The sequence below is a fragment of the Oryctolagus cuniculus genome, chromosome 5 (assembly GCF_051225735.1).
Source record: "Oryctolagus cuniculus isolate XC-2025 breed Fujian yellow rabbit chromosome 5, ASM5122573v1, whole genome shotgun sequence".
NCBI classification, from domain to species: Eukaryota; Metazoa; Chordata; class Mammalia; order Lagomorpha; family Leporidae; genus Oryctolagus; species Oryctolagus cuniculus.
This window is the reverse complement of record NC_142871.1, coordinates 81,719,887-81,864,065: the sequence shown is the minus strand read 5'-3', so window position 1 is coordinate 81,864,065 and position 144,179 is coordinate 81,719,887. Positions and strand designations below refer to the sequence as shown.

General features: G+C 40.3%; 1 protein-coding gene and 1 long non-coding RNA gene across 8 annotated transcripts; both read right to left on the bottom strand.

Moving 5' to 3' along the window:
• Positions 1-4,418: 4,418 nt before the first annotated feature.
• LOC103349848 (uncharacterized) lies at positions 4,419-11,243 on the bottom strand. Its single transcript, XR_011388968.2, has 2 exons — positions 10,904-11,243; positions 4,419-5,088 (listed from the first exon to the last, which is right to left on the bottom strand). It is a non-coding gene; the product is annotated as an uncharacterized LOC103349848 (long non-coding RNA).
• Positions 11,244-42,120: 30,877 nt separating this feature from the next.
• Positions 42,121-123,016, bottom strand: MAP3K7 (mitogen-activated protein kinase kinase kinase 7). Of its 7 annotated transcripts, XR_517954.5 has the most exons (19): positions 122,485-123,016; positions 105,489-105,599; positions 101,627-101,692; positions 101,078-101,123; positions 98,521-98,659; positions 94,226-94,350; positions 91,903-92,031; positions 89,561-89,691; positions 87,362-87,443; positions 82,983-83,113; positions 81,979-82,108; positions 79,356-79,436; positions 71,051-71,115; positions 54,554-54,659; positions 49,715-49,776; positions 48,147-48,262; positions 45,075-45,829; positions 44,231-44,285; positions 42,121-42,353 (listed from the first exon to the last, which is right to left on the bottom strand). XR_517954.5 is itself a non-coding variant. In XM_002714584.6 (17 exons), the coding sequence occupies exons 1-17, from the start codon at positions 122,602-122,604 to the stop codon at positions 45,649-45,651; spliced, it is 1,821 nt and encodes a 606-aa protein (XP_002714630.3). In that variant the 5' UTR covers positions 122,605-123,016; the 3' UTR covers positions 42,121-45,648. The 7 variants fall into 7 exon arrangements, 4 of the variants coding, with proteins under 4 accessions (XP_002714630.3, XP_089189017.1, XP_002714631.3 ...); XR_011388616.2 differs by lacking the exon at positions 79,356-79,436; XM_002714584.6 differs by having other exon boundaries at positions 42,121-45,829.
• Positions 123,017-144,179: the final 21,163 nt, after the last annotated feature.

The window sequence follows — 144,179 nt, the reverse complement described above, 5'->3', positions numbered from 1 at the left end:
GGGCATTAACCTGCTGTGCCACAGCACTGGCCCCTCATTGTAATTTTCAATTGCATTTCTTAGTGACTACTAGTGTTGAGTAACTTCTCATGTTCTAAGTGTTTTGTTATTCAGAAAAAAATTTTGAAATAATAGATTTTGGAGTAGAAAATCTGAAAACCAGAAAACACATGTCTAAATATTCTACATCAGAGTTTATGCAGCAGTGTCTCTCACTGCAAATTGCTTGCATTGGAATTACTCGGATATTTGTTACAACACAGATGTCTCTTCGGCTGCAGAACTGAATCGATACGTGACCTCCAGAGTCCACATTTTAACACTCCTAACCACTACCTCTGATGGTTGATTCTAAAACACACTGAAGTTTGAGAATCAACAGCCAAATCCAAGAAATGCACTTTTGCTCGCCTAATGACCAACACACACACCTGTAGGAGCCACTACGTGAGGGCCCTAAGAAATGAGTAACCATGCCAGAAAACATGTCCACGGCATCATGAATTCAGTGTCTTCAGGAAAATCACCTTTCTGATTCTAGAGCTCTTTTTCTGGGAATGGATCAATCAAAATTCGTCAGCCCTTTGCCTCTGGTAGCAATGCTAGAACGTGGCTCCTGCCTCCTGTGTAAGGCACCAGGGAACGCAGAGAGGACAGCGTCTTGAAGTTAAGTGCCCTGAGATACAAAAACTCTCCACCAGGTTCACGAAAACTTTAGCCGTGTTTCCGTGATGACTGATTTAGTGTCATTCCCAGGAACAAGGCTTTAAATGAATCATCATTATAAGATAGTCTCGGGGGTGGTGCTGTGGTGTAGCGGGTAAAGCCACAGCCTGCAGTGCCAGCATCCCATATGGGCGTCAGTTTAAGTCCTGGCTGCTCCACTTTTAATCCAGCTCTCTGCTATGGCCTGGGAAAGCAGTAGAAGATGGCCCAAGCCCTTGGGCCCCTGCACCCATGTGGGAGACCAGGAAGAAGTGTCTGGCTTCTGGCTTCAGATTGGTGCAGCTCTGGCCATTGTGGCCAATTGGGGAGTGAACCAGAAGGAGAGGAAGAAGACAAGAGCCTCAGCCTGGCCCAGGGGTCCAGCTGGATGACAGCCTCGTCATCATGCTGCCAGCTCCTCAGATACTCATCTGCTAAGACTGGCCAACCCAAACCGTTTCAAAGCTGCTCTTCGTCTCAGGGTTCGTTAGGATCCTAGGTCATGTTTTACGCAGAGGCTGGTGAGCACCATTGCTCCCACCCCAAAATTCCAAAATGCCATGGCCCCTACAGCCTTGGGGAGGAGGTTTCACTTTGGAAAAAAAAAGGTTTAGGACTTAAAGGGAGACATTCTTCATATCCCGTGATGACAGCTCAAAGCAGGAAATGTTAATAAAACTGGTAGAAAAAGGATCAAAAGAGCTTGAAACGGAGGTGGGGCTGGCGGCCTGGAATCTTACCAGGAAACTGCTTTTCTTTCCCTAAGGAGTCAAACTAAAAAGGAATCTTCCCATTTGTACTTCAAACTAGCTTTAAATACATTAGGAGAAAATATATATACACACAACAAACCTCCCACCCAGACAGCTCCCCTGGCTGGTAATTCTATTTGAATGGTCCGTGGGTGGCATCCTGCACAGCCAATTCATCACTGAGCTCCCCGCCACAGCTCCAGGGAGGTGCAGAGCACACATGCGGTGAGACAGGGCAGAACAGTGCCTGCTCCTGGACGCTTTGTGGGACCATTGCCCTACAGATGGCTACTTACAGGCGAGGCAGAATTGCTTTGTAGGAACCCAGAAATGCAAACATTTATGGAATTATCAGGTACAAATTGCTTGGCACTGCAAATTGGAACAATTAGCAAACCTTTGTGACGAAGAAATGCTGAACATGAACCAACTTGAGAAAGGAATAAAAATGGACCCATTATCCCTTAATTCAATTAAATGCTTATAATATATTCGATGTGCTTTTGCCAAACCATAAATGTACCTATGCCATTGGAGAGTCGGGGTGGGGCTACTCCATTTGCACCAGCCCTGGCCCTCACCAACCTCAGAACGAGAAGGAGCAGTTCCTTCGAATGGACGAGCCCCAGCTCAGTTGCACGATATCTGTGCGCCAAGTCAGATGACGCCGATAACATGGTGCTGATAACATGAAGCTAGTTTTTGTAATGGCCACAGATTTTTAAAGAAATTAGCAACAGAGAAGTGGGCCATCTGAAATAATGACATTTAGTAATGTGACTTTTTTCCCCTTTAGAGAAGTCCAAATTATGGACATACTGTTCCCTATATTTGTCCAGATGGTAAACTAGACATGTGGGTTGGAAGTGAGCTTGAAATTTGGCACATAATTAGAATCTCTGCCCTACTAAAATAAAAATATCAAGTGGCCTGTTAATAGTTTTGCATGTTTGAGACACCATGAAATCATTTTCTGGCTTGTCTCTATCTATAGTATCTCACAAATGTGGTCTGCATAATGATTGCGGACGGCTACCCTGGGGGTGGGGGTGGGGATGGAGTATCCAGGGATGCAAAGCTCCATCAGAGCCTGAACAGACTGTAAAATGATGTGGGTCTCACTTCTGCACCTGCAAGGCAGCTGAACCCTGATCTTCTGACTCCTTGTCCAGCCCTCACTCCAAGTCATTCTTTGCCCATTAAGTGCAAAGAGCAGCATTTGAGAGCTGAGCGAGGGTGCAGGGCCCGTGCTGGCCTCACTGCTGTCTCCCCGCAGGGAGTTCTTTTCCACGTTGCTTTCTTTTATCATCTCTTTCCTTGTCTCTCTCTCTAGCCCTGTGCATTTTTCCCCTGTAAGTATCATCTTTGCTGCCGCACAGATACTTTAGGAAGTTGTTTCCGTTTTGGTGTTGGACATCGTCTGTGTCAGGACTCCTTTTAAAAATGTTTAATGTTTCAGTCACTTTCAAATTTTGCAATAATTTCAGAATGACTGAAAAGCTGCAAGAACAAAGCAGAGTCCCTCATACCCTTCACCCAGATCCCCCAGAGGCTGTGGCTTCCCCATATGTCCTCTCTCCTTTTCTCTGCGTGTCCGTGCACTTGAGCTTTTGTCTGAACTGATTGAGTATGTTGCAGTGTGATGCCCCTTCACCCCTCCATACTTCAGCATGCATCTCACCATGAAAAGCACTGCACTTCAATGCTGAAAAAAGAAAACACAGATAAGGAAAAGGAAGGAAATTAAAATCCATCTGGAATCTCACCACCCAGAAATAAACATTCTGCTGCATATTCTTCCAGTTCTCTTCTATGCATATATTCACATTTTTACGCAAATGGGATTTTGTGCGTAGAACTTGGAGCCCTGCTGTTGGAAGTGGCATGGTACAGTGGGGAACTCTGCTTCTGGGGTTAGCCTGGGCTCAGGTCCCGGGTGTGCTGCTCCCTTGCTGGATTCCTTTCCTGTGGCTGCCGTAACAAAGTACTACAAACTAAGAGGCTTAAAGCAACAGAACTTGATTCTCTTGGACTTCAGGAGGCCAGAAGGCTGTAATCAAAATGTGTGCAAGGTTATTCTTTCTGGAAGCTTTGAGGGGGAATGGGTTCCATGCCTCTTTCCTGGCTTCTAGTGGTTGCCAGCAACCTCTGCCATTCCTTGGCTTGAAACTGGTGACTTTGGTTTCCGCTCTCTCTTCACATTGACTTGTACCCTGTGTTTATGTGGCTCTCAAATCACTCTCTCCTTTCCCATATAAGGCAACAGTCACTGGATTTAGGGCCTACCCTAAATCTCTTCTCTAAATATTTTTTAGAGAAATATTTATGTATTTATCTAAAGGCAAAGTGACAGAAAAGGAAAGACAGAGAAAGAGACTTTTCCAATCACTGGTTCTTTCTCCAAATGCCTGCAACAGCTAGGGTTGGGCTGGGCTGAAGCCAGAAACTCCATCTAGGTCTCCCACATTGGTGGTAAGAGTACAAGAACTTGGGTCACTGCTTTCTGAGGCACACTGGCAGGGAGCAGGATTGGAAGCAGAGTAGCTGGGAATCGAACAAGCACTCTAATATGGGATGCTGGCCTTGCAAGCAACAGCTTAACCTGCTGTGCCATAACACTTGCCTCCTCATCTCTTTAACCAGCAATATCTGCAAAGACCCTATTTCCAAATCAGCCCACATTCTGAGGTTCTAGGTGGAAGTGAATTCTGAGAGGTCACTGTGTATCTTACTCTACTGGCACTATGGTGGGAAACAAGGAACTTTTCCTTTCTTCGTACTTTATACCCTAAGTGTAACTTCCCTGGGAGCGTCTTGAGGATTAAGTGTGATAATACACAGAAGACAATTAGCACAATATCTAGCATGCAATAAACATTCAAGTAATGCTAGCTATTGATTATGGCAATTATATAGTTATAATTTATTCAATATTGCTATTTCCTTCTTTTTTTGGTAAAATTTATTTATTTTATTTGAAAGGCAGAGTTACAGAGAGAGATGGAGAGACAGAGAAAGAGAGAGGTCTTCCATCTGCTGGTTCACTCCCCAGTTGGCCACAACGGCTGGAGCTGTGCCGATCTGAAGCCAGGAACCAGGAGCTTCTTCCGGGTCTCCCATGTGGGTGCTGGGGCCCCCTTGGGCCATCTTCTACTGCTTTCCCAGGCCATAGCAGAGAGCTGGATCAGAAGTGGAGCAGCTGGGACTTGAACCGGGGCCTATATGGGATGTCGGCAGTGCAGGCAGTGGCTTTACCCGCTACGCCACAGTACTGGCTCCTATTTTTTTTTTTTAATTATAGAAGAGATCCTAATAACCAAAACCCGTTGTGATTATTTTTGAAACTTTCTTACATATTCATGATTCCCTTAGCATAAATCTCTAGGAATGGTCCACAGAATTCTAAGCTTCTTGCTGTAACAATTACTTTTTTTGGGACTGCATGGTTTTGTGAATGATTTTCCACGTCTCTTTTGTGAAATCATCTTTGTGCATCAGTCTGAAGACCCATCTTTATTCTTCCCAATTTACCATTCTTGGAACTACACCCGCTGCTGAGGCCTGATGGTGTGGAACGCCTGCCCGCCACGTGATTCTTCCGTTGGGGCTCACAGTGGACACGGAGCAAGGCCTGGGAGAAAACACAGAGCAGAGCACGTCACCAGGGGCCAGGCTGCGCCCGAGAGGGACAGGGACCCAATCTGAAACCAAGTCGCTGGAGTTTGCAAAGCAGTTTTGAACACTCAGGTAGACGGTAAACCACAACCGTGGCAGGAAAACAGCCCACCACAAGCCAAGGCCTAAAACCCCAGCTGACTCTGTTCACGCCTTAATAAGAAATTGCTCAGCAGTTCAAACGCCCCGGTTCAAAGCCCTCCCCCCACTGCCACAGGAACCTGAGAGGCCATCGTTCCGGGGGAACCCTCGGGCCACCAGGGCACAGGACGTTTGAGATCCTGCGCTTCTTCCTCCTCTCCCTTAGCGCGGAGGTGAGGGGGGTTAAGCAGTAGAAGGAACCGTCCGTGGGGCTGCCACTTTGAACTGTGCTTCTCTAGCTGTGATGAGGCCGGGCACTGGTGTGTGACACGTACGTTTCCTCCTGGAGCAAGCACACAAAACTGTAGCCGCTTCTTTTGACCACAATTAGAAAATATTGCCAGTGTAGGTGACCACAGGAGGTATTCAAAAACAACCCAACGGTTCCGACAGAGCCAAAACAAAAAACTAGCCCTCTACACACACATACACTACCCGTTGCCCTGTGGGACACCGCCCACGTGTAAGTATTCTTTCTTCTGTTTGACATTCTTTTTTAAGATAATATTCGAAACAGTTCACAAAAGTCACAAATTTGGAGGTCTAGCTGACAATCTATATTTAGCACCGCAGCAGGCTTGTGAGAACTTGTTTTTATTTTGATTGTTGTGGGTTCCCACCCCTGGAGTTTCGTTTTGACTTTTAGGGTTAAATGACTTTCAAAATGAAACTTGTCCAATTGTCAGATTTTCCCCCAAGTTGTAATTTGAAAACTGGAAGCTTTCCTATTCCATAGGTTTTTGACTATCAGTTTTCTTCCAGAATTCTTCCTCTGGCAGCCAAGCCACCTCCTCCTGTGTGTTTGATCCCTTCCTCCCTCTTCCTGAATGCCTTGGGGGGGGAAAATAAACTGAGGCCGAGGGAATGCCCCTGGTTTGATGTAGAAAGAGTATTCTTGCTCCCGGGTGGTTGAGCAAATTTGACCAAATCCATGCCTCAGTCTTCCCTTGGAGAGGGAGATGCAAATGATGTTTCCTTGGACTTTGAAGAATGCGGTGATGAGAAAACCATGTTGACTGACAGCTGGGGAGCATGTCTCCTCCCCAGCACAGGTGCCGTCTGTAAGCCTCAGGACCTGGCCCGAGTGTGCAAACTGGATTCTGCTACCCTGCGAGGGAACAGCCTCAGGAGGGCAGGGACTCCATGCACAGAAAGAATGAACGAGTCAACCCATTGGCGAAGAGATGCTAAGTGTGAGCTAATCATTCTCCCTACTTCCTCTCCGATCACATCTTATGGGCAATACTTTTTAGATGTCTGGTACACATTATGCAAAATGTTGAGTAAACTAGGGTTATATTCAGCTTGTATTCATTTTCTACTGTTGCTGTAACAAGTGACCTTCAACCTAGTGGCTTTAAGCATAACATGAGTTTATCATCATCTAGTTCTTGAGTCAGAATTCTGACATCAGGCTTACGGGGCTAAGAGCACGGTGTTAGCAGGGCTGTGTTCCTCTTGCAGCCTCCAGAGGAGAATCTGTTTCCTTGTCTTTTCTGGTTGCTAAAGGTTTGCAGATTCCTTGGTGTGTGCTCCTGCCTCCCTCCCACATGCTCATGAGGACCCTTATGATGGCATCGGCCCACCTCCTTAATCCAGCGTCCTCTCCCCAGCTCAAGATCCTTAACTTAATCACACTTGCAAACTCCCCTTTGCCACGTGAGGTTGCATTCACAGCTTCCGGGGCTCAAGATGTAGCTACATTTGGGAGGCTCATTTTCAAAGCAAGGACACAATCCCAGTACTCAGCACACACCTAGTCCATTGTAGGCACATGACTATTATCTATAGAATGAATAGTAGGGGCAAGGGTGGGGAACATTTGGCTTATGGGTTGTAAAAAGCCTGCAAAATCATTTAGTCTGGCCCTACCAAGGCAACTGCAGGTGTGACACAAAATTCAATACATCTATAGCAGGCTCATTTTTACACTGACCATTTTGTATGGCCCAGGAATGATATAAATATCCAAACGACCCTTGGCAGAGCAAAGGTTCCCCACCCCTGGAATAGACGATGCTTGCTCATGGCTGTTCAGTTCATCAGATGCTCACTGAGCATCTACTGTGAGCCAGACTCTAGGTGTGCAGAGCTGTCCTGGAACACATAGCCTGGTAGGCAAAGAGAAAATGGGAATGAGTGGAAGTACTGGGGCCTGTGAATGCAACCGGACATGGGCAGACAGCACCCAAGGAAAGCAGTTTTGTTTGCACCCTGGAGTGTCTTAAACTGTGGCCTGCTGCCTCATCTAAGAATTCTCTGGGGGCCGGTGCTATCGCACAGCAGGTTAATGCCCTGGCCTGAACCACCGGCATCCCATAAGGGTGCCAGTTCTAGACCCAGCTGGTCCACTTCCGATCCAGCTCTCTACTGTGGCCCGGGAGTGCAGTGGAGGATGGCTCAAGTGCTTGGGCCCTGCACCCACATGGGAGACCCAGAAGAAGCTCCTGGCTCCTGGTTTCAGATTAGCATATCTGCGGCAATTGGGGCCAATTGGGGAATGAACCAGCAGATGGAAGACCTCTCTCTTTCTCTGTCTCTCCTTCTCTCTCAAGTAAAATAAATAAATCTTAAAAAAAAATTCTCTGAACACATCGTCTTGGCAAAGTTGATTACTTATATTTCTATTTACTTATGCCTCGTTTCTCTCCCAGGTGCTCTTCTGATGTTCTAAGGGTCTCTAGTGAGAATTGTGAAAGAAATCCGTGAAAAAGTTTCTGTAGAACTTCCCCATCGCCACCCTCTGCCCAACTCGGGGACAGCTCAGGCGCTGCAGAGGAGGTCGGAAAAGCAGACTAGGTGAAGTGGTTTCCCGAGCTAGCCTGGGAGCCGAGGCGCGGCAGCTCCTTGGTGAGACGGAGAAACATGCTGCAAATGTCAGATGGTACCAGGACGCCTGGCCTTTCAGAACACAGCTGTTAGCAAGGCAAAGACGGCTGCTCGCGCGCCAGCCTGCACTGACTGAACTCCCGTGACTCACTTCTGAACAACACCGCACAGCTTGAGTTATTTCTGTACGGGGTCATCTGGGTTTCAGAGGGGCTGTCCAGATGCAGACCTTGCTTTCCGAGAGCCAGCGTGGCCATCCCAGCCTTGGGGCTTTCTGCATTTCTCTCCTTTCCTCCCTTCCCTTTTCTCCCTCTTGTTCCTTTTTAAGCAGCCAGCAACGGAGTCTCCTTTGTCTGCTGGGTGAGTGGCTGGCTTGAAGCAGGAGTTCAATGGGAGGCTGAGGGGAGAAAAATCCTGAGACCGCGTGGAGGACAAGTCAGAGGTGGGACAACCTCTGCCTATGTCACTCAAGAGTCTGATTTTGCAAACCCATATCCCCTCCCCCACAAGGATCCCAGGCTCTTGTGGAAATAAATACTTCACTCCTTTTTGAAAGGCTGAAATTCCTCCCAGTCTGAAGGGATGTTCTCGTGTTAAATTGTGAACACATTTATTCACGTGTCGTCTTGCAAGCTTTTCCTCTACACTTTCTCGTGTTTATTAGCCGATAACCCTCCCAAGCACCATCATTTCTGGGTGGTGGATGCTGGTTAAAACAAACAAACAAAAAAATTGCTAATCCTGGACAGCTGCTTTCAATTCTGCCCAAATGGACTTGGAGCAGGAGATTTGTTCATTCAGAGTGTTTTCAGATAACTTTTTTTTTAAGATTTATTTATTTGAAAGGCAGTTACAGAGGCAGAGGGAGACAGAGACAAACAGAGAGAGAGAGAGAGAGGTCTTCTATCCACTAGTTTACTCCCCAATTGGTCGCAATGGCGGGAGCTGAGCAGATCTGAAGCCAGGAGCCGGGAGCTACCTCCAGGTCTCCCACGCAGGTGCAGGGACCCAAGGACTTGGACCATCTTCTATGGCTTTCCCAGGCCATAGCAGAGAGCTGGATTGGAAGTGAAGCAGCCAGGACTTGAACCAGTGCCCATATGGGATGCCGGCACTGCAGGCGGCGGCTTTACCCACTATGATAAAGCACCAGCCCCAGATAACTTTCAAAACCTGCATTTCTCCATGCTAATGCATTTCTGCTGCCCACACCTGACCAGGCATGTGTGTGCGCGCGTGCACACACCCCTACACTTTGTGTTTCCGAGTCAGCCAGTGTCAGCGAGCATCACCACTAGCCTGCAGCATTCGAATGGCCCCTAGTTGTTCTCAGGTGAAAGAAGTTTGAGGACTATGCAGAGCTGAAGAGATTTAGATTTGCTAAAAGAAAGAAAGAAAGAAAGAAAGAAAGAAAGAAAGAAAGAAAGAAAGAAAGAAAGAAAGAAAGAAAGAAAGAAAGAAAGAGAGAGAGAGAGAGAGAGAGAGAGAGAGAGAGAGAGAGAGAGAGAGAGAGAGAAAGAGAGAAAGAGAGAAAGAGAGAAAGAGAGAAAGAGAGAAAGAGAGAAAGAGAGAAAGAGAGAAAGAGAGAAAGAGAGAGAGAAAGGGGAGGAGTGCCACAGGCTGGCCATGTTTTTATTTGCTAGGAAATGTCATTCAGGTAGAAAGCAACTTACACCGCTCCCTTACAGAAACACATTAACCATAGAAATAGGAAGGGCAGACTGAAAAATAAGGGATCATCTTCTAAATCTCACAAATGTCGCTTCACGAAAAACTCACCGCAGCGTCCTTTTGATCTGGTTTTATCGCGACCAGCGAAAGCCCCATCATGAACAAGCATTTGGGAAAGAAATGTGGAAAAACTTTGCAATTCCATGAGTGAGAGGGAGCCCTCGTGCTTGTGCTATCTCATCTTCAAAAGGATGGCGAGCAGAGTCGGGTTTCAGTCCAGAGGCAGAAGCAGGGAGCCTCATCCACTGGAACCTGCATCTGGCCGGCTGACTGGGCAGGATGTCCAGATGGGCACCTGCTCCTGACTTCCACTCCCTCAGCCCTCCCTCGGTGGTTGGAATCAGAGCTGCTGGTTGCACAGCGTCCTTGGCCCTAGGGATGCTCCCATCCAGCTGACCCTCCGCCTGGCCTGGCCTGTGTGGACATCATGGTCCCAGGCTGGTGGGGGGCGGGGAGCAGCCAGCTCAGGCTCTCCATCTTGACATCTTACTTGCCCCGCTCCCAAAGAACCCTGAAGTAGAACACGCAGCAGAGGCGGGTGGGCTGAGACACTGCAGGGCCAGACAACATGCTAAACACAGGCTTAAGGGTACGTCAATAGCTTCGCGGAAAACTGGATGAAAAGATCATTTTATTTGGGTGCAAACATTTTTGAGAGCCATGCGTCCTTCTTTTCATAATACAGATTTCCATGCACTTTTGGAAGACCCGTCATATGCACGGATTTCACAATATTTTGTACTAAAATAAGCTTGTTTTAATTCCATTTTTCGATGAACTTAAACTTTTTTTGAGAGGCAGAGAGGGAGACAGACAACTGCCACTCACGGGTTCACTCCCCAGATTTCCACAGATGGCACCTGGCGGAAGCCTGGAGCAGAGGTCTCCACCCAGGTCTCCCCTGTGGGTGGCACGACCTCAATGACCTGACCATCACTACTGCCCCAGGGTCTGCGTTAGCAGGAGCAGGTGCCAGGTACCAAACCCAGGTACTCCGATGCGGAACATGGGCGTCTTAACCAGGGTCTTCACCGCGAGGCCCAACGTCTCCCACCCTCCTTGGCACTTACTCTACAGCTGGTCATAGCACCCAAGTGACTGGAAAGCTTGCGGCCGAGGGCTGGGTTCTGCAGACCGACGGAGAGACTTGGGGCGCCGCCGGGAGGCCCGCAGCCTGGATCCAGGGATGGAAATGGCTTGCACTCACGAGACAGCAAGCCCAGGAAGCTCTTCCCGCACTCGCTACACTCAATAGACAGTCCCAGAGCTGCTAGCAAAGCCACGCCGCCTCCGGGGAGGTTGAAGGGCAGAGAGAAACGCCAGTAATAAACACACTGAAACTGACAAGGCAGCGCTGCAGTCGCGGGATGACTAACCCTGGCCTGGTTGCGAAACCTCGCGCCGGTCGCTGTGGTTGGCACGTCAGGGGCGCCTTGGGCCGTGCTTGCACTGCCACCTAGTGGTTGAAAAATCAAGGCTCGGCCTGGGAGGCGTTCTGCACCTGAGTGGGACCAAGGCGGGCAGCTACCATCAAGAGCAATTTTCCTCGTGAAAACTTGGTAAGGTGAGCATTTCATTCAAAGAGTTGCATGCCAATTTCATCATTTAATTTCCTATTCCCTCGCAAAGTCTCTGAGAGTAAGGATAGGGCCAAGGGGTAGCAGCCTAGGACAGTGAAGGTGCATTGGAGTCACTAACTCTGGAGTGTAATTTAGGGAAATGGCTTAAGTTTTCTCTTACAAAAATGTGACTCAGCAATACCAACCATCCACTACTCAAAAGATGATTGCAAGGCAGGAAGATGGAGCCACTACCTCTCCCCTTTGTAAAACTTGTGCGCCTAGGCCCTACGCTCTCCAGCTTCTAAAACACAGTGTTTCTTTTTCTTGATGTCATGAAAAACCAATCTGTTATTTAACTTCTGAATTTTTTTGAGATTTATCTACTTATTTATTTGAATAGCACAGTTATGGAAAGAGGGAGAGAGCTCTTCCATCTGCTGGTTCACCCCCTAAATGACCTCAATAGCCAGGGCAGGGCCAGGTTGGAACCAGGAGCCAGGAGCTTCCTCTGGGTCTTCCACATGGGTGCAGGGACCCAAGGACTTAGGTCATCTTCTGCTACTTTCCCAGGCACGTTAGCAGGAAACTAGATCAGAAGTGGAGCAGCCAGGACACAAATCTGCCCAAATGGGATGCCAGCACCACAGGCAGGAACAATGCGGGCCCCTACTTTCTGAATTTCGGAGAAATACACCTTTATGTCTATAGACTCCTTGGTATGGGGATGTGGGCTTGTCCCATTGAATCAGCGGCCCCAGGAACATCAGGCAGTGCTCACCCAGCCTTGTTCTCTGTGGGTGATTTTCCCTGGGCACAGCCAGAGTTTTCTGTCCTGGAATATACCTTGCTCTTGAGACACAAAATTTAGGAGTTATGGGCAAGTGTTTGGTACAGTGGTAAAGCTGTCACTGGGGTACCTGCAGTCTCATCAGAGTGTGTGGTTCTAATGTGCCTTCGCTCCAGCTTCCCTCATGGGCACCCTGGGAGGCAGCAGTGATGGCTCAAGTAGTTGGGTTCCTGCCACCCATGTGGGAGGCCTGGATAGAGTTCTAGGCTCTTGGCTTTGGCCTGGTCCAGCCCTGGCCGTGGCTGGCATTTAGGGAGTGAACCAGTGGATGGAAGATCTCTGTCTCTCTCTGTCATTCAAATAAAATTGGGGGAAAATGTCATCTTAAGGATGGAACTGCACATTTTTTAAAAAGTGAAGGGTGGAAAGGAGGAAGAAAATATGTTCTTAGAACTGTATCTGCAGGGGCTGGCGCTGAGGTGCAGTGGGTTAATGACCTGCCCTGAAGTCCTGGCATCCCATATGGGCACCGGTTCAAGTCCCGGCTGCTCCTCTTCTGATCCAGCTCTCTGCTATGGCCTGGGAAAGCAGTAGAAGATGGCCCAAGCCCTTGGGCCCCTACACCTGCGTGGGAGACCTGGAGGAAGCTCCTGGCTCCTGGCTTCGGATGGGCGCAGCTCCGGCCATTGTGGCCATTTGGGGAGTGAACCAGCAGGTGGAAGTCCTCTCTCTCTCTCTGCCTCTCCTCTTTCTGTGTAATGCTGACTTTCAAATAAATAAATTAATTATAAAAAAAGAACTGTATCTACAAATCACATGTAACTTGCTACAAATGAATTAAAAACTAAAATAAAAATTACAGGAAAAGAGAACATAAAAAATGAAGTGTACTGAAGTGGTAGGTTCAAAATCCTAATTCTTAATAATCTGTAAACACACTTTCATGGAGTTTTCAGATCTATTCAGTGTTATTCACACATGCTCACAAGGGAATAGTCACAAGTCGAAGCCTGTTTATAAACCTCCCAAGTAGCTTTACTGCCTCTCAACGGTAACATGGGGCAGTGAGTTCTTATTCCTTGGATGAAACCCCCTGAAGGTCAGGGCCAGGTTTGGTTTAGTGCTGTGCCTGTGTGTTGAACTAAAGGGATCTCTACTGCAGAACAGTTTGCAAGTTCCTTTAGTTGGTCCAGTGCTGGGCAGCTCAAAGTTCACCAGAAGACATGATTCCATGTAACTTGTACCTCGCAGATGGCAGAAGTTAGAGGACAGCACCAAACCTTCACTGACAGGCATCAGGAGGAAAGAACAGGGCCACTGGGAGGCTTTGGAGATAAGTAGCTGCTGATTTGGGGTGTTTTTGCAGCAGTGTGCAGTGGGAACTGGCCAGGTACAGCATGAAGCTGGCCTTCCTGGGCCCACTCTCCATTGGAAACATGGAAGGGTTCCTTCTACACCACCAACCACCTTCACAGCATGGGCTTATTCTCAATTCAGTCTCCAGGAGCCTAAGGTTTTCCATGTGGTTGGACATGAGGATCATTGCCAGATCCCAGCTATGCCTGCATCTGCCCCACTAACCTGCTAACGGGTTCCCTCCTTCAGTTTTTTATTTTACATTGAACAGTAGTAATGAGAGAGACCTAAGATGTCATTTACCAGCTCTGTCCAATATAATAGCTATTAAGCCCACATGGCTATTTACATTTAAACTGTTTTAAATGAAATAAAGCCTGTAAAACTTGGTTTCTCAGATGCCTTAGGCATATTTCAAGAGCTTAATAGCCACATGTGGCCGCTAGAGCATTTCTGTCGTCATAGAAATATCTGTCAGATGGTGCTAAGACCAAAGCACTCATTTTAAAAACAAGGACGAGATCAGCCAGGTCCTTGGCAGAACACTGGGTAAAACCCAGATGTCCATACTGGAAATCTGTCCTCTCTTCGCTGCCTTGGAGGAAGGCACCATTGAAAACAGGGGCAGAGGTTTCTCAATAGCTTGTTAGTACAGGCATTAGTCAGCTTCTCATTTATCCTTACAAAATACCGGAGGCAGCTAACTTTAGAAAGAGAAAAGTTTTGTTGAGTTCACAGTTTGGGGGTTCAAGTCCAACATCAGGCAGCCCATTGGTTTGGCCTCTGGTGAGGGTGGCAGATGGCAATGGCAGAGCCCATGCAGAGGAAGGGCCCAATGCCAGACCAGGAAGCAGAGCAGGTCATTGGGCCCAAACTGGGCTTTCATGACAATCCTCCAGTGTGAACCACCTCTCTGGATATGCCCCAAACCCTCCTAAGGACCTCCCGCTAGGCACTACTGGAAGTTTCCATCACCTACCAATAGCACCAGTCTGGGGACCAAATCTTCAACACATGAGTCTTTGGGGGACGTTTAACATTCTTAGGGTAGCAGCGCATCATTACCAGTTATGAGCTAGAATCTTCTGAATCCTCCCAGGAAGAGGCCAGGTCAGGAGGGACGGGAGCCACCATGATTCAGGATGATTCGTCCATGACTGTATTCCCAGGCCTGGGCCAAAGCTGATTTTCTACTGTGCCAAAGGAAATGAGAGAAGCCAGCAGGTGCAAGTGGTGCTGGGAACGAAGCAAAGGGATTTTTAGGGAAGACTGGAGAATTCTAAGATCGTTGATGAAAACAGGTTATCTCTTCCAGCTGAATTTCACTCTGCCTTGTCCTGACCCTCCAAATTTATACTCTACTTCCTGGGATACTCGCCTGACACTCTTCTGGGTGTATTAACCTTTGCCCTAGTTCATATCCTATGCATGTGGGTAATGACTTTCAACCCATGTGAAAACAGAGACCAGGCATCGGTTAGAAGTTTTGTTTTGTTCTAGCAGCTGGGCACCTGTAGCAGAGTGTAGGATAGGACTGCAGAAGATGTTGGTCTCACCTCCAGCTGCCTTTCCCCTCTGGGCATCTCACTTACATCAGTCTCCTCAGCTGTGAAATAGGACTACAATAAAAACTTGTTGTCAGGACCATGGAAGGGATCCAGTGAGGTAGTATTCGAGACAGTCATGTGTGAAGCAGAGAGCTCTGTACCCATGCTAGTTACAATCTTAATTATTGAGTGGTCACCTGGCACTTCTCCCATAGCAACTATGGTTCTGAATACTGGGTAGCCATCATTACCTTAGGTTTACCAGATGTATGTGGTGTGCTTCTACCCCCACCCCCTGCGCTAAGATTTATTGTGTTTAAACAGTCAATGGGTCCAATGGATCTGTATTTGAAGATGATGTAGTCAAAGCCTACGTAGTTTTGTGAGCCAGCAAAGACTAGTGTAATGTTTCAATTAGCTCCTTGAGGAGATACATGGTGCTTGAGATATGCCAAATAAGCAGCATGCAACCTCTGTAGGAGAAAAGAAGTCAGCCGGCTTTGCGTGAAGACACAGCTTCCTGCAGAGCCAGATGTAGTTCGCGTTTTCCTCGTGCTTGTTCCCAATAGCAGTGCTCAGGGGGGATAAACTTTACTTAACCTAATTAATTTTAATCACAGCTTTCAAATCTCATACTGTGAAAAGAATTACAAATTGGAATACATTAATAGCAGCCATAGTTTGTGCTGCAAGCTAATCATGAATTGTGCGTTTACATTTTCTGCATGAGCTTGCAATTACCATTAAAATAAATTCCGTTATGTCCTTTTAAATTACCAAAATGTGAACAGCAGATTGAGCCAGGCCCATTTTTGTGCTAGATTACTAGAAGAGTGTCTAAATTTCCAAGAATTCGACGGCTTCCTCCATTGGAGCTGCAGTGAGGAATGACTTCCAGTCGTCTGCTCCAGGCAGTTGCCATTTTTAACTAATCTTTTAACTGTGCAAATGTCTCACCTGCTTTACCAAGTAGTCTTCTGAGTGTAATACGGAGAAGGAGTAATATACACATGTAATTATGTATGCAGTTATATGTGCACATGCGTACTTACATACGTATGATGGATAGGTGTAATTTTCTGTTAGGTTTCATGTAGACTTTTATTTTAAGGATGCATATATGTAAGTAACTGCTAGCTGGCTCCTTGAAGGATCTGAAGCACTTTAGAGGGAACACAGAGGGTATAATAATGAAATTTTAATAAAGAACTGGCTCCCAAATTAGGATAGAGTGGTATAACATCTACAGAGCGGGAGCAGGGCCTGTGTGAGAGTGGGACTTGGTGGTGGGTTTCACTTCCTTTCACACATACCATCTTGCTCTGTCCTTACAGCAACAGTCCTGCGGAAGGCAGAAGGTGAGACAGCGATATGATGGCATCCGTTTTACTGGTGAGGAGGAGACTGAGAGAGTATTAGTGAGGAGCAGACCAGGTCTCTCAACTCCAATCTGAGGGTCTTTCTGTTGGGAGATTTCGACACTAGAGACCGTTATGGAACTTTAAGTTGAGACGAGCAGCTGTAAGCACTGACCCTGTGCAAGTAGCTTCCTGATGTCCAGACATTAGCAGTGCAAAATACTATGGGGAAAATGCTCCTGCACATTGCCTCAGCTGCTCTGTTTGTCCACCTGGCTGGCCTCAGTTAGACTCCCGTTTCCCAGGAATCTTTCCCATCACGTTATGCCTGAGACTGTTCCTAGTGTGTTGCCGACTGGTGTTCCAGCAATGCACAGACACAGCCCTGAACAGCAACAGTGTTGGAAGAAAAGTTCCTTATACCTCCGGCACTCATCTCAAGGCTCATGTCTGAGACCCCGTAACAGAAGACAGATTAACAAGAAAACAGCATACAAGTTTGTTTAATATAAATTCTATGGAAGACTTCTCACATGAAGACTCCAAGAAGCAGGGAAGGGGCCAGTGTTGCTTGAGTGCCGGTTTGAGTCCTGGCTTCTACACTTTTCAACCAGCTTCTTGCTAAATGGCCTGGAAAAGCAGCAGAAGATGGCTCAAGTACATAGCCCCTGCTACTCACATAGGACACCAGGATGGAGTTCCAGCCTCCTGGCTTCAGCCTGGCCCAGCCTTGGCTGTTGTAGCCATTTGGGGAGTGAATCAGCAGATGAAAGATATTTTGTCTCTCTCTCTCTCTTTGCCTCTCTTCCTCTCTCTGTCATTTTGCCTTTTGAATACAAAAATAAATCTTTTTTTTTTTTTAAAAAAAAGTCTTGCTCCTTTATTTAAAAAAGAGAGGGGAAGAAACAAGGACATCTGTGTATTTTTGGGCTTGGGCTGTATGAGGGTGAACAAGTGTGCAGAAGCGTGACAGAGTGGTCACCAACTAGGCCTGTCTTTCCAGATTCGTCTGATGTCTCTGTCCTCAGGTCCTTTCCTGTGGGTAGGGGAGGCCCCCTCTGGCAGGAGGGCCTGACAACCTTCTTTAGAGGAGATCAGGAAATTCCTTTATGCCCTGTTTCAGGTGCGAATGGTGGGAGAAGCTGAGACAGCGCTTCTGCTTCTGCTTCCTCCAGTGTCGAGGGGCCTTACTCTGGGGCAGTGTGCCCTGAATGCTGTCGACAGCAGCAGCAGCAGCAACAGCACTCGGAAACAGCAGCTGTCAACTGATTGCTTACTGTGTTCTAGACACTTTATCAGATGACAGCCCCTCCCCTTTAGCACTTCCTCTTCTTCCTCAGTATTCCATTTCCACCTACATTCCTATTCCATATGGCCTTAAGATGCCCGCCAACAGTTTGCCAGCCTCTGAAATGCCAACCCCATGATGGCACCATGGGCCCTAACCAGATCCTTTTCCTGGTCAGGAGGGCTAAGCCATCATGCCCAGAAATTGTCTAGTTCTAGATATCCGGGTCTCCATCAGATACTAGCTTTTCTTGGCCAAGCACTTTTTAAAAAAAGGTTTAGTTATTTATCTGAAAGTCAAAGTTAGAGACGCGTACACACACACACACACACAGAGAGAGAGAGAGAGAGAGAGAGAGAGAGATCTTCCATCTGCTGGTTCACTCTCCAAGTGGCTACAAAGGCCAGAGCTGGTCCAGTCTGAAGCCAGCAGCCAGGAACTTCATCCAGGTCCCCTACATGGACACAAGGGCCCAAGCACTTGGGCCATCTTCTGCTGCTTTCCCCAGGCCATTAGCAGGAAGCCGGATCAGAAGTGGAGCAGCCAGGACACCAACTGGTGCCCAAATGGGATGCCAGTATCATATGTAGTGGCTTAACCTGCTATGTCACAATGCCAGCCCCACTGGGCAACACTTTTTTCACTCGTGGCTGATCTCACTTGCTTTTGGATTCAGAGATATAAAGAGTCCGCCTTGGGGCACCTTAGACATGCATGGGGCAGTATCTCATCCATCTTTATGGGGGACAGCAGGCAGCCAGGGGCACCTGAAAGACCTGGGCTTTCAGATCCTGAAGACCTGGGTGTGACCTATGGCTCCACGGTAATGGCAGCAAGGAGATCAGGTGATTAACTGAATTGCTCTGTGCTTCCACTTCCTCAACTGTGAGCAAGAATGTAAAATCTGTTTTGCAAGAGCTTTGTGTGAAAATGAAATGTGGCGTCTACGTGAAGCATGAGTGTAGTCCTTAGCACACAGTCACTGTTCAGTGCCATGACTCGGAGGCTCTGCTTGGCTCCTTGCCCAAGCTCCTTGTCCTTCCTTCCATGTCCCTTAATGTCCTACTTAACTCCTGGCATAGGGTGTATCTGCGGCCATTTTCTGGGCATGCACCAGCCTCATCCCATAATTTCTGTCTCATTCCTTCCCACATTCACTTCCTTAGGAGCAAGCAGGATCTGGGCTCAGTCCTTCAGTGACCTCTACAGTGTTGTGTACTGAGTTGAAAGCAGTGATTTACCTATGGCTTTTCTCAAGACTTGGAGGGTGAGGTGTAAGTGGATCAGAACTCGGTACTCAAAGTGTGCAGCATTTGTGTCATCCTGGAGCTTGTTAGGGACGAAGAAGGCTGGCCACCGAATCAGAATGTGCATCTTAATGTTAAGTAGGGAGGTAGACATTAACCTATGTGTGTGAGAGGGGTCACAGAAAAAACCTGGCACTTTTTGAGGTTAAATAAGGAAAGAAACATAGATGCTTTAAAAGTCCTCCTTGGAAACAGCCTCGCACTTGCACATCAGAAGTCCAGTCTGTCTGGTAGCCTTGTAGATGGGCCCCAGCCCTCTCCTGAGACTATCCCAGGGGAATCTTCCAGCCAAGTTCAAAGGTAGCTGTTCAGCCCAATAACAAAGTGCTGATAAAGCCTGGAGAGGAATTTCATGACTTTCATGCCCAGAAAACCCTCTGTCCAGCAATATCCCAATAGAGGATGGAAAGGGGAGGAGATGCTTGTACCCATCAAAACTCCAGTCCAAATGCAGACTTGCAGTCCAGTTCTTTGCTGAGCAGCCCACCTGGCCTGTCAGGTGTATTCTCACCATTAAGCATTGTTAGCTTGCTCACTGTCAGTATCTGTCTCATGTCTGAAATTCTTTTCTTACTGGTAGACAAGCACTCCTGTTCCAGCTGTCTCAGGTAACACTGACAACATCTTCAGTGATACTGACAGATGTGAAAGCTTAAGAAGCCCTGAATTGGGTTCAGAGGTCAAGGGGTTTCCAAACCACACCCTCCCCCAAGCCCAGGAGAGCTGTAGACAGCTCTTGCTCTTTTCTCCAGGGGTGAGTATGAGTGTCTTCAGATCCACCAGCAGGATGTGTGTGTTCAAAGCACACATTAAAGGCAAATGTGTTCTGCAGAAATCATTTTTTTCCTTTCTAGATGATTAAAGTAAACCTTAAAATCCTAGGATTCACATGAAATATAGGACATTGCCTCCTTGCTTTAGGTTAGCTTGCCTGTTCCCCTGCCATTCAGTGAAGGCCCCCAAACCACACCCACGCATATTGTTGCAGATTTTTCTCTCTGCTGAATTTTTGAAGTGTTACAGCTCTTTTATGTTTCAGTTCTTTCTCTCTGCTGGGCTCTTTGTCTCCAGACCACGAAGATTTAGGCAGGCAACAAGGAAGTGTAAGCAAGGCAAAGGAAATTTATCAAATGAAAGAGAGAGCTCCTGGCACCTGGGAGTAGTCCCGAATGGGGTCCTTGAAGAAGAGATCATGAATAGGGGTTTTTATATGTTTCTAAATGGGAAACTTTCCCTGACTGGTGGCTATATATGTTAATAAGGTGGAAATCTTTCTCTCTGTCTCTCCCTCTCAGTCACTCAGGGAGCAGCTGCTAGAATCACCTTTTTTGCATAAATGTGCTAAGGAGGTGAAACCTAAATGTTCCTGGAGAGCCACTCAGAGGTCAGAGCCAGTCAGAAGTCAAAGCCTGGGTATTTTATTTTTATTTTATTATTATTATTATTATTATTTTATTTTTGACAGGCAGAGTGGACAGTGAGAGAGAGAGAGACAGAGAGAAAGGTCTTCCTTTACCGTTGGTTCACCCTCCAATGGCCGCTGCGGCTGGCGTGCTGCGGCCGGCACACCGCGCTGATCCGAAGCCGGGAGCCAGGTGCTTCTGGTCTCCCATGCAGGTGCAGAGCCCAAGCACCTGGGCCATCCTCCACTGCACTCCCGGGCCACAGCAGAGAGCTGGCCTGGAAGAGGGGCAACCGGGACAGAATCCGGCGCCCCGACCGGGACTAGAACCCGGTGTGCCAGTGCCGCAGGGCGGAGGATTAGCCTAGTGAGCCACAGCACCGGCCCCGAGTATCTTATTTTGCATGAAGAAGTGGACAGAGTGCTCAAACAGGTCCACAGTGGTCAGGATCTTTGGCTGGTATGACCTTGTCTGATGCTTTTGGTGATTGTGATATTCCTCTTTGGGGTCCATTGTCCTTTTCCACTTGCCTGTATTGAGAATCTGTCTGTAGGGCACTGTACAGCACTGTGGTGCAGTAGGCTAGTCCTCTGCCTGCAGCACTGGCATCCCATATGAGCACCAGTTCCAGTTCCAGCTGTTCTTCTTCCAATCCAGCTCTCTGCTATGGCCTGGGAAAGTAGTAAAGATGGCTGTTGCTCCCCCTCTTCGTGGAGGAACAACACAGGAACCTGCGCTGTTCTTTTGTCTGCTCGGCCCTCCCCGGGTTTGCTGCTGGTTCTTCCCGGGTTGGCTACCGACACTTCCACCTCCGTGGAAGGGCGGTTCCCCCTGCCACATTCCCCACTTCCGCGGGGGAGCGGCACACCGCCGGCCGGCTCTCTGGGGGCTGCACAGGTGTTCCTCTTAGATGTTCCCCTTAGATGTTCCCGGTGCATGTTGTCTCTCTCCTCCTTTATAGTCCTCTTCCACCAATCCCAACTCTGCTACCCACATGCCAAGTACGCTGCTCTCCTCCAATCAGGAGCAAGTCCTACAGTTTATTGGTTGAACTGGAGGCAGCTGTGTAGAAGCTGTTTCTCCCTTCTTAGCGCCATATTGTGGGAGAGCAGATGCATAGAATAAGTCTTAATTCCAGTAACTCAGTCCAGTCCGGGTTGCTCCCCACAGATGGCCCAAGTGCTTGGGCTCCTGCACCTGTGTGGGAGACCGGAAGAAGCTCTTGGCTTCTGGCTTTGGATTGTCCCAGTTCTGACTTTTGTGGTTATTCGGAGAGTGAACCAGTGACTGGAAGACCTTTCTGTCTCTCCTTCTCAGTGTCTGTAACTCTACTTCTCAAATAAATAAAATCTTTTTTTTAAAAAAAATCTGTTTCATATCTCTATCAATATTGTTTCTTATTATGGAAACATAATTTCACACACACACACACATACACACACACACAGGGGTGGTGCCATTTTCTATCCTTGGACCTGAGCTCATGTTCCATCTGTTCTGTCCAGGATGTCCCTCTTGACATTTTTGGCAAAATTTTAGTCATCGTTTAAGTTTCACTGAATGTGTCAGCTCATCCAGAGCCTTCATGTGCTCCCACAATACCCTGTATAAAATGCCATGTGAGAGACTTTCTGTTGTCCCCATATTGCATGACAATGCTCTGTTTATGTCTTGATCACCTCCTGGAAATACTGAACCAGAGAAGACAACAGCTTTGTTTTATTATTCATCTTTGTTTCTTTACCATCCAACACAATGTCAGGCACATTGTAGATGCCCTGAAAATGCTTATTTTATAAGTCAAGTGAAAAAAGCTTGATTTGTTGTGATGGCTTTTAATTTTGTCCTTTGAAGTTTAATCAGAATGGAATAAAATTACAGCAGACTCAAAGCATTTGGGAAATTTCTGTAAAACCTTGCAACCCAAGTGGAAAAAAACAGATCAAAGAGAAATTAGATGGCAATTTGTTTTTAAAAAAATTAGTGGCATTTTAATTAGAGAATATTCTTCTCATTGAAATGAGGAACTCCCAGGGAAACATTTGATACAGTAGAGTATCCCTTCTCACATTTTTTTCCTCCAGCTATTACAGGACCTGCTGAGCAGCCTTTGTGAAGGAAAGCTCTAGGAAGCCTTGCAATAAAACCACTCAGCACTTACACAGCTCTCTGCTCTTGTAACAATTAAGCCTTTCGCCCCTCCTCGCACTGCAGGGGGGAAGAGCCTGCACTATTGACTGGATTTGCTGGCTGAGGGAAGAGGCTCTGAGAATAAATGGCTTGTTCAGTTCCTCTGAACTGGACTGGCACATGCAGAATTCAGTTTTGGATCCATCTGTCATGTCAAGCAGTCTGTTCCTACCTGGGAGTTTAATGCCCTTTGACAAACACTGGAGGCTGTTTGGAAAGGGTCATTGTTTTCCAGACTTTGGGTTGTCCCAGTTTAAATTTTTGAAACTAAATTTAGTGATGGTGGCAGTGAGAACACACTGCCCCCTGAAAAGCCTGCAAATCATTCAAGAGAAACACCTACTGAGACCTATCTGAGGAGTGTCTGGACAGGGCTCTTAATCCTATCTACCAGGTCGATTTGACTAGGGTGTTGTGCACATGGGATCAGTTTTCTTAACCATCTGGAGCAACCTTGTACAATGCTTTGTTTTTCATGTATACTTTCCCTATCTATTCCCAGAAATGTCCTTAAAATTAATCAGTAGCCTTTTCAGAAACAGTACTGAAACTGAACCCCTATAATGTCTATAATGTAAAAGCAGGACCCAGCCTCTGGTCTGTCCCTCTTAGCCTAAGGTGTCCTTGCCTGTTTTTTTGGTTTTTTTTTTTGTTTTTTTTTTTTTCCAGAAGGAATTCACTGACTTGAGGGAGTGATTCAGCTGGCCTGGTTCTAATCACTGAACTCAAGGAGTCATTTGCTTGATGGCCAGTATTGTCCTGGGGGTGGTTTATGTAGGGGAATTCTAGGTCCAGGCGGAATGTAACTGCCATCTTCATGCTACTTGGCCACCATTAAGTCCCTAAAAAGCACGGCATCCCTGACCAATCAAAGGAAGGTCATGAGTTCCACTGACCAACCAGGAACTTGGGCACAAGCTGACCATGCACCCCTTAGCCCCAATTTCTATCTATAAGAACCTTCACCCCTAACTCCTAGGGAAGCCCAGAAATAAGCAATAGCTGCCCAGCTCCTTGCTCTTGCTTTGCAATAAATGCCTACATTCTTCCCCCACCCCAATGTCAGTGATTTGTGTTCTGTGCATTGGATGAGCAGATCCAGTTTGGGGGATTCTGTACCAGTGCCTCCAACTAGTTTGGGGTGTTGTTCAGTAGCAGTACCCTGGCCTTGAAGATGTTTGCAACCAATCATGTTCTAAAAAACATCATCTCCAACCTGTGAGAAATTCACCCCCGCTTACTAAAATCAGCATTTCAGGCAGAGCCAATGTATGTTCACTGAAAAATTACTGTCAAGGAATACATAAATTCTGTTTTTTAAAAAAAGTCCTTTTAAGCAATATTCAGTTATTGGTTTGAAAGGTAGAGTGTCAGAGAGAGGGAAAGACACAGAGAAAAGATCTCCCATATGCTGGGTCACTCCCCAAAGAGCTGCAAAGGCTGGAACTGGGCCAGGCTGAAGCCAGGAACCTAGAACTCCATCCAGGTCTCCCATGTGGGTGCAGGAGCCCGAGTACTTGTGCCATTAGCTGCTGCCTTCCCAGGCACATAAGCAGGGAGCAGGATCAGAAGAGGAATAGCCAGGCCTGGAACTGGCACTCATATACGGGATACTGGCATTGCAGGAAGCTTAGCCCACTGTGCCACAATGCCAGCCCTGAAGTTATCTATTGTGCTAAAATATCCATAATGTTTAGTTCTTAAACTGTTTTTAAGTACTCAGATTTGTACTGTTGAGTACATCCATGTTATTGTGCAATGACCACCATTCATCTTCAGAACATGTTCAGTCTTCTCAAACTGCAATTCTACATCCATTAAACAGCAACTCTCCAATCTTCCATCCCCACCATCCCTGGTGACTACCATTTTGCTTTCTATTTCTATCGATTTGACTACTCTAAGGACCTCAAATAAACAGAATCATGCAGTACTTGTCCTCTTGTGATGGGCTTACTTCACTCAGTCAAATGCTGTATAGGTTCATTCTTAACTATAGGTATTTATTCTTAACATTGTATAGGTAACATTCTTAGTATGTGTCAGCATTTCCTTCTTTTTTTTTTAAGATTTATTCATTTTTTGAAAGGCAGAGTCACAGAGAGGCAGAGGGAGGGAGGGAAGGAGGGAGGGAGGGAGAGAGAGAGAGAGAGGACTTCCATCCACTGGTTCACGTCACAAATGGCTGCAACGGCCAAAGCTGGGCTGATCTGAAGCCAGGAGCCTGGAGCTTCTTCCAGGTCTTCCATGAGGGTGCAGGGGCCCAAGGACTTGGGCCATCTTCTACTACTTTCCCAGGCCATAGCAGAGAGCTGGACCTGAAATGGAGCAGCCAGGACTCGAACTGGCGCCCATATGAGATGCCAGCACTCAGGTGGCTTCACCCACTATGTCACAGCACCAGCCCCAGAATTTTCTTCTTTTTTAAGGCTGAAGGATATTTCCCTGTATCTATGGACCACTTTTATTTGTGCATTAATCCATCAATGACACTTGGGTTGCTTGCACCTCTTTGCTATTGTGAATAGTGCTGCTATGAACATGTGTGAATAGATGGATGTTTGAGTCTCTGTTTACAATGCTTTTGAAAATATCCAGAAGTAGAATTACTGGGTCATGTGATAATTCTGTTTTTAATCTTTTGCAGAACCATCACACTGTTTCCCGTAGTGTCTACACCATATAACATTCCCACCAGTGGTGCACAAGGGTTCTAACTTCTCATCTTCTCCAATACTTTTCAGTTTCTGTGTCTTTTTTTTTCTCATAATAACCACCTTAATGGGTATGAAGAGGTATTGCATTGTGATTACTCATTTTGATCTGCATTTTCCTAAGATTGGTGATGTTGAGCCCATGTTCATGTGTTTGTTGGCCACTTGCATATCTTCCTAGGAGAAATGAATATTCAAGTCTTTTCTCTTGTTTTTAAATCGGGCTTTTTTCCCCCTTGAATATATTCTAAATGAATATATAAACAAGGCAGAGGTACAGAAAATGCAGGCTGTTGCCCCCAGAGGGTGTGTGTGTGATGGAAGATTGGCAAAAATGATTCCTCTTTGCCTTTGATGTCTTGGTACTGGAGGGTCTCACAGGTCACCTACAAGTCATTAACCGAATAAAGAAAAAAGATTTAAATTATCACTAAGTTATCATTTTTCTGGAGTATCTCAAAATATCTAACTTGCGGTTTTGGAACAGGACAGCCACGAGAATGAAGCAGTCTCAAGCTGAACCTTCATGCAGTTTCACAGGTACAATTCTAATAAGAAAACTTCCTTTCATTGTTCTAATTGCACGGACTTGGCCTGCCTTTTCCTACCTCCCCACTGTCCGTTTCTTGGAAAGAGCTAAGAGTAAGAGAGGAACCTGTCTCTCTTCAAAGAGACTATTTGTTTCCATGGTAACTTGTCTTCATGTTCAGAGTTGGAAACTGGGAAATTCTATTAAGGGCCGTTGCTTTTGAAATGGTGCCTCCTATCAGCTGTTTGCTTCACTCACCTTTGCCGCCCAGTAATCTTTAGAACTCGGTGGTTTTCTTTCTATCACATGTAGGGAGTAAAATAAAACAATACGAAGCTGATTGTAATCGGTTGTATCGGGCCCATGGTGGAGTCATTAGGGCTTGTGCTGCGGCTGTCATTGTGCGGCCTCGTGGGTGTCTGTGTGATTCGGGCAGCCCTGCTCTACCACTGCCCTGGCTTCTTGGAGCCCGGTGTGCGGAGCTGGGCTTTTGGAGATGCTGTCAGCTGGAGAAGACTGAATGGAACCTGTTCCGTTGTCAAAAATGACTTTGTTAGTGAATTCCAAGTCTTATCTATGAGATGCTGATTTGAGCGTGCAGAGCTGACTCTGTACTTGCTGTGAAAGCAGCTGTAGTTCAATAGGTACAATTAGGTGCAAACAACCAAATGAACGGAGCCTGACAATGTTATTTTTCCAGCAGCATCTATGCTTATAAAGCTGTACTTACCACCTACTGAAATACAAGGCTTGGGTTTTCTTTTTTATGGACCATTATGATTGATATGCATGAAATCTATATTGTTTTGTAGTATCTCCAGATCCCCAGATAAACGGCCCTTAAGTCAGTTTATAAACAGAGAAAATACCTTGAAAGTGCCTTTATTATTCAGGAAATTCAGCTACTTTATTCCTTTTGGAGCAAGTTCATTTGATTGTGTTGAAAGAACAATATTTTACTGGTTTTACTTTTTAATTGCTAATAAATAGCTTACGTCCCACTTTTGAAAAGACTTCCTTAGGTAAAATATCAATACTTAAAATAACATTCAGATTCGGTGATAGAAAGTTCTGGAGGTGGGTGGTGGTGACAGTTGTACAGCTATGTCAGTGTACACCATGTTCCTGAATCATACACTTAAAACTGTGAAAATGGTAAAATTGTGTGACAATATTTCACCATACTGCTTCCTGTTTTAAAATTAGACACCTCCAGCCACAATGCTGGCCCCAGTTGATTTTTTTTTTAAGATTTATTTTATTTATTTGAAGGACAGAGTTCACTCCACAGATGGCCGCAACAGCTCGGAACTAGAACAGGGATGTTGGCACTTCAGACCAGGGCTTTAACCAGCAGCGACGCAGTGCTGTGCCACTCCCCCCTCCCCGCCCCCCCGTGTTGATTCTTTATATGGCTTTACAGCTCTTCCTTCTTTCTGAGGCTGCCCAGTATGGACTTCCCAGGGTCAGATGTTGAAGCAGGTGAGACTCAGTGAGGTCAGGCACCAGGTGCTGGACAAATGGATCCCCAGAGGTCACTTCCTTATGCTCTATTGGAAAGACAGCAGCTCTACACCGATTTTGCTGAGCCATCGTAGTTCAAGAATTGATTTCAGGACATCAAGTTCTTTACTTTCTTCTTCTCTGTCCTCTCACTCCACTCCATGTCCTTGTAAAGAAAAGGCCAAAGGATCTAATAAAAATGACGCGTGTCACCATAGGGCAGCAAGAATTGCTTTATATGGTAGTAGGGCGGAGTCCTAAAAGCTGAAGACCTGTCTGCCCAGCCTAAAATGGTACCAACGAAGTTGAGCAAGAGGGCAGAGACTGTGCATCTTGGGGCAGAAAGAACCGAAAGGGCCCCCCAGCAACTGGTGCGGCATAAACACTTGCAGACATAGGAAGGGGCTTCAAACTGTTCATGGAAAAAGGAGCCAAAAGATAGGCTTGTTTTGGTGCAAAAAACTTGAAATCCACGCATAGTTTTCTTCATAGTACACATTTTCCATGAACATTTGTAAGACTTCCCTCATGCAATGAATCCAGAGATTTACTTCACTTTTATGCCTTCTGAAAAAGTTATTGAATGAAATCATTGGAATGAGAGAGTAAACCATGAAAAAGACATGAAATCAGGAAATAAGGATCCATCCCAGACAAAGAGCAAGGGGTGGGGGGAGTCACAGGATGATGGCTCTGCCCTGGCAGGAGAGCAGGAGTCCACACCACAGCTGCAGAAATTGCATGGGACAGTGCAGAATGATGTCTCTGAGGGAGGGAGGAAGGGGCAGCGGGTCTGAGGGCTGTTGGTACGGCACCATCCATGACAATATAAAAAATGCTTAGGTGCGTATCTATTGGATCTGTTGGATTTTAAAAGGTGATAATTCTATAAGCAAATGAATAAAGGCACTAGGTTACTAGGTGAAACCAATAATTTTAAGAGAAAGGCAATATAAAGTATTGGCCTAATGCGTTCAAGTTGCTATAATAAAATACCATAGACTATGTGCCTTATCAACAACATTTGTCCTTATAGTTCTGGCAGATTTGGCCCCTGGCGAGGGCTTGCTTGCTGGTTCACAAGCTGAAGGGGCAAGGGAACGCTCCAGGGTGGCTTATTACAAAGCCACTGATCCCATTTATGAGGGCCTAATCATCTAAATCACCTCCCAAAGACCCCACCTTCTAAGACTATCACTATGGGGGGGAGGATTTCAGTACACAGACATTCAGACTATAGCCATTATAGTAATGCAGTATGTTACTTGGGTCAGCAGTGATCACTACTTATATGGTCATAATGATGCAACATTGATTGATTGGATATAAAACTGTGATGTAACTGTACTGGAATGAAATGGTAGAGGAAGTGGGAGAGGTGTGTGTGTAAACAATCTAAATCCATCACCACTATGATAGTCAAAATTTTAGTATGCAAAATTGATAAGCAAGAAATAGCAGGATGGGGGTTAGCACTGTGGTACAGCTGGTTTAGCCGCCATTTGCAATCCCAGTATCCTAGAGTGCCCATTCGAGTCCTGGCTACTCTGCTTTGGATCCATCTCCCTGCTAATACACCTTGGAAGCAGCAGATGATGGCATAAGTACTTGTGTTTCTGGCTCCTGGCTTCAGCCTGACCCAGACTTGGCTGTTATGGCCATTTAGGGATTGAACCAATGGATGGAAGATTTCCTCCTCTCTCTCTCACTCTGCTTTTCAAACAAATGTCTTTAGAAAAATAAAAGAAGAAATAGCAGTTACATGCATATTATTTACAAATCTGGGATAAACAGAAGAAATCATTAGGAGCTGGGCATAGTGTAATAGCTAGTCCTCTGTAGAAGGCAAACTTGATTCAAAAACTATGTGGATGAATTACTTAAAAAATTAAAATTCATCTTTAAAACACCTGCAAAAAGTCCAAGAAATTGCTGATTTACTTGCTGAAATGCATTCTGCTTCTCAGCTCCAAGCCTTCCCCCAACCTGTGGCCAGCCCACCACGGATGTGCTATAGAATCATGACCCTTAATGAGCTGACCCAGCAGGCTCCATTGGAGAAGCATGTCAGCATTTCAGGGCTGGCTCTGCCCTCGTGTTAAACAGAGTGGCGTTTTTAATGAAGCTCAAGTTGGGAATGAGAGAGGGGAGGGTTTGAGAGAAGAGATGAAAACCCTGTTCCTTATTACAGCACACTTTGACATACATTATTGCTTACACGGCAATGATTAGCTCTACTCAGCTACCATGGGGGAAATTACCATATGTAAATACGAAATCTGGGATTACAAAAGGTCCTTGCATGCTCAAAGTGATTAGTGCTCAATTTAATCTTCAGGGATTAGTATTTATGCCAAGATAACTGAGAGGATATGCTGTAACTGACTCATTTAGTCATAGTATACATTTATGGTTTTACACAAATAATCACTACAATTTATGGTGATTAGAGATTAAGTTTGATTTCCACTTTGGTTTGGAAGCAGCAGTTTCTCTCAGCATCCCTCAGCTTTAATACACCAAGACTTACAGGAGGCCCTACTTGTACCTGGGATTGTTACCCTGTGCTTTTATCTGAGTGACCTCGTCCATTGCGGTGGCCTCACAAATGCATCCTTCATTCACTCTCCCTACAGTCCTAGGGACCTTCTATGGACAGCTTGACCTTTATGTTTGCCTACAAGCTCATTTACCGAGTCTACATCAAGGTAACATTTCAAAAGGACTGTGAAGAATTCATGTTGACACTGTTGTAACTCTGAGAGGATTTAGACTCTTCTTGAAAAGAGGAATCAACAAGTCCACATCAATTCCATCTCCCCTGCTCCCAACATTCTGATATAGTCTTACTGTTATGGGACTATGTTTCCCAGTTTTTATTCCAAGTTCTTGCCTCCAACGAGATAAGAATTTAGAGTAAAGGCATAAAACAGCAAAAATGAGAGCAGGATTTATTTATTTATTTAGAGAGTATACATTGACACATGAGTGTGGGCAATCTGACGAGTAGAAATCCCTGCTATGAGAGGGCCAGAGAGATGCTTGTGAGAGAACATGGGAGAAGGGGAGAGAAGGGCCAAAAGCAAGGGCAAGAAGCCAAGAGGGCTGCTCCCACACGCGGCAGGGAGTCATTCTTTTTTGAGTATACAAACGAGATGGAGTTTGGGAGGAGTTCAGGGTTTGTGAGGTTTCAATGGCGCCTCCACGTGGAATTTAGCTTGCACGGGCCCATTATGGTGCCTCTTCCTTCCCAGTCCCCGATGAGACACAGGTGCACCATGGGAAAGTGGGAGTGTTGGCTTGGCATGGAAGGTGGTGGAGTTCCAGGTTCCAGTACAGGGCTGCAGAGACATTAGTTGTGGGAAAATCTCTCAGTTCACGTATTCCCATTTAACTAACTTCCTGCCTAGTTACCCCCTTGTCATTATCAACAATTTTTGATAAATATGCGACAGGAAATGAATCAGTCTTAGTGGAGACGGAGGAAGGTATGAACAGTACTGAGATTGCTGGCATTTCGAATGGAATCCAGGCTGCTCCTCCATGCTGACCTGATGAGGAAAGGGACCTGGGCTTGTGATAGAGTACAGCCAGGGCCAGAATCAATCTGCCCACAAAATCTTTGTTACTCTCTCAGGCAGTTAGCTACATTACTATTTTCAGCCCCCAAAGCAAAGATCATTTGGCAACAACAGCTCCTTCCTTGCATCCTGCTGCAAGTTATTGAAAGGAGTATTCTCCTGTTCTCAGGGTCACCTTGGAGAGGACAATATTGCTGAGATGAAATGTAACACTTTAAGGGATAATAAAAAACCCTGTTCCCAATATCCAGCAGAGTAAGAGAATTTAACAAATGTATCTATTTTCATTTATTTGAAAGGCAGAGACAGAGAGGTCTTCCATCCATCCACTGGCTCATTCCCTAAATGCCTTCAATAGCCGGGGCTGGATCAGGTCAAAGCTAGGAGCCTAGAACTCAACCTTGGTCTCCCATTTGGGTAACAGGAAACCTTGTACTTGAACCACAACTGCTGCTTCTCAAGCACATATTATAGGAAGCTGGACTTGTTGGAACTCAAACCCAGGCTTTCTGACATGAGGTGTGGGTGTCCTAATTGGCATCTTAATTACTGTGCCAAATGCCTGACCAAGGAAATCTTTTAAGTAACAAATGTTTAATTCTTCCAAGTTCCACTTAGCTTTTTAAAAAAACTATTAAACAAGACATTTTCCCCCAAAGAGCCAAAGCATTGTAGAGTGGGGGCAAATTTGACTGCTTCCTTTTGATGCAGCTGCCTCTTAGTTCCCTGCCGAACTGCCTGCTAAAACACAGCCTGCCTGAATACTTTGCCTTTCAGACCAACCACCCCTGCATTTGTCACTGTGACATGTTGTTATTTACAGGGAGTGGCACCTTATTCACATCCTAAGTGAAGCTCTTAGGAGTGATTATTGCAACAAAACTTAAAAATAAATGTATATTTCCTGTATTTTGATTTATTAACCTACCCAAAGAGTGTGTGATTTCTGTTGATTTTACGACAAAGCCACTTAAGATAGCAGCAGGAAGTTCTAACTACCTTAGTTGGCATAGCTACTACTGGAAAACATAGATTTATCTGATGCATTCTTCATGTGAAAAGAAACTAATCTGGCTTTAAAACTGAGGTATCTCTATGCAGTATTTTTTCTAGGCTTTTGTCATGTGCACAGGTGGTTGGTGAATGTCATCTGTTGGCAGGGCCTGAATGGGAGGCAGCTGGACACTTTCCAGTATCTACTTGAATGAATGAGTAAGCAGAATGAAGGCCCTTACACTGCCTGGGAAGGTCTGTGAACACAGGGACGCCATGCATGTCCCATTGGTCCCCAATTTCCATGTCCGGTCACTTAAAGGTGTGTTTGTCCACGCAGGTTTTCTGTCCACATGTATGTTCTGTTGATGGCTCCATTCACAGCTCTTGAAACTGAGTTTCTCAGGGGTGAGCAGATACTGTCATTCGTTCCTCTTACCGACTAGAATTGGTAACCATCAGTTTCCCTCAGAAGAGACAACAGAACTTCCTTGTGTGCCTTTCCCTGCGTTCTCTGATCAAGAGGACTATGGCTTAAGTATTCCTGCTGCTGGTTGCTACTGGAGAATTCTGCTGGGTCCTTATGTCTCTCTCCTTCACACCTCCTCAAATATTAGGTGCTTTGCCACACTATTCACAGACTGGTGATCACAGGAAGTAAATTAAAAAGAACATCATTGATGGTATAAGAGCAACTATCTTTGTAAGGCGTACGTCAGGGTAAGTTACATTATATTTATGTTAAATAATTCAGAAACATGCATGAAAAAAGTAATAATCTATTCATCACTATCTACTCTTCCCAGGATAAACACTGTTAAGAGTATCCTTCCTCCCCCACTGTCCCCTGTATTCATTCATATATGTGTCCTATTACACAATTTTTTTGTTTTGCTTCTTAATTTTTTGACCAAAATAGTCTATTTGTTTTTCAATGTCTTATTTTCATGAATAAGATCATAGACATCCACACAGATCAATATATATAGACCTAACTAATTTCTTTAAAAAATGCACAATTTACTGCAATTCATTCAATCTTTCCCTATGGATAAACTTTTTTTTTTTAATTAAAAAAAGTTTTTGGTCACACCACAATTTCAAGTAACTTTTATTTTCTTTGAAAGGGTGAACTTTTTTTTTTTTTTTTTTTTTTTTTTTTTAATGCATCTATTTATTTGAAAGGCAGAGTTACAGAGAGGCAGAGGCAGAGAGAGATCTTACATTTGCTGGTTAACTTCCCCAGTAGCTGCAATAGCTGGAGCTGGGCTGATCCGAAGCTGGGAGCCAGGAGCTTCTTCCATGCCTCTCATGTGGGTGCAGAGGCCCAAGGATTTGGACCATCTTTTGCTGCTTTCTCAGGCACGTTAGCAGGGAGCTGGACTGGAAGTGGAGCCATCGGGACTTGAACTGTCGCCCATATGGAATGCTAAGCCACAGCGTCAGCCCATCAAGTAACTTCTTGCTAGCTATGTCTTTATATATATATATAGGTACTCTTAACTCTGTAGATTCTTCAAAGTGGTAATGCTGCGCTCAAGGGCATAAATTTTTATGTTTAACAGATGTTTATTTTATTCTATTTATTACTTTGACATTAATATTAACAAGATAAGTCCAAGATTTCCACACTTAAAACTAGAAAACACTGGTGGGAAAAATCAGAAAAGACTTAAATAAGAAAATTCCCACATTCATGGATTGGAAAATTCAAATAATATCAACTCCCTCCAACTTTGTCTATGAATTTAAGGCAATCCCAGTCAAAATGCCAATAGTGGTTTTTTTTTTTTTTTGGCAGAAATTAAGCTGATACTAAAGTTTATAAAGAAATGGATAAAACAATGTTAAAAAGAACACTGGGGCCGGTGCCGCGGCTCACTAGGCCAATCCGCCTTGCGGCGCCAGCACACCAGGTTCTAGTCCCGGTCGGGGCGCCGGATTCTGTCCCGGTTGCCCCTCTTCCAGGCCAGCTCTCTGCTGTGGCCAGGGAGTGCAGTGGAGGATGGCCCAAGTCCTTGGGCCCTGCACCCAATGGGAGACCAGGATAAGTACCTGGCTCCAGCCATTGGATCAGCGCTGTGCGCCGGTCGCAGCGCGCTGGCTGCAGCGGCCATTGGAGGGTGAACCAACGGCAAAGGAGGACCTTTCTCTCTCTCTCTCACTGTCCACTCTGCCTATCCACAAAAAAAAAAAAAAAAAAAGAACATTGGACAACTTATATACTTATATTAATGATTTCAAGACTTGCTATGAAGATACAATTAAGTATAGATCAATGCAAATGAACAGTGAATGCCCCAATGGACTCACAAATATCCAGCCCATTGATTTCAACAAAAGTACAAAGGCAATTCAGTGGAGAAATGAAAGGTCTTATCAATGAATAATGCTGCAACACAACTGCATCGCTGTATGGGAAAAACAAACAAACAAAAGAACATTGATCCTGACTGTACACCAAACATCAAGTGGATCACAGACCTAACTGCAAAAACTGATCTAGGTAATTTCTAGAAAAAACAGAGGGAAACATTACTTTGTGGGTAAGCAAAGAATTTTTGAAACAGAACTCAGAAAGCATGAAACACAAAACAAGAAAATTAATAAACTGGACTTCATCAAAATTAAATGCTTTTGTCTTTTGAAAGCATCACTATGAAAAAAGCAATGCAAGTGACAGACTGGAAGAAAATATTCACAGCACATATATCAGACAAAGAACTGTATCAAGAATATACATAAGTCTTACTATCTGGCATTGTGAAGAAAACCCAATTAAACAAAGATTTTAAGACACTTCACAAAAATAATTACAAAAAAGCCAATAAGGCACATGACAAAATACTCAGGAAAATGCAAATCAAAATCACAATAAGATACCACATGTCTATTAGAATGGTTAAAATTAAAATTCTGACCATACCAAGTGTTGGCAAGGATGGGGTACAAAAGGAACACTCACATACTGACAGTGAGAACAAAACATACTATTCAGAAAAGTCTGGCAACTTCTTGAAATGTTAAAACATATATCTATCATAGAACTCTGCTCTTCTCTTCAACTATTCACCTGAAGTCTTTATAGACATAGCAGCTTTGTTTGTAAGAGTCAAACCCAGGAAACAATGCAAAATACTCATCAATAGGTGAGTGGCTACAACCAGTTGTTATATCTACACAATAGAATACTGTTCAAAAATAATGTAAAGAACAGACTATTAAAACATGCAATATCTTGGGTGGATATCAAACCATGCTGAGTGAAATATAGAAAAAATACTATATTCTTTAGGGTTAAATTGTTGAAAACACAAAATAATTAGTTATAGAAAACAGGTCAGTGGTTGCCTAGGGATGAGGGTGGAGAGGGGGTGGATTACTAACTGGGCCAAGAAATGTTTTAGGGATTGGGGAACCTCGCCAAATTAGGTGTTTTTTGACTGTGGTGGTGTTATGTGTTTACAACTTGTCAAAATTTACCAGTCTGTATGCTTTAAATAGGTGCAATCTGTATGTAAATTTTACCTATTGTTGGAACATAAGTTTTTTTTAAATGTTGAACATTTAAAATCATTTTGTCCAGTTCAAAACAAACCCATTGCTACTCTTTTGGCTATCCGGTGAAAATTACTCTAAACAAGTTAATAATCTAAATGTATATTTAATACACATACACAAAAATTTCACTGTTTTCACATTTTGGAAAATGTTAAATTCAGGTCTTGTTTTATATTAGCAAGACTCCATAATTTTCTTCAACACTTTCTATTTCTTGTTAAATGTTTTCCTTGGTAATTTACAATTTTGTTATTGCTAGTAATATTTTTAAAAATGTTTATTGTAAGGGCCGGCACTGTGGCTCAATAGGCTAATCCTCCGCCTTGGGGCACCGGCACACTGGGTTCTAGTCCCGGTCGGGGCGCCGGATTCTGTCCTGGTTGCCCCTCTTCAGGGCCAGCTCTCTGCTATGGCCCGGGAGTGCAGCGGAGGATGGCCCAAGTACTTGGGCCCTGCACCCCATGGGAGACCAGGAAAAGCACCTGGCTCCTGGCTTCGGATCAGCGCGATGCGCCGGCCGCAGCGCGCCGGCCGCGGCGGCCATTGGAGGGTGAACCAACGGCAAAGGAAGACCTTTCTCTCTGTCTCTCTCTCTCTCACTGTCCACTCTGCCTGTCAAAATAAATAAATAAATAAATGTTTATTGTAAGAGAAAAGCTACTGATTTTGATATGTGTTAGATAGCCACTTTATAAGATTTTCTCATTAATTCTAACAGTACTTAAAAGTCTTGTGGACTTTCAATGTAATTTTACATTCTGAAAACAAAGAAACACTAATTTCTAACATTACACTGTATCAATTTTGGGAGTTTCTTATTTAGCTAAAACTTTAAAGTGGTAGCAGGTACAAAACCACTTGAGCCTGTTGCCTCCCAGGCTATGTATTAGCAAGAAGTTGGAATCAATAGCAGAGCTGGCTAGGAACTGAACCAAGCCAATCCAATTTGGCATAGAGGTGTCCCAAGTGACATCTTAATTGCCATGTCCAAAGCCTGTCCCTTGGAAGGTGGGCTATCAAATTTGGGCAACTCCCTTTTAATCCTTCTATTTTTTTCATGAGTATTATCAAATGTCTTTGGCTATCTATTGATATAACTGCATAGTACTTCTTTCAATTGTTCACATAATGAATTGCAGATAGATTTTTTTTAAATGTCTCATTCTATTATATACCCTACTCCTTGGAGTGTCAATTTTAATATTTTGAAGGATTCAATATAGGTGATTTTACACAATTATAGAACTCTATCATACCTTTCAATGGCTATGCAGTAATACACGGTATAGCTCTACTATATTTACCTGATCAGTGACTATTTATTTATTTATTTTTGACAGGCAGTTAGAGAGTGAGAGAGACAGAGAGAAAGATCTTCCTTCTGTTGGTTCACCCCCCAACTGGCTGCTATGGCCGGTGCGCTGCCCCGATCTGAAGCCAGGAGCCAGGTGCTTCCTCCTGGTCTCTCATGTGGGTGCAGGGTCCAAGGACTTGGGCCATCCTCCACTGCCTTCCTGGGCCACAGCAGAGAGCTGGACTAAAAGAGGAGCAATCAGGACAGAATCCGGCATCCCAACCGAGACTAGAACTCGGGGTGCTGGCGCCGCAGGCGGAGGATTAGCCTAGTGAGCCGCGGCGCCGGCAGGTTGTTCTGTTTTAACTCAACATTGTGATAAACACAGATGTAGTGTAGTGCACCTCTAAAATAATTTCCAATCTCACTTTTACTTTGTAAGCTTCTCCACAGGTAAGGGTGTGGTGGAAAAGACTAAGTTGGTATTTGTCAGGTTCCTAGTTATCGAAAAACATTGGTTTTCCATTATTTTTGAAAGCTCTTTCCATCTTCCCTAATTTCAGCTTTATCTCCATGGTCCTCTTTTGTGGATCTGATTTCACTTCTGTCTGATGCATCCTCTCATACTGGATGGGCTGGGATGCAGAAAACATGGGTAATTCTCAATTTGTTTGTGCAATAGAATCACTTGGTGAGCTGGAAAACCAAATTGTGTCTCTGGGTCCTATCCTTGCATTCTTAACTTCAATTTCCCTAGAATGTGTACTGTTTTCCTTTGAAAGCCACTAGCAGAGCTCTCCTTTACCTCCTCATAATGCTGCAATCTTGCCACATCCACAGGAGCACATTTGGAATCCCCTCCCACAACACCCACCCCTTTCTGCAGGGATCCAGATTGGGGCTGGGGTGGGAGGGACAGTTCCCATCCTTGTAGGCTCCCGCTTGCCCACGACAAAGTGCCCCAAATTCCTGGCCTACTGAAATATGGGCAGAATGTTGTCTAACATTCCTCCTCATCCCCAGTCCCCAGGTTTTTATTTTCACTGCACAATAAGGAAAGAGGAAAAGAATCACAATACCAAGATCTGAAGACATGAATTGCTTCATTTTCCTGTTTTCTCTCTGTTGGAATTGTTTAATTCAATGACATCAGTATTACCAGTATTCGTTTCCATTAAAGACCAAGTAGACTTTTATAAATGGGCTTAGGAACCTGGCACTCTGCCCCTCTTATTAAACAGACAAAAAAATATTTTCCAAGTTTCCAACTAATTAAAACAATGAGCTTTTGGTAAGTCCCAAAGACACAGACCTACTAATTTTGAAAACCCCTCTGAACTAAGTTTTCAACTAAGGAGTTCCAACTTGAAACATATTCTGAGTTTCATTTTACTTTTCCAAAATTGTATTACTTTCATAAATCAGAAAAGCATCAAATAAATGAGCTATCAAAGCATCACAAGGATATAGAAAAACAAAAAACCAAATCCAAAATTAGTAGGAGGAAATAACTAAAATTAGAGAATAAACAAAGTTGAAACCAGAAAAATAAAAGATCAGTGAAATGAAGATATTTAAAAACAAAACAAAACTGATACACCATTGGCCCAACTAACGAAAAATAAGGGAGCATGGGTGGGAGAAGACCCATATTAATAAAATCAGAGACGAAAAAGGAAATATAACGACACCATAAAAAAAAAGAATCATCAGGAATTACTACAAACAGCTATATGTCAACAAATTGGAAAATTGAGAAGAAATGGATAGATCCCTGGACACATACAATCTACCCAAATTGAGCCATAAAGACAGAAAACATAAACAGAAAAATAACCAAGATGGACACTGAATCAGAATAAAGACCATCCCAAAAAAGAAAAGCCCAGGACTGGATGGCTACAATGCTAAATTCTACCATTTTTTTTTTTTTTTTAAGATTTTATGTTTTTGAGAGGCAGAGTTTCAGACAGTGAAAGGGGTAGAAAGAGAAAGGTATCCATCCCCTGGTTCACTCTCCAAGCAGCCCCAATGGCCAGAGCTAGATCAATTCGAAGCCAGGAGTCTCCTCCAGGTCTCCCATGCAGGTGCAGGGGCCCAAGTGCTTGGGCCATCTTCCACTGCTTTCCTAGGCTATAGCAGAGAGCTGGATCTGAAGGAGCAGCTGGTGGGATGCTGGCACTACAGGTAGAGGATTCAACTACTGTGCCACAGTGCAGCCCCCCTACCAGACTTTTAAAGAAAAGCTAATTCCAATTTTTCTCAAGCTATTCAAAACAAATGAAAGGGATGGAATCCTCCCAAACTCCTTCCATGAAGTCAGCATCACCTTAATTCCTAAACCACAAAATGACACAACAGAGAAAGAGAACTATAGACCAGTATCCCTGATGAATATAGATGCAAAATCCTCAACAAAATACAAACTAATGGAATCCAACAACCCATCAGAAAGATCATTCAAATGCACCAAGTGGAATTTATCCCTGGTATGAAGTGATGGTTCAACATCCACAAATCAATAAGTGTGACACATTACATCAATGAAATGAAGAATAAAAACCTTATGATTATCTCAATAGATGCAGAGAAATCACTTGATAAAATAAAACATCATTTCATCATGATGGAAACCTTAAGCAAATTGGGTATAGAAGGAACAATCCTCAACACAATCAAGGCAATTTATGACAAACTCACAGCCAGTTTCTTATTAAATTGGGAAAAGTTGGCAGCATTTCCACTAAGATCTGGAACTAAACAAGAATATGCCCTTAGCGGTAGATGGGAGAGGTGTGGGTGGGAGGGAAGGTATGGGGGAGAAAAAGCCATTGTAATCCATAAACTGTACTTTGGAAATTTATATTTATTAAAAGTTAAAAAAAAAAAAAAGAATATGCCCTTTACCACTGCGATTCAACACAGTCCTGGAAGTTTTAGCCAGAGCCATTAGGCAAGAAAAAGAAATCAAAGGGATGCAAACTGAGATGGAGGAAGTCAAACTATCCCTATTTTCAGATAACATGATTCTATACATAGGAGATGCAAAAGATTCCACTAAGAGACTACTGGAACTCAGAAGAGTTTGGTAAAGAGGCAGGATATAAAAAAAAAATACACAGAAATCAATAGCCTTTGTATACACAGACAATGCCACAGTTGAGAAAGAACTTCTAAGATCACTCCCATTCACAACGGTCACATACACACACACACACACACACACACACAAAACAAATACCTTGGAATAAACTTAATCAGGGATGTCAAAGATCTCTATGATGAAGATTATAAAACATTAAAGAAGGAAATAGAAAACACAAAAAATGGAAAAATCTTTCATGTTCATGGATTGGAAGAATATCAAAATAACCATATTTCAAAAAGTAATTTACAGATTCAATGTGAAACCAATCAAAATACCAAAGATGTTCTTCTCAGATATGTAAAAAATGATGCTGAAATTCATATGGAAAAACAGGAGACCCCAAATAGCAAAAGCAATCTTATGCAGCAAAACAAAGCCAGAGGCATCATAATACCAGGTTTCAAGACATACTACAGGGCAGTTATAATCAGTCTGGTACAGTTATAATTAATGGTATAAAAATAGATGAATAGACCAATGGAACAGATTAGAAATGCCAGAAATCAACCCATGCATCTACAACCAATGTACCTTTGACAAAGGAGTTAAAATCATTCCCAAGAGCAAGGACAGTGTCTTCAACAAATGGTATTGGGAAAACTGGATCTCCATATGCAGAAGCATGAAGCAAGACCCCTATCTTACATCTTACACAAGAATCCACTCAAAATTGATTAAAGACCTAACCTAAATCTATGGTACGATGCCATCAAATTATTATAGAACACTGGGTAAATCCTGTTAGACACTGGCGTAGGTAAAGAGTTCTTGGAAAAGACCCCACAGGCATAGGCAATCAAAGTCAAAACTGACAAATGGGATTCCATCAAATTGAGAAGCTTCTGCATTGCAAAAGAAACACTCAGCAAAGTGAAGAGGCTACCAACAATGGGAGAAAATATTTGCACATTGTGCAACTGGTAAAGAAATAATAACCAGAAACTATAAAGAGATCAAGACCCTCAACAACAAAGCAAACAACCCAGTGAAGAAATGGGCAAAGGAATATAAACAGGCATTTTCCAAGAGGAAATCCAAATGGCCAATAGTCACATGAACAAATGCTCAGGGTCACTGGCTGTTAGGGAAATGCAAATCAAAACCACAATGAGGTTTCACCTCACTCCTGTTAGAATGGCTTTCATACAGAAATCAACAAACAACAAATGTTGGTAAAGATGTGGGAAAAAGGTACCCTAATCCACTGTTGGGAATGTAAACTGGCGCAGCCACTGTGGAAGACAGTATGGAGATACCTCAGAAATCTGAATATAGACCTACCATATGACCCAGCCATTCCACTCCTGGAAATTTACTCAAGGGAAATAAGATCAGCATAAGCGTTATCTGTATCCCTATGTTTACTGCAGCTCAATTCACAATAGCTAAGATACAGAATCAAGCCCTCATCTGAAGACTGGATAAATAAATTACGGGATATACACATCATGGAATACTACACAGCAATAAAACATGAATTCTTGTCATTTTCAACAAAATGGATGAAACTGGAAAACATCATACTTAGTGAAATAAGCCAGCCTCAAAAGTGCAAATATCATATGTTCTCCCTTATTTGTGATAACTAACAGAGCACCTAAAAGATAATCTATGGAAGTGAAATTAACACTTCAAGATGCAGTGATTTTGAACAGCCCTTGTCTTGACTGTTGAGGAACATTTTTTTTTCATACAATTTGTTGAACTCTTTACTTAGTATAGAGTTAACTGTAAGTGTATAAAGTTAATTGAAAATGTATTTTAGTAAAAAATATGAATGGGAATAGGAGAGGGAGGATGAGGGGTAGGAGTAGGGGTGGGAGGGTGGGTGCAGTGGGAAGAATCAATATATTCCTGAAGTTATATTTATGAAAAGCATGAAGTTTGTATTCTTCTAAAAAGTTTCTGGGGAAAAACATAAAAATAACTATAAAAAAAATTAGGACCCATGACATTGTGAGGAATACTCATGTATTCCCAAACTTTGAAGTGGAGGAGATGTGTTAACTGATCCATTATCCAGCCTCTGAAGTCAAGATTATGGTAGGGGAGCACTGAGTAGTGTTAAGAATCCTGACATTTTGCTTTATTAGTTTCTGTGTAAGGTAAAAATGCTGCTAGTGCAGAACTCTTCAATTTTCACATGCTGACATAAATCACTCACCATTTTTTCATATCAATTTAGAATAACAATTTTATTAAAAACAAAAATAAATCTAAAAAGCTACAGTTACACAGTATACACAAGAATTTTGGCATTGCATCCTTTTACATGAAATGTTCTGAATGATGGAAGCCGAACTCGAGTTTACTACACCTTGAAGAGAGGAGGTGAGTGCTGACAGGAGGACACCAAAGTTTCACAGGCAAGACCTGTGGCCTTTGGCTACAGGCAGGGGCTGAAATTAGGAAACATGAAAGACATCTGAAGAAAAACAGATATTCAAAACTCTAAATACTTCAGCAGAAAGAGCCAGTCACTTGTAAACAACTTTTTAAAGAGATCTCCTCAGTATGCTTTGTTGCCATAAGGTAAATATTCTTAACTGACTTTTACTCAACTCAAAAAAGCCATTTTTATGGCTGAGGAGTATTTCCCTCTAGATTAGACAAAAGCTTTGCTTTCTTAACCTGGAGGCAAGATTAAATGTAATTAGGCCTTCTTCAGGAATTGTGAATTTCTTTCTCTCTCTTTCTTTTTTTTGATTTACTTATTTATTTGAAAGTCAGAGTTACAAAGTAAGAGGGAGAGACATCAGCTGGTTTACTCCTCAGATGGCCACAATGGCTGGGTCAGGCAGAAACCAGGGGCCTCTTCTGGTTGTCCCACACTGGTGCAGGGCCCAAGCACTTGGGCCATCTTCCGCTGCTTACCCAGCACTTTAGCAGGGAGTTTGATGGGAAGTAGAGCAGCTGGGACATGAAATGGCGCCCTTATGGGATGCTGATGTCGCTGGTGCTGGCTTTACCTGATTCATCATTAAGCCAGCACTTGTGAATTTCTTAGACTAGGACATTTTAGCTCCTTGCTTTTCTGTTTTTCTATTTTTACCCAAATAAGAGGGTTAGAATAAATCAGCAAAACAGAATTGGCCGGAGCCGCGGCTCACTAGGCTAATCCTCGGCCTGCAGCGAAGGCACCCGGGGTTCTAGTCCCAGTTAGGGCGCCAGATTCTGTCCCGGTTGCTCTTCTTCCAGTCCAGCTCTGCTGTGGCCCGGGAGTGCAGTGGAGGATGGCCCAGGTCCTTGGGCCCTGCACCTGCATGGGAGACCAGGAGGAAGCACCTGGCTCCTGGCTTTGGATCGGCGCAGCACTGGCCGTAGCAGCCATTTGGGGGGTGAACCAGCGGAAAGAAGACCTTTCTCTCTGTCTCTCTCTCACTGTCTAACTCTGCCTGTCAAAAAAAAGAAAAAAAGAAAAAAAAAAAAGAAAAAACAAAACCCAGAATTAATCAAGTTTGGCTCCTGGAAGGTTTGATGAGTGAAGATACCAAGGAAACTGTCTATGGATCCTAATTATCCACGGTGTACATCTCCAGGTATAACAAGGACTTAAAAGTGTGAGATTGGCAACACAACTACTTAGAAAAACAGAGTAAGGCTGAACTGTACTCAATGTCCAGGACATCTATGACACTGAAATGCAACTTACTATAAACAAACAAGCAGCTGTTCAACAGCTTTTTGCATTTGGTACCATAACTACAATCTACTCTCTTCCATTTACCTATTTGGATATTCTTATGATTACATATAATATTAACAATACATTTTCCCTTTAAGTATGTTATAATACAGCAGAGCATATGAGTGACTAAAAATAAAATCTGAAATCTCCAATGCTAAATGCTATGGCAATGTCAAGCCTTAGCATTCATGCCTGCACGTCTCATGCTCTGAGATAATTGGTGACTAGGTCCCTTTTGGTGGGGTTGACAGATGTACACTCAAGCAGCAATGCTGGGTCATGCTTCTCAAAAGGTATGTTCTCCAGGTATTTTTTGTGTCAACTGTAGTTTACTATTGGTAATATGTTGACGTCAATAAGAGTTTCAGGAAGGTAATTCAATTATTTGGAAATGACAATTCCTTCTTTTTATGGAAATTAAGTGATAGAAAACATTTAGTTCCCAGAAGCTCTCTAATAATAGTCTCGGAAGAAGCTAAAAATGACACAATTTAGTACAAACTGTCCTTTACTTTTATTGCTTGTATACATAAAGATTCATTATAAAACTCAGGGGGACGAGGAAGAAATAATGGAAGAAAAAGTTACCTGCTTTAGCATTTTTAAGAATAGTTTTGATAACTTCTTAGATCAACTTGCTTATCTGAAATAGAGCAAAATCTACAATACAATCATGATAGAATTCTAACAATTGGAGTAGTTATGTTTTTATTTTTTTCTCTTCATATAACGTTAATGCTACAAAATGAGATTGATGACACTCTTATTTAAAAGACATTTTGTACAGTATCAAAATGTGACTCAATACCAACTGAAAAAATAGAGCTTGCATGGTCTATTATTTTAATAATGTTTTATTATTACTTTTAAGTTTTGAAGGTTGGTAGCAAAGTTAATGTTAACAATATAAATATTCTCTTTATATATGCTGAAATTCTCTTAAAAGTGTTGATAGGCAGCAAGCATTCTAGAATGGGCTTGCAAGGAAAATTAATTATTCCAATATCTAGCATAAATAAGATACATGATGAATTTACATTTACTTCTTTAACTTCCTTGTTATTCCTCATTTTCCTGGTTTATTCTTCATTTGATGTAATCTAAGCCCAAGGCTTTTAGCTGGAGCAATTATTTCCATTTTCCATAATTTCTTTTTAGTTTTTTCAAATATATGATAAAACGATCCAATAATCATTGCAGGAAGGAATGATCATTTAAGCTGGATCATGTTTTTTTTTGTCCTTTAATTTAAGAGATATTAATATTAGAGTCATAAAAGCTTTACAGTTTCAACACACACATATACACAATCACAGAATTAAAAATCTTTATGCCTAAAAAAAAGATCCATTTTGTTCAGCATATCAAACAAATTTTAGTCTAATGAAATCTGGAAAAATTGCTTTCATTAAATTCAGCAGCCTCTACTTACCTTTAAATATTTTACAGATGGAGCTAAGTTCAGTACTGATCCAAGGATGATGGCATCAAAGCCGTTTAACCCCAAATGATCTGTATTTCTGTAATGTACCACCAATTATTCTAGATTAATAATACCCTGTCTTTAACTTGGCATATACCATCTTTTGGAAAAAATTAGTTTTTTGAGATGAGATACAAGAACAAAATTATTCTTGAGGTTCCACCTCTAATATGCAGAAAGGACGATGTTTGCACATAGCAGCTAGTTTGATACCCATGTTCTGTTAGGCTAGCCTTCACACAATGAGCATGCATGTACAGCCACAGTTCACTGCAGCTGTTCTGAAGTTGAGAACTGCTGCTAATTCAAGTCACAGATGCCAACACATTATGCAACAAGACAGTGGAATTGTGTGTCCACCATGAGAAAAGGAAAATAAACGATGAAACAAATGCAGCAAATATAGGCAGCTGGCATTCAGAACATGCCAAAAAGCTAACACTCATGAACTGTCTTTATAAGGGTTTTTCTTTCCTTAAAAAAAAAGTCTTTGCATATTTGAAAATGTTACGGTCCCAGAGAATCATGAAGTGCCTTGTCGTTTTTGCTGCTGACTTCTGATGACCTCTAGCTGTTTTTTGCATTGCTGGTAGTAAGTAGAAAGGCTTTTGTTTTCATCTAAAAGCTTTTTATGTTCCTGTACCAGTCGAGATGTATTTTGCTGGTCCTTTTCATCCTGGTCCAATTCTGCAACTAGTTCCTGCCTAAAAAAAATAACCACATAATAAAATATTACAAATGATGGAAAAAGTCACACCTTGCTAGCTGATGATAGCTAAATTTGTGAGGACTTCTATTCTGAGTCTATCATTCTGTGTCTTAGGTATATTACTCCAATATAATTTCGGGCTGGAATGGAAGCCATCACCCACCCGTCTTGTGTAACTACACAAATATCATGATCCTTTCAGTAAGTCACTGGGCTTAGACAATTACTGAAAAAGACAAAATGGTAAAATAAGAGTTTTAAAAATTTTACTTAGTATCTTCTTTTTCGTAGAGAAAGGAAGGAAAAAAAAGCTAGGGAAGGTTGTTCATGGTTACAAAAAAAAATATGAGATCTTCATCATTTACATTCTACTTTTATACTCGAACACTCATTCTCTGAAGTCACAATTCTATTTAACTACAGTGCTGAGGGCTAACCAATAGAACACTTACAAACTCATTAAAATAGATGCTATCCAACCTTCAGTTCTTTCTGATTTTAAAACAGTGAGAACAATACAAAATATCAGTTTTAAACCATTTAAATTTGCCAATGTTTTCAGGGAAGACTCTCAGAATCCTTTACAGTCTGATAAACTTTTTAAAGTGAGGCTATTAAGCCAGCGCCACGGCTCACTAGACTAATCCTCCGCCTTGCGGCGCCGGCACACCGGGTTCTAGTCCCAGTTGGGGCGCCGGATTCTGTCCCGGTTGCCCCTCTTCCAGGCCAGCTCTCTGCTGTGGCCGGGAAGTGCAGTGGAGGATGGTCCAAGTACTTGGGCCCTGCACCCCATGGGAGACCAGGAGAAGCACCTGGTTCCTGTCATCGGATCAGCGCGGTGTGCTGGCCGCAGTGCGCCGGCCGTGGTGGCCATTGGAGGGTGAACCAATGGCAAAGGAAGACCTTTCTCTCTGTCTCTCTCTCTCTCACTTTCCACTCTGCCTGTCAAAAATAAATAAATAAATAAATAAAAATAAAGTGAGGCTATTGGATAAAATGAGTAACTAATAAAAAGCCCTTGAACAAAACAGCTTCCTAATATTTCTCATTTAAAATATTTGTTAACTTTAATTTTTTATATTTTAATATTTATAATTTTATCTAGTTATTAGTTTTTCATTTAATTAGAAAGGCAGAGAGAGACAGAGATCTTCCACGTTTTCTCCCCAAATGCCCTCAACTGCCAGGGCAGGGCCAGGTTGAAGCCAGAAACCTAGAACTCAACCAAGGTCTCCCATTTAGGTAGCAAGAATCCCAGTTATTTCAGCCATCATCTGTTGCCTCCCTAAGAACATGTTAGCAGGGCTGGAATTGGGAGCAAACCTGGCATTCTGATATGGGATGCTGGCATCCTAAGGGCTTCTTAACCATTGCACCAAACACCTAAAGCATGGATGGGTAACAACCAGCCCATGGATGTATAAGGCCTAAAAAATCATTTGGTCTGGCCCTGCCAAGGCAACTGCAGGCAGGACTCAAAACTCCCTAAGTCTACAGCAGGCTCATTTTTAAGTTGATAATTTTGTCTGGCCTGTAACTGATGTTCTAAATATCCAAATGGCCTTACCAGAAAAAAATACTTACCTTACTGACCTAAAGTATTTAATATACAGACATACGTATAGTTGCCATGATTTTTTCCTGTAGCAATTCATTTTAGTTACTACTTATAAACCAGATTAATAGGTATAAAGTTTCATGAAGGGTATATTTAAGAAAAATTGAAGATTTTTTTTCTTAAGAACTGTACATACAGTAAGTAGTAGTGTGGAAACTGGAATAATTTCTTAAAAATCAGAGGAAGACAGTTTCTGTAACACTCAGAAAAGCATGTGTAGATATAAAATTCACTAGAAAAACACTCATGGGTATGAAATATGCCCCTCTAATAAGCAATTTTACCCTCCTAAACATAATTTTTGAAAAAAAAAAAAATCCACATAAATGTTTCTAACATGCAACTGAATGTTAGCAATTAAAATTATTTTACCTATGTCCAAGGAAACAATAAACTTTATAATAGTAAACTTATATAGTTTGACTTTAAAACTCTTAAGAATGTAAAACACATAGATATACACTACCAGTTTATTTTCCTTAGTACTAACATGATGCAGTCAAGAGTCAAGTTTTACATGGAAAATAGTAAATGGCACTTAAAATATAAACATAAATTTGCAAGTTGGAAATGTGCTGAATGACTGATGCTAATAAAAATGATAAAGTTTCATGTCTTGAAACAATATTGTATCTTAACACATTTTAAGCTCAGGATAATAAATCATCATTTCTATTCATAAAAGAGGACTTACTTTCTCTGTAATAACAATGCAATTTCTGTTTGAACTTTCATATATTCTTGTGCCATTTTACAATGTTGTTCAAACACTGCCATAGATTCTTTGGAGTTTGGGCATGGTGCTAGAGGCTGAAAATAAGACAGGAAAGTTAAAGCATAATTAAATCAAATCTCAGTATCTAGCTAAGACGAAAGTTAAGACAGAGAATGTGATATATTTTTATAGCATGAAAGCAACAATCTTTTCAAGGTAAGTGTTAAACTATGCTCTAGAAAGTCTCAGTGTCTTTTGGTCAGAGTTAACTCAGAATTTAAATTTGCACTTGCTGTTTTAATACTTTTGCAGTTACACAAAAGCAGGTCTAGAATACACACATGCAGTCTCTAGTATGATGCTGCAGGTTGTCCAACTGTATTATACCAAAGACGTCCATGGCTCTCAGAATCATGAGGGTGCACTGAAGATTATAACTTCTGCTTTCAGTCACTATGAATATGAGAATGAATCCCAAAAGGTATCAAATAGGAATCAACTTACATGAATCTTATATTTTAATACATTAAAATTGAAGAGTGAAAATGCTATGCTTGGCAGTCTTCACCACAGAGGAGTATTTTTTTTTTTCTGCTTCTAGATTTTTCCCTCTGCTTTTTTTTTTTAATTTTTTTTTTAACTTTTATTTAATGAATATAAATTTCCAAAGTACGATTTATGGATTACAATGGCTTCCCCCCCATACCGTCCCTCCCACCCACAACCCTCCCCTTTCCCACTCCCTCTCCCCTTCCATTCACATCAAGATTCATTTTCGATTATCTTAATATACAGAAGATCAGCTTAGTATACATTAAGTAAGGATTTCAACAGTTTGCATCCCCATAGAAACACAAAGTGAAATATATTGTTTGAGTACTCGTTATAGCATTAAATCTCAATGCACAGCACATTAAGGACAGAGATCCTACATGAGGAGTAAGTGCACAGTGACTCCTGTTGTTGACTTTACCAATTGACACTCCTGTCTATGGCATCAGTAATCTCCCTATGCTCCAGTTATGAGTTTCCAAGGCTATGGAAGCCCTCTGAGTTCTCCGATTCTTATCTTGTTTAGACAAGGTCATAGTCAAAGTGGAGGTTCTCTCCTCCCTTCAGAGAAAGGTACCTCCTTCTTTGAAGACCTGTTCTTTCCACTGGGATCTCACTCACAGAGATCTTTTGCCAGAGTGTCTTGGCTTTCCATGCCTGAAATACTCTCATGGGCTTTTCAGCCAGATGTGAATGCCTTTAGGGCTGATTCTGAGGCCAGAGTGCTATTTAGGACATCTGCCATTCTATGAGTCTGCTGAGTATCTCACTTCCCATGTTGGATCACTCTCCCCTTTATTTATACCACAGAGGAGTATTTTAAGAGGACTGTCAGGGTGCGTCTGTCAATCTTAAATTTCATTAACTAAAATAATTATTTATTTGAACTTGATTTCAGGACATTTTATAGAAGGCCATATATAAAAGTAGAGATGAATGAATATAAAATGAATAGGAACACAACTGTAAGCTTGAAAGATAAAGTTCCCCTTTACCTGTAGTTGGTGATCCAGTGTAAGATAGGCCATAGGGATGGAGTTATCTGATCCATTGGTATCTGAAATTCAAGCATATATTTTATTTATTTCTGTCATACACAGTCATAAACAACAAGCAAGAAACCATTCATGAGGTATTGGTTTTCTCTGCTAAAATAAATGACATGGAAAAGTTACTGCTATTGGAAATCAAGAATCTAATTTTCAATTCTAAAGGTAAAAAGAGGACAATGATCAGTTAATTAGAATGCAATTATATTCTCTTACCTGCAATGTAAGTTGGCTATACGTTGAACAGAATACAATATTAGACTGTAAGTACTTGTTTGATTAAAAACAGTGATATAGGCCCTTTATATTCTAAATTCAGTCTCATTTGACCCTACCTAATAAAACCCTAATCTTTCTTCATCCTGCTAAATTTACTAAAAGGCTCTGTGAACTCTGTCAATAGGTGTTCCTTAATAAAGAAGGGGAGAAAGCAAGATACACACTCTTTTCCAATTTATACAGATTCTAAAGTGAACTTCCATTTCGCCCATAAGTAAGACTCACTATAGAAAATAGAGACACTGTGAGTATATTACACATACGAACAAGACAGAAACAAAAAGGTTTGAAACTGTGACCAACCCTCTCCCCACTTCCAAAAGTCATTTCAAACTATGCTCTCCTGTGCTTTGCACAAAAGTAAAATGGAATAAAAAAGTCCCCTGACTTAATAGGAAAAATTAACATCTCCACTCCTATTATTCTTTCTTAAATCACTAACACCTTATATCTCATTATATTAACACCTTGTTTCTGATGTGTATTTTATTCACATTTTTTTGCCAGATAAATTATTATTTATTATTTATAATTCAAATTAACTCTTTCCATATGATTTCTTTGACATTTCTTTTTTTTAAACTTTTGTTTAGTATATATAATTTTTCCAAAGTATAGTTTATGGATTACAATGGCTTTTCCCCCCCATAACTTCCCTCCCACCTGCACCCCTCCCATCTCCTGTTCCCTCTCCCATTCCATTCACATCAAGATTCATTTTCAATTATCTTTATGTACAGAAGATTGATTTAGTATATTTTAAAAAATGTTTACTTATTTTCATCTACTTGAAAGGTACCGCACAACAGACAGAAAGAAACAGAGATCTTTTATCCACTGTTTCACTCCTCAAATGGCTGCAACAGTCAGGGCTGGGACAGGCTGAAGCCAGGAACCCAGAACTCTATCCAGGTCTCCCATGTGATTGGCCAGAACCCAATTACTGTGCCATCATCTGTTACCTGCTAGGATGCATTAGCAGGAAGTTGGATCAGAAGTGGAGCAACCCGTACTTGAACTGGCACTCTGGTATGGGAATGTGGGTTTCCCAAGTGTTGCTTAACCTGCTATGCCACAATAACTGTTCCTAGTATGTATTTTAGAATGAATACATACATGTTTCACAGTATATTATGAATGGGCAAAAAGTCCAGGAATGGGGCAGGTGTAGGGCACAGTGGTTACATGCTTCTTAGAATACACACATCCAATCATGGGGTGTCTGGTTTGGGTCTCGGCTACTCTGCTTCTGATCCAGCTTCTTGCTAATGAGTACCATAGGGGGCAGTAGGTGATGGATCAGGTACTAGGGTCAATGCCACCTACATGGGAGACCAGTATAGAGTTCTGGGCTGTTGACTTTGCCCTGGTCCAGCACAGGCTATTGAGGGCATTTGTGGAGTGAACCAATGATAGGTGGATGATCTCTCTTCGTCTCTTTTTCTCTTTGCCTTGCAATTAAATGAAGAAACAAAACAAAAAACCCCAAAACTGAACTCTTATCAGCAAATAATTTCTTAAAAGAGGAAAAAAAAAACCAAAAACTCCCCAAAATTTTGCTATTCAAAATAATTAAAATCCTTACACAGAAGGGTTTTAATTATTGAATTTCATGTTTTCTCTAAGTGGGGTTTCACTTCTGACTTTTACCTAAGTTGAAACCAAGCTTCAGTAAGAACAGTAATTGGTCACAAAATGGCAAAGTTATTCCATGAAAGCTTTGAAAAATGTTTCAATTGGTAATCAAACTCAACCTCTTTTTATAAAAAAAAAAAATTATTTATTTCAAAGTCAGAATTACAGAGAAAGAAGGAGAGACTAGTTCACTCCCCAGATAGCTATGATGGCCAGGGCTGGGCCAGGCGGAAGCCAGGAGCTTCATCTGGGTCTCCTGCATGGGTGGTAGATGCCCAAACACCTAGGCCATCCTCTGCTGCTTTTTTCAAGCCATCATTAGCAGGGAGGTGGAATGGAAGTGGGGCAGACAGGACACAAACTGGTGCCCATGTGAGACCGGCTATGCCACAACACCAGCCCCCAAACCAACCTCTTGTAAATGTCAAGATTTACATTGGTTTGGTTAAACTCGGCAGGTCCTCCTTTTCAGGTCCCTCCCAACATTACACCTGTTTCACCTTTTATTCCTTAAGTATACCTTCCTTCACTTTACACGGAACACTGCCTTCTCCTTTTTGCTTTATGACTTGACACTAACCCTCACCTTTTAATGAAAAAGTTACAGACTATGCCAGGTTTTATTTGATTTTTCTTTTTAACTATTAGAACCCTCAGCCTTTAGTACAAATGTAGTAGTTTATGATGCTTATTTTTTTGTGTCAGTATAATAATACTATTCCTGAATGCAAGGGATGGGCCAGGTCACATAGGTGTGTCTTTGCACAGTAGCAAGCACAGCAGGAACTGCGTCTCCTCCCCTGGGTCTAGGTACAGATGTCGTTCTTTATATCCCATTATATTGTAAATAGAGACTGAGAAGCACTATCTGCTATGATTATTATCATTATGCTGTTTATCTGGAAATACACAGAAACTTTTGTTCTAAATTTAAAAAATCTAATTAATCAGGTTGTTTTAACTTATGCTTATATTCTTAATTTTTTCTTAAGTCACAGAAATCTGTTCCCAGAATGTATTCAGCTTGGTTATCAATACTTCTTAGAAATCCTGTAAGGGGCCAGCATTGTGGTACCGTGAATTCAGCTGCCACTTAACAGTGCTGGCATCCTGTATTGGAGGGCTGATTTGAGTCCCAGCTGCTGTTACTCTGATTCAGCTTCCTGTGAATGCTCCTGGGAAAGCCAGAAGCGAGGCACTTCTTCCAGGTCTCCCAAGTGGGTGCAGGGGTCCAAATACTTGGGCCATTTTCTATTGCTTTCCCAGGCCATAGCAGAGAGCTGGATGGAAGTAGAACAGCCAGAACTTGAACTGGCACCCACATGGTATGCTGGTGCTGCAGGCAGCAGCTTTACCTGCTAAGCCACAGTGCTGGCCCCAAAACTGAGTTACTGTTAACTTAAACCAGAGTCTCAGTTTTAAAAATGTATTTAAAATTATTTCAAAGCAAAGAAAAAATTAAGTTGATAATTCAATGTAGGCTCAAGTAAGATTTCTAGTTAAGTGAGAGATACTTAAAAGATTTTTGATTTCACCCCTGTGAACTGACAATCTGTCACATTGTTGACTGGTGTGTGTAGATAAGTCTAGGCTGCAGCTAGGAGCCTCTGTCAAGTTGAGCATAGACCTGGGCAAATGCTGCCATAATGTCAGGGATAGTATTCCTCCACTGGAACATTCAGGAAACAAATCTCATGAGTGCTAATGATAAAGTCTGGTGAGAGCATTTTCCTGTCTACAGACGGGAGGACCCCATCTATGATGGACTTTTGCACATATGCTGAGTACTGGTGAAGGTCTAAGACAATTCCAGGCTGTGATGTGCTAGGAGCAAAACCTAGAGGAGGTTTTGCCACTACTAAATTTAAACTTACTAAAACTAAAGAGTACAGCCCTGGCTAAACATAGCCCTATCTTACATGACACAGAGAAAAGCCACTCTGTTAATTTTTTTTAAATTAAATTATAATTGACTAAACTGTGCCAAATAGCTATTAATACTTGAGTCATGTTTTAGTTTGTAAACACAGAAAGCTGACTTTTTAATTTCAATTTAATTGCCACTATTAATAACATAGTTGATGTAATATAAAAATCTCAAATGGTTTAATTTTTCAAAGTATAAGAGATCATCTTTCATTCTCTGACTTAATAATATATAAATAAAAATTTTTATATAAATATATTGCTGAGTATTTATCAAGGCATTCTCTTAGTGTTAGGGAAATTTTAATTGTATAATAGTACATTATTTTCTGCTTGCCTATAATGAAACTACTTTATCAATACCTTCAGAAGGTATAATTTAATACTCACACTGTGACCAGTTATTCATGTTGTGGAGTTTCAATAACTCTTAACAGGCTATTAAAGATCCATTAATAGGATATTTATGTGACAGAAGTGATATATCTGTATCAGCTAAAAATGATTCAGAAGGTCAGAAATTTTCCTCTGAGGTATAAATTGTATAGTTCTTTCAACCAAAGAATGTGATGAAGATGATGATTTTTTTTTTTACTATTCTGCTGATTTTAGTTATTTAAAAGATAATGACTTTACTACTATCACCGTGTAGGATGCATCATAATAATACCACAGACTGAAGTATCAAGAGTATAATTTACTACCTAACTGGGAAAAACCCAGAACAAACTACCTCCAAAACACCTGTTTAGTACTGGGAGGAAAAAATGAAGAGCAAGGCCATCCTTCTGTCCCAGTACACAAAAAAGACACTTGAAAATTTATTCCTAAATTGTTGATTTTACTAATTATGAAAATTTAAACCACTGTATAATGCCCGCCTTTGTAAAGATTAGGGTAAGGATACAACCAAATGAACACAAACATGAGGAATTGACAGGTCACCTGTGGAATCATCAGGGGTCCATGGATGACTTCGAGCCGGCTTTTCTGAGGTTGGTCCTGAGGTAGTGATCATTCTGACACTAGGACTGGATGACCTACTGCTCACCTGTAAGAAGTGACAGGAGAAACAAAATAGGATTTTGATTAAAAAATTGATAAGAGAACATTTCAATTAAAAAACAAAGGATAGACTTCCATTTCTATTCACAGAGGTCCTCAAGCACTCCTGCAAAAAAACCCTCAAAGAGTGATATTTATGTATGTTACTGTTTATATGCACTCACACGATACCTCTTAAGAATTGATGAGAAAATAAGTGAAAAATTCTTTTGAGACCAGAAACAAACCAAGACAAGATACTAGCAGGGACTTAAGCTGCTAGTCCTGGGTTTCAAGTGAATACCAATGGCCTAGAGCTTGTGTTTTGACTGCCTGTTCCAGTCAGAGGAACAGAAGATAAAAACTTTGTAGGATGGAAATAAGAATGGATAAGTTTGGCTTTAAGCCAAAACTCAGGAAAGGTCATATTCATAGAAAAATGAACAAGGAAAATAAAAAAAGAGCTGCCCTATAAAAGCAGCAAGTCAATTTTTCAGTGTTGGTAGTGGCTCTGGGTGTAGGGGAGAGAGAAATTTCCAGAATTGATGGAAGACACAATAAATCCTAAGCATAAAACAATAAAACTCACATTTTGAATTAAACATTGGGATATAGAAAATAGATGGACTATAGAAAAGGCAGTCAGGGGGAAGACAGGTTACCCAGAAAAAAATACCAGAAACAACAAGGGGAGCCAGAAAGAAGTAGAGAGCATTCAAAGTGAAAACAAATGCCAATGTAGAATTGTTTAGCCAACAAAAATGTGAAGAATGAGGTCAAAATAACATTTTTGGATGAGCCAAAATGGAGTTAACTATCCAAACTCTTGTCATAGCAATTTCTAAAATTATGTACTTTAGGAAGAAGAAAAAACTTTTCTTGATTGAAGGATCAAGATATAGTAACAGATACTGGTAAACAAGGAGCTAAGTCTAAACACTGAAAATATTAAGAATGGAAATGGGTACTAAACTTGTAAAATTATCAAACAAGCAAGATGGTACTAAAATGGTACAAACAAGAAGAACACTGATTTTCATATCCTTGTGTGGTTCAGGATAAGGTAAACATATTAATGCAGGTGGTATGACAGAAGTATTAACTACAATTAGTGATATTTCACAAGTGTTAACAACAGTAGTAACATATAATCCCCAAGCCAGAAAGAAACATAGTGAACTGAGAAATAAATTTACTCAATTCAAAAATAAGGCAAGAAAGGAGAAAAAAAAGAGAAACAAAGGAAACCAGACAGTAAGAGGATGCAAACTTAGTAACCATATGAATATAAATTGATTAAACTCTCTAATTAAGATACTAAAAAACAAATCAAACTGCCAGGTTGAATTAAATGCTATTTATAAGAGAGATCTATACAGATAGAGAAAAATAAAGAATAAAAAAGATAACCAGGTAAAAGTACCCAAAGTAGATAAGTATTTTATATTAATACCAGATAGAATACATTTTAGGCTTCCCCCAAAATGATTGGAGGAAGAGATAAAATGATAAGTGGTCCAATTCAGAATATACCAATAAAGCCAAAAAACAAAACAAAACAAAAACAAAAACACACACACACAAACCAAAAAACAAGAGCTTAACAAAACTCTAAAGCAAAAGGGATACACACCTACTATCAGAGTGAAATATTTTAACAGTCTGTAAGTGATACATAAAAACAGATTACAAAAAAACGCATACAACACAGTGAAATCTGAACTCCATAAAAAGTAAGCTTGTGTTAAATAAATATGACCCCATGCCTGCTAAAGGAAGAATGTACCCTCTTTTTAAGCATTCATAGAACATTTTTGAAAATTGACCATATACAAAACTATGAAGCAAATCCAGGAAAGGTTAAAAAAAATTTCTATATTATATAAATCATATGAGGCAAGGGATCCAACTTACATAGTTAGGAAAAGAACCAAGATACAAGCTTCCTCAAATGAAAAATAGTACCTAGTAAGTTAAAAAATTTTTTTAGGGGCTGGTGCTGTGGCGCAGCGGATTAATGCCCTGGCCTGAAGTGCCTGCATCCGAGTGCAGATGAGACCCATATGAGACCTGGCTGCTCCACTTCTGATCCAGCTCTCTGCTATGGCCTGGGAATGCAGTAGAGGATGGCCCAAACCCTTGGGCCCTTGCACCTGTGTGGGAGACCCAGAGGAAGCTCCTGGCTCCTGGCTTTGGATTGGCGCAGCTCCAGCTGTTGCAGCCAACTGGGGAGTGAACCAGAGGATGGAAGAACTCTCTCTCTCTGCCTCTCCTCTATCTCTAACTCTTTCAAATAAATAAATCTTAAAAAAACTTTTTTAAGTAAAATAGACACATTCCAAACAATACATAAATAGTCAAAACTTCCATACATTATAGGAAACATCAAACTCAGGGGGTTTCATAGGCAAGTATCATCAAACATTCAAGAAAAAGTCTTTTACAGTGTTAAAGAGGGGCTGTGTTGTGGCGCAGCAGGTTAAACTGCTGCCTGTGATGCTGGTAGCCCCAATAGCTGGCAGCCAAGTATCAGGTGCTGGTTCAAGTCCCAGCTATTCTGCTTCTGATCCAGCTCTCTGTTAATATGCCTGGGAAGGAAGCAGGGGATGGTACAAATACTTGAACTGTCTGTCACCTACGTGGCAGATCCAGGTAAGAGTTCTGGGTTCCTGGCTCTGCCTTGGCATCAAAATGCCATTTGGGGAGTGAACTAGTGGATGGAACATCTCTTTCTCTCTGTCTCTCCCTCTCTCTGTCACTCTGCCTTTCAAATAAGACTTTAAAAAAAGGGGGGAGAAGCCATTCTAGGAAATAGAAAAAATAATTCCTGGCTCATGTTATGAAGGCAGAAAACCCTGTTAATCACACAAGAACAGTATGAGAGAAAAATTACTAGCCAACCTCATGAAAATAGATGAAAAAGTCACACTGAATCTGAAATATAAAAGCAGTAAAAACCATTAAAAAAGTTGAGTTTATCTAACAAATAGAAAGGTCACAAACCTGACATCAGGAATTCTATTAAAGAAATTCATCACAATAGATGAGGGGAGAAAACCTCAATAGATGCATAAAACATCTGAAACAAATTTAACACCCATTCATAAAAAATACACATAACAAAAATAAATTTCATTTAAAAGAGGTAACTTCTTAGCCCGACAAAAGAACACATAGGGACCCTCACTAGGATTGTTAATAGTCCATTTCTTAAGTTGGGGTGGTAGTTTCTTATCAGATTTCTTAACTTAGAAATTATATACACATTCTTGCTTACATATTAATATTCCAAATATTAAAAATTCTCAAAGAATATATAAAATGGATTACATATGCTTTAAAAAAGATTTATTTATTTGAAAGGCAGAGTGACAGAGAAGAGAGGGAGAAACATGGAGAGATCTTCCACCTGATGATGGTTCATTTCCCAAATGTTCACAATAACCAGGAGTTGGCCAGGGGAAAGTCAGGAGCCAGGAACTCCATCTGGGTTTCCTACAGAGGAGCCAGGGACTCAAGTACTTGGGCCATCATCCGCTGCCTCCCAGAAGCATGGAGAAGTCAGCACTTGGCCCATGAACTGCAGTATGACACATATGTGTCCACAAAGCCCATTTTGCATACTATTTTTTAAAAAGCACTCTTTTTTTCTTCAAGTGTTACTGAATATCAAATAGGCTCAAAAAAAAAAAAAAAACCCATGGAAGCAAAATGTATATATTAAAAACTAAATTCATGAAGAATTTTATTACAGTTTCAATATGTAAGCACAGAAACTCTCAAATTCAAGACTGTATCAAGTAAAATGAAAGGCAACAGAAGAGAGAAAGTACCCAGTAGATGTGGAGTTTTAACTATGCTGTAACATCTGCCTTTGGTCACTTCAGCAATTCTAGTGTTCTCTATCTGGACATGGGTAGCAGTACGGGCAGGGCTCAGAGGTTGACTTTTAGTGTCTTATACAGTGCTAAAATTTGGTGATCTTAAGCTTTGTAAACCCATGATAGTAGGTATTGTAAATACCCAAAGGGACCTCAATTACAATTTCAGAGGTAAAAATCACAAAATAATTTTGAAGAAAGACATAAAATACTATTTTCATCTTGTGTACCTACTGAAATGGCTTAAATTTGAGAAAGTTTTCCTATGCCATAAACAATTTTTAATTGTGTCAGATCAGTGTTTGAAATCTGCTTCATTCTTGCCACTTGGTCTATCACAATGCTCATTCTGTTTTTCTCTCCTCCTTGCTAATACCTCCCCATCCTGAAAGGCCTGGCTTAGATTTCTTTCAATATTATGTGGTCATTTATGCCAGTTCTTTGCAAAAGACCTGTGTTTGAGGACAACAAGGAGTGACTGGTAGTATACCAAATGCAAAATGTTCATTTACTTATTAGTGGATCAGTTCTGAAATTTTCACTCTGGTATTCATGAGCTTCCTTCTAGGTTTATCTTACCCATCCATATTCTCTCCTATTTCATTTCCTTACGTCCTTCTTTCTTTCCAAAATACTCTTGACTCTTCATTCAAGTATAGTAGGTGTAGTGTTCGGAGAATGTATGAAACAGACACATATTAAACTGCCAATTTTGTATGTCAAATAGTAATTTCATATGGGTCAGCTAATACTTTGGAGACCTGGGCTTAAATTTCAGTTCTGTCATTTATGGCCCTGTGAACTTGTATAAGTAATTCATCCTCTTTAGCTTTAGGTTTCTCATTTATGACATGTGGTTGAGAAGGTGTAGTAAAAAGCAAAAAGGCAGGCCTTGGAGACCAGTCACTCCAGTACGAGTTTCTGCTCTGCCTTAAGTTGTGCAGCTCTAGTTATTCAACCTCTGAGACTCAAGAGTAAAATAAGGACAGTATTACCTACCTCATCAGGTTGTAAAAATGTAATGAAATGATGTATAGTAAGTATGTTAACCCAATAAAAATGCTCATTAAATGCTGAATAGTTAAGTGGTTGTAAACGCAAGATGGGAATATATGAGTAGGCTTGTAGTACCTATCAATTCCTTTCCTAGTTCAAAAGCATAGTTCTTTTATTAAAGTATGTTCAGTATACTAATCCTTATTACAAAGAGATTTTCCTTATTTGAATTTCAGCTATGTTTATAGTTAGTTTTTACATAAACATAAATTTGAACCTGAAATGTTTTGTTATTTTCAGTTTTTAATTCCTCAAAAGTACTATAATCTCTTAAGAACAAAAACGGTGTGCACTGTATATCCCCAAGACCTAGGACAAATGCTGAATATACAATAACCATATAATACATACTCACTGACTAAAATGACAACACAAACCGTTGGCACTGAAGAAGGTTAGTGTTTATGCTTATTTACCACTAGTATGTAAGAAGAATAAGAAGACACATCAAAGAGAACCAGTATGGAAATGTGTAACTCTTATAATACTGTTATCATTGGTAAGGTAGGTACAGATATAAAATTATTCCTGAGTTTAATCTTCTTTGATTAAAAGCATGTCTTGATGACTTAAGTACACTGATTTCTCATAGTCATAATTTCTACTGTAAATCAAGAGCAATTTTTCCTCAAAGTGATGGCAGACTGTGGGGTTTCAAAGTCAATGTAATTTTACATTAATGATTTAACACCTTAAGAGGAAAAATATCAGTTTGTGACATGAAAGAATCAGAACTAATTATTAGAAATGAAAAAAGATTTAAGGTTTTCAAAATAATGAGTTTAATATATTAAAAGAAGGTCCCTGAACACTTGCAATATTAAAATGAGTCAGCCTATTTGGACCTAATATGAATCATAGTACTCCTTAAATTTAAATCATTCTCAAGAGAATTCTTGGCTATGTATTTATTCCTTTTCACTTACTACTTTCCAAGAAACTCAGGCTGGCACCACAGCTCACTAGGCTAATCCTCCGCCTTGCGGCGCCGGCACACCGGGTTCTAGTCTCGGTCAGGGCACTGGATTCTGTCCCAGTTGCCCCTCTTCCAGGTCAGCTCTCTGCTGTGGCCAGGGAGTGCAGTGGAGGATGGCCCAAGTCCTTGGGCCCTGCACCCCATGGGAGACCAGGATAAGTACCTGGCTCCTGCCATTGGATCAGCGCGGTGCGCCGGCCGCAGCGCGCTGGCCGCGGTGGCCATTGGAGGGTGAACCAACGGCAAAGGAAGACCTTTCTCTCTCTCTCTCTCTCACTGTCCACTCTGCCTGTAAAAAAAAAAAAAAAAAAAAAAAGAAAAACTCTTGGTACTCCATGTGCATGCTCATTCTACCTGTACTTTCCTACAGCTTTATGAAACTAAGAAATAAGGTAAATAGTTTTAGTTCAAGTTTCAAAACTGGTTTTTAAAACTTTGAGAAAAGATATGAGTTAAATTTACATCCATAAGTTAACTAAATAAGTCTTTATACATCAAGGAATGTGTATCTCAATGAATAACAAAATAGGCTGACATGTTTGTATGAAAAAACTAAAGAAATATTTTGAAATACCCTATAACTGTATTTTTCAATGTCTGAAAAACACAGAGCATAAATAAGGTAACATTTGACAATTTAAAACAGTTTCCAGCTAAAGTTACATTACTGCTTGTAACTAACTCTAGAAGAAATCTTGTTTTATAGTAGCAAAGTTTTTTTTTTAAAATCACTGGTAAAATTATAATGGTCAAAAATGCTCTCCAACTATTAACTCCTTTAGGTTGCTCCTTCTTTTGAGACATTTACAATTACTTTATTCTACCCTCCAAATCCAAAGTTTAACACATTTAGGAAAATTTTCACAGAATTGGGTAGGAAAGTGGTTATGAAAGTACAGAAATGCCACACAGCAAGGTAAGACAGCAAAATAATATGAAACCAAATTGAAACCACAGGGGCAAATTACCATCCGTAGACATGAACCAGAACTGGCCTTTGCCCAGAACTTTATCCTGCTATTTATAAAAAGGAATTGGGAGTTATTTTACAGACAAAAATAAAGCTTAGCTTTTTATGTCTCACCTGAAACACTGGGAAAATATTTTCTTAAGTCAAGAACTAATGCTCAGTGCTACTATTTAGACTGACATTTAAAAGCTATTTAAAACCCTCAGAAATCTTAGTTGCTACAATTATACATGAATAAGACAGAGGCTAAATGCTGATTTATATGATATTCTAGCTGAATTAATATTTTAATAATATTTTAAAAATATAAGTTGGTAATGTGGATTTATAAGGGTATTTTTTCATTACGTTAGTCACAAATAATTCAAATAATCTATTGGTAACAAGGTATATGGAAAAAATTCTTTGAAAAGATACAGGTGCAATCTAATTCAGGTTCAACTATAGTTCTTAACATGGAAATTCTAGAATTGCACTTTATCTTATACGGTCTTTAAATTATCCAGTAAAAAGGTATACTGTGAGCCAATAATTATGCAGAACTATTATGTTTCTGACAGAAAAATTTATAGTAAAGGAGGTTTAGATTGAGCAGCATTACGAATCATATCCCTTAAATAAATAAAAAGAGGTAGCTGTTTGACCTAGTGGTTAAGATGCTGGTTAAGACAACTGTGTCACATATTGGAGTGTCTGGGTTCAATTCTTAGCTCCAGCACCAGAGTTCAGCTTCCTGCCAATGTAAACTCTGGAGTCAGCCGATGATGGCTCAAGTAGGTGGGTCCCTGGCACCTATGTGGGAGACCTGGATTGAGTTCCTCGCTCCTGACTTTTACTCAGTCCAGTTCTGGCTGTTGTGGGCATTTGGAAAGTGCAATTGCAAATGGGAGCTCTGTTTGTCTCTCAATTTCTCGAATAGGTTTAAATTAACAAAACAAAAAATAAATAACAATTTATAGTAATACATCTCTTAATATGTGAGATAAAAGATTTTTAAGGCAAATACTTTTCAGAACCTGGCCACAAGTTTTTCTTACTGTATGTGTACAAAGGACAGAATGCCAGTGGATTTTACTGTTTTCCCAAGTGCTATTACTTCATTTCTCACTATTGTGAGAGCCAGGAAATGGTTCCAAGAGCCCTGGGAGGCACATTATGGAGAGACAGGCACACACATAGATTAGGATCTTGCGTGCATCTGGCACTCTCATACATGATAAGAACCCCAAGGCCTGGTATTTACCATTTCCCAATAAGGCTGGTGAAGCTAAGGGAAATAAGGAATTTGCCCAAAGTCACATATTTGATGAATAAAGGTAGATCCTAATGTCCTCCTAAAACTGAAATGTGGCATGTGTCCAGCCCAATGCACAATCGCATCATCACCTTGCGATTGTGGTTTCTACTAACTGCAGATCTCCAAGAGAAATCCTCAGTGCAAGTTTATATTGGATACAATTCTAAAAGGGGGGAAGGGGTTCATGCAGGCACACCTGAGAGTACAATTTAGGATAACATGGAAAGGCTCACTCTGATATATAAAAAATAAATTTGTGTAGTTATCTGTAGAAATCTGTTATCATAATAAACATCATTATTAATTATAGGTTAGCTTTGCTGAATGATGAACTCATGACCACTGAAAATATTTATGTGAGAAGCAGAGTGAGAGAGGGAAAGAGACACAGAAAGAGATCTTCCATTTGCTGGTTCACTCCCCAAATGGCTGCAACAGGCACCTGGAACACCACCATGGTCTCTCAAGTGGGTGGCAGGGGCCCAAACACTTGGGTCATCTTCCACTGTTTCCCCAGGTGTGTTAATAGGGAGCTGTTGATTGGAAGTGGAGCAGCCCAGACTTGAACAAGAGCTCATATGGAATGCTAGTGTCGCAGTGGTGGCTTAACAAGCTACCCTGTAACACCAGCCCCCAGGGAAAAATATTTAAATAATAAATGATGATATATGTAGGCTATCACAAGTCAAAATACTTAAACTTTGCTAGGATTATTTCAGCATACATTACATCGAGTTTTATCTGCAAAACAGGATTGTCATGGAGAATTTAGTTTAGCAAACTGCAAACAAATACAAAGCAGCCCCTTTAAGGGGTTAATATTTAAATAATGGGGGCAGGTGTTTGGTCTAGTGGTTAGGATGCTGGTGAAGAAACCAGTGTCCCTTACTGGTGTACCTGGGGTTGATACCTAGCCCCAGCTTCTGAGTCCAGCTTCCTGTTAATGCAGACCCTGGGAGGTAGTGGTAATGCTTTAAGTGACTGGGTTTCTAACACCTACGTGGGAGGCCAGGCTTGAGTCCCAACTACAGCCGGGATACAGGGTGTGAACTAGCAAATGGAAGCTCTGTTTCTTTCTCTGACTCTCAAACAAATAAATGAGATTTAGAGAATGAATATTAAGGGCCTGCTTAGCAAAAAGTTAGTGTACAACAAATGGTAGCTATTAGTATGTAATTGTGCAATCGCTGGGAAAAAAAATCCCAAATAAATGTAATAATCTGCTCAAATTAGCCCTTTGGGGAACAGGCTTCATTGGTATTATCAGTGGCTCACAGCCAAAGACCACTATACAGGATATACCTGCAGTGGAGTTGGGTATTACTTGGTTCAGCAAAGAAGAATGCTTCCCTAGGGGACCATGCAGTGTCCCAGCTGTGTCCCGGTGCTGTGGTGTGGAAGGTTAAGCCTCCTTTTGCAGTGCTGGCGTCCCTCATGGGCACCAGTTTGATGCCCAGCTGCTCCACTTCTGATCCAGCTCCCTGCCAATGTGCCTGGGAAGGCAGTGGAGGATGGCCCAAGTGCATGGGCGCCTGCACCCATGTGGGAGACCCAGAGGAAGCTCCTGGCTCTGGGCTTCAGCCTGGCCCAGTCCTGGTCATTGTAGCCATCTGGGGACTGAACCAGTAGATGGAAGATCTCTCTCTTTTTTTCCCTCTCTATCTCTACCTTTCAAATAAATAAATGAATCATTAAAAAAAAAACTACTATAGAATTTAGGTTGGAGTTGAGTGATTTGGGGAAAGCTGTAATGAAGGAGGGGTTTATTCTAGGCTATTCTAAACTGGCTGCTTTGGGCAGCAGTGGCAATTCTATTGGAGGACAGCAGAACAGAATGAGGGTAAAGCTTACAATTGGTTAAGGAGTAGTCAGTCATTTTAGCTGGGAGAGGGCAATGGTTGGTGTTTTAAAGGAGGCATAGTGACCATGTTTTCTTCTGTGTTTAGACAACATTATAAAATGGTCTTTTTCTGTTTCATTTTAATGTGTCTTAGGAAAAAAAATCCTTGTCTAATATAGGTGTTCTGGGAGACTGTTTATGTACAGCAGGACAATAACATAGCCTAGCTATGATAGGCCAGAGTCTGACAATACTGAGGCCTCAGTGCCAGTTCAGTTTGTGGATGTCAGATGCTGCTTTTTTCCTTCTTAAAAGCCTCTAGGGGGCCGTTGCCATGGCTCACTAGGTTAATTCTCCACCTGCACCACCGGCATCCCAAATGGGCGCCGGGTTCTAGTCCCGGCTGCTCCTCTTCCAGTCCAGCTCTCTGCTGTGGCCCAGGAGGGCAGTGGAGGATGGCCCAAGTGCTTGGGTGCCTGCACCCACATGGGAGACCAGGAAGAAGCACCTAGCTCCTGGCTTTGGAGTGGTGTAGCTCTGGCCGTAGTAGCCATTTGGGGGGTGAAACAACGGAAGGAAGACCTTTCTCTCTATCTCTTTCTCACTAACTCTTATCTGTCCAAAAAAAAAAAAAAAAAAAAAAAGCCTCTAGGACGTTAAGTCCATTTTAAGTGCTTAATAAATTTCCTGAATAAAAAGCCATATTTAGAACTGAGTTACAGGACATTGAGGATACACTTGTTCACATGTATTCTTCCATCATTACTTTTAATTATGAAGCTTGCTTTATTCACTCTTCCTCTCAATGGAAATGGCAGTATAAAAACAACTGATTTTAGTTTATAGATGGAAATTAAGAGATTTTATTGAGATTATATCTCAAATCATGAAACATACTCTGGTCAGTTGAGATGTAAAGTTAAGCTCTCTCTCTGCCGCTGATGATTGCACTGGACCATGTATTTTCTTTCTTTCTTTTTTTTTAAATTTTTTTGACAGGCAGAGTGGACAGTGAGAGAGAGACAGAGAGAAAGGTCTTCCTTTGCCGTTGGTTCACCAATGGCCACTGCGGCCGGTGCGCTGCGGCCGGCGCACCGCGCTGATCCGATGGCAGGAGCCAGGAGCCAGGTGCTTATCCTGGTCTCCCATGGGGTGCAGGGCCCAAGGACTTGGGCCATCCTCCACTGCACTCCCTGGCCACAGCAGAGAGCTGGCCTGGAAGAGGGGCAACTGGGACAGAATCTGGTGCCCTGACCGGGACTAGAACCTGGTGTGCCGGCGCCACAAGGCGGAGGATTAGCCTAGTAAGGCGCGGTGCTGGCCTTTTTTTCTCTTCATGCTCTGTATCACCTTCCATGGTTGAGGGGCCAGCGCTGTGGCATAGCAGGTAAAGCTGCCACCTGCAATGCTGTTATCCCATATGGGTGCCAGTTTGTGTCCTGGTTGCTCTACTTTTGATCCAGCTCTCTAATGTGCCTGGGAAAGCAGCACAAAATGGCTCAAGTTCTTGGGCCCCTGCACCTGCGTGGGAGATCTGGAAGAAGCTCCAGATTGGCCCCGATCAGGCTGTTGTGGCCATTTGGGGAGTGAATCAGCGGATGGAAGACCTCGCTCTCTCTGCCTCTGTCTCTCTGTAACTGCCTTTCACATAAATAAATAAATCTCAAAAAACCAAACCACACCAAACCAAACCAACAAACAAAAGAACAACAACAAAAAACCCTTCCATGGTTGGGAAAAAAATCAAACCCAAGTAAGACATAACAAAAAAACTCTGAGCATCTGTTTCATCACTGTTTAACCAGACTTGAGAGAGAACTACGCCTTCCATTTTTAGAAATCCATGTGGTGAACACCTTTCTTTCTCAAATCATGAATACCTTCCAGAGTAATTGAAAAGATTTGATTTAGGATGGAGAGTATGGATGCATTCATCTGGTCTGTGTGGAATTCAGCCCACTCTTCCATATGCACGGCCTGGATTCAGTCTCTTCCTTGCATGGTTCCTCGTGCTCACACATTGCAGGGAAGAGGGAGAGTGAAGAGAAGGAAGGTGTCAGTCCTCAAACCCTTTCTAAATGCCAACTCTGGTGTGTTGCAAGGATAGACATGCTAATACCTGCTGTGCAGGCCCCTTAGTGCTGCACGGAATTCCTGGCTACATTGTCTCTGCCTTGAAAGTCTTTGGCAAGAACTTTGTTCTGTTCCTTTCTCTGTAGTGTGGCAAATTCATGGAATTGGGACAAGTGACTGGGACTGTGATGTTTTAAGGAATCCTGTGGCCCGGCATGAAGTTGAAATTGATAATAGTGTCACGGGTAAGTAACTTAAATGTGGGGTGCGCAGTGAAGGGAAATCCAGCAAACAGACCTACAGACAGAACAGCCACAATGGGATCCAGGATTTTTCAGTCTTAGCTGCTTTCAGGGTCCCGAACTAAATGACTTGAAAAAACTGGATCTGAAGCAGAAGTGGAACCCCGACAAAGCCAGATACTGGTTGAATTTCCTAACTATGAGAGCTCTTTCTCTGTTGGCAATGTCAAAGTTGATGGCCTCTATGCTGCTGTGTGTCTTCGGCCTGTCTGCATCTCTTCGGCTGACTGAAGCAGCCCCTCGTACAATGAGAAATCAGCTGTCTCAGCTGTCTGCAATCTGGAAAGAGGGTCTTCAGCAGAACCTGACTGTGCTGGTGTCCTGATCTCAAGACTTCCAGCCTCCAGAACTGAGCTGGGAACTTGATCCAGGTCTCCCACGTAGGTGGCAGGAATCTAATTACTTAAGCTACCACTACTCCCTCTCAGGGCCTGCATTATCAAGAAGCTGGAATCAAGAGCCAGGACTGGGAATCAAACCCAGATGATGCCTTCTGCAAGGAGGCCCTCAAGAGAGGTTTGATATGGAGGTCTTCAGTTGTATTGTGAGTGCTGTCCTGCCAGGTGGATTAGCTTTACTTTTTTTTTTCTTCCCAAGATTTATTCATTTATTTGAGAGGTAGAGAGAGAGAGAGAGGGAGGGAGGGAAGGAGGGAGGGGGAGGTGGGGAGGGAGGAAGGGAGGGAGGTCTTCCATCCACTGGTTCACTCCTCAGATGACTACAATGGCCAGAGCTGGGCTAATCTGAAGCCAGGAGTCAGGAGCTTCTTCCAGGTCACCCACATGGATGCAGGGGCCCAAACACTTGCACCATCTTCTACTGCTTTCCCAGGTCAAAGTAGAGAGCTGCATTGGAAGATGAACAGCTAGGACACGAACAGGCGCCCCATATGGGATGCAGGTGCAGCAGGTAGAGGCTTAGCCCACTACGCCCCAGCACTGGCCCCAAGGATTAGCTTTATCCTTGAGGAAACCCTAAAGAACACATGGGCCAGGAGTATCATTCCTTTGAGAATAATTATGAAGAGTCCTGGGAAATCAGCATGCTGCTTTAAAAGATCATCAGAAGCTTTTACCCCAGTTTTGGGCCTTTCAGGAAGTTGGTGGAAAGCATGAATAACCAACACACTGTCATTCTGATTAGGCCATCCTTCCAATACAGGAAGGCTGTATCACTTCAAAGTCCTGAGCCTTGTCATCCTGCCTACAGGTTTTCCTAAGATTAGTAGATCCATGCTGGGGATAGTCAAGAGTCACTCCTAATTTGGCTTTCCTTGACAACATTCCAGGGTATCTCACTTCCCTCATCCATATTGTTTTTTGGGAGGCAGAGAGAGAGAGAGAGAGAGAGAGAAAGGTAGGTTAGAGACAGAAAGGGAGAGAGATCTCCCATCCACTGATTCACTCCTCAAATGGCTGCAATCGCTGGGGCTGGGCTGGGCTGAAGCTACAAAGTGGAACTCCATCTGGGTCTCTTACGTGAGTGGCAAGGGCCCAAGTGCTCGGGACATGTTTGGGTGCTCTCCCAAGTACATTGGCAGGGAGCTGGATTGGAAGCAGGGAAGCCAGGTTACATGTGGGATGCTGGCATTGAAGGCGGCATCTTAACTCTGCTCCACAATGCCAGCCCCTTCCCCATTCATTTGTCACCTCCACCTTAAGCTACCAACCTTACACTCTCACAGCTCCTTTCTTTATTCATATAAAAACCATCTGAAAATGTGTAAGACTACTGATTTTGTAACCATGATATATGATAATGATTGTGGTTCTAGCAGCAATTAAATTTGTTTCCCGATAAATCTAAAAACAATTTTTTAAAGTGTCATTTAACATAAACATTTCAAGGGGCAATGTTTTCACAGTACACCTGGATTATTTTTTGCCATTCTCATCCCCAACTGGACATTAGGTATTTTAAGGTTATAATGCCTTAATAAGTGGATCAATTTTATAGACGGGCTGGGGCTGGCACTGTGGCACAGTGGGTTAAGCTGCAGTAAGCAATGTTGGCATCCCATGTGAGTGACAGTTCAAGTTCTGGCTGCTCCACTTCCCCATCCAGCTCCTTGCTACTATGGCTGGGAAAGCACTGGAGGATGGCCCAAGTGGTTAGGCCCCTGCACCCATGTGGGAGACTGGACTGGAGTTCCAGCCTGGCTGAGCTCTAGCTGGTGTGGCCATTTGGGAAGTGAATCAGCAGATAGAAAATCTCTCTGTCTCTGTTAACTCTGCCTTTCAAATTAAAAAAAAAAAAAAAAAAAAGGAAAATTGGCTCTTCAATGGTTACATTTCAACTGTTTTAGAACACGTCTTACTGTCATATCAAACTCTGTCACCCCAACCTTTTGCAGTAGTCTAGGAAAAATCATACTAACAATCGTCCCATAACCACAGCCTATCTCAGATCCTGTGTTTAACTATTTGAAAGTACTGGCAATGAAAGGAATAATAATCCTAGTTCCAAGTTAAACAGAACTTGTGAGGAAATAAGGAAGGCTTGATAGGGGAAGATCAGTCCTGAATTATAGCAATGCCTTTCTAGAGTCTAGAGAAAAGCGCTCGCACTGGCAGCTGCACCTGACATGTCTTAAGGGGAGCTTCTCATTCCTAGTCAAAGGGAGAACACTTGGCTAGCGGTTCTCATAGCTGGAATGTCAATGGCAATAGTAAACAGAGTTTAGAGGGCTGAGCTCATTAAGCCTCTAAGGAATCAAAGCAAATACCAGATGTCAAACAGTTACTAAATGGGTTTACTAAAACCTTTAAGTATTTGAGGGAGAGAAAATAGGAAACTGGAGGCAAATGTTCTGGGGCTTCACAAAAACTTCTATTAAACAAGGGAAATCAAAATTTAGATTCATTAATATCACAAAATACATAACAAATTACTATACATATTTTATGTATGTGTGTATAGCTTAGAGTTATGAAACAGAAATATTTCCAGATACACATAAAGATGAAAGATATTTGTCACTTTTATCAAGTGATTGTTGCTAGTTAAGTTGGTGGCTATAAAGCACTCTCAAATTTTTATTAATAACTACAAGGAGTCCTCAAAACTTACTCTATAAAGTGAAATGAAACACCTTTCTAGGATGAAAAGCACTAACATAGATTATGATAATTAAATCAAATAACATAATGTTAAAACTTAACATGAATATGGACATGATACAATTTTATTATTTCAAAAGTATGCTGAAAATGACAACACTATACCTAATAATGAGTCCTAATTCATTTTACAGAATATGATCTAAGTTACCTAAATTGCATATTAATCTCAGAACAAACACAACACAATGACTAGACTACTTTTAAATACCTGGTTGGTTAAAACTATGTATTAGTCAGTAATGGCTTACAGAATACTATATTCTGTATCATCTATAAAAAAACAGTAATAAAGAGACCAGGGAGTTTAGAAGAGCATTAGAAATATCAAGAATAAAACCTTAGCAACTGGGGTAAAAGCCATTCTAGCGTTTATTTACCTACCTAGTAAGTATTTCCTTAAGGACACTTCATAAAAATGTAAATCTAGCAGGTATGCTCAAATTAAAAGATGAAAGAAGGTCTATAGGTATGCCAACTCTGTATGTGACAGAGGGGTGGGGAAGTATTTACCCCACTAGTAAAAAGCAAACAATAATATTGATTCCCTTTAGAGGATAATGATAATGACAAATAGTTTAATTACAAAGTTGAATATTTACTTATGAAGATACACATAAAAATCATATAACATATATACAGCACTGCTAAACAATTTCTTTCCCATGCAATTTAAATTGCCTTCAGAAATTAGCCTTCAAATTAAATTAATAATAACATTTATGCTATTTTTCCCTAAGTATTTAAGTTTTGTGCCAATGAATTTCTGTATCAAAACTTTAGGTCAAATTATAAATCTGATTTTGCAGAATACATTAAAGCAAATTCTCAATTTCTGTTTATCATAATTCTTCAAAGACAGGAAACTGAATGTTAAGTCTTACCTGACCAGGTTCTGTTCCAGTAACAGTCAAGTCTTGAATGGATCTACGTCTTGGCTGTCCGTTGCCTTTTGAGAAATAAAAAAAGCAAAGCATTGAAATCTATTGAAACAGATAGTAAAGGTTTGGTAATTGCTACAGAAGGAAGTTGGAAATTGTTGTTCCTTGGATCTATACAAAATGTTTGTGAGAAAAAGAACAAGTAAGATTGTTGAGAGAGAGACAGAGAGAGAAAGGAAGGAAGTAAGGAAAGGAAGAGAAACAGCTGCAATGTTTTAACTCAAAAGTTGCTGGTCTACGATGGAGTATGTCCTAATACAATAACCACTCCTACCACATGAATAGCTGCTGAACTCTCTTCTACCATCTTCTGTCATGTGTTTAAATAGATGAATGCTTGGGGGCTGGGGCTGATGACGGCATCTATTTCAGGAGCCTTACGTTAGTTTTTACAGCAAGACAGCTAGCTGGTTGTAAGACACAACTGACTTCAACTGGCAGCAGCACCTTTTTCAAGACATAAAAGGATGCTTAGGCTTAAACTCATTACACCAAGTCACACTTACTTAACCCCAATAGCCTTTACAGAACCTACTAATTTATCATTTGTGAATAACAACTCCTTAATTTCCTCCTGGAAAGACTCTCATTCTCTCAATTATAGCCTGTTGAAATGGGCTATTGTGTTAGCCCTGCTTTAGGGACTTTTATGCTAATAATAACTCAATAAAAAGTCATTTATGAAAGAATGCTACAAATGTAAGTCTTCAATAAAATGGAATGACTTAAGCAGTAGCTTCATTCAGCACATTTATTTGGGAGTAGGGTTGTTTATATAGTGTCTTCTAAGATGAGAGATCAGCTGTCTAAAGGAAACGCCAAAATACTCCGAGTAACAGCTGATACAATACTCAAAATTCTTTTAGCTTACTGTTAGCTATATTATGTAATTTCTCAACTAGTTGGCAGCACTGAGAACATGCACTAGTTGTGGCCCAATTAGCTGACAGAATAATTCTTAAAATTTTAGATTTCCATAATCCTCAACATGTGTGTGCCCACACACACACACACATATATAATCTTATTTTAAACCAATCAGCAATGTAATTTAAAATGATAATCCATGTGACTCCAATATTATTGTGCAATCAACTAAAAGGGCTTAAGAGAATAATAATTTTTAATGCATCGTAAGTGTAGTAAACAAAAAAATTTACAATCACACACTTAAGTCTAGGTTATCATCCCTTTTTTCCATTATAGGCTATCTTTTAGATTCTTTGCATAATCTGAATTCACATTTTTTTTATTTTATTTGACAGGTAGAGTTATAGACAGTGAGAGAGACAGAGAGAAAGGTCTTCCTTCCGTTGTTTCACTCTCCAAATGGCCGCTATGGATGGCGCTGCACCAATCTGAAGCCAGGAGCCAGGTGCTTCCTCCTGGTCTCCCATGAGGGTACAGGCACCCAAGCACTTGGGCCATCCTCCACTGCCCTCCCGGGCTACAGCAGAGAGCTGGACTGGAAGAGGAGCAGTCGGGACTAGAACCCGGCACCCATATGGGATGCCGGCAGTGCAGGTGGAGGATTTTAACCTAGTGAGCCACAGTGCCGGCTCCCCTGAATTCACATTTTCTAAAATTTCATTTTATTCCAAAAACTTAAAAGACTAAGTAACATTAAAGACTAAAAGAACAAACTGCACACTTACTGAATCAAACACACCACAATGCTTTTGTGAACACTTTTTAACTACAGTTTCCCAAGGACAAAAAGGACCCCCCAATCACCATGACTAATGAGTAATTTTAGGGACATTTCATTCAACACACTCATTCTAAAATTAGCATAGATGAGATGGGCTTGTAAAAGTGTCTGGAATTCTCTTTTCAGATTAGCAACATCTGTGAACCTGAGGAACCACCCTGCACAAGTGTCTATAAACCATTACATCATCATTGCAATAACAACAAAAATGAACTCAAGACGAGGTAGAGGGTAGGAGAAAAGGGAAGTAAAAACTTTTAAGGAAACAGGGTGAAAAAGAGCTGACAGCGAATGCCACAAAATGAGACATCTCCAAGCATGAGTCAAAGCAAGCAATATTAGGCAATGCATTTTAATTGGCACAACCATGGCAGAAACCATCTGGCAGACAGTTCAGACAAGGCCAAAAAAAGACTGCAATCAACGAATACTTGTTGCTCCAATATTAAGTTTAGAATCATGATTTAGATACATGAATGTAAAAAAATCAATCTCATATTACTGCAAATGAAAATGACTGGGTGTGTTCTCGGTAAATTTGGATTGTGAATTTTGCGCAACTGAATTCTAATTTAGAATCTTATTTTACATTTTTTATGGTCTTTTGGAATGTGCATACCTATATTACACATGGCAAACAAAAAAAGTAGAAACAAGAGCAACAGGATGTAAACAAGTAACTGATGAAGAAATGTGAAACCTGCTTACGATGCCCTGAATATTTCTCTAATAAATTCTGGAACTTTCATGACTTGTGATAGAAAACAAATGACATGTTTTAGAATGATTCTCCTAAGTGAAAGCAATAAAAGGAATTAATCAGAGGACCAGCCTAGTCTACATCTCCTACACTTATTTAAGAAAAAAAAATAGAAAGAGGGTTAAGAATAGCAGCATATAAGTCATTATGGTTCTTTTTACAGTAATGTCTCAAAGACAGAATAAATCTCTTCAAAAAAGCTGCACACACAACTGATTTTCTGAGCTAGTATCTGAAAGTTATCACAGAATTCAGAAATTGCTGGCTCAGGTCCCCCAGCTATTTTGTTTTTCTATTGGATTAAATAAGTTCATAGCTTTTTTATCCCCAAATTTCTGAACACTCTCTTCATTTAAAAATCAAAACTGTATTTTTGTCCTATCTCAACCAAAATGCTCACAATTCTGAGATTCTTAAATTTTTAATGTTGAAATTGTGGGACACTGTTCTCTTATGTAAAATATGATTTAAAATGTGTATAGCACTATACACTGTGGCATTAAATTACTGCTTCATGGTAAAATTAATTTGTAATTTAAAAATATGTGCTCTTACTTAAGCTGCCACAAATTTCATACTCCTTCACTAATGTAAACAAATTCTGGCTTTTTCTTTAGAAAGGCCATACAAGTGGGGTTTTTGTTCCCCCATCAAAGGAAAGCAAGTATTACTTTTCTTTCTAATAAGCCATCTTTATTAGGTTAGAACTTGACTTCTTATTTTACAAAGTATGCTTGGTAGATAACAATATAGTAGACAGCCTCTTAAATGTTCATTTGTAAAGTTAATTTCCCTATTTAATTAACTATAAATATGGAATTTTATTGAAACTGAAGTGTTTATACATGACAGAAACAGGCAAAAAATATCTTATTATACCTTCCTTTGGGCCTCAGTATCCCTAGTGTAAGGTTTATAATTGTCTGCAATATTATCTGTGCAAGGTAGGAACATAACATAATACAAAAAAGCATTTTCATGTGATGCTTATCTACAGAATGGATGAGAAAAGTTTCAAGTGCTTAAAATGCAATCAGCCGGCGCTGTGGCTCACTAGGCTAATCCTCCGCCTTGCGGCGCCGGCACACCAGGTTCTAGTCCCAGTCGGGGCGCCGGATTCTGTCCCGGTTGCCCCTCTTCCAGGCCAGCTCTCTGCTGTGGCCAGAGGGTGCAGTGGAGGATGGCCCAAGTACTTGGGCCCTGCACCCCATGGGAGACCAGGAGAAGCACCTGGCTCCAGCCATTGGATCAGCGCGGTGCGCTGGCCACAGCGCACCGGCTGTGGTGGCCATTGGAGGGTGAACCAACGGCAAAGGAAGACCTTTCTCTCTCTCACTGTCCACTCTGCCTGTCAAAAAATTAAACAAAAAAAAAAAATCAAGGGGCAGATGTTTGGCTTAATGGTTAACAAGCCAGTCCTAAAGCAAAATGACTAGGCTCTGGTTCCCAATTCCAGCTTCCTGCTAATGCAGACCCTGACAGGTAGAGTCCACGTGGAGACTTGGATTGCATTCTTGGCTCCCAGCTTTGGCCTAGCCTGGCCCAGTGTTGGCTATTGTGGGCATCTTGGAGTGAAACAGCAAATGGGAACTCTCCCTCTATTTGTCTGTGTACATGTCTCTGTCTCTACCTATCAGACCAGGAGTGGGAGGGGGGAAAAATTCAGCAGCATAATGTAGTCTGAACAAAGAAATTCAGAATTGTCAACTGTAATACAGTTACATTAATAAAAATTGTTTAAGTACAAATAGTCTACATTTTCCAACTTAGCTAATTAGCAAGATGTATTTAGAAAACGTACTATTGGAAAACACATTTTGGGAATTCCTATCATTTTATAATAGCAATCTCACTGGTACACATGAAGTACAGCAAATTTTATATTAGAGTGGGAGGAAGCAGAGAAGATGAATGTTTCAATTAAACCTTTTACAGGTGTTTCACATATATATGTATATATATATGCACAAGTTTTTTTTCCAGTGGATTTCAAACTGCATTATAATCCTAGCTGATTTCCCTTAAGTGCTCTAACTATTCACATAAGGACCTCAGGGCACCACTGCTGATCTTCCTTGATTATTGATCCTAGAAACAAAACAAAATTTGCTTTGTTAACTATTTACTCTCTGCTTTTGACTGAAAAAGTCTGCTCCTCTTTTTTTGTAACTTTTAAGCAATTTACTTGTTCATTTTTAACATCTGGATTTTTAAAAGAATGCAAAATTCAGGTGTTCTTCTAGTACCAGATGTACTGCCATTATTAGAGTGTATTATAGATTTTCACAATCATAATCCCCATTTCATTTGGGTATTTGAGATGAAGGTACAGGAAGAAACAGATTTGTGGAAGCTTGGAGAGTAACAAAAACAAAATATGGGGGAAAATAAAGAAAGGAAAATAAAGATCTGTGTTTTTACTGCTCTTAATAAATACTGGAAGAAAAACTACTAGAAAAACTTAAAGCAATCTAATAATCTCTCATTCAGTCCCCTTTCTTCAAATGACAAGACAACAAATCATAATTCACTGGCTGAAAAGGAGAAAGGATTATGCTTTTTTTTAAAGGATTTTTATTAAATATATTTATTTATTTGAAGTCATAGTTACAGGAAGAGAGGGAGAGATGGGTGAGGAGGAGGGAGAGAGAGAGAGAGAGAGAGAGAGAGGGAAAAGACAAAGTTATCTTCATCTGCTGGTTCACTCGCTAGAAGGCCACAAGGGCTAGGTCTGAGCTAAGCTGAAGCTAGGAGGCAGAGGCTTCATCGGGCTCTCCCACATGGATAGTAGGGGACCAAACACTTGGACCACTCTCCCCTGCTTTTCCAAGGCCACCAGCAGGAAGCTGCATGGGAAGTGGAGCAGCTCGTCATGAATTGGGATGCCAGCATTGCAGGTGGTGGCTTAATTGGCTATGCCATGATGTTGGCTCCAGGATTATGCTTTTAAATTCAAGTATTAACAGAAAACACTTAAAAAACTGGATTTTCTTTTTCTAAAGCCTATTCCAATGTATCAGCTAAATATGTTGGTAAAACGCCCTTAATTGTGTGTCCTGCCTTGTAATAATGGACCAGGATAATCTCCAGCTCACTCTTTTTTTTTTTTTTTTAATTTTTTGACAGGCAGAGTGGACAGTGAGAGAGAGAGAGAGACAGAGAGAAAGGTCTTCCTTTGCCGTTGGTTCACCCTCCAATGGCCACCGTGGCCGGCGTGCTGTGGCCGGCGCACTGCGCTGATCCGATGGCTGGAGCCAGGTACTTATCCTGGTCTCCCATGGGGTGCAGGGCCCAAGTACTTGGGCCATCCTCCACTGCACTCTCTGGCCACAGCAGAGAGCTGGCCTGGAAGAGGGGCAACCGGGACAGAATCCGGCGCCCCGACTGGGACTAGAACCCAGTGTGCCGGCGCCGCAAGGCAGAGGATTAGCCTAGTGAGCCACGGCGCTGGCTCTAGCTCACTCTTAATGAGCAGGTAGGACAGTTCAAGTAGGGAAATATTAGGAGACAGTAGAGGAAGGGAAAGTTACCATATCAAAGTTGGCTGACACTTATTCAGAGAGAGAAATAATGTGGACAAAGTTTAAGAAGTTGTGCAATCTGCTCCATAGGAGCATTGAGGCATTAGAAGTCAATTTCTACATGTCCAGGGAGACTATTACATTGACAAATACTGCTGTGAGTCAGCCAGTGGCTGGAGCTGGGTATAAGCCCAGGTACTCCAATGAAGGATGCGGGTGTCTTACCAGCTGACATCTTAATTGCTAGGCTACACACTCTCCCCTTAATATCTTTATTAGAACAGCATTAAGGTTTCCTAAATCCATAAGAAACCAATGTCATGGTCTCCCCAAGTGAACAACTCAGATAAAGGAAGAATTACCCTATCTGGGAAATTTATTATCTTTTCTAACTTAAACAAAAGAACAGAAAGTAGATGTGATTTGGAGTCAGAAGATCTGGGCTGGGGTCCTGGATATGTGACTCTGGGAAAACCACTCATAGCATTAGAGTTAAGTTCTTCATCTGTAAAGTGACCATAACTTGTTCTGATAACCTTCTGATAACAAGGCTGTCATAAAGATCAATTAAGATGAGGGACCTTTGTGTCAGTGGTGCTGACATTTTGAGTTGGATACTTTTTTGTTGTGGGAGACAGTCTGTTACACTACAGGCTATTTAGTAGCATCCTTGGCCTCTGCCCTCTATATACCAGTAGCACTTGCCAGCTATAAATTATTCTTTCCTTTCTTCTCCTTCCTCTATTATCTTGTAAGAGGGGTGTTTAAAAAGTTCATGGGAAATCAAATTAAAAGTCTATGTTGCTGCCAAAAAAACAAATGAAATTCATTTAATACTATATTCACTGGCTATATTGCCACATATTTATTCCTAATGCTTACTTATAAGATCTGCATTAAGACTGTGGCCATTCATCTAAATTTTCCTGATTCCTTGAAATATTTAAGGTAATCTCAGTTCATCAGTAAGTTTATATACTACCACTTCTTTAGAGTGTTAGCTCCTTAGTAAGTTTCTCCCCAGGGAGAAAACGATGGCAAGTATTTGCGGCCCAGATTTATAAGTAAAAATTACTCCATGAGAAATGTGTCAGTTCTATTATTTGAACAGCAATAGATAAAATGCCCTAGGAATTGCACAATTTATATATATTTTTTGGGACTTAGCCATAGGAGATGTCCAATAATGATTCGTTTATTTATATAATAAACATATTTATTAAATGCTAAAATGTGAATCATTGCACTAACTACTGTTGATACAATAAAAAATAATCAACAATGACACAGTCTCCACCAATACAGAGTTTTCAGTTTAGCAGGGGACAAAGAACTATTACCTATTCAACACAATTACAGGCAAAATTCAGAGTTGAAGAATTCATCCAAATCACATGCATGAATGTGTGTGGAAAGTACTATATATTTCCTTATCAAAAATTTGGGGACAGAGGTAGAAAGAAATCTATAGCAGAGGGATATATAAATTATTTTGATAACAGATTAATCAATATTGAAGCTCAAATATGCCATTCAGATTTCTAATAAAATGGTATTTTATATTCATCTATGATATAAAAGTAGTTTATCAATGTAAGACACTGAGTACCATGTATGAGTCAGATATAAAAACATTTAATTTGTGAGATTTTCCTAGTAATACACGAAACCAGAATTGACCATATATGTTACACTATTCTTTGGCAAGATACCCTGCAAAACAGCACATTTCATTTACATTTACTTTGTATTCTGTTCTTTAGGTTGAGATAAAACTGTACAGAGCAACTCTTTTCAACTTCATATTCACTTGCCACCAACTGAAAGAGGCTGGGATACAAAGTCTAGAGGAAGCCCCAAAAGTAATAAGTTAGGAAAGAAGGAACCAAGAACCAACAAAAAAAATTTAACAGTTGTTTCCTCTTTCTGCTGGGTGCAGAGGAGTTTGGGTTTAGCTCATGTCCCTCACTTAGGATATGAGAGGAAGATGTAAGAATTCTGAGTTGATGGTCTCTCCTTTGTGAGAAGGTTTACTTTCCTTTCTATTTTATCCTCATTATTGTAGACATAAAGTTATTTTTTCAAGCCTGCTTCACTATAAGTGTACATAGTTTTCAATCTGTCTCCTTAATTACTGTCATGCAAGGTATCCGTTTTCATGTCTTACAAAAATTGGAGCAAGAAGCATTTTAAAAGTACCAGGGATCATTATTCTGGCTCCACAGTTATTAGACCAACTCAGGTGGCCTATGATACCTGATATGACGATCTCAGGGACATCCAGAATGTTGCCAAATGAAGCAGTTTTACGGTGGCCTCGTTTAGGCTTGGAATATGCTGCAAAACACATATATACAGTATACATGCAAACAAACAAAAATAGTAACACAGAACACGATGACCTACAAAAACAGAATATTTTCATATAGTTATGTTAATAACATCTCATGCAGAATGGCATGCAGAACTATCTACTTTTTATCCATGCTTAGAAACAGCACAATTAAAGAGCAAACAACTACTGATATGAGATGTTTCACACATTGGGGTTTTAATCAGCAGGAAAAAAAGACAAACAAAGCTGCACAGTAATGAGGAAGTTGAATTTCAAATGTGCTCACAGAAACAATCTACCTAAGTGAAACTGCTGATATGTGATGAGATTTGGGAAGAGAGAGGAGTTAAAAAGGAGCAAGCTGCCATTTGTTTTAATCGCACAAGCACAAGATGTATGTTCAAAAAGGTGTTTCCTGAAGGATTCTATAAAGTAAAATTCATGATTAATGCTAATTATTGAATCAAAGTAGAAAATGTATATGCTTTCCTATATATAAATACTCATACATATTTCCAGTAAACTGAATATTTACTGTATTCTTCAAAGTTTAGGGTAGTAGAAGGAACTTGAAAGGCTGGAGAGTATGAATCTTTCAAAGTAAGACAATTCACTGAAAAATTTAAATTGTGTAAAATCTAGAGGATGCACAACAGGATCTGTTTTATACTTAGGAAAAAAGGATGGGATAATTTTAGTGTCTGTGGTTATCCTTAAGTTGGTGTCATTTCTGTAAAGAATAATTATAAATCAGTACTTGACTAGAAAAATGATAGCAAAGATATAAAACATTATCATAACAATGCTGTTTTAGGATAGCAACCAGTGTTTGGCAAGTCTATCTTGAAAGACAACCCTGAAGTGACAAAGGTTCCCCAGGATGTGTGAACGTGTCCCTGCAAGTGCAGTTCATCGTACTCTACACCCACACTTGCAGATGACTCCTGGAGGTCAGGGGGCCTCCCAGCAGCTGGTGACCTCTACTCAACTTGATTGCTTCTGAAGACCCATCTGTTCTGTTCTTCCTTCTGAGTAACAGAACTCTGACTTATTTAGGAAAGCAGCACTCCTAGATAAAAGACTATGTAGCCCTCTTTCCCTTGGAGCTGTGGGCAGCTACCTGACCATATTACTCTGGCCAATGAAATATGTGGAAGTTGTTTAGAGGGACTTCTGTGTAAGTTCCTTCAAATACCATGGATATCCTTTATCCTCCCCCCCATTTATTCCTTTTTGCTGCCTGGAAAGCAGAAGTGATGAATGGAAGAGCCATTTTAGATATAAGATAACCCTGAGGATGGAAGCTATACAACAGGGATTGTTGCATGGAGAGAGAGAGAGGACACCATCATAGAGATGACACCAGTTTCCTGATGATCATACAGCCTACTTCAGATTTGTTTATGCATGAAAAATAAAGCTTATATATCATAGACATGTTTTACCTAACAAATTCTAGTGCTAGCTGATAAAATCAGTAATCAAGAGTAGTTGAAGATAAGTATAGTATGATTGATGGGTCATCTGTACTACGTCTCAAGAGAGTTCTACACACAGTAAGAATATTCTATTTAGGAAAAAAACCCACAAATAAATATAAAAAAGCAAGGCCCAAAAACATAAAACTTGGTTAGGTAAGTTAAAAAATACAAATGGATTCCATGCAAATACACATGGAAATACACATTTACACACAAACATAGTTAAAAGACTAGAGGTAAGTAAACAAAAATGTTAAGTTTATATCTGAATATGAAAATTATATAACAAGATTCTTTCTCATTTGTTTACATTTCTACATTTCCCAAAACAGATGTGTTTACTTTTATTATCAGCTCCCTTTCAGCCTGTGGACAATCAATGCAACAACAATAATAATAAACCAACGTTACCAAAATGAAATCTGGTTAGAAAAAAAGGTGGTCAGTCCAACAAAAAATGTAATTGTTTTTGAGTCGACTAGTTCTTCTATGATTAATAATTTTTAGAACTGAAAAAAATCAAATTTAAAGGCTAGGTTTTTCAATATTCTATAAAATAATCATTATCTTTCATTTACAATTAAAGAAATTAAGCACAACCTTCTAGTGGCTATTGAAGAAAAGAGGAGTAGACAGTAAGGCCAAATCACATTTGGGTCTGGAAGAAACTAACTTCAAGACAAAATATTTTCTGTTATTTGATTTAAGTTCTAAAATCTAGTAGAACATTCAAAATCCTCCCAAACATTCTGGGTTTGGCATAATTTCAATTTCTCACTTAGATTTTCAGCTCATGTTTGAGCACAGTCAATTGTGTTTGATGAGATCTGTAATTAGGAAGGAATATTTTATAACTCAAATAATCTTACAAATCATACTTTTCTTCTATGGAATTTGAGATGATGCATGAACTATTTCTAAAAGCTCAGAAAATCTATTATAAATCTATTTTCTTTTCAAAAAATATGATACAAAAATGCTGAGGTTCCTAATGAAACCACTGGAGCTACTGCACCAAAAAGCATTACATTTTTGCTCCTCTTCAACTTGCAGTTCTTTTTACCTGCGGTCGCAGCAATCCTAGCTTCTATTTCAGACATGTCAGCACTCATCCTTTTGCCCTCAGAGGTTGGGGGCAAGCTTTCCACACTGCTTCCACGGGAGGCTCCCAAGCTCAAACGTCCGGATTCACTCTGTTAAAATTAGAAGTCAATCTGAATTACTGAAGTTTGTTAGATTTAGAAATCCCGGGCCCTAGAAGGAAGAAGATGCCCAGAGGGATTCCTATAGATCTTGTCCTGCTCTTAATGAACAGGGAAGTTTGCAGGGGAAAGGAGAGCAAATCAAAACAGGCAAAAATATAATAAATCTGAACAGCTCAAAATCATAGATTTAGGACAACTCCCTTAACTGGATAGTGCTGCCAGACTATACCATTTTACATTTTTTTTAAGTTTGTTCTTTTTTTTTTTTGACAGGCAGAGTGGACAGTGAGAGAGACAGACAGAGAGAAAGGTCTTCCTTTTTTCGTTGGTTCACCCTCCAATGGCCGCTGTGGCCGGTGAACTGCAGCCGGTACACTGCACTGATCCGAAGCCAGGAGCCAGGTGCTTCCTCCTGGTCTCCCCTGTGGGTACAGGGCCCAAGGACTTGGGCCATCCTCCTCTGCACTCCTGGGCCACAGCAGAGAGCTGGACTGGAAGAGGAGCAACCGGGACAGAATCCGGCGCCCCGACTGGGACTAGAACCTGGTGTGTTGGCGCCACAGGTGGAGGATTAGCCTAGTGAGCTGTGGTGCCGGCCACCATTTTACATTTTTAACTGTCAACTATTAAAGTGAGGGATCATTATAGGGAGGGAGTTACAAAGTTGGCAAAGACAACAACTGTTATTTGAAAGAAAAACAGTTCGGTAACAAACAGAAGGAGAAATCTCATTTTGTCTTTATTCTTAAACTCATCGGTTCCAGGAAGATTTCGGATTTATATAATAGAAGATGGCAAATCATTAACTTCAATTAAAATAATGTTAATAAGGTTATCATGCAACTTTCTTAATATAACAAACCTGTTGCTTGGCTTGATTTTTCAACAATTTAGATTCTAGGCGTTTAATAGTATCATTTGTGGCAGAAACTTGTTCCACGTTAGTGTCACTTTTATTACTGGTATTTGTAGAAGCGATATCCATGAATGAACCTAAGAAAGCAGAACATTTATCACTACAGGTTGAGAATAATACAAACACTTCAGTAAACAGTATGTAAGTTAAATTCTTTTCTAAACTAGCAGGACATGAATAGAAATAAAGACATTTTAAGTTAATAAAGATAAATAAAGATACTTAAAACAAACTTGTTTTTTTTAATAATATTTACTTACTTATTTGAAAGCCAGAGACAGAGAGGTAGAGAGTGAAGAGACAGAATCTTCCATCTGCTATTTTATTTCCCAAATGCTTGCAAAAGCCAGGGTTGGGCCTGACCAAAGCCAGGAGCTGTAAACTCCATCCAGGTCCCCCACATGTGTGGCAAGGGACCCAAGTTTTTGGGCCACTACCTGCTATTCCCCAGGTGCATTAAGGAAGCTGGACTGGACGGGGAGTCAGGACTTGATCCCAGGCACTATAGTATTGGATGTGAATATCCCAAATGGCAGCCTGCGCTGCTGGGCTACAACCTCTACTCCCAAATGAACCCATTTCAAGTGGAACTTAAGGACAGCTGAATAAAGGAACCTAAATGCCTAAATTATCCAATTAGAATATCTAGAATAACTTAAAGTTTTTAACCTGATCTAGGATAAAAACTGAAGGCTTTTGATTGAGATGGGGAAGCAAAAAGGAATAGTAATTTGAAGGAAGTAATAAAAAATTCACTATGGAAAATGTTAAGTTTGAGTTCCTGTTTGGTATTAAGCAAGTAGTTCCATGTATGAGTATGGAGTTCCAGTAGGAGATGGAGAAAAACATCAGTAAATAGATGGTAGATAATGCCATTAAAGCCATGATACTGGGTGGAGTGAGCAAGGAAACATGCATAGATAAGCCCTGCACACTCTTACATTTATAGACTGAAGACATGAATAATCAGCTAATAAGGAAACTGTGAACAAATGGCAAGAGATAGAAGACAAAAACCAGGCTAGTGGGAGTCTGGAAACCAGTGGAAGAACATGCTATAGGAAAGCCAGAGTACTAAACAGTGTCAAATGCTAGAGTCAAATACAATGAGAACTGAAAAATCACTTACTAGAGTCTAACTCTGTGTTACCATAATACAGAGATAATTGCTGACCTTGACAAGAATAATTCCACGGCAGTAGCAGAATAAATGTTCAAATGAAGTGGGTACAGTATAGAATGGGAAGAGAGATTTTTTTTCAGAGAATGCAGAGACAGCCTAGGTTTGCTCTGGGAATGATTCCAGTAGAAAACCTAAAACTGATGACAGGAGAGGGGAGATTGTCTGGGATGGGCAGATGGGTATGATGCACAACTAAAAAGATTCACCTTTGGCTACAAGCTTGGATAGTGAAGCCATAGTAATGAAAGAACCTACAGTAGATGAGTGTAAGTGCAGACAGGTAGGCAGATGTAGTACAGAATCTTGTGGAAACTGTCCTTTGATTACTCCAATGTTCTCAGAAAAATAGCAAACAATGTCCATGTCATCTTAGAGTGAGCAGTGGTGAGGAGGTGCCTGAAATTTGAGGAGAGGAGCTAAAGTATAAGATTAAGTCACTGGGGACCAGTGCTGTGGCATAGCAGGTCAAGCCACGCCTGCAGTGGCAGCATCCAATCTGGGAGCTGGCTCAAGTCCTGGTGGCTCCACTTCTGATCCAGCTCTCTGCTAATACGCCTAAGAGAGCAGTGGAAGATGGCCCAAGAAATTAGGCCCCTGTATCAATGTGGGAAACCCGGGAGAAGCTCCTGGCTCCTGACTGGATCAGGCCTTGCATTTCTCTCTCTCTCTGCTTCTCTGTAACTCTTTCAAATAAATAAATAAATTTTTTTAAAATTAAGTCATCTAGGAGAGAGGTGATGAACTACAAATATAAGTGTCCGGTGGCAATGAATACATAATTGAAGAGAGTGAGCACATGCTGTCTCCAGCCATATTCAGCTGCACTGACACAGGCAGGGAGCAAACTAAGTGCCAGATTTAATCAGATTTGGGGTTAAGCCAGGCAACTCTGAGAGGGACTAGAAATGTAAGATTATTCTCCAAAGATTCAAATAGTTGACTGAAATCAAGCAGAAGGAGGGACACAGAAGGACCTAAAAGACTGAAGGTCATCGAGAAGATGGAAGGACTGAAGCACACTTTGGAAAGAATGACAGTTTGGAGGTAGTGGGACTAGCAAATGATGGAATTCCAAAGAAATTTCAGAGCATCTCTAAAGATTTTCACTAAAACTGGAATTTAAGAATAGCTAAGCAGGGCAGGGATCCAGCGCAGTGGGTTAAGTTGTTGCCTGCAGAGCTGGCGCCAGTTCAAGTCTCAGATGCTCCACTTCCAATCCATACTAGGAAGGCAATGGAAAATGGCCCAAGTACTTGGGCCACTGACATACACGTGGGAGACATGGATGAAGCTCCTGGTTCCTGGCTTTGGCTTGATCCAGTCCTAGCCATTGTGGCCATTTGAGGAGTGAGCCATTTGGGGAGAGAACCAGCAGATGGAAGATTTCTCTGCTTCTCCCTCTTTGTTAATAACTCTGCCTTTCAAATAAATATTTTTAAAAAAGCTAAGCAATAGCTAGTTTAAAATAAATAAAACTATTTTCCCCCCAAAGAAACCTTTTATTTAATGAGAATAAATTTTGTAAGCACAACTTCAGTAACATAGTGATTCTTCCCACCATACCTACCCTCTCACCCCTACTCCCAACCCTCCTCCTCTTCCCTCTCCCATTCCCAGTCCCATTCTCCATTAAGATTCATTTTCAATTAACTTTATACACAGAAGACCAACTCAATACTATAAAGATTTCAACAATTTGCACACACACACACACAAACACACACAAAACGTTTGAGAACAAATTTTAGTTAATTCTCATAATAAAACTCATTATGGGCAGAGATCCTGTATGGGAAGTAAGTGCACAGTGACTCCTGTTGTTAATTTAATAATTAACATTCTTATATATGTCAGTGATAACCTGAAGCTCTTGACATGAGCTGCCAAGGCTATGGAAGCCTTTTGTGACCACAAACTCTGTCAGTATTTAGACAAGGCCATAAGCAAAGTGGGAATTCTCTCCTCCCTTCAGAGAAAAGTACATCCTTCTTGAATGGCCACTTCTTTCCACTGGGGTCTCACTCACAGAGATCCTTCATGTTGGACTTTTTTTGCCACAGTGTCTTGGCTTTCCATGCCTAAAATGCTCTCATGGGCTTTTCAGCCAGACCAGAATGCCTTAAGGGCTGATTTTGAGGTCAGAGTGTTATTTAGAGCGATTGTCATTCTATGAGTCTGCTGTGTGGACTGCTTCCCATGCTGGAACATTCTCTCCATTTTAATTCAATCTATTATTATTACCAGATACTCGATCTTATTTATATGATTCCTTTAACAGTTAATCCTATCTATATGATCACTTTAAAAATATGATCACTTTAACACTTAAGATGGCATTTTTACCACCCAGCTTAATGGGATTTGGGGTCCCATGGCAAGTAAAAACTATTCTTGAAAAGGGAGAAACAGACCAGTAAAAATATGTCAGAAAAGTAAAATTTTAAAAGAAAGGCAAAAACATATGAGAAGTTTTCAAAAAATTCATGGGAAAAATACATATCATGAAAAAAGCATGCATAGATTTCACACTGTTTTGCACCAAAATAATCTTTTAATTCTATTCCCCATGAGCTTTGGAAGTACTCTCACATGTATATACAAACACCACACCTTTTAGTTATAATTAATAACAAAATGGATAAATGCCATATATTTTGAGAGTACAATTTTGAATATTATTTCTAATTTTTTGGATGACCAAAAACTACATATCTGACCACTTTATTTCAGAAAGCAGAACTTTTAACTAAAGGTAAGCTTCTTAAACAAGAGTCAAAAAGTAGTGATGTTCATGAAGAAATACATTAAACACATTTATAATAATTTTTAATACTATTTAGCAGTATCACGTAGAAACTATGTTTTCAAATTAAGAATGACATACACAGTAATATAATATCCAGCCTTATTTTATATAACTATACAAGAATTCCAAGCCTTGGAAGCAGGTCTAAAATAAACTCTTTAATCTGGGTACCTTCATGAAAAATGATGCACCTGGAAACTCAAATTGCAGTCAATCATATGAAATGAAGGAATTAAAATGCAAATGGGAACATCATTCACTGCTTCTTGATTATAATTTCATTGGAATAGAGACCAAAAAAAGTCAGGTTATTAGTCTTCCTATCTATCCATTTACCTGTACTGGTGGCAGAATTACTCTGTCCTTCATCTGAATACTGACAAGGATACTGCAATGGCTCATCTGCTCCTGGGAAGTACTATATATAAAAAAGTAAAGGACAATTTAAAATTTCTTTACTACAGACCAATTCCTGTTAAAATTACCTGAAGAGTACACCTGAATTACTTCCCTCTAATGCGACTTGACTATACCAAATATGCTGTTTTATCGTCCCTAAAACAAATACTAAATTTGTAGAGGTCTAAGTTTTTGATTTTGGTAAGATGATGGTGACATACTCCCTTTTGAGTTTCAATTATGATGAATGCTATGCACCTGCCTAAGTGTCTTATTTACATGGAGTTTAGACAGTCTTGAAGGAAACACCAAATATTTCTCTAGAGCAGGGGTAGGAAATCTTTTCTCTGCCAAGGGCCATTTGGATATTTATAACATCATTCAGAGGCCATACAACTTAAAAATTAGCCTGCTATAGATTTATTGAATTTTGAGATCTGCCTGTGGTTGCCTTGGCAGGGTTACCAAATTATTTTGTGGGCCTTAGATGGTGCACAGAAGGCACGTTCCCCACCCCTGCAGAGGAATATATGAAACAGAACACTATCATGGCTATAATGATCTGAAATACATCTATGTTCTCATGGCAATGATGTAAACTTCTAAACTGTTGCAATGATTATTGGCCTGACAAAGGAGACTGGTATACCATAGCATAATAATTAATACTAAATATTCTAAATATTATAAGTATTGAGAGAATAGATATTGAATGTCCTTCTCTGAGGTAGAGACATAACACTGAAAGTATCTGCTAGACAAAAAAGCTTAAGGCACTCTTCTGAAATTAGACAAAGCACATATATACATAGTTAAAATCTGAACAATTTCTATATCTGAAACTTCTGTTATTTTAATCAGAGACTAAGTTGTTTCCTTATGCACAAAATCTTTATTTAGCACCTTGGGTTCTATATATAGCTGGTATCCTAGTATGATGGCAAAGTTTAACCAAATTAGTTCAAGCTGCTTTTCCTACATTATTCTCAATAGAATGAACAAATGAAACCTTTGGGACGGTGCCATGGCTCACTAGGCTAATCCTCCGCCTGCGGTGCCGGCATCGCAGGTTCTAGTCCTGGTCAGAGCGCCGGATTCTGTCCCGGTTGCTCCTCTTCCAGTCCAGCTCTCTGCTGTGGCCCGGGAGTGCAGTGGAGGATGACCCAGGTCCTTGGGCCCTGCACCCGCATGGGAGACCAGGAGGAAGCACCTAGCTCCTGGCTTCGGATTGGTGCAGTGTGCCGGCCGTAGCGGCCATTTTGGGGGGTGGACCAACAGAAAAGGAAGACCTTTCTCTCTGTCTCTCTCTCTGTCTAACTCTGCCTGTCAAAAAAAAAAAAAAAAAAAAAGTAATCTTTGGGTATTAAGGAAATCACTTGGTCTATATTTAAGGAAATTGCAAGGTTGTTCTACTGATCAAATTGCTCTGAATTTCAGGTACTTTCATTTTAAAGTAACATTTTAAAGCAAACATTCTATTTGGTTGTTTTCTTAGTCTACCAAAATCTAGAAGTCTAAACTATTTCAAATGATTCTAATGTATTTGATTTGTAGACTAGGAAAATTAAAATATTCTATAAATCCTAGAAGAAAGGTTAACTTAAAAAAAATTTTTTAGCTATGAAAACCTTTTCAGGTTTTCATATACAACAAAAATACAAATAGTAAAACATAATCACTCAAATGTATTTGGGAATGCAACCTCTCCCTCTACTGTCCTGTGTAACTAAATAAATGACTGACTGATACTGAATGTCTGATGATATATATCAGAAAATTTTAAATTTCCTTCATTGGGTGTGAAAGTCATAATATACCCAAGTCCTGCGAAGGCTTAACAGATCATCTAATTCAGCTTCTCTCACATTACAGATGAGACAACAGAAACACATGTCCACTAATGTAAGCAGTATGAAAAGGTATAACCAGAAACCTAGCCTAAACATCTTCCCATTACAAGGAACTAGACTACTCCCCCTTCATACTCCAAATGGGTCTTCTGATTATATGAGTAATGAAAACCCAAAAATAGAAAGAAGAAAATGGTTACAATGTCTCCTTTACTCTAAGCCCTACTCAAACTCAGTATACATTAAATTTCCCTAAATTCAAAGCCCCTCAAAAGAAGGATTATACCCGCATCAAGTGAGTCATTATTTTCACAATTTCCTCCATGGAAGGGCGCTGAGAAGGGTCTTTAGACCAACAACGAGTCATCAGGCTCTCAATGGGCTTAGGTAAATTTTTGATCAGTGGTGGTCGAGTACCTATAATTAAAAATGAGAGAAGGAGGGAAAGCAATGTATTTACCCAAAGAATGGAGCAAGTTCTTTATTTGTATTCCCAAAGCAGTGTTTATTTTATAGATTTTGTAATTTAAAAACTATATTTTGGAGTAAAATAAGGACTTATTTTTGTCCTATAAGTTAACATTTATTTTATGTATATTTTCCTAAAGGGAAAACATCTTTAAAAAAGTTAAATTAAAACTTGTACATCGGGGCCAGTGCTGTGACTCAGTAGGTTAAGCCTCTGCCTGCAGCACCGGCATCCAATATGGGTGTTGGTTCTAGTCCTGGCTGCTCCTCTTCCAATCCAGCTCTCTGCTGTGGTCTGGGAAAACAGTAGAAGATGGCCAGGTCCTTGGGCCCCTGAACCCACGTGGGAGACCAGGAAGAAGCTCCTGGCTCCTGGCTTCAGATGGGTGCAGTTCCGGCCGTTGCAGCCAATTAGGGAGAGAACCAGTGGATGGAAGACCATGCTCTCTGTCTCTCTCTTTCTCACTGGCTATAACTTTCTCAAATAAATAAATAAAATCTTTAAAAAAAAAAAAAAAAAACTTGTACAATATAGAACAACAGTAAGATTGAGAAGTAACAATATTTGTTATGCTCTTTTAACAACAACAACAAAAAATGGCGTAATGTGTGAGATCTGGATGGAGTTCCTGGTTCCTGGCTTCAGCCTGGCCTAGCCCCAGCTATTGCAGCTATGTGGGGAGTGAACCAGTGGATGGAAGATCTCAATCTTTCTCCCTTTCTGTCATTCTTTGAAATAAACAAATCAATAAATCTTTAAAATAAAATTCAAATGGTGGTTTGAAGAAACATTACCTAAATTTCAAAAATTTCAAAATGTGTTTGAAAACTTATCTTTTATATCAAAAAGTTGGTCAACTACAGTAGTATACTTGCTGACTTCCAAATGACTCTTTTGAGACCTTATGGTTGCTGTGAATCAATCATTTCAAGGCTCAAAATTCCAACTTTTTGTCCTACACCTGTGTAAAATTATTAGTAAGATCCCACTTAACATAGGCCTCAAATACGAAGTTTTGGTAATTTTATGAAGTAACAAGTTAGTTCTTCTACTCCTTATTTCATTGCCATTCAATCATTCACTGCCAGCTGACAGAGAGAACAAACTGTCTTGGTCAATGATCTAGCATTCCCTACCATGACCCTGACAGCAGTAACACTGCAAGTGGTACAGAAGACTGATAAAAACAGCTAAAATTGTTCTGATGATCTTCTATGAATGACCTGAATAGTTAGGCAGACATTTGTGTTTATTACTTACGGAACAGTAAATATAAATGTTACAAATCAAAATGATTACATTCGAATGAAAGAAATGAAGAACAAGGCTAATGCTTACTAAGGTTAAGTAACTGTCCTTCATGAAGAGTTTATTTTCCCAAAGCAAATGTGGAATAACTATTAATGAAGAGGATCATGCTAACATCATATGGGGTTAGAAATAAATACCTAAGTGCTTAGAAATATCATTACTAGAGATATGCAGGAATAAGAATAGTGAGTCCCTCAGTCAATATGTCTGAAAAATACAGCAACTGAGTCAGAAAGATCTAGATTTGCATCCCATCTCTGCCACTTACTAATCCTGAGACCATGGCGAGTTATTTGTGTCTCTTTTTCCTGTAAAATGAGACAACCAAATTTACCTCCTCAGGCTGTGTGAGACTATAGAGAGAGGGTATGTAAAGCACTCTGTTTTGCTTTCATGAGCTTAACCAACAACTCTTATCATTATTTGTTGCTTTTTCTCCTTACTGAGACTCTGCTTCCTCAGGAGAAAAAGGCTGTAACTTTCCAATTATCTGAACCACATGAGATTTTATTTATGTATTTAATTTTTCAGAGAGCCTAGTATGATCCTTCTCTATGCCCGAGAGAGACAGAGATTTGGCACTGGTTGTGTTCTGATGGCCTTTCTCCAATATGCACAAGTAGCACATTCTCAGCCCTGTATGGAGGCCAGGGAAATCCCCAAATCTGTCCTACTAGACTCAGGGGCTGGGGATTGATAATAGATATATAGTTTGATAACAAAGAATTTTAGTTTTTAAGGTTAGGGATAATTTTTTTCCTTATTTTGGGAGAGGGGATGGAGATAAGACAGAAACAATCTTCCAAATATGAAATACAAAGTACATTAAAAAATTTCTTTTTACGAACCATTATGAACAGCCCACATGATTCGGAAAGCCGGCCCACCAATTTCATCAAAAGGTTTCCGACGTGTTATCACTTCCCAAAGGATAATGCCCCAGCTGAAGACGTCACATTTTTCACTGTAATTGCTACCTAGAAAAAGAAGGCAATATAATCTCAAGACTCTCTTCCACACGATATACAGAAACAACTGCGTTCATAAATCTTCAAGAATCTTGGATATGAGGAGGCTGTCACAGGTAGAAATGACTTTCTAAAGCAACTTAAGTCTTTTCAATGAATACTTTTTTTTTTGCATTTATCATCTACCTTTTATCACAAGGTATAGCTCTTATCTTTCATATATTCAGAGTGACACTTTCTCTGTGTATTCTTTTCTAGAAATTTTTAATCTTAAAATTTTTCCCCATTCTCTGCTATCAAAACAAAGCAGGAGAAATCTATAACTTACTGGCTTTTCCCCTTAACAATAAAATTCTGAATAAAATAAAATTCTGTATGAAAATTATGGCTAACAAATTTATGGTAAACAGATTATACAGCAACATTCATAGGATTACTAAATCCCTAGGTGAATCAGCTTAATAAACAGTTCAAAAAACAAACAAAAAGTGACAACCGTAAAACAAACCAAAAAAACCTCCCAACCCCCATAAGAATAAGCAATTATTATAGTAACAATCTTGCTTGCTCAATAGCACACTGTAATGCAGCAATACAACAAGATTAATCTACTATGGACAAGTGCTTCCAGATAACATCTTTCAAAAATGAAATTTACATAGTATAATAGTCTCAGTTTTGTTGCTGAGATAATCAATGGTGCTATGGTTTGAATATTTATTCCCTTGACCTCAGGAGTTTAGTCTCCAAAGCCTAAAGTTACTAAGAGGATGGAAACTATATCCAATCATGGTCTTTAAAAGTAGAGCCTTAGTGAAGTGATTAGATTAGATGAGGTCTTAGGGTTGAGCCCTCATCACTGAATGTGGTACCTTCGTAAGAGACACATAAACACATCCATAAACATATGTGCTTGCTATCTCTTGTCATCTGATGTCCTGGGCCATCTCACAATTCTGCCAGCAAAAATGCCATCATTAGATGGCAAAACAAAGCCTCAGTTATTTTACTACAGTGTCAAAAATTGAATAATATGAAAAGTAATTATTATTCTTTTGAATAAACCAATCTTTCTGTTTTCCTTACTACAGTAATATTGTGCCATTTTCACTTACAGAAAAGTATACTAAATAAGTAAATACATTTTTAAAAAGTCAAATGTATTTTATATACAAGAGGCATTACTTAATTTTGTGTAATTTAACACTTGTTTGTCCACTAACTTTTTAACTGAATTTTAGGGGAAAATAGCTTCATTCCACCAACTTGTTACCCAACGTTCTCTCTGAGATGGCCAAAACCAAAAAAAAAATAACACTTTAAATTCATCAAAACTAAAAGAAATAAGTGATAATCAGAATCTGATTACTGAACAAATCTGAACCTTATGACCATTCATAGTTCCTAACATACAAATCGTGTACTTCCAGTTTAATTCTCATATTTAAAAGATAATCTGATGTTTTTATACAGAAACAATATATGTTCATGAACTATTCTTTTAGAACCCGAGTTTTATGGATGTATAAAAGAAAGCAAACCTAAGTTTAAGCTTGCCCTCTATTTGCAATTTTTAGTATCATATTTCTGCCCAGTTACTAGCATATTTTAAAGTCACTGCATTTAAACTTTAGGGCTGTCAATTTTTAATTGCTAGGAAACCAAAGCTGGTTATTCCTGGTATGCATGTTCTAGAGTCTCTATAAACACTGATTCAACAAACACAGCTCCTAGGGAAAATAGAGAGTTAGTCCTAGGTACCTCTGATCATGAAAGATTTTGTCAACTGAGCAACATATAACCTTGTTTGCGTTTCTGTTTAAAAATACCTTATTTAATATATATTAAATCATTAGCATTAAATGATCTCTAATGATCAACAGCACTGTAAATCATGCCTAAATGAGATTATCTAACACTTGCATTTGCAAACATTATCTTACACAAGTGATTTCTTATACTTAGGCAGTACACTTGGGGGCCATTTTAACAGAAAAATCACAACAAAAATCACAAAAATAGTCTCAATAGACTGTCAAAGATCACCTGTTTACTAAATGAGAATGAGACAAGAAAGTACAGCATTGCCCTGTTCAACTTAAGATTAGAAATGTGTCAGGAGACTCAAAATTTGCACTGCTCTACAATGCACATGGTGTCACAATAGAGTGAGGCAGTAAATCTTATGCTTTTGCCACCATACCTTCAAAAACTTCAGGTGCCATCCATGCAGCACTCCCCTTGTTATTGGTCATGTGTGTCTGAATGTCACAGGCTGTACCAAAATCACAGATTTTTAGAACAGTCCCCCCTGCAACCAGCAGCAAACTGTTAAAAAAAAAAAAAAAGTTACAAGGTCAATATTGTTTTCACAAAAAAGAAGAGACATCTGTGGAGAAAGAAGGGGCTAAACAATATGGATATTATTTAATTTCTGTCAAATGTTCCTTGGTCACTTTAACAGCCTTTAGAACTGTTAGCCATAGTTTTGAATACCACAAAAAATTAACTGACCATAATCTAGAGCTTTCTTAGGGAGACTGGTAGGCTCACATTTTGATGTCTCCATCTCTAACTTCACAGTCTTTCCTGACCATGCTTCTCTGTAGCAAAAATAAAACATGAGGTTTAAAAAAATCTTCCAGCAGGTCAACATTAGTGTCTTGAAATGGGAATTTAACCAGAAACATGTATCATATTGTTTCAAAAATAACATTAAATAATTTATTTTTATTGTTTTTAAAAGATTTGTTTATTTATTTGAAAGGCAGAGTTATAGAAAGGGAGATGCAGAGGAAGAGAGAGAGAAGCCTTCCATTCACTGGTTCACTTTCCAAACAGCCACAATGGCCAGGGCTGGGCCAGACCAAAGCCAGGAGAAAGGAGCTTCATCTGGTTCTCCCATCCTCGGCTGCTTTCCCAGGCTCTAGGCTCATTAGTAGGGAGCTGGATGGGAGTGCAGCAGCTGGGACTAGTGCCCATATGGGATGCCAGCACTGCAGGTGGTGACTTAACCCACTACAGCCACACTGTCCCCGTATTATTTAATAAACGAAAATGAACCAATGTAGAAGGAACAGCATAGTCCTTACATTGTTTCTCTTAATTTTGAAGATACTTCTAAAAATGGTTCACTCCCAGAGCTACTTTTGGGTTTAGAATGTGTGGGTGGAGGATAAATCTACCAGGGTTAAAACAACCTAATGAAAGATTTCTATAAAATTTTCTGAACTTAAGGTTTCCCAGGAGCTCTATTACCCAAGAACAACTGTCAAGTAGTATGCTCTTATGTAAAGGGTTTTGTTTTTGATGACAAAAATAAAGACAGGTAGGGGCAAGAGTTTGGCCTAGGGATTAGCAAGCCAGCTAAAATGCTGATATTCCACATTGGAGTGCCTGGGTTCAAATTTCCAGCTCTGACTCCCAATTGTAATTACAATTAATTATAAATTTCATAAACTTTTTGCATATGATTTTGTCAAATTCTAGCTGGAGTGATTATTTAGAAAATCAGTTCCTGGTTGGCACCGTGGCTCACTAGGCTAATCCTTCGCCTGTGGTGCCAGCACCCTGGGTTCTAGTCCCAGTCGGGGCACCAGATTCTGTCCCGGTCGCTCCTCTTCCAGTCCAGCTCTCTGCTGTGGCCTGAGAGGGCAGTGGAGGATGGCCCAAGTGCTTGGGCCCTTCACCCACATGGGAGACCAGGAGAAAGCACCTGGCTCCTGGCTTTGGATAGGCATAGCACCAGCCGTAGCAGCCATGTGGGGGTGAACCAGCAGAAGGAAGACCTTTCTCTCTTTCTCTCATTGTCTAACTCTGCCTGTCAAAAAAAAAAAAAAAATCAATTCCTTTTAGTGACAATAAGTTAAATAAAATAAACTATTATTCACATTTATATACTTGCAACAATAGTATCATGATCATCAAGTGAGTTGCTAAATGCAATTTACCTCTACATGTACTTCAACAAAAACAATTTTCCTGTTTATCACTATTTTTGTTCAAACTCTTATTATTCTATTCTTCACCCAAGGTAAGTATAAGCACTCTGTAACTGGTTTCTTTGTTTCAACCTGGTACAATTGAGATATCACAATAACTTTTCTGAATGACTTCTACACTGTTAGTATTCTCTCACTCTTAAGACTTTAATAATTCACCATCTGTGAACATACGGCTCATTGAAATCTGAACATAAATTACCTTTGTAGGTTTACTTTCACACAGTTCAGATAAACATTTTACTGTCTTATGTACAAGTAAATAAATTTGCAAAAGATAAATAAAATAGGGAACACAAGCTGAATATATATAAAACAACTCATCAAATCATTTGGTGCCTTTTTTATATGTTATCCTGAGGAACCCTTCCTAACCACTGAATCTTTACGCTTTCTAATGACAGTAAGATATAGCAGATAAGGGTATTTATTCAATTGTCCATGAAAGCATAGCCATTTCAAATACTCTTCCTTAGCACCTTCTGAAAAGTCAATTCTAATTCTTTTTTTTTTTTCTTTTAAAAAAATTTTTTTTGACAGGCAGAGTGGATAGTGAGAGAGAGAAAGACAGAGAGAAAGGGCTTCCTTTGCTGTTGGTTCACCCCTCAGTGGCTGCTGTGGCCAGTGCGCTGTGGCCAGTGCACAGCACTGATCCGAAGCCAGGAGCCAGGTGCTTCTCCTGGTCTCCCATGCAGGTGCAGGGCCCAATCACTTGGGTCATCCTCCACTGCACTCCCGGGCCACAGCAGAGAGCTGAACTGGAAGAGGGGCGACCGGGACAGAATCTGGTGCCCCGACCGGGACTAGAACCCGGGGTGTGTGCTGCAGGTGGAGGATTAACCTATTGAGCTGCGGCGCCGGCCAATTATAAAGAACAACTTGTTATCTGGGTGCACCAAAGATTATTTGCAATACTACAGGAAGAATTTAACCAAGGAAATGCCCAGGAGGAATGAATGACCTAGACCAGCTCTCTTAAAAATATGTTAATAGTATTTACTAGCAAAAGGAGAATTCCTATCTACAAATTATTTTAGTAGGCTACATCTGGTCTATGTAGATTAACTAAATAAACCTAAAATTTATGGGGTATGGTTGGATGGAGACTGGAGGTAGTTGTTTAAGCTATGTAATAATATAAATCGTATTGGAAAACAGAAATGACTTTCTTACTTCCCTTTTAAACATTATTTCTCTATTCAGTAACTAGCTACTCATTGCAAAGTAAAACACATTTTACAGTAGAAGAAAGGGACACCTTCAAATGTTGCATTTGATGGCGCCAGGCTCCTCCAGGAAAAAAATGCTTTAATTGTGTCTGATGCTAACTTGTACTCTTTGTATCATTAGTCAATTTGTTGCTGCTGGACAGGAGCTGATTTTCCTAAGTTTGCTTTAAGAATTCAGCTCCATAATTCAGAGGGAGAGGAGGACTGAATATCCACTGGCAAGGAAAAAAGCTAAGTGTCTCTTTCTCACTAGCCAGGGCAGGTAGCTTAACAAAGCCCCAAAATACATACATACATACATATATAAAAATGTCATGACTCTAGAGCTCAAATGTGATTTTACCAGAAATCTGTGGAAATAGAAATCAGCTTTAGCCTGGTAGTATAAAGAAGGCACACTAGTAAGAATGTAGAACCTATGTAGATTCTACCAGTGTCCCCAGCAGGGACACTTTAATGATTTGGACCTGTACCAAGAGAATAAAATAATTTAAGACAATAGTTGTGATTATATCGTAGGGAAAACCTCTTACTTGGAAACTGATGGGCTGAGATGGAGGTGAGAAGATAGATGGGGATGTTTTTGGGTTTTTTACAGGTGGATGTAGAAAGAAAAATTGAAAAAAAGGGGATAATAAATTTCACATACATGTTTTAACTCAATATCTATGCAGAAAAACAAAACCACTATGGTTTTAGAGGTTTTTGTTTGTTTGTTTATAAAATTATTTCAGGTTTCAGGACTCTCAATATGGAGAAACTCAGAATATTTTTAATTTCTTCTCAGATGCCAGAAATGACATGACATTTTTCTTTCCTATGAAAGAGCAAGTAATAACCACTCCATACATCTTGGTAGAATGTCTACCATATGTGGATGCTGTGCCAGGGATACAGCAGGGAACAAATCAGGCCTGTCTTCACTCTCAAGGAACTAATCACTAGGACAATACTATATACTACAGGCACAAAATAAGAGTTATAGACCAACAGCTTCTAGAAGCATGCTACTCTAAAAAATAAAAATTCTTACTAAAGATGACATTCTAAAATGTAAGCTTTGATAAACAACTAAATGATGAAAATGAGTCAAAAATAAACATTACTGAGTAAGCCAAAAGAGAAAAGTAAAGAGAAAGTCAAGTGCAATGCAACAATTAGCTTACAGTAGGGAGTGGGTGTGAGTGGCAATCAGGGTGGTGGCAGGGAGTGGGGGGAGATAAGGAAAAGAAGGAAGAGAAGGGGGTTGCCACATTACTACAACTTACTTTGGTGGTTTCAGGTCCCTGTGAATTAGAGCTTTGGGTTGCATGCTGTGAAGGTAAGCCACTCCTTGGGAACACTGTAAACACCAACTCATTGCGTGGGCAGCAGTATAATAAGGCAATGGTTCAGCACCATGCAGCACTGCAAAACAAAGGTACAAACTAAAAAGAACTTTATTGCATATAACAAAAGATACAATATTAATGCAAGCACTATCAGAACAAATGGATAGGTTTCTACATATGCTCCTTTTAGTCCTGCAAATTATTTTCTAAATAAAAAAAATTATCTAATAATTTCAAGTGTATAACTGCCAGATAAGCACGTAATATTCAGTAGTACCCATAGTAAATGCTATTCATATATTCATGCAAAATTAATATACATTTTCATATCTTTTCAAATTGACAAAGTCTTTCAGATAGTAATACAAATTATAACCAGTCTTAGTCATACTACTATAAGAGAGGTGTAGTGGAAAATGTATAAGAAGAAAATGATGTGTATTAGATATTTACAACTGTGCTATCTTTTTTTAAAAAAGATTTATTTATTTATTTATTTGAAAGTCAGAGTTACACAGAGAGAGGAGACACAGAGAGAGATCTTCCATCCACTGGTTCACCCCCCAATTGGCCGCAACGGCTGGAGCTGCACGGATCTGAAGCCAGGAGCATGGAGCTTCTTCTGGGTCTCCCACGTGGGTGCAGGGGCCCAAGGACTTGGGCTATCTTCTACTGCTTTCCCAGGCCATAGCAGAGAGCTGGATCGGAAGTGGAGCAGCCGGGTCTCAAACCGGTGCCCATATGGGATGCTGATGCTTCAGGCCAGGGCGTTAATCCACTGCGCCACAGCACCAGCCCCTGTACTTTTTATAATAGTTAAAAACACAATGTACTTGAACTAAATGAAACACTGAAGTACAAGATACATTTTTTTAAGATATATTTATTTATTTGAAAGCCAGAGTTAGAGATAGAGAGTTACGGAGCGATCTTAAATTTGCTCAGATGGCTACAATGGCCAGAGTTGGGCCAGTCTGAAGATAGGAGTCAGGAGCTTCCCAGCCACGTGGGTGGCAGGGGCCAAGGACTTGAGCTATCTTCTGCTGCTTTCCCAGGGCACATTAACAGGGAGCTAGATTGGAAGTGAAACACCTGGGACTTGGCCGGCGCCGCGTCTCAATAGGTTAATCCCCCACCTAGCGGCGCCGGCACACTGGGTTCTAGTCCCAGTCGGGGCGCCGGATTCTGTCCCGGTTGCCCCTCTTCCAGGCCAGCTCTCTGCTGTGGCCCGGGAAGGCAGTGGAGGATGGCCCAAGTGCTTGGGCCCTGCACCCCATGGGAGACCAGGAGAAGCACCTGGCTCCTGCCTTCGGATCAGCGCAGTGCGCCAGCCGCAGCACGTCAGCTGTGGTGGCCATTGGAGGGTGAACCAACGGCAAAAGGAAGACCTTTCTCTCTTTCTCACTATCCACTCTGCCTGCCCAAAAAAAAAAAAAAAAAAAAAAAAAAAAAAAAAGAAACACCTGGGACTTGAATCAGGGCACATATGGGATGCCAGCAACACAGGTGGTAGCTTTATCTGCTACACCACAGTGCTGGCCCCTGACTAGATATCATTAACAAAGATGAACACATGAGCAATAAAGATATAGTCAATTTCATATAAAATGTAATTTTAAAATCTGTGGTGCCGGTGCTGTGGCTCAGTAGGTTAATCCTCCACTTGCAGCTTTGTGCATCCTATATGGGCGCAGATTCTAGTCCCGGTGCTCCTCTTCCGATCCAGCTCTCTGCTATGGCCTGGGAAAGCATTGGAAGATGGCCCAGATGCTTGGGCCCATGCACCTGTGTTGGAGACCTGGAAAAAACTCCTGGCTCTTGGCTTCAGATCCGCTCAGCTTTGGTCGTTGTGGCCATTTGGGGAGTGAACCAGCGGATGAAAGACCTTACACTCTGCCTCTCCCTCTCACTGTCATAACTCTCTCTCTCAAATAAATAAAATCTTAAAAAAAAATTTCTGTAAAAATTTACATAACTGATACTACCAGAGATACTACATTTGGTATACCAGTGGTATTTTGGGGGATAAAATAGCTCTTTTCTTCAAAGATAACTACATGATACAGTTTTCGTTCATTGTTACAGTTACAATGTTCTATGAAATCAGTTTTCACCACTTCATTTTTTGAAAAGAAAGTAAAATAAAGCGGGGTGAAACGGAAGTAAGGTTAAGATTTCTAAAATGAGGATTCAAAGCTAAGAGAGGGCAAGAAAAAAATCAGGAGTCTGAATATACTTTAAAATTGATTTAAAAACACTTTACTACTGAAATGCTTTTTAACATAATGAAAAATCCCCAAAGCAACAAAAAAAAATAGACTTCTAAACATCACATACTAATGTTACAGCATCTTTCTCATCAATTTTTAATCTAAAAATTAACTCTCTTTGGAACTCTGATGGTAAACTGTGAACATTAAATTATCTATAGTTTAGATTCAAAGCTTTCAAACTTGTGGATCTACTAAATACAGACAGGTTTGGTGAGACTCACCATTATATAAAGAGCCCCCTTCAGCATATTCCATCACAAGACATACCTAAAGGAAAGAAAAACCAGAAGAATTAACTGGAGCTAGCATCTTAGACTCTTGGGAAAGAATTTAATTCAACCTCTTGATTTGTAAACACATTAAAAGTCATTCTTTCAAACTGTACTATGTGAAGAGGACCATCGGGAAAAAAGGTATCTAAGACCTAAGAATATTACTCCTAGGGGAGCCCAATAAGACAGAAGATTTATATATATATATTATATATATATATAATATATGTATATATTATATATATATAATCACAAGATCTTTTGGGGATTTTCTTGATGTCATAGGCTACCAGAAGCTTCATAAGGGGTTATTGGATAAGACCAATAACTCCTCCATTATACTGTTTTGCTAGAAGACTAGAAACAAATGCATAAAGTACAACAGTTTTTTCAGAAATGCATCCAAAAGAGCAGTTCCAAATAACTTCATATACACTTACACACATTTGCCACACCATTTCTTACAGACAGATGACAACGACAAAGTGACAAACTTACTGGATTTAAGCAGGCTCCATATAGCTTTACAATATTGGGATGGTTCACCCGAGACAACTGCCGAAGCTGTAACAAATTAAAGTTTCTTTCAGAAAAGTGGTGATTTCTGAAGTACTGACTTTATAGCACCATTAAAATCGTACAGTACTCTAAAATATTTGTCTAAATCATTCAACAATCACTATTTACTATGTGGCAAGCACTGTGGCTACAGTACTCCCCAGAATGGCATAAAATCCTTGTCCTCCGACAGTTTAGTTATGGGGATAGATATATAAAAAATTAATTAAAGCAACCTGCAAAGTACTGTAATAGGATTTACAAACAAGGCATGATGAGTACACAGAAGAGATTAACTCTGCCAAGAAATGTGAGGACATAATCCCAGAGATAGCACTGAGCTGAGTTATCCAAGCAGAAGCAGCCAGGTTATTGTTACTAACATCTTCTTCACAGCTATGAACGTGTAGTCTACCTATTCTCCACGTGGGGCCTGGTGAGCACTTCTTGGAGACTGTATAATTAACATAACTCTCCAAGGGTGGGTATTTTCATTTCCTTTTAAAAGATAAGGCCTTAAAGTTAAGGCCAAGAGAGGGTTAAATGATCTGCTAAAAAATGTTCCTGCCAGGAAATGAAAAAATGAGGGTCTGAACTTGAGTCTGACTTAAAAGGTACACTGTTTGTATATACTGGCCTCCATTTCATTTCCCAACTCTTGAATCAATTCCCTTTTCTCCATGTCTACTGTTACTGCCTTAGTTAACTCCAACCTGAAACACTGCAGTAATTACTATAACCATATTGGTCTCCACACTTTTCACTGAGGGGTTTCGCTGTACTCATTTCAAGGGAAATGATTCTAGATCTCAAGTTAATGTATCTTATCTATACTCTCCCCACCCCCAAAATGCTTCTTGTTCTTTCTTCCCTCTGTTTGCTGCCTTTCTCCCACTCTTCTTCCTTTCCTTATTACCTACATTATGCTGCTGGTTCATACTAAGTCTTCTAAGTCTCTAAACCATTTTCAAAATTTTTATTATTTATTTGAGAGACAGAGAAAACAACAGAGAAAGAGTAAGCTTCCATTTACTGGTTCACCCTGAAAATGCCTGCAATGGCTGGGACTGAAGCTGGGAACACAATCCACATCTTCTGTGTGGGTGGAAGGAAACCAATTACTTAAGCTATTACTGCTGTCTCCTAGGTCTGCACTGCAGGAAGATAGATTCAGGGGCCAGAGCTGGAAATCAAATCCAGGTACTCTGATGTGAGACATAGGCCCTTTAACCCCTAGGTCAAAAAACACCTGATCCCTAAACCTTTTTACTATAAAATACTAGAAAGCTTTATCCCTCCATAGCCAACAATCATAGATTTTGGGGTCCTAAGAGAAAACTTAGTATCACTTATTATATAAAATATGTAAAGCATCTCATCTTAAGATTCAACATTATTATATAATACACTTATTACACCTCATCTTGAGATTCAGATAGCAAACTAGTAAAACGTTTATTCTGTTCCGTCTCTAAATCCCAGTAAGACAGTAAAGGATTTTTTTTCCCCAAGGCATAAACTAAGAAGAAGAGAGTATGAAATGAGAAAACAGTAAACACTGCTGGAAGCTGGAAACAGATGACTAGCATATAACTGACACAGCAGATCAGTAAGAGCTGAAACGTAAACAGGCAATGAGAAAAACTGACAAGTAACCAGTTATTTTACAAAGCCCCCAAAAGGTTGGGAGGTAGTTATATAAGTGAGCCAATGAAAAGAAGGAGGAGGGAGGGCTGGTTAAAAGTCAGACTCAAAGATCTCTTCCCTGACTTCAAAGCTCAATGATGATCTCATCATTGCAGCACAAAACTAGAAGCTGATTTTGAAAGAGAGCACATAATGAACAACATCTGGAATAGAGGACACCAAATGCCAGCAAAGGGATAAACTCAATGTAGTTGTCTCTGGAAAGCAGAAAATTAGATTGGGGGAGGTATAGAGGATTGAATTTGTTTTACTAAGAATTCTTAGAGGGGCCGGTCTTGTGGCCTAACGGGTTATACCGCCACCTGAAACACTGACATCCCCTGTGAGTCCTGGCTGCTCCACTTCTGATCCAGCTCCCTGCAAATATGCCTGGGAAAGCAGTGGAAGATGGCCCAAGTCCTTGGGCCCCTGTACTTCTGTGGGAAACCTGGATGAAGCTTCTGGCTCCCGGCTTCAGCCTGGCCCAGACCTGGCTGTTGGAGCCATTTGGGGAGTGATCCAACAGATGGAAGATCTCTCTCTTTTCCTCTCTTTGTAACTCTGCCTTTGAAATAAATTAAATCTTAAAAAAAAAAAAAAAAGAATTCATAGAGGACCATTTGACTCAAAATTACTTGCATATATAACCTTTTTTTTTTTTTTGACAGGCAGAGTGGACAGTGAGATAGAGAGACAGAGAGAAAGGTCTTCCTTTGCCGTTGGTTCACCCTCCAATGGCCACCGCGGCCGGCGTGCTGCGGCCGGCACACCGCGCTGATCCGATGGCAGGAGCCAGGTACTTATCCTAGTCTCCCATGGGGTGCAAGACCCAAGTACTTGAGCCATCCTTCACTGTACTCCCTGGCCACAGCAGAGAGCTGGCCTGGAAGAGGGGCAGCCGGGACAGAATCCAGCGCCCTGACCGGGACTAGAACCCGGTGTGCCGGCGCCGCAAGGCGGAGGATTAGCCTAGTGAGCCGCGGCGCCGGCCTTGCATATATAATCTTAATTATAACTTTTTTCTCAATTGATTATGATCTTTTTGGCTCTTGATTCCTAGCATTTTATACATATGCTATTTCTACCAGCTTTGTAAAACTGCCAATATGGCAGTATGTGATCAATGAGCTTATCTAAACACTAAGCAAAAATAATGAATAAGGCAAGGTTAAGGCTAGACTCCTAGAGCATACTATTAGATAACATCTTTCTTCATGACAACATCAAACCATCCATCAGCATTTCTCAACTCATTCAGCCAACTATAAATCACTTAATCACATCACAATTAAGTTCTCATTTCTCCACATTACATATCAAAAATACCATAAAACATTTTTAAATTATGGTTAAATAAAAACAGAAATAAATGCAAGTTTACAAGGTTAAAAGCATCTATCTGTTGGCCAGCAAGGATAAAAACTGTAAAACTGATCCAATCAAAACACTGATTAACTACAAAATAATACAAAGTTAATAAAGTAAGGAATATATCTGATGATAATCTAATAATTATTGAACTTTCCTTCATCATCCAACCTATGAGAATTGTAAATTTTATGCTAATGAGAAAAATCAAACTTTAAATTATTTTCCCTTAAAATAGTCTCATTTGAATTTCCAAAAACACTGTGTTAAAACAGGAATGCAAGGATAGGTATTTGGTACAATGGTTCAAATGCTGCTTGGACTGCCCATATCCCCTGTCAGGGTACTCAGGTTCAAGTTCCCACTCCTTCCAGACTCCAGCTTCCTGTTATCTGTACCCTAGAAGGCAGCAGGTGAAGCTCAAATAATTGAGTCGTCTCTCATGCATGTGGGAGTCTATATAATAGAATACCACTTCTTTCCTATCCTACAATACTATGCCTTGAAACAGGTCCAAATTCCTGGATGAATATTGAATTCATTTATGTAGCTAAGTCTCTTCCACTTTCAGTTTCATTAGAATTGGAATGTGAATGAAACACTGTTTCTATGGAACTACATTTGGTTAAAATTGCAGATGTTTATATATATAAAAAATGACAACTGGAAAATAATCTCTTTCATAATATTAAATTCACAGAGTATCTCAGGTGAAGAACTACACAACAGAAATGACATTTCAACTTACCTCCACAATAAATGCTTTCCTCTCAGATTCACTTTCTATTTGTTTAATAGCAACATCTTTTGCTCTCCATTTAGCTTTGCAAACCACTCCAAAGGCTCCTCTTCCAACAACCTGAGTTAAAAAGAAACCCATGAGAATCAGAAGCAAACAGATCCAGCCTAACATAACACTGATGTCAATCTTTAAGTCTTATAAACAAAATTTTAGAAATGATGAATATCTAGATTTTTCACTTTGTAGTATGAATTTTATTAAAGTGAAGGGATAATGAAATGCACACTGTCTTTAGCTTTGAAAGGTTGTGATCTAGATACACCCTTCTTTTCAAGTAAAACCAAAAACAGTAAGTGATGGATTAGGTGTGTGGCACAGCAGGTTATAAAATAGCTTTGGGATGCCTACATCCCCAACTGGGGTGCCTGGGATTGAGTCCTGCTTTTGTTTCTGATCCAGCCTCTTGCTAATGTATTCTGCGAGGCAGCATAAGATGGTTTGAGTCCCTGCCATCCATGTGAAAGGCTTACAATGAGTCCTACCCTGGCTGTTCAGGGCATCTGGGAAGTGAACCAGTTGATGGAAAATCTCTCTTTCTCTGTGTTGCTCTGCCTTTCAAATAAAACAACAACAACAACAACAAACAAACAAACAAAAAAAACCTTCAAACTTAAAATAAAAAGTAGGAACATACAGTAAATATAACAAATGCTTTAACCTATCCCCTTTTTAAAAAAAAATTTTTTTTGACAGGCAGTTAGACAGTGAGAGAGAGAGAGACAGAAAGAAAGGTCTTCCTTTTCTGTTGGTTCACCCTCCAAGTGGCCACAACGGCCAGTGTGTTGCGGCCAGCGCGCTGCGCCGATCCGAAGCCAGGAGCCAAGTGTTTCCTCCCGGTCTTCCATGCGGGTGCAGGGCCCAAGCACCTGGGCCATCCTCCACTGCACTCCCGGGCCACAGCAGACAGCTGGACTGGAAGAGGGGCAACCGGGACAGAATCCAGTGCCCCAACCGGGACTAGAACCTGGGGTGCCGGCACCGCAGGCAGAGGATTAGCCTAGTGAGCCGTGGCGCCTGCCTAACCTAACCTCTTTAAGAATTTTTCTGAATAACTGAGTAGGGGAAGAGGATGGGAGAGATAAAAACATAAATAAAAGCTTAGCCATGTTAAAGATTACACAAAATATGATATTATCAATACAATGGAATATTACTTGGCAAGAAAAAGATACATGACACATACTACAACATAAATGAACCTCAAAGATATTACATCAAATGAAAGAAGCCCGACATTAGAGACCACATATTGTATGATTTCATTTATATGAAATATCCACGTATGACAAATCTATATATAGAAAAAGTAGATCAGTGGTTGCCTAGTGCTTTGGATGAAGATTGAAATTAACCATAAATGTACAGCAGGTATCCTGCCAAAACGATGAAAATGTTTAAAAACTCATTTATAACCACAGTTGACAACTTGGTAAATTTGTAAAACAAACAAACAAAAAAACCCCTGAATTTCATATGTCAAACAGGTGATTTTTGATATGTACACTGAATCTCATTAGTCATTCTTGAATGTTATAGATCAGCATGAATATTACTGATGAAGGTAACCAATGTGTATCACGTAGATTCATGCTGTCATGCTGCTCTCTCTACTTTTATAAATGTTTGCAGCTTTCTATAATATAAAAAAACAGTACAATATAAAAGTAAAAATGAGCTTTTGATATCTGTTGCAACAAAGTCATCAGATTTTATCATTGTGGGGGACATTAGGTAAGTGCTATCTACTCCTATCTTGTTTTCCCACGTATGTAAATACTGTGCCAAGGCCTTTTCCTTAGGTGAAAAAAATCTATCCTTCCTTTTCACATTTATATATTTTTCCACATAGCAGGCCCTGAACTAAGTGCTTTACATACATTAGCTCATTTTCACAGTCCTACAATACAGTCATTAATGCTATCCTCATTTTATACATGAAGCACTGAGCTTTAAAGAAATAAGCTAACCCATCCAAGGTTACCTAGTTAACAAGTGGTTGAGTTTGTTTTGATGCCAGGCAGTCTCAGACTAGGCTGTCAGTGATCCTAACATGTAAAACTTGTAAGACTGTTCATGAATCAGAAAACAGCAATTATGTTTTCCCTTGGGAGAAACTTCACTTGACTTAAAACCTAGATATACAAATCTACAGCAGAAGAAACCTCTTCTATAACAAAGGGGACCAAATGCTTAAGTGAGCAAATGATTTATTATTTACATCAGAACACACTGAAGAGTATAAAGGGGGCACTAATACCTACACCATAGCCACTGTAATCATTGATCAACTTTCACTTCATAAATCACATAAAGGAATGAACACTCCTCATCCTGCTCAACACATAAAGTCACCACATGGTCCATGCTGATTGAATGTTTAACACATGCAGGTACTATTCCATGTACTTTTCATGCATCAACACAGCCAATACTCTTCCATTTTAAAGTAAATGGAGTCATATGGTAATAACCTGTCCTAAATCACACAGTTTGAAAGTCTTCTGAGAAGCCAGAATTTGAAATCTAGAGCATGTAAGGATCAACACTCTCTATATTCAGCTTCTGTCACTGGTTAGGAAAACTGGGCTGCCTCTAGGCAAAACTGCAAAGTAGGCCAACAACTCTGATAATTAGTGATGAGATTATGCTGACTCTGCATTTTCAACTTAAAACCATTGAAACAGGATGTGGGCACATGAGGACATGATAAATTTTCTCCCTTTTGCCTCCCAAATTTTCCACAACATTCTGAATCATGCTTTGGTGACTTTCCTTTTTAACCTTCCCAGCCCTAGCCATTCTAGTTCTATCTGCTATTGGAATCAACATCCGTCATTCACACTTGCCATACAGTTACTTTGCCATAAGACAATATTGGCTATCTGGCACCATTAATAATGGAAAGAGTACATCCAGCTCTGGAACCCAATAGACTACCCAGAGTTTGAAGGCAGAGTTTTGTCTTTCTATAAACTCTTAATGGTGGACAAGTTATCTGTGAGTTTTTGTTTCCATGATAGTAAAACAGAGATGCTTATATATTTCTGAGTGAGTATCTTTAGGTTAAAACTAGGCATTTCTGAAATACTACAAATTATAATTAAGTGTTTAAAGTATGGTGTGATTTAATAGAAAAGGCTATTATATTTATTTCTCTCACAATAAACTAAGATGAATAGTAAACAAATATTAAAGGAGTTTCAACTTTATGGCAACATTAGACTAAGAAGATATACAGGGGAACAATCTACCTATTGATTCAATGAGTTCTATTAACTATTAACTAAAGTGAAGTAATTTAGTATATTCAGCCATGTATTCTTTGATGAATTTTCTAATATATCAAAGCAATGGGTGCTTAGTAGAATTATCCTTGTTTTATTTTTATGTTCTGAGGAATGAATGTTGAATGTTTATGCAGGGTTTCCAAACATGCATATTTGTGGATCATGCACTTGTCACAAAAACTATTGTATGACTATTCGTGACCCACAGTGCCACCTAGTGATGAGATGAAGGCTGACTCTGAGCTTTTAACTTAAAAGCAAGGGAACAAAACATGGGCAAAGGAGAGCATGATAAACTTTCTCTTTTTTCTTCTTGAGACAAAAAATTTTCCAGGATATTATACTGGCACATTCATGTGAGATGAGAGGCCATGGCCTCAAGAATTATACACTTTCATTAAGGTTATATGAAACTTCACATGCAACATGAAACAATGGTATCTAAATGATAAGAAAAGTTAACATATCCAAAGTTGTATGCATAAACTGAAATATATTATAGAAATAATAAATGTGAATTAAAAGGAGTGAAGATGTAAGTTCAGGGTCAATGCTTAAAAATTAAATTTTTGCATATCAAAATATGACTTCTCATTTTTCCACACTGCATGAATGCAGAGATTTCAGGAGTGAGAATTTATCCCTGTCTTTATAGGATAAAAGTAAGATAGTGAGGAGCCAGCACTGTGGTGCAGCAGGCTGGAGCCCCAGCCCTTAATGCCAGCATCCCATGTGGGTACCGATTGAGTCCCTGCTGCTCCACTTCCTACTAGCTCCCTGTTGGTGCTCTTGGGAGAGCAGTGGAGGATGGCCAGCTCCTTGGGTCCCTGTGCCCACATGGGAGATCCAGAGGAGGCTCCTGACTCCTGGCTTTGGATTGGTTCGGCTCTTGCTGTTGTGGCTATTTGGGGAGGAGGCCAGTGGATGGAAGACCTCTCTGTCTGTCTCTGCCTCTCTCTGTAACTCTATCTTTCAAATAAATAAAATAAACCTTTAAAAGAAAAAAAAAAGTGAGGTAGAGAAGAAATTTAAGATTAAACAATAGTACTTGGAATTATTTAAGCACCAGCTGAAGAGAACCAAATGTCAGTTCGTGTAGAAGCTGGGAACACCACCACCCCTGCCCCTTGCAGACTACCATTCTGGAATAGCGAAGGGATTCAAGGGCAGAAAGAACTTATTCTCTTCATTTCACATTCAGAGCCTCAAGAGCGGGCAGCCTTACAGAATGTGCTCTGAAAACATGGGAATCCACAAAGCGGTAAGGATGGCAGCAAAGGACAGACAGAAGGCAGCTCCCTTAGCCCAGGCAGAACATGGAAAAGATACAGAAAAAACCCTGTCAAAAGAAAAGCAAGGGAACTGAACATTAAAGTCTTCTGACTACAGAAAGGAGGCTGCTAGGCAGTGCTGGCATCTGTAACAGAGGCTGTGGGTTGGTAGACAGCTCAAACACAGGGGGATAAATGCAGAATACAGCCGAGTGTCAAAGGACCAATAAAAGCCAAGAGGAAGGCCTAATCAGCATGCAGGCAGAAATGGGTAAGGTCTTCTGCTTTCAAGGGGTGAAAATGAGACTTTCTGACAACAGAATGACAGACTTCATTTGTTTACTCTTCAAACCAATATTTCTTGAATACCTACTACTATACACAGTTACCATTTAGGGTACCAGGCATGTGTAAATAAATAAGACAAATGCCTTGATTTACATGGGATACACTTAAAAGAATAATCAACAGAAAGATGAATAAGAAGTGTCAGATAATTAAAGACATGTAAAGAACAAAACAATCTGACATTATGATAAAGAGACTGGTAGCTACTCCTGGTTGGATATCAAGGGAAGACCATTTGCGGGGACTGCTAACTTATTATGTGGATGACATGAGGAACCAATCAAAGAGCAGGAAAAAGAAACAACTAATGTTAAGGCCAAAAAAGAAAAGGAAACCTCGTTCTCCTACTCAACAAGCTCTTAATCCTATCTGTGGGCTTGGTGCTCTTCTAGACACTGATACAATAATGAACAAAACAAACCAAAATCTTTGCTATCACTGTTTATTTTCTCATGCAGAGAGAAAAATGAAGAGTCAACAAGATATTTAAGCAAAATTTATGTATTTTAGGAAATGATGAATGTGCTAAGAAAATTCTAGCTCTAGGTAAGGAATGGACTGCAGAGAAGCTAAGACATGGAGAAGGACACACACACACATCAGTTAGGAGGCTATCACAGCAGCCCGCCCAAGAGTTATCAGTTGCAACAAGGCTGATGGCAGTGCAGAAAACTGGGCAGATCTGGGATATGTTTTAGATATAGAGTTAATAGGGTGTGTTGACTGTCAGCAAATAGGCAGAAGAGGTAGAGAGGAAAGGAGATGAATCAAGGATAAGGTTGAGGTTGGGCAAATGATTACTGCAGGACAAGAATGATGCAAGCAGAACTGTTTTCCATAACAAAGTTCCATTTTAGTAATATGAAACTTAAGATGCCTATCTAAGCATAGCTATTAAGTAGAAGGTGGAAACATGAGTGAGGGGGATTTGGAAATGCACAGTTAGGAAACATCTGCATAGAGCTGGCATTTCTACTCAATCAACTAGATGAGATCACAAAAAGAGAAAATGTAGACATCAAGATCCCAGAAGTCAGCTGTGAAGCATTTGAATATTTAGAATACAACACAGGAGAAAGAGTCAGCAAAGAATATGAAGGAACGCTTAACAGGGTAGCAGGCAGGCCAACATAGTAGCCCAGAAACTGAGAAAGTGTTTTAGAAAAAAAAGAAGATAGAACCCTGGAACTAGCAAGCCAGTGGCTCTCAAGGTGTGGGCTCTGGTTCACAAACATCACCATCACCTGGAAATATGTGAGAAATGTAAAATTCTCAGGCACCAACCCAAAACTACAGGGCCCAGTGTTTTACCAAGCCCTCTAATTGATTCTGATGTTTGAAAACCATTGCATTAGGCCAATATATTAACATAATGATAATAAGATAGTGGAAGCCATCACACAGATCAGAGAACTCTCCTCTGCTGTTGACATTATTTATGGAAGCTTCTCCAGAATACCCAGACACCATGTTGGCCAGGAACAAAGGAAAATGAAAATCCTCATGAGGGGAGATTGAACTCAGAAATAACTGAATACATTTTGAATTTTCTGAGTAAAAGCAACCTAAGGAGCTAAGTTTTACAATGACACCGAGTTGTTCTTGATGTGGCAGGACTAAATGCTGTTCTCTGAATTAAGAGGGAAACCCCATATATAAACTGCAACTGGTTACAGAAAATGCAAACTTTTCTGAATAACTTTCCAAAAGCAAATAGGAAACATGGAATTACATGCTTTAAAAAAAAAAAGTGGGGAGGGGGGGACAGCGCTGTGGCGCAGCGGGTTAATGCTGTGGCCTGAGGTGCCTGCAACCCATATGGGCACAGGTTTAAGACCCGGCGGCTCCACTTCCAGTCCCACTTTCTGCTGTGGCCTTGGAGAGAAGTAGAAGATGGCCCAAATCCTTGGGACCCTGCACCCACGTGGGAGACCTGGAAGGGGCTCCTGGCTTCAGATCAGCTCAACTCTGGCCATTGTGGCCGGTTGGGGAGTGAATCAGTGGATGAAAGACCTCTCTCTCTCTCTCTCTCTCTCTCTCTCTCTCTCTGCCTCTCTTCTCTCTGTGTAGCTCTTTCAAATAAATAAATCTTTAAAAAAAAAAAAAGTGTGTACCAAGATAAGCTGCCTCCACAATGCTGGCATCCCAAATGGGCAGCTCCACTTCTGATCCAGTTCCCAGCTAAAATGCCTGAGAAATCAACTGAGAGGGTGGTCCAAGTACTTAGGCCCCTGCATGCATGTAGGTGACCTGAATGAAGTCCCTGGCTCCTCCCTTTGGCCTGGCCTAGCTCTGGGTGCTGTGGCCATTTGGGGAATGAACTAGCGGTGGGAGATATAACTCTGCCTTTCAAATAAATAAACAAATCTTTTGCTTGTTTTTAAGACAGAATTAGGGCCAGCATCGCGGCTCACTTGGCTAATCCTCCGCCTGCGGTGCTGGCGCCCTGGGTTCTAGTCCTGGTTGCTCCTATTCCAGTCTAGCTCTCTGCTGTGGCCCAAGAAGGCAGTGGAGGATGGCCCAAGTGCTTGGGTCCCTGAACCCGCATGGGAGACCAGGAGGAAGCACCTGGCTCCTGGCTTTGGATCGGATCGGCGCTGCATGGTGTGCCGGCCATGGCAGCCATTTGGGGGTGAAGCAACGGAAAAAGGAAGACCTTTCTCTCTGTTTCTCTCTCTCTAACTCTGCCTGTCAAAAAAAAAAATTAAAAAAAAAAAAAAAAAAGATAGAATTAGGGGCCAGCAATGTGGCCTAGAAGGTTAAGCCTCTGCCAGAGGTGCTGGCATCCTATATGGGTGCCAGTTTGAGTCCCAGATGCTCCACTTCTGATCCAGCTCCCTGCTAATGTACTTGGGAGAGCAATGGAGGATGGCCCAACTACTTAGGTCCCTGTACCTACATGGGAGACCTGGAGGAAGCTCCTGGACCTGGCTTTGGCCTGGTCCAGCCCAGCTGTTGTGGTCATTTGGGGAGTGAACCAGTGGAAGGAAGATCTCTGGCCCCCACTGTCCTAACCTCTTTCTCTCCGGCTTTCAAATAAATAAAAACTTACACTTCCCCTAACTTTTTGAAGTTCCCCTGGATACATATCTTTTAATTCCAGTTTTCCATAAACCTTTTGAAGTCCCCTTGTATTTTGCCTTCTCTCCTTCCAATCTGATACTTGCTCTCTAAAGGAGTAGCCTGATGGGAATTAGGGGTGGAAGAAGGCAGTATACAGAAAGAAAAAAGCTTCCTTGAGCATTCCAATATATTCCTCAGGTATTTCTTCAAGAAACATTTTAAAGTGTAATTTTATTATCTGTGTAACAATAATAGAATATATCATTTAAGAGTATATTACAACTTACAAAGCACTCTTCACAGTTGATGAGGGTTAAATGTCATAAGCCTGTGGACATACAGGATTTTTTTACTCCCAAGTTAAAGAGAAAACCAAGACTCCAAAACCTGAAGTTGTCTACTGAAGATCATGTAACTAGTAAATCATACCCAACTTTTGTATATGTCCTATGGTGCCAACAAAATAAGAGGACCAACAGGCATACAGCACAGTGTCTTGTAGAAAGATTAGAAAATGCTACACAGAGGTAGTAAGTATGATATAGCAAGCAATTTTTCAAGAATTTTGGGTAAAATTCTTAAATGCAATAACTAAAACCATGAAAAATCAAGAAAATTGTTATAATGTATTGTTATAATCAGGGATAGGAAAGACCTTTCTAAGTCTGATATCAAAGAAAGAAAATTAAGAAAAAAAAAGTTTAGATGAAGTTATAAGTGGTCAATCAACATAGAAAAAGATGTTGAACCGGCAATAATCAAAGAAACAGCAATTAAAATAACAATATTCAATTTTCTAATGGGATTAATAAAAATTCTAAATCTCAGTATCACTTGGCAATATGTATCAAGATACATCTTATACATGTTCATTCATTTTTAACTCAGCAATACTATTTCTGCAATTTGTTCTAAGCAAATATCAGAAGGTATGGAAGACCATTCAGGTAGTTCATAGTAACAACAACAACAAACATCAACAGAGGACTGATTAAGAAAGAAATAGTTCCATTAGCTTCTTTCAGTGACTGTTTTTTCCTCTTTCCAAATCTTAGTAGACATTGATATTTTCTACTGTTGTCCTTGGTCCATTTTCCTCTAACTTCATGGCTTCATCCTCTTGAATCTTTCTCCCATCCAAGTTTTTTCAGCAAGATGAACTATATTTAAAACTGCCTTTGGAAAATGGTGCTTATACAGGCACCTCAAGTCCAACATGTGAAATACTGACTCCATTATCTTTCTCTTACTTTCAGCATATTGCAATTTACTTGACCTTTGTCAAGTACATTATTCCATTTTAATTATGTCAATCTTCATGTTTTGGAAAGGTTCTATTTAGAAAGTTTATTAAAATTTGAGCCATGATATAATGACACTATGGGGCCATAACTTAAATTTTGCTAATTGTTCTATCATCTCCCACTGTTTTTCAGCATCTATTTTTCAATATTTTCCAATGTACACCATATATATATGTAAATCTAAAACTATTCACGTGAGTATACAAATCCAAATGTTTTGTTTTACTACTGGGAGATAGATGACCACAAAAATGTCGAGACCACTGCCTTCCCAAGACTCCCTGGTCATGGATGCCTACTACTGCCTGCTCTCCAGCTTTCTCAGGGTGACAGTGGAACACGGCAGTCTGCTAATGGGGAAAGAGTACACAAGTATGGAGTTTTTACAATGCCACATATTCCTTTAAGAAACTGTTTCAAACAAATAATTCTGTAACAAAGTTACTTACTATCTTAATGAAAAAAATAAAATGATGGAGAAGATTAGATACAGAGTTAACTAGCACATCTGATCTGTGAAGGCCAAGTCTAAAAACAGGTAAGGGGATTATGTGCATTATTAGATAAGGAATAAGTCAATGCACAAACTCCAAAAACCAACCTATGCTTTTCTTTTTCTTTTTTTAAATTTTCTCTTATTTATTTGAGAGGCAGACAGACAGACCTGCTGGTTCACTCCCTAAACTCCACTAACAGCTGGGGAGATAGGTCAGGCAGAAGCCAGGAGCCAGGAACCGCCAATCCAGGTCATCCATGTGGCTGGCAGGGATGTAACTACTTGAGACAGCATCTGCTGCCTCCTTGGATGTGCATTAGCAGGAAGCTGGGAACAGAAGCAGAGCTGGGACTCTGGGATTTGAATTTAAGCACTCTGAGATGTGTTCATTCCAACTGGCATCTTAACTGCTAGCCAAAAGTCTGTCCTCTCTATGTTTTTCTTGACATATGGCAGACTGACAGAAGAGTTGCATAGGTGGCCATTCTTGAGGCACACTGGCAATTGCGGTAAATAAATAATTTAAAAAATCTAAAATTAAAGTTAGAAAATACTGAAATTTTACTTTTCAGATTGTATTCATATCTGAATAATATAGATTGACATATTATCATTAATTATGATTTTGGATGATTGTTTTCCCCAAAGATCAATTTTCAACAAAAGCATGAGAACACATATCCAAGTTACAAGTATCTTCCACATCATGCATGTTCACTTGAAAAAGTCAACTTAGAAGTAAATATATCAGATATTCTTTACAATCCTTCATCTATAAAAACGGAAGAACATGGGAATACATAGAGGACTTTTTTTTTTTTTTAAGATTTACTTATTTATTTGAAAGTCAGAGCTACATAGAAAGAGGCAGAAGAAGGAAAGGCAGAGAGAGAGAGAGAGAGAGAGAGCGAGCTATTCTACCTGCTGGTTCATTCCAAAATGGCTGCACGGCCAGGGCTGGGCCAGGTTGAGGCCAGGAGACAGGAGCTTCATCTGGGACTCATATGTAGGTAACAGGGGCCCAAGGACTTGGGTCATTTTCTGCTGCATTCCCAGGCACATTAGTAGGGAGCTGGATGGGAAGTGGAACAGCCGGGACTTGAAGTGGCACCCATAGGGATGCAGGTGATGGCTTTACCTGTCACGCTACAGTATCGGTCCAAAGACTTTGGTTTTAAAGGGAAATCAATTTAGAAACACTGCCCTCTAAATTTATGAATGTTTTCTAAATTATATGTTTTAGATTAATTCTCTTAGGATACACATTGTTCCCCCAATTGTTTAGTTCTCTTGGTTTTAAGTCTACAATTTTAGTCTCTTACAATAAAGCAGATTTCAATTTAATTTCTTAATAAAAGAAAAAGTGACAGAATATGAGACATAGCATTTGAATATTTCCATGAAATTACTATTGAAAATTACAAAAGCCAAAATCAGAACTTAATTGTGTCTTTTAAAGGAAGGAATTCCTTTAAAAACTAAACAAATGCCATAACTAAACTCAATGGAAAATGATGGATGTATGCCTTAGTATTCTTAATTTGCTGTGAAATAATTCATCCTAATTGTCTCTGATTCATGTTATTTTTAGTTTAGTGACTATAGCTGTTAGTTTGGTTTGGCCTTATTTGACAGACTATTTGAATGGATCCCTGGTTATGCTGCCATCTCTCTGGATAGAAATCTGGAACATGATAGAACAAGCACAGATTTTATATTTATTGGTTAGGACTTGGGACCTCCAACTATTTCAGAACTTTAATTTCTATTAATAAACTGTGGCAGAGTAGAACTGCCATCTGCTGACAAGACAGATTTGAACACACAAAAGGAAGGCTTTGATTATCCAAACTTTCTCCTGAATTTTTCATGCTGTCTTTTTAAAGCCTGTCATAAAACTTCTGATCTATTTAATAGGACTTTCTTTCAAATCATATTCTCAGCTTTTCTGCTAAGTGACATGTGTACCATACAAAAATTATCTCTGTAACTACTATAATAACTGTCCTACATTTCTACTAAAATCAACGGTCTCTGGGTGAGTTTATTATTCTGGACATCCGTAATTAAACAGTGACTAACAAATCTAGACTGCAGCTTATTCAGGCCCTATAAGTCATGTTTTTCTCTAATATTAGTTGCACATATATTTCTAGCTTATGCCAACAAAATACACTAGACTTTTTTAAGTTCTTTCTATATTTCCCCTTCCTAAGATATTTCAGCTTTTAAAATGAAACATGACAAAACCTTTGCATGGCTCTTTAATAATGCTTAAAATATACATAAATGTTGCAATGATTATATGTGCCCAATATTGTAGCCCTGCTCACATGCTATAGTTGCAGTCAACATCATGGGGCTCCCTTTTAAAAGGCAGCCATTGTATATAGGGTCTTTTTAGCACTTCAGTAAAAGCTCACATGCTTATTCACAGCACTTGGCCTTTTACCCTTGATAAACACAAGTATTTGCCAAGTGTAATGGGATCAACGTTAGAATAGGAATCAGATCTAATGTAAATGCTGTCTTAGCTAAACATACAACTTATTTATTTATTTATTTTTTGACAGGCAGAGTTAGACAGTGAGAGAGAAACAGAGAGAAAGGTCTTCCTTCCATTGGTTTACCCCCAAATGGCCGCTATGGCTGCCAAGCTGTGCCAATCCGAAGCCAGGAGCCAGGTGCTTCCTCCTAGTCTACCATGCGGGTTCAGGGACCCAAGCACTTAGGCCATCCTCCACTGCCTTCCCAGGCCACAGCAGAGAGCTGGATTGGAAGAGGAGTAACCGGGACAGAATCCGGTACCCCAATGGGGACTAGAACCCGGGGTACCGGCACCGCAGGCGGAGGATTAGCCTAGTGAGCCGCGGCACCGGCCCACACAACTTATTTTAACCCTTGTTTTATCACATGTAATATAAGAGAACCAGAAAAAATTTCATTCACGCGAGCATGTTATGATAACTCCATTTACTCAGTCAACAAGGTTTATAGATTCTTCTATGTGCTATGCATTGGGTTGCAAATGTGAATAAGGCACTTCACACTTTGTTAGGGGGTGGGGTCACAATTTCAGTTACTGTTTAATGCCTTGAAGGGCAGTACTTGCAGAAATGACAAAAGCTTAGGTTACTCAGGGAAAGCTTCTGTATGGATGTGACACTCGAGGTGGGACTTCAAGGCTGAGAAGGACTCAGCCATGCCAAGTTCTAGGGCAAGAGTTCTCCAGGCAGAGGAACAAATGTAAAGACAATTCATATCAGCAACTTTCTCAACCACTGACTTTATTTGAAACCTAGTTTAAAATAGTCCCCACTCAATGGAGCCTCTTGGGATTAATTCTATTTTCAAATTATAGTTTATGGGCTCAATTTACACTAAATACTATATCCACAGGTTTAAGTCTGTAGTTCTGAAAATATAATTAACTGTAGTGTTTATTCTAGTCTCACAGTAAGTCAGATATTTTTATAGAGAGAATCCTAGGACTCTTCATCTTCCACAGTACTTCAGCAGTACGGTGTACGGAGAATGTTCATTAAATGTTCAGGACCAACTACTAGAAAGAAAATCAGTATTTTGGTTCCTAATCCCCAGAATAAGGTTTATTAGAGAATCCACGGAAGAACTAAGGCGACACTAATTCCCGTGGAAAGAGCAAATGACTGATAAGTAAGAAATCTCATATTCAATTCCTAGCTCTACCATTTACTTAGGCATGTGGCTTCTGGAAAATCATATTCTATGACCACTTATTAATCTCTGGAAAATGCAGTTATCATTTATCCTACCTACCCAGGATTGGCTGGCTACCAATTAAATTCCATGAGAGATTAGGATTGTTGTGCTTAAAGGAATTCCCAGCTTGCTGTGGAAACAGAACATAAATACAGGAAACAATGAATGTGTTTTCATTTTAGAATTAGAAGAGACATTAAATGATTTTGTTCAATTCCTCATTTTACAAGAAAACTTAGAGGCCCCAAAACCAAACGACATGCTCAAGGTTAGAATTTTAGCTGTACATCACCTAAATTGCCCAGCATACTTTTCATGATTGCACATAGTGTTTACCACTCTCGCAATCTCATGCCAATGTCCACACTTCACAATTTAACATACTCTGCACCAGCATCCAGAATGACAAAAACTAAACGATACTCTAAAAAGTGTACCTGGGTAGATCCCTGAGGTTGAGATCTTTTACATTTAGTATCAGAACTGAATTTAAAAAGTGCCAAATGGGGGTGGATGTTTGGCTCAGTGGATTAAGTTCCCACCTGAGATGCCTGCATCCCATATCAGAGCACTGGTTCATCCTGGCTGCTCTGCTTCAGAGGTGTACCCTGGGAGGCAGCTGGAGCTAGGCCAAGTACTTGAATTCTTGCCACCCATATGGTAGACCAGAACTGAGGTCCAGGCTCCTGGGGTTAGCCTGGCCCAGCCCTTGTGGTTGCATATCGCTGGCGAGTGAACCAGCAGATGGAATACCTTTCACTGTCTTTCGATTTTTCAATGAAAATGAAAATACATTTTTAAAGAGTACCAAATGAATATTACTGAGTCACACTATTAAGAACCCAAAGATTAAAAGCAGCGGATGTTTTAGACATTATATCTACTAAATAATTGCCTATTTGGCCTCCGGTTGGGATTTCTTTTTAAAACAGTTTCTGTGGGCCGGCATTGTGGTGCAGAAGGTTAATCTGCTGCCTGTCACCCCAGTATCCCTTGCTGAAGTACAGGGTTAAGCCTCAGTTGCTTCACTCTCCATTAAGCTCCTTGCTCCTGTGCCTTGAAAAGCAGCAGAAGATGGCTCAAGTGCTTGAGCCCCTGCACCCATGTGGGAGACCTAGAGGGCCATTTAGGGAGTGAACCAGAAGATGGACGATCTTTCTAACACTGCCTTTCAAATAAATAAATAAATAAACCTAACAGAAAACAAAAAAAGATACTTTCTAGTTATATTGTTACAATATATTGATATAATTATTCTTGTTATTTGACTATATATAAATATAGCATATGGTCTTAATTTAAAAGACAATGTACTTCTATAAATTGAAAGCAATATAAAATAATTTTTGTTTCTGGTCATCCTTCTCTGTTCACTTTTTATGATTTAATCTAGAAGACTGAGAAATAGTTACTGAGTGCTCTTGATTATATAGTATGCAAAGGAAGAGTATGATGGAAATTATGTAGTGGTTTTTCAAAATCAGAAAGGTGTAAATTCAGGATTTAAAGGGAAAACAAATCGGATATATAAAAATGAAAACCAAAACAAACACCCCTAAATGCCTAATATTAGAAAGAAATTCTCATCTGAAAACAAAAATCTACTCCTTAGGAATATCCTCCCCTCAAAGTTGAAACATATCTGAAAGAAGGGTCTTGGAAACATAAAAAGCTAACCAGAAGTGAAAAGGCTTTGAGGGAAGAATATCAAAATGGCAAATGTCTCCTTAATAACTTGCATTCTTCCATGAAGCAAGAATCCAAAAAGCTTTAGAAAGCAGTTTGTAAAAACTAAGGTTGTGAGAGTCAAGTAATTTTGTGAGGTAGACCACGGAGTACAAGTTATTATTATATAATAATTTCTTGTCTACCAGCATAGCAGTTCACCACAGAGTAGACGTAAATGCTTATTTAAAAACTGCAATTCTTGTAGACTGACTCATTCCATTTTTATTCTTAAAAAAGAATGTTAGCCATTAAAGCTGAATCAACTATCCACTTCTGAAAAAGGAATTTATCATAGCCTCAATAGGAAAAGAAAAAAAAAATTTTTCCTCTTCAAAATACAGGTCTTCTTTTAGTTAGCTATGTGACCTTAAAGCAGGTCATTGCTCCAGTCTGGAATTAAGTTTCCTAATAATATGTGTCAGGCATTGTTGGGTGTTTTGCATATATTGTTTAATAGGATCTGTTATATGGATAAAATAAAATAGAATATTATTATCTCTATTTTACACTTATGGAATTGAAAGCTCAAAGGAGTTAAGAAACTTGCTCCCAAATTACACAGCTAGAATGTGGTATATCGGATATACTGAACCTTTCTAAAACTAAAAAGAAAGGAAGAAAGGAAGATAGAAAAAGAAAAAAGCATTGAATGTTCATTAACTCACTACTTTTAACTGGCTGTCATGTAAATGCAATTTTATATTTTTAAAATAGAGACAGCTCTTTGAGAGTCTATTATGTTTCACCAGGATTTAACAAGGTTCTTAATGGTACAGGTAGAGCAAAGTGCTTAATAAATTTTATAGCGAAAAATAGCAACTGTTTGACAGATACTATCCCCAACTAAAAATTTAACAAGTTCCACAGTGTGTCTTTAAAATGCATATTCAGTTTTTACTTTTCTAAATTTTATGGTCCTTAGAACCAATCTACCCCTTTATGAACTAGAAAAGGAGAAATGTATGAAAAGCACAGATACTTTGATCTGTAATAAATTACTGCAGAACACAGAATGGGTTCCAGACAGAGAAATTCGGCGACATTCTGGCTGTCACCAGAAATGACAGATACGATGGATAACTGGATAGGAAAGCAGCTGGTTATCAGCAAAACCAACAGTTATCTTTTCAGAATATGCTACTTGAAACTTCTTTTCATCGTAGACCAGTCGGCGTTACCACGGGTGAAATTCATCTAAAACAGCTAGACACTGAATACTGCGAGTGCTGCTTTATGATATCGGAAAAACAGAGTCATTCGGTACTAAGGGAGAACATTTTATTAGAATTGATGACCTAGTAACTTGGCAAGCATTTACTGAGCATCCCTTACGCCCCAGGCACTGAGCTGGAAACCGAACATAATACCATCGTTGGCCCTTCGCGTCTAGCGAACTCCAAAACCGCCAGTCTTCACGGAATTTACTCACAGGTATGAGAACTGGCGGGTCACACTACCGCACAGTTCATTCTGTTTGAGGTGACCCAAATCCAGGCACCAGACTATCTGATCCACACTCATGAAGAGTGTCGGGGTAAAGAAAAAAAAGAGACAGCTAGCGGGAGCAGTCGCGCCTCCTCCACACCCCGTCTCTGAAGGGCTGGGGGCACTCCTGGGTGGACCCCGCCGGGCCCCTTCGGAGCCAGGACCAGGCAGAGGCAGGGACCGCCCAGGACGACTGTCTCCGTGCTGGGGCTTGCTCACCTCTTCCACCTCGATCTCCTTGTAGTCGATCTCCTCAAAGTTAAGGACCTGGGTAGGGGCTTCGATCATCTCACTGGTCGAAGACGAAGAGGAGGAGGAGGCGGCAGAGGCTGTAGACATGATCCCTCGCGGGGCCCGGGGGGCCCGAGGACAGTGCCGCCGGGACAATCCAGGTGAGGCTCGCGCCCACCCTCCTCCGGACCGACCTTCAGCTTGGAGCCGCGCAGCCCTGCCACCCAGCGATCCGTGGCCGGGGTGGGGGCTGCAGCCACAGCCGTGTCCCGGCTCCGGCGCCGCTGCGCTTTCCGCTGCCGGGCCCGCCCACTGCACTTCCGGTTCCGGTCCGAAATCGGAAACAGGGGAGCCGCGAGCCCGAAAGAGGGAAGAAGAGGGTTTTGTGACTTGGAAAGAGAAAGGAGGGACAGACTAGGGGTGGGGTGGAGGAGGGTAAGAGGCTCGCTAGAACATGTAGAACAAATTTCGCGAGATCTTTGTTAAATGGCCTCAGCAAAAGGATGATACCGCGATATCTGACGGCCTGACGTAATTAAAGTGCGCGAGCGGAAGTGGCGTGGAATATGACCGAAAAATCGGCGTGGTTGGTCGCTTAAGAACCAGCGGGAAAGACAAAAAGCTGCGGTTTGATGTCTGCTTGGTGAACTATGTCGTTCCTACCTTTCTTCTTCTCTGAGCGGCCTCCATACGGACAAGGTGGTGTTGAGCTGTGTTTTTGTGATGAAGCTTACTTTTCATGTTGAGTACTAAACTAAAATGAGCTATTTTTTTCAGAAACCCTGTAAAATGTGCTTTCCTCTGTGTTGTGTTTGGAAGGCAGCAGATGTCTCCTGAATTCTGGGCCGACTGGACATTTCTGTTTAGATATAACGTGAACACCGAAACTTCAGAATGCCAAAAGCAAGTTCAAAGACTGTCACCACAAATCTGTTCCTTTGTGTGCCGTTCCTATCTCAGTGAAGGATCCCGTCACCTACTCAGTTGTCAATGTGAAAAATGAGAACATGTGGAATGCTGTGCAGAGCACTAGTAACCAAACAAGAGCAGATTAGATCAGTAGAGATCATCAACTGTTGTTTCCCTTGCATTTCCACACCAGGAGCCAACTCTTGTGCTATGACTGAATGGGTCCATATATCGGATTTCTCTTTAATGCTATTGTACCCAGATCGTTAGATCCCAGCAGAGACCCCCAGAGAGTCGATCACACCAAGCTGCAAAAAGCAAGGTTTATTCGGGAGTACAAGCCGCGACAGGGACCCTATCCAACCAACCAGCACAGCAGAGGAAGGAGTGAGGCCCCGGTCTTTGGGAGAGTTTTTAAAGGAAAAAAAAAAAAGGGGGTGTTACATCAGCAGGAAAAACAGAGTTGCATCAGCGGGGGCTTACAGCACGGAGCTTTGGGTACAGGGAGTTACTTTGTTTAGCAATCTCTACTGCGCTCTCCTAGGTCTACTGAGCTAGCTGTCCCTGGTAAGCTTTGATATCTCCGGAATGCCTGAATGCCTGCTTTTACAAGGACCCGGGTCTGCTATGGGAAATGGAGGCTGCTTTTTTTATTGTTTTAAAATGGAGTCACTTTGGCTCTTCAATGCTTTAGTCTTAGTATAATGGATTCTGCCAGATGGGGACTCAGGAAATGTTTGTAATTTATTCTGGACAAATGAATAGCTTTTCTCAGTCCTCCCTTTCCTTAGAATGTAAGATCAGTTTCCTATACCTACAGTTTAGGAGTCCACCTTTTACATTTTATTATACTTGCTCCATCATTTATTTGTCACGTTATTCATCCATACATCTCTTTTTTGTTGTTGGGTGCTTTTCAAAGTGAATTGTTTGGGGGCCGGCATTGGTGTAGTGGGTAAAGCTTCCACCTGTACTGACAGCATCCCGTATGGACACCAGTTGGAGTTCCAGCTGCTCTACTTCCTATCCGGCTTTCTGCTGTGGCCTGGGAGGGCAGTAGAAGATGGCCCACGTCCCTGGGCTTCTGCACTGGTGTGGAAGATCGAGAAGAAGCTTCTAGCTCTTGGCTATAGATCGGCTCAGCTCCATCCATTGCAGCCATCTGGGGAGTGAAACAGCAGATGGAAAATTTTCTCCCTCTCTCTCTGCCTCTGCCTCTTTATAACTCTGCCTGTCAAGTAAATAAATAAATCTTTTTTTTTAAAAAAAGTGAATTGTTTGTATAATTTTGAACATTCCCTTTTCGATACTTCTATTTCTGTCTTTCATTCACAGCTTTGGACTTCTGACTTTAAAGATTTATTTTACGTATTTGAAAGGCAGAGTCAGAGAGAAGGAGAGAGAGAAAGAGAGAGAAATCTTCGATCTACTGGTTCACTCCCCAAATGGCTGCAATGGCTACGGCTGGGCCAGTCCAGGTCTTCCATGTGGGTGACAGGGGCGTAAGTACTTGGGCCATCTTCCCCTACTTTCCCAGGTGCATTAGCAGGGAACTGGATCAGAAGTGGAGCAACTGGGACTCAAACTGGTGCCCATATATGATGCCAGCAATGCAGGTGGCTTAACCTACTGCAGTACAATGCTGGCCCCAAACTTCTGATACTGATGTGTGTCTAAAATAAATCCACATCTGACTTGCTTGCCTGACACCTGTTCCCTAATTAATGAGAAGTCTCAGCAGGCTGCAGATTCAGGTTCTAATCCACATCTTCCATTATATGATTTGGTTGTGCAAATTGTGTCCCATTTTTCAGTAACTTGCTTCACGTACTTTTGTCACTGCACACAAAGAATTCCAGATAACAAGGTTTGAATCCAGAGAAGTGAGAGGGGAGCTCTCTTGATTCACTTTAAACCTATCTTGACTCACCTCAATTTTGACTTTGAATTCTCTTTACCTTTCATGTATGAAGCATGCAAACTGGATCTCATGGTTTCATGTCAACATCAGTCATGTCAACATTTTGTCTCCAGAATTCCCAGAGATACATAGCAAGCTCTACAGATGGTCTAATTTTTTTTTTTTTTTTTTGACAGAGTGGACAATGAGAGAGAGAAAGAGAGAAAAGTCTTCCTTTTCCGTTGGTTCACCCCCCAATGGCCGCTGCGACTGGCGCGCTGCAGCCTGCGCACCACTCTGATCCGAAGCCAGGAGCCAGGTGCTTCTCCTGGTCTCCCATGGGGTGCAGGGCCCAAGGACTTGGGCCATCCTCCACTGCACTCCCGGGCCAGAGCAGAGAGCTGGACTGGAAGAGGAGCAACCAGGACAGAATCCGGCGCCCCGACCACGACTAGAACCCAGCATGCTGGCGCCACAGGCAGATGATTAGCCTATTGAGCTGTAGCGCTGGCCAACAGATGGTCCTCTTGAAGTCTCGGTTTGAATACTCTACCACCCACCCTCATGTTAGCATCTTAATAACTACTCACTAATTTCCAATTCTGTCTTCAATTTTAGCCCTTATGTACTCTCAGAGATGAGGGGACAAGGGTTTCAGAATCTGTTTCCTACCACTCCTTTCTCATTTCCAAATGATATTTTCATCTTTCTTGCCTCATTTTGGTTATAGGGATACCTGGCATCTGTTTTCAAGGAGGCTTAGCAGAAACTGAAAGTAACTCCACTTTAACATTCTGTTGTATTGGTATCATATATCAGATAATGAGTTCTGTATTTTCTCAGTTAATATGAGTTGTAAGTAACAGGAGACCCAAAACAGGATGGCCTAAACAAGTAAGGGGGTTTATTGGTCTGGTTAAGTCGAAAGGAAGGGACTAAGTCTGACTTCAGGTTTCATTTACTTGATAGACTTACGGGTAGCAACAATTGTGTTTTTTTTTTATCGTTGTCTCCCTGAGGAGTCTTTTCAGACGTCTTCATGCTCCTCCTCAAAGTTCTTTTTTTTTTTTTTTAAGAATTTTCAATATTTGAAAGGCAGAATTACAGAGAGAGGGAACCATGCATATCTGAAAGCAGGAGCCAGGAACATCATCCAGATCTCCCAAGTGGGTGGCAGGGACTCAAGCCCTGAACCCTAATCTACTGCATCTCAGGCACCTTAACAGAGAGCTAGATTGGAAGCCAAGTAGCCGCAAGTTGAACAGGGACTGTTACAGGATGTGGGCACCTACTGTGCCAGAGCACCTGCCCCTCCCTAAAGTTTTACTATAAAATATACTTTATATCTGTTTGTGTTATGCTATGTTATGTTTTATACATAAAAAAGGTAAGACTTTTTTCTTTCCCCAATTTTTACCTACTTTGGAGGTGATATTCTCCTGATTAGGAATGCATGCACTAGAAGTTTCATTTTTCACATGACATACACTGTCAAGTACAACAGATAGCATCTCTTTGGTAGCTATTTCAGAAGAGTGGAGAACTTTGTTTTTCAAAGGAACTTGGCAGGGCTGGCACCGGGACTCACTTAGCTAATCCTCCGCTTGCAGCGCCGGCATCCCATATGGGCGCTGGGTTCTAGTCCTGGTTGCTCCTCCTCCAGTCCAGCTCTCTGCTGTGGCCCGGGAGGGCAGTGGAGGATGGCCCAAGTGCTTGGGTGCCTGCACCTGCGTGGGAGACCAGGAAGAAGCACCTGGCTCCTGGCTTCGGATGGCGCAGTGTCAGTCGTAGAGGCCATTTAGGGGGTGAACCAATGGAGGAAGACCTTTGTCTCTTTGTCTCACTGTCTGTCAAAAAATAAATAAATAAATAAATAAAAACAACTTGGCAACTGTACTGTTCAGGGAGGGATGGGGATTGGGGCTTAAATAACTATTGGCTTTGAGGAGGAGGAGATTCTAACCAGAAGAAAAAATGGGGCACTCAAGAACAGTAAAGCAAGGAATGACTACTGGGTATACAACCAGCAAATGTTCATAATTAATGTTTGTTAAGGTTGAGCTCTGTGATGGTTAAATTTGTGTGAACTTGATTGGCTTTAAGGATGCCTCAATGGCTGCTAAAACAGTATGGCTAGGAATGTCCATGAGGATGTCTCTGAAAGAGATTAGCATTTGAATCAGTGCACTGAGCAAAGATTTGCCCTCAACATTGTTGGTGGGTGCCATCCAATCCATTGAGGGTCTGAATAGAACAAATAGGTGGAGGAGGGTGAATTCACTTTTTTCCTTAAGTTAGATCATCCATTTTCTCCTGCCTGCAGGTTTTGGAGCTCCTACTTCTTAGACCTTTGCACTTCAAGACTAAGACCAGTACCACCTCCCCAGTGCTCCTGGTTCTCATGCCTTTGGATTTAGATTTAATTACACATTGGCTTATGTGAACCAGTTGTCATATTAAATCTCTTCATATACATCCTTTGGTTTTATTTTCTGAAAAATACTAATACAAATTCTATTCCTATAAAGCCCTTTCTTTGCTGCTTGCCCTAGAACCAAACCACCCCAACACCATCAGATATTTTTTTTCCCAGGAAGTTCAAAAACAATTTCCTGCTGTTTTATATTGAAAACTAGAGTATGCAGAAGATAATCAACCCCTTGGCATTTCAGGGGAACTGCTAGAGAGCAGGTCTCCAAATTCATGCATTTTCTGGATTTGTTTCATGTTTTCTGCTCCTCCCTTTTTTGTACCCTTTTTTGGCACCCTAGGAGAAGCTAAACTGGAATCTAGCCAACCCATGGAACTCCTGAAGGATTTGATTTCTAGGTACCCCAGTGGGGCCTGTCAGAGTGGATATACAAGAGTGGAGTAGAGACTTCTGACAAATGTAGCTCCAGACATTCTGACATCACATTTAGCTGACCTTTATGTTTGTTGTTAATATTCTTTGCTCTTCCCCCCAACACCCAACCAAACTAGCTGTAAGTGACTGCTTTGATGACACCCATGTGTTCTTCAGATAAAATCTCCATCACTGTTTTGCAAATACTTGACATGAGAAAGTTCAACTAGCCTTAGAATCCATTTGTATTATAACAAGAAATAAGAACATTAAAAATGACAGAGGAAGAGCCATTAGATTCTCTAAATATAGTTCCAATTGCTAAAAAATTTAGAATGGTTGGAAAAATATTTAAATTTCTTTTTTATTTTCCTGTGTGAACAAAGTTTTCCTTTGTTGGTAACTATCAAGAATTTGAAACACCAGCAGTTAAGGTGCTCGTTGAGGGGCTGGGGCAGTGGGTAAAGCTGCCACTGGCAATGCCAGTATACCATACAGGTGCTGATTCATGTCCTAGCTGCTCCATTCCAGTTCAGGTCTCTTCTCATGGCCTGGGAAAAGCAATGGATGACAGCCCATGTATTTGGCACCTTACACCCATGTGGGAGGCTGGATGAAGCTTCTGGCTCCTGGCTTTGGCCTGGCCCAGCCCTGGCCATTGCCACCATGTGGGGAATGGACCAGCAGATGGAAGATTTTCTCTTTCTCTCTCTCTTTCACTCTCTATCTCAGTAACTCCAACTTTCAAAGTAAATAAATAAATAAATCTTTTTTAAAAAGTGCTGGTTGTGACACCCATATCCCCTTTGGAAGTGCCTGCATTTGAGTCCCAGCTCGGCTCATGATTCCAGCTTCCTGCCAGTGCAAACTCTGGGAAACAGAAAGTGATGGCTTCAGTGGTTGGGTCCTTGCTGCCCATGTGGTAAACCTGGGTGGCCTGACCCAGCATCACCTGATGTGGGCATTTGGGGAGTGAGCCAATGGGTTGGAGCTCTGTTTGCCTTTCTCTCTCCCTCTCTCTCTCTCTCTCTGCCTCTTGTAAATAAATACATTTTTAAAAAGAATTTGAAGAGATCATCCTTTAAAAGTCTTAATTAGGAATTGATGGACATCATCTCAAATATAAAATATTTTATTAAAAATTGTATTTTGAAAGAAAGCTTATAAAATTTTTGAAATATATCTTAGGTGCTTTTTGCAAATTCAGTATTTAACATTGTCTCTAATAATTGGATATATTTTACTTTAAAAATTACATAGTATAAAAAAACCAACAATTCCCTAAAATGAAGGAACCTTCTAGTTCCTGCCAGGGTATTTTTCAATAGTATAATTTTCTGTATGTGTCATGGCCTGAGAAATCTGGGGAGTCCTTGAATTAAGAGGCAGTTGCAATAATTGCGGCAAGAAGTAATAGTGATTTGAACAACATAAACGTGGCCATAGTGGTTATAGATAAATGAGTAGATTTGGGAAATAATGAGGAGACAGAATTTGGTGGGAGTTAGTGATCATCACTGGATGTGGGAAAGGAGGTAAAAGGAAAGGGCAATGTGTAGGACAGTTCCCAGATTTTTCACTTGTGCAACACAGGAAAGGAAAGGTGCCTTTGCAGAAAGCAAAAAGACTTGGACAAAGTTGAAGAAGAAACTGCATCAATTTTAGACATGTTAAGCTAGAGGTTCCTGAGAAACTTCTAAGTTTTATATAGTTAGATAGATAAACATTGTCCTATTGATGATAATTAAAGTCATGAAGATATGATCATTGAAGGGAAATGTATAAAATGAAAAAGAATAGGACTTAGTATACAGCTTAAGGAATAAATGGTTAAGGGGTTGGTGGAAGTGGAGAAACTGCCCAAGAAATTTGTGGAAAACCAAAAATTGGGGCCGGCGCCCTGGCGCACTAGGTTAATCCTCCGCCTGTGGCCCCGACATCCCATATGGGCACCGGTTCTGGTCCCGGTTGCTCCTCTTCTGGTCCGGCTCTCTGCTGTGGCCTGGGGGGGCAGTGGAGGATGGCCCAGGTGCATGGGCCCCTGCACCCACGTGGGAGACCGGGGAGGGGGGGGCGCACCTGGTTCCTGGCTTCGGATCTGCGTAACTCTGTCTGTTGCGGTCATTTGGGGAGTGAACCAATGGAGGGAAGACCTTTCTCTCTGTCTCTCTCTCTCTCACTTTCTGTAATTCTACCTGTCAAATACATAAATAAAAATCTAAAAGAATAAAAAACAAAAATTATGATGTGGAAGCCAAGATAAGAAGAGTATTTAAGTGCTCAGTTTTGTACTTGCAAAAGTTACATGTGAGAAAATGTAATGATGTCTATTGGATCCAAGAATCAGAGGTCATTCTTAACCTTGAATAGGGTAATTTCCATGATAGGAAGCGATGTTGGACAAGGTAGTTTGAGAAGTCAAGGAGAGATTAGAGGAATTATGACAGTAAAATGAACAACTTTCTGAGAAATTTGATTCTTAAGGGAGGAAAGATATACAACAGTGTGAATGAAACTCACATCAGAACAAGGAAATTTTGGGCTCTGGAAAGAGTGTAGGTTGAAATGATGGTTCATGGGAGCTAACCGGAAGAGACAATGATGAGGTAATGGGAGGATATGATGAAGTAGATGAAGTCGGAAGGGCCAATGGGTGGAGATTTGCCAGATGGTTGAAGAACAGGTGTGATGAAAGTTTTCTGGGCAAACTGGATGGGTCTGGGGTTGTGATTAGAGAATGAGATGTTTGAATATGTGATTTCAAAGGCGGTACAGTGTTAGTGGAGGGCAAGATTTGATCTATAACTTGGAGAAAATGGGGAGTGGATTCTTGGCACTGCATAGCCAGGGTATCAGTGGGTCATTCTGCTTTCTGCTGTTGGACATTGAGGTTGTTTCTAACATTTATGTCCCATTAAATATATATTTCTGAGATGACCATCCTTGCATTTAAATACATGCTCTTAGAGTGTTTCATGCTAAAGTTATTCTGTTTCTTTGGGTATCCTATTTTCCTTTCTCTGAAAGGGATTCTAGTTTGCTTATGCTTTAAAGACAGGTGGTGGGGTGGGCATTTGGTAAAGCAGTTAAGATGCCCCTTGGGGTACCTACATTCCATATTGGAACACCTGGGTTTGAATCTCAGCTCTGTTCTTGATTTCAGCTTCTTGCCAATGCACATCCTGGGAGGCAGCAGATGATGGCTCCAATATCTGGGTCCCTGTGCAGACCCAGATTGAGTTCTTGGCATCTGGGTGCAGCCTGGCCCAGTTCTGATTGTTGCAAGTATTTGAAGAGTGAACCAGCAAATGAGAGCTCTTTGTCTTTCTATCTTTCAAATGAAAAATATGAGGGTGGCAAACCAATCTGAAGCCAGGAGCCAGGAGCTTCTTCCAGATCTCCCACGTGGATTCAGGGGCCATCTTCCACATAGCAGAGAACTGGATTGAAAGAGGAGCAGGCGGGACTCGAGCTGGTGCCCATATGGGATGCCAGCACTTCAGGCCAGCATGTTAACCCACTGTGCCACAGCGCAGGCCCTCTCTAATCGTAATATTACTAATTTTTAGGGTACAGTTAAGATTTCTGTGCTTTATTTTCAAAACAAAGATTTTAGAATTATGATAGAGTTAATGTCTAGATTCTGCCACATATCTTGAATAAATTACTTGAACATTCAGCTTTAGATTATCTATCTAATACTTATATCAAAGGTTTTGGGGGGTAAATTGAAAGTGACTGGGTCAAGGAAACTAATTCACCATTAATGAGTGAGTGTTAGTTTTCCTTCTTTCTTTCCTTGAGGGGTGATGATGGGGAAAGCAGTTATCCATCACAGACATGAGTAAACTCTTTTGTCCCAGAATCACTTTATTTGTTGATAGGTATAAACTTGGAAGGAAAAGAGAGGCTGGCTTGGGTACTTTTGTGGTGGAAGAAAAAACATGCTTGGATTTCTGCCACCAGCATCAGTGAGAATGTTCTAATGTTCTTTTTTCTGAGCCTCTTTCAAATGTCCTCCTCTAGTTCTCCTCAGCATGTTCCTCATGGGATGGGAGCAGGAGGAAATCATGTTCCCCGTACCCAGTACTCTGAACTACCCACGCAAACAGCCCAAAGCTATGTGTGCAGCTTCTTCTCTGGGTCTGTCCTTTGGCAGTTTATCTCTTTCTGCATGTGAGAATGTGTTAGGGTGGTCTTTTCAGGGTGCTCATATGTGGGAGTTTAAGGCACCATGCAGCATAAAGTGAGCCCTGAGTAGGAGCCTAGGGGAATAAATAGGGAATTGGAGGCTAGTTTTGCTAATTCCACCACATTCTGATAAAGAGAACATTGCATTTACCAGTTTGTTATCTTGATTTTTAACTTGTAGGTATTTTGATATTCAGTATGTCAGCTTCCATTTTTACTGTAGCCCTGGACCCCACAAATGTTTGATGAGGGTCTTTTTTTTTTAAGATTTGTTTATCTGAAAGGCAGAGTTTTAGGGAAAGAGGGAGAGGGTGAGAGAAAGATCTTCCATCTGCTAGTTCACTCCCCAAATGGCCGCAGTGCACCTCCATCCAGATCATCTCGACCAAGAACACAAGTACTTGTGCCATCTTCCTCTGCTTTTCCAGGCACATTAACAAGGAGCAGGATCAAAAGTGGAGGAGCTGGGACTTGAACCTGCTCTCGTATGGGATGCCAGTGTCGCAGGTAGCGGCCTAACTGCACCACAACCCTGGCCCCAAGGGTCTGTTTTTGTATGTGTTTGTTCCTGTGTAGCAGAGGTTTACAGGTAAGGTGTCCCCAGCTTGGATTTGCCATTTCTCAAATTTTCCACAGATGTCCCTGTTTCATCCTTTAGATCTTGGCATGATTGCTATCTCAGAGATAGTGATATTATTCTTTTTTTGTTTTAGCCTCCCATCTTTTCACTTTCTACCCTTACTCTATTTTATTTCTAATTCTTTACCTAACTGACATAATTTGATTTCATCACTGTCTCTTTTGTTTATTTTTTCTCCTCCTACCCCCTCCTCAACTCTGCCAACTGGATATTAGCTCCCCTGAGTAGGGACTGTAAATGTCTTGTTCTTCTTTAAGAAGACTATTGTCTTCTTAAAATTTTTAACAGTGCCTAAAATGTAACAGACACTTAACAATGTTTTAGAAAGTAAACAAACATCTCCATTTCTAAGTAAATGTTATTTAATTTAAGGTACAAGGATTGAGTTAACCAAATATTATAATATCATTGGAAAAAGATTTAATAAATAGCTAAATTGAGTACTAATTAGCCTACCAATTATTGTAATAGAGATATTTGAAGTATTTGAGGATTTTGAAAATACTTTTTCCTCCGGTCAATTTAAATCCCTCTCTAATATTTTTTAAAAGATTTTTAAATATATTTTCCTTGAAAGAGTTACACAGAGAGAGAAGGAGAGGCAGAGAGAGAGAGAGAGGTCTTCCATCCGATGGCTCACTCCTCAGATGGCCACAACAGCCGGAGCTGCGCCGATCTGAAGCCAGGAGCCAGGAGCTTCTTCCGGGTCTCCCACGTGGGTTCAGGGGCCCAAGGACTTGGGCCATCTTCCACTGCTATCCCAGGCCACAGCAGAGAGCTGGATTGAAAGAGGAGCAACCGGGACTCCAGCTGGCACCCGTATGGGATGCCAGCGCTTCAGGCTAGGGGGTTAACCCACTGTGCCACAGCGCCAGCCTCCTCTAATCGTAATATTACTGATTTTTAGGGTACTTTTTCTTAGATTTTCAAAGAGTAAACTAGTTCTTCTTCTCCCCAAATACTCCCTACTACAGTCCCCTTGAGCGGTTTGCTTGTTGAAAGTTAATAATATGATATTATGTGGCCCTAATGATTATTTTCAGAAATAACTGCTTTTTAGCTAAAATATGTGAAATCAGAGAGAATATTCAGATTTTATTTTATGAGTTACTGAGGCAAGCTTAAACATCATGATGTACCTCAGCATCAGTTTTTAAAAGAAGAAACATAATCAGATAAGAACATGCTTTGGAAATAAGAAATAATCACCATGGAATAGTACTCTTCACTACACTGTACATTCATTAAATGTTTTATTTTGCACACTAATATGGGAAATCATTGTTCTCGGATGATCTTTCTCAGAAGAAATTCCAGAAGCTATTTGACTTCATTTACTGGAATAAATAAGGGTGTTTCATTTCACATAGCCTCAGGGAATCACAAATTAAAACTTTCCACTAAAATGGATGCCATCTACTATTCATTATTTCAACAAACAAACCACTTCACTCTGCTGAAGTTGCAATCAGGGTAAGGGATATTGTAGTGCTTGAAACCTGTAAGGCTGAGAGAACCTATTTTACATTCTCCTTCGGCTTCATGTCTTCCTCTGAGTTTCCCAGCACCCCACAGAGCTACTCTCAGCGGCTAAAAGCTCCATGAAGTAAATAGAGGCTCCCTAGTTAGAAGCCATCTCTGGGAATTCAAAGTGCTTTGAGAGGGAAATTGGAACTAAAAAGATTAAGGTATTAATGAAAACTTCTGTTAAATTTCTGTTAGGATGCTAATTAATCTTCTAAAAATTGTTAATCAATTCAATTATGTAACACACTTTAATTTTAACACTTGGTACAAGAAAACTAACAGAGTTTTAAAATTATGCCCAGAGGCATTCAGAAAGATAAGGGAAAATGTCCCAAAATGGTTCCTTAGTTTCATCTTCATCATTCACCTATTCTATCACATTTGGTAAATTTGGAAAATAATGTTCAGATATTTGAGGAAATATTAAAAGTAGTAAGAAAAAACTCAGGAAGTAGAAATATAACTTCCTTAATGGAATCTCCTACCTGAAATGCAGAAGACAATCTCAGTATGGATGATTAAACCCATGGTGGTAGCTTTAGCCTGAATTGTTAAAGGAAGAAATGATCTGATAAAAATTTTAATATTTGAGCCTGACTAACTGTACTAACTGTAAGTATTGGGCTAACTGAGCCTGTGCCTATATACTTACCAATATTAAAATATTTTTGAGTCATTAATAGGTATTTGAATCATATCAATTTTGTTAATTATTAAAATGTCAATCCATCTCCAAATTTTTAATGGAAATGAAATGGCATGTAAAATATGTAATATAATATCTAGAAAATATGTGATATTTGAAAATGTTACTCTGAATGAAATGCTATATAGAGAAACAGAAATAGTCTTGATACAACCACAAAAGTTAGCCAACTCTGTATATGGCAGCCAGTGAACATTATTGTTGCAGCTGTTTTGATAAGTTTTTCACTCTCATATGACTAGTTTTTATTTTGTAGCTCAGAGTTGAGAACCCTTGATATCATATACAGGTAGCAGCATTTGTGTTAATAAATAATTTGGATAATTCATTCTGAAGAACCAAAAATTATTGATTAAATTTAAATCTTGAGTCCATTTTTCTTATTTTAAGATGTATTTATTTATTTATTTGAAAGGCAAAGTGACAGACAGATGGGGAGAAAAAGGAAACCTTCTATCATATGGTTCACACTCTGAATGACTACAACCAACAGGGCTTTGGTCAGGCTGAAACTAGGAGCCAGGAATTTCTTTTTTTTCTTTTTTCTTTTTATTATTTAATAAATGTGAATTTACAAGGGGCAACTTTTGTATTGTTGTGGCTCCCCCCCAACCTCCCTCCCTCCCACGGCCCTCCCCTCTCCCACTCCCTCTCCCATCCAATTCTTCATCGAGTTTCATTTTCAATTACCTTCATATACAGAAGATCAACTTAGTATATACTAAGCAAGAATTTCAACAGGCTGCCTTCACACAACCACACAAGGTATAGGGTATTATTCGACTAGTAGTGTTGTTTTTAAGTTTCATAGTAAAGCACATTAAGGACAGAGATCCTACGTGGGGAGCCTGTACCCAGTGACTCCCATTGTAGATTTAACAATTGGCACTCTTATTTATGGCATCAGCAATCACCCGAGACTCTTGCCATGAGCTGTCTAGGCTATGGAAGCCCCTTGAGTTCACCAACTCTGAACTTGTTTAGTCAAGGCCGTATCACAGTGGAGGTTCCTTCCTCTCTTCGGAGAAAGGCACCTCCCTCCTTGATGGCCTGTTCCTTCTGCTGGGGTCTTGTTCATCAGGATCTTTCATTTAGATTGTTTTTGCCACCATGTCGTGGCTTTCCATGCCTGTGAGACTCTCATGGGCCTTTTAGCCAGATCCGAATGCCCCAAGGGTTGATTCTGAGAGGAGTCAGGAATTTCACCCTGCTCTCCCACATGTGTAGCACGGACTCAAGTACTTAAGTCATCATCAGCTGCCTTCCCAGGCACAGTAGCAGGGAGCTGGATCAAGAGCAGAGGAGCTGGAACTCTGATGTGGAATGAAGGTGTCTCAAGCAATGGCTTAATCCATTGTACCACAATGTTGGTCCTTTGGGCCCATTTTTCTATTGTTGAAAAGGAGAAGGTTGGCATGGGCATTTAGCCTAGCGGTTAAGGTGTCATTGTTCCACATTAGAGAGCATTTATTTGACTCTCCAGGAAGTGAGAGGCAGTGGAGATGGCTTAAGTACTTGGGTTCTTGCCACCCGCATGGGAGACCTGAATTAAATTTCCACCTCCAAGTTTTGGTGTGGCCCAGCCCTGACTATTGAGAACATTTGGGGGAGGAACCAGTAGATGGGAAATCTGTGTCTCAAATAAATAAATACATTTAAATGTTTTTAAAAATTAAAGAAGAAAGTTGATGTTACTGATTCTGTTTTGATTTGTGATACATTTCTTTTGATTAAAGTTGAAAATTGTTTCTAGTAAGGTCCATGGGACTGTTACTCCTGAGTGAAGATGCCCTGATCTTGGCCATAAGTTCAGTAACTCAGTTTTATCAGTTCACTCAAGGGAGGATTAAGCTTTTTATTCCTGCTTGCCAAGATCACTAATGACTGTATGAACTAAGTCAAGAGCTGATAGCACTTGCTAGGCCTGAGTGAGGACATGGAGGAGGGGAGACTCATTAGTCTGGGGGACAATACTATAGCATAGATGAACAAAAAGAAGCTTGAAAGGAATGATATACAAAAAGTTACTGGTACAGTAGCAGGCCAACCCACTAGTGTCCTATACAATTGTTTTATCCACTCAGGCTGATCACTGTTTGAAAAAGACAAACTAGCTTTTTAATTATAGGAAGAAATTTTATTTAAATGTTCTCTGGAGGTTCTTTGTAAACTTACCAAAGTTGACTTACCTAAAAGCTTAGAGCTAGATTTCTAGATGTAGGCTTCTACTGACCTATCAGAGAAACAAATTGCTTTTGGGCATACTGGAGTCCCTTAAGGCAAATGATTAATTACAATCTTCCTTGTTTATAGAATTTTTTTTAATAGGGATCTTTCCTAGGAAAAATATGGGAATTTTCTGTTCACTTAATTGATGACACAATTATACTTTAGGCCTGTGTCACTGTTTTCTTAAAAGTATTCCCTTTCTTTCCTTATCTGATCATTGACTATTGACATAAGATCAATCATGCTTAAAACTTGGGGGGGATGGGTCGGCAGAGTAGAGAGAATCTTCGGTTTCAGGCATAAGAAATTAAAGTTGAAATTTAAGCAGAGTAAAACATTTTAAGAGTGAAAGGTCAATTAATCTCTAGGAATGAATCCTCAGAGATATTTAGGAATGTAATCCATACGGTAATGAGTGCATCAAGTGTGATGTTACACTGCATAGCCTTAAGTAGAAATAAGTAATTTTGAGAAGATGAAAAATAGGGAATATTATCATTCAGTTTATATTAGAGTTTTAAATTTCTAAATTCCTTGAAATTTTCTAAGAAATATTCCTGGTTTCCCTGATAAATGATAGATATTTAAGGTTAGTATGCCATTATTTTGATCCAAACCAGATGAAATTCACAGCCCAAAGGGAAATTTCATTCTGAGTTCAAGTTAAGCAACTCTTGATCAATCAGAATAAGAGCAAGTTCAATAGCTCTTCGTACATTGACAATTCAAAAGTTTATTAATCAGTATAAGCTATCTTCGTTAAAAGAAACAATAGCATGTGCTAATTGACATATGGTGCTTATTAAACCAACAAAAACAGAGTTTTCTTTGGTTTTAATTTCACATAATATTGTTTAACTTAACTCTCCTGTTCAGAATTGATTTCTACTTTTTTTTTTTTTTTTTATAAAGGACTCATTACTAACTTTAATAAGCCTGGGATTGATCCCTTTTGGAAAACAAAGAATGTATTATATCCTGGTCTCTAGTTTAATTTACAAAGAAATAGATATTATCAGAATGGCTAATTCACCTCTAATTTAAGCATATTGAACTGGCACTAAAAAACAATTTCTGAAAGCAACAAAATTTAGCTACAGGAATATAATAAAATGTGAAATTTGCATTAAGAATTTAGCCTTGAAATGCCATTGGATCTTGAGAAAGAATGGGAGACATTCAGGATATGTAGAGAACAAGAAGTGAGATGACTATGCTTATACTCAAGATGCTAAAATAATTAGATTTTTAATTGGCTGTGTAATTTTATCTATGGGAAATTATTACAGTTTAATATATTATTTTTATTCTGGTTCTTTATGGCTTAAAGCAGAGTTTCTGATTATTTCCTTCAGAAGAAAAAGTCTTACATCAAAGATATCCTTTTTAGCTAAGTTGTCAGAAGTGAACTTTAAAAAATAAAGCTCAGAACTCAGTGTAAATAGGTGTGGGCAATTATGCCTGAGTTCTGGTGTATTTGTATCTAGAACTCAGTCCTACATTATACATTTGTTCCTTTATCAAGTACTGAGTATAGACAGTATTGCCCATTATACTGTACTACCCTTAAAGAATGTTTACCTTGGAGCTAAAAAGAACTTAAAGTTACATTTTATTTTAATATGCTCTTAGTCTAAGGTCTCTTCCTCTTATATAACGATTTCCATTATTTGCTCAGTGTAGCAGATAGAAAATTCTGAGTGCCTTACTCATGTCCACTCAGATTCTCTTATTGTTTCCATACATGTCAGCTTGACTTCCCAGGGTAAGCAACTACAGCTTTGTTGAAGGGGCTACCATCCACTCAACCCACATAGATGAAGAGACTGGAAGTGCATGGGAATTAATGTCTCCAAGTGATGGATCTTAAGGCAGTGACTTATGGGGCCTAGGGCTCTTTACCCTTTTTGCTGGAATAACTACAGAGTTTCCCCATGGCATCTACTGGAGGAGATGACTTAATAATGTGCCCTATATTGCCTGCCTTTCCTTTTCTGTACCACTTCCCTGTTTCCTCTGTAATGCTCACCATTTCCAATTAACTATATGCTCTAAATTTTTGTCTTAGGTTGGTTTCTAGGAGAAACCTGAGTAAGAACTTGGTATTGTCCAAACAATACAGGTAAGATCTTAGTTGTGACAGTGCAAGTGGAGCAAATACAGAGTGTGGGTAGGTGTTTTGTTTCCTTTTCAGGACTGAACACTTGTATATCTTGACTGTTAGAATTTTACTGGGTATATTTGCAGATTTATGGTCACATATATGCTGGTATTTAAAACTTCACATTCACTTAAATTTTGTATTGGATTAATTGGTTTCACTTTGAGATCACCAAACCATTAACTTTAAATAAGAGAAATAACTGGGTTGAGTGATTATGTATTTCATTTTCTAATAGAACAAAATATATTGAACATCTGCTATGTGTCAGGTATTATATCAGGCTTTAGAGATACAGCAATGACTAAGATTCATGATTACTTAGTCTTAACTCTGTCTTCATGGGAGTTTAGAGTAGCTTGTGTGTGTGCGTGTGTGTTTCCGGCTATATTTACATATTGTTCTTTCAAATGTATACTATTCTTGCAAATCTTAATAGTTCTTGCAAATATTAGTAGTTGTTAAAAAGGAGTTATTGGTTTTACACTTTGTTTGATTCCTCCTCCTAGTATTTGCTTTTCAACACTTAGAGGGATAATACATTTCCTCTGCTTTGCTTTTCTATATTGATTGCAGCTTACTGATTTTGTGTATGTGGGACGTTTGCTTATATAGTTTTTGTTTTTTTTCTTTTCACCTTCAGTCATTATTTCCTTTCAATAATGATTTTTCATTAGTGTAGAATTTAATTTGTTTCAAATTCTATTTTGTACTCCACTAATGTCTTACTGAGATTAGCAATTCTAAAAGTTTTCACTTTTAGTTCAGTTATAGTAACACTTAAAAATTTTTAAGCTTTTGATTAAATATGAAAATACTCAAAATTGAACACATTTTTGATTAAATAAATAAGTTGTAGGAAACACAAATATTTCTTAATACCATGCAGAATACTGTATACAAACTTGAACCAAGTACTATATTTAATTTTACATATAATAACAATTTTTCAACTTAATTTTTAAAATATTAAGTTAATACTTTATTAAAATGTATGAAATTCTTTCTAATGGTTACTGTCTTCCTGCCATTTGTCAACATAAATATTTATGAATTAGATGCTATGGTTTTCTCATGATCACTGGATTTCTGTGCTTTTGTTTTTTGGAGAAGTTGTCTAAAAATTATACCCAGCCAAAACTTGAGGAAACATTTCAGAAAGCTTATAGAATAAGAGTTGATTATTTGAAGGTTTGGGTTCATATAATATGTGCATTCCTTCAAAAAATTGTTTGTTATTCATTATCTGCCTTTAATATTCTTTGCATATAGAAACAATGCTTAACACTTCGTGGTTGACCTTCCTTTTGGCATACATATCTTGGCTTTCTATTGATTTTTTTTAACCAGTATGTAGTATTTCATGGAATATATATCCCATAATTTCTTTATCCAGTCTTCAGTTAATGGCCTTTAGGTTTATTCTATATCTTAGCTATTGTGAATTGAGCTGCAATAAACATGGGGGTAGAGATCACTCTTTCATATGCTGATTTCATTTCCTTTGGATCAATTCCCAGGAGTAGGATGGCTGGGTCATAAGGTAGGTCTACATTCAGCATTATGAAATATCTCCATACTATCTTCCACAGTGGCAGTAACCAGTTTACATTCTCTCCAACAGTGGACCACCAACCCCACGTCCTCACCATTATTTGTTGTCTGTTGATTTCTGTATGAAGGCCATTCTAACTTGGGTGAGCTGACACTTCATTGTGGTTTCAATTTGCATGATTTCCCTGGTGTCTAGCAATCTTGAGCATTTTTTTCATACATCTATTGGCCATTTGAATTTCCTCTCGAGAAATGTCTGTTCAGGTCCTTTGCCCATTTCTTAACTAGATTGTTGTTTTATAATTGTTGAGTTTCTTGAGCTCTTTATATATTCTGGAAATTAATCCTTTATCTGTTGCATAGTTTGCAAATATTTTTTCCCATTCAGTCAGTTGCCTCTTCACTTTTCTGAGTGTTTCCTTTGAAGTGCAGAAGTTTCTCAGTTTGATGTAATCCCATTTGTTAATTTTGGCTTTGATTGCCTGTGCATCTGGGGTCTTTTCCAAGAAGGCTTTCCTTATGCCAATATCTCATAGGGTTTCTCCAGTGTTCTCTAGTAATTTGATAGTGCTGTGTCATAGATTTGGGCCTCTGATGCATTTTGAGTGAGTTTTTGTGTAAGGTGTAAGGTAGGGGTCTTGTTTCATACTTCTGCATGCAGAGATCCAGTTTTCCCAGCACCATTTGTTGAAGAGACTGTCTTGGCTCCAGGGATTGGTTTTTGCTCCTTTGTCAAAGATAAGTTGGTTGTAGATGTATGGGTTGATTTCTGCTCTGTTCCATTGGTCTACACGTTTACTTTTGTGTCAGTACCAGGCTGTTTTGATTTTAAATGCCCTGTAGTATGTCTTGAGGTCTGATAGTGTGATGCTTACAGCTTTATTTTTGTTGTTTAAGCTTGCTTTAGCTAATAGGGGTCTCATGCGTTTCCATACAAATTTTAGTATTTTTTTCTAGATCTGAGAAGAATGTTGTTGGTATTTTGATTGAATTGCATTGAATCTATAAATTGCTTTTGGTAGTTTGGACATTTTGATGATGTTGGGTTTTCCAATCCATGAGGATGGAAGATTTTTCCACGTTTTTATGTCTTCTTCTATTTCTTTAATGTTTTGTAATTTTCATTGTAGAGATTTTTGACATCCTTGGTTAAATTTATTCCAAACTATTTAAATTTGTTTGTAGCTATTGTGAATGGGATTGATCTTAAAAGTTCTTTCTCAGCTATTGTATTATCTGTGTATACAAAGGCTATTGATTTTTGTGTGTTGATTTTATATCCCGCTACTTTACCAAACTCTTTTATCAGTTCCAATAGTCTCTTTGTGGTCTTTTAGGTCTCCTATAAATAGAATCATGTCATCAGCAAATAGGGATGACCTTCAGTTCTTTAGGGATGGACTAAATGGCTGGAATCATCACTTACAAAAGTGTCTTGGACTTGATTGAGCTTATGTTGAGAACCAAAGTTTTTATTTTTTATCTTTTAATTCCATTTTACATGAGCTGTTTGAAATTATCTCATTCCTACAATATTAATCAATTGTTCTACCTCCATAATATTTTTATGATCAAAACATTAAATAAACATACTTCTATTTTTCAAAAGATGTATTTATTTAGAGGTCAGGTTAAGCTGACACCCATGACACTGGCCTCACATATGGGTGCTGGTTTGAGTCCCAGCTGCTCCACTTCCAATCTAGCTCCCTGTTAATGTGCCTGGGAAAGAATCAGAAGATGGTCCAAGTCTTTGGACACTTGCCACCCAAATGGAAGAACCTGATGGAGTTCTGAGTTCTTGGCTTTGGCCTAGCTCAGCCCCAGCTGTTGTAACCATTTAGGAAGTGAACCAGTGGATGGACTAATTCTCTTTCTCTCTCTCTGTCTCTCCTTCTCTCTCTGTAACTTTGTCTTTCAAATAAACAAATAATTTTTTTTTTAGAAAAAGTTTCTATTTGAAAAGGAGAGCAAGAGAGAGAGAGAGAGAGAGAGAAAAGAGAAGACAGATCTTCTATCTGTTTGTTCACTCCTCAAATGTCCACAACAGCAAGGCCTGAGTCAGGCCAAAGCAAGGAGCCAGGAATTCCATCTTGGTCTCCTACATGGGAGGCAGAGACCCAATTACTTGGGTCCTCTTCTTTTGCCTTCCTTGTGCATTATCATGTAGCTGGATTGGAAGTGGAGTACCTAGGACATGAACTGACACTCTGATATAGGCTGCCAGCATCATAAGCTTGGGTGGCTTAACTCACTGAGCCATAATGCTAGTGCTTTTTGGCTCATGTTCTATGTGTGGGAGAAGTAATGTTTTCTTTGCTGTGGAGCGATCAGAAGTGCTCTGTGGTGTTGAATCCATAGTTAGATGCTTTAAATTCTGAGTATTACCTAAATCTACAATCATAATGAAGACCTACTGTCCTTAGAGATAACGCTGTTTGTTCAACAAATATCTACTGAGCTTTTGTTAATATGGGGGACAGAGTTGTATGCAATATAGATAATAATCCCTGAACTCCTGTAGCTGACGTTCTTTTATTGTTCCAGGAGGCTTGGTTACCAGAAATTGTACCATTTTTGGGGCAAGTGTCGCTTAGAAAACTTCATTCCTTGGCCTAAATCCTTCAATGATTTTCCATTATAGTTAGGTAAAATCCAAAGGCTTAACCTGCTTTCCAGTCTTACACAATGAGATCTGGCCCAAATTTGACCAGAACTCTATCCAAGGATTTATACCCCCTGGTTTACACCAGCTTGTATCAGTCACACTAGCTTTATTCTCTTTATATTATCATCAGACTGTCTCAGAAGCTTTCACATCTTGTCCCCTTGACTATCAAGATCTGTCTTGACTATCTTAAAACTCCTGTTCCTTTGCACTACATTTCACATGGTCACAGCTTAAATAGCACTCCTGCAGAGAGACCTTACCTACCTACCTCCTTTAAAGTGGGTATCCTTGGGCCGGCGCCGTGGCTCAATAGGTTAATCCTCCACCTTGCGGCACCGGCACACCGGGTT

What these genes read in the sequence shown, in the direction of transcription:
- MAP3K7 (XM_002714584.6), bottom strand. Translation starts at nt 122,604, where the DNA reads ATGTCTACAGCCTCTGCCGCCTCCTCCTCCTCTTCGTCTTCGACCAGT. An exon ending in ATGGAGCCTGCTTAAATCCA is followed by an intron (nt 101,124 to 101,626) that starts GTAAGTTTGTCA and finishes TCTTTCCTTTAG; the next exon opens with GTATGTCTTGTGATGGAATA. An exon ending in AGGGACCTGAAACCACCAAA is followed by an intron (nt 94,351 to 98,520) that starts GTAAGTTGTAGT and finishes TTTTTTTAACAG; the next exon opens with TTTGCTGCTGGTTGCAGGGG.